The sequence below is a fragment of the Panthera tigris genome, chromosome F2 (assembly GCF_018350195.1).
Source record: "Panthera tigris isolate Pti1 chromosome F2, P.tigris_Pti1_mat1.1, whole genome shotgun sequence".
Classification (NCBI taxonomy): domain Eukaryota; kingdom Metazoa; phylum Chordata; class Mammalia; order Carnivora; family Felidae; genus Panthera; species Panthera tigris.
In genome coordinates, this window is record NC_056676.1 from 10393137 (window position 1) to 10537315 (window position 144179).

The 144179-nt window shown below is 41.7% G+C and overlaps 2 protein-coding genes across 5 annotated transcripts; one reads left to right on the top strand and one right to left on the bottom strand.

Annotated features, from left to right (window-relative positions):
- The first annotated feature begins 6356 nt into the window (after positions 1-6356).
- Positions 6357-40268, top strand: LOC102948551 (syndecan binding protein). 2 transcript variants are annotated; one of them, XM_042973380.1, is made up of 9 exons: positions 6357-6470; positions 20812-20877; positions 26838-26916; positions 28124-28233; positions 33966-34127; positions 36492-36667; positions 37389-37560; positions 38289-38380; positions 39398-40268. In XM_042973380.1, the coding sequence occupies exons 2-9, from the start codon at positions 20827-20829 to the stop codon at positions 39450-39452; spliced, it is 897 nt and encodes a 298-aa protein (XP_042829314.1). In that variant the 5' UTR covers positions 6357-6470; positions 20812-20826; the 3' UTR covers positions 39453-40268. The 2 variants fall into 2 exon arrangements, with proteins under 2 accessions (XP_042829314.1, XP_042829315.1); XM_042973381.1 differs by having other exon boundaries at positions 6358-6470; positions 33969-34127.
- A 919-nt stretch (positions 40269-41187) lies between these two features.
- Positions 41188-101960, bottom strand: NSMAF (neutral sphingomyelinase activation associated factor). 3 transcript variants are annotated; one of them, XM_042973376.1, is made up of 31 exons: positions 101679-101960; positions 84053-84142; positions 80576-80654; positions 80411-80478; positions 80275-80311; positions 76421-76471; positions 73630-73701; positions 73265-73312; positions 73115-73167; positions 64559-64688; positions 62147-62218; positions 61690-61798; positions 59084-59260; positions 57607-57686; positions 56965-57055; positions 56806-56869; positions 55817-55868; positions 55579-55699; positions 55046-55177; positions 54234-54276; positions 53523-53686; positions 51919-52027; positions 50494-50552; positions 47917-47984; positions 47029-47096; positions 46480-46603; positions 44929-45012; positions 43618-43768; positions 43101-43203; positions 42843-42952; positions 41188-41849 (listed from the first exon to the last, which is right to left on the bottom strand). In XM_042973376.1, exons 1-31 carry the CDS (start codon positions 101735-101737, stop codon positions 41755-41757), a joined length of 2763 nt encoding a protein of 920 aa, XP_042829310.1. In that variant the 5' UTR covers positions 101738-101960; the 3' UTR covers positions 41188-41754. The 3 variants fall into 3 exon arrangements, with proteins under 3 accessions (XP_042829310.1, XP_042829311.1, XP_042829313.1); XM_042973377.1 differs by lacking the exon at positions 101679-101960 and adding an exon at positions 91428-92544; XM_042973379.1 differs by lacking the exons at positions 76421-76471; positions 80275-80311; positions 80411-80478; ... (1 more) ...; positions 84053-84142; positions 101679-101960 and adding an exon at positions 75164-75398.
- Between the last annotated feature and the right edge of the window lie 42219 nt (positions 101961-144179).

The window sequence follows — 144179 nt, forward strand, 5'->3', positions numbered from 1 at the left end:
ACTTTTATTACCTGTGAAAGGTGTAGCTCATGACTGTGATGGAATATTTATTTATTTATTTATTGGGGGGGCCGGGGAGAGACTCTTAAGCAGGTTCCACGCCCGGTGCAGAGCCCCAAGCAGGACTAGATCTCACAACTATGAGATCCTGATCTGAGCTGAAATCAAGAGTTGGTGGCTTAATCAACTGAGCCACCTAGGCACCCCTGTGATGGAATTTTTAGTGCAGACGACCAGTTCAACATGACGAAATCACCTATGATGAAGGAATTTTAAACACAGCTTTGTAAAAGGAGTCAAGAACACCAATCCAAAGGAATACATGTGCCCCTATGTTTATAGCAGCATTATTTACCATCGCTAAGATATGGAAGCAAACCCAGTGCCCATCAATTGATGGATGGATAAAGCAGATGTAGCATATATTCACAATGGAATATTATTCAGCCATAAAAAGAATGAAATCTTGCCATTTGCAATGACACGGATGGAGCTAGAGGGTGTGATGCTTAGTGACATAAGTCGGTCAGAGAAAGACAAATACTATATGATTTCACTCATACGTGGAGTTTAAGAAACAAAACAAGACAAATAAGCAAAGGGGGGGAAACATCACTGTATGTTAACTAACTGGAATTACAATTAAAACTTTGGGGCGCCTGGGTGGCGCAGTCGGTTAAGCGTCCTACTTCAGCCAGGTCACGATCTCGCGGTCCGTGAGTTCGAGCCCCGCGTCAGGCTCTGGGCTGATGGCTCGGAGCCTGGAGCCTGTTTCCGATTCTGTGTCTCCCTCTCTCTCTGCCCCTCCCCCGTTCATGCTCTGTCTCTCTCTGTCTCAAAAATAAATTAAAAAAAAAAACGTTGAAAAAAAAAAAACTTAAAAGTAGCTTTGTAAAAACTGTGAATACCTGGGAAAAAATGGTAATTTAACAACAGAGACGATTATTATTTACACATCAGTGTTCTATTGTAAAATAACCAGTCACACTACATCCAAACTTAAGAAGTAATATTTACTAAGGAATAATTATTCACTCTTCGCAAGTGTCTTTACACTTACTTCGATGTTCTTTTGAAATAGGGAGCACCCCTTGCATATTTAAGAAGTGACTGAATTGACATAATATTATTCACATATTTGTTTTCCAGGAAGGTATTCTCTTTTAAGTGAGATTCTCTAGAATGTACATAAATTTGTTCCAGAAAAGTCAGCTGAGGAGGGTTTTAAGTGGTGGTGTCACTGTTCAATAAAACATTGTTCATAACCTTGTTGATGCAAAACCCTGAGGAAGGAAATGTGTTCCGGAATGAAGGTTAACATTATAAAGAGTTTAGGGCAGTCTGGTTAGTCATGTGGCTGAGAGTTTAAAAAGGAAGAGAAAGTTACATAATTCAATAGAGCAAGTGACCTATAAGTGATTGACTGTTTTTTGTCTTTATGGTAAAATGAAATCTTTAGAAATAGCAATAATGCTAATTAGGATAGTACTATTCATTATTAGTATTTCAAGGGCCTGAAAAAGACAAAGTTCTCAGTTCTGGAGATTGAATAAAAATGTATCATAGTCGTTCCTATCTTTACTGCTACCCATAAGCAACATTATAAACCAGGAAGAGATCCAAGGTGCAATTTTTAAATAATAGTACTATACTTTAGGCATTGCGTGGAATATAAAGAGATTTTAATATATAGTAATATCTTAAAAAAAATTTTTTTTTAATGTTTATTTATTTTTGAGAGAGACAGAGACAGAATGCAAGTGGGTTAGGGGCAGAGAAGGAGACACAGAATCAGAGGCAGGCTCCAGGCTCTGAGCTGTCAGCACAGAGCTGGACGCGGGGCTCGAACTCACGTGCCGTGAGATCACGACCTGAGCCGAAGTCAGACGCTCAACCGACTGAGCCACCCAGGCGCCCCAATATATAGTAACATCTTTGGTTAGGCATACCCTACCATGGTCATTGTCAGAGCATATTCGTATTTGTGGATCTGTTTTTGTATCAGACCAAGGAAAGTAACATGTTCTGGAAAATAACATCAGCGTCTGTGGCTACCCCATGATCATGGTTTGGGCCTAAACTAATAAATAATATGTTGATCTTACTATGCCTACATAAATATTATTCAAAGATGAGTCATGTAAAGCGATATGATTACATTTCTTTTCTTGGTCAGTTTGCCTCATTTTTTCCCACTGGTTTGTACTCTAATTTCTTATTAATTCATCTCCCCTCTCCCAGAAGCAGGAACCTCTTGCTATGTTCACATACATTACTTTTCTTGGAGACATGTCGCCTAGAGCCCTCTATCCTCCAGTTTCAAATGGGATCGCTCCTTTCTGGGCCTCTTACACACCTGTCATCCCAGGGGCTCCCTTCAACAACATCCTTCACCAATGTTTGCCTCTTACTGATGCTGAAGCCTCTGTGTTGTGGGAAACTTCTCACCTCCTTTGACTTGCAGTCTTATTTTTGTGCAGCAAGTACACATTTAATTTGCCACTTACTTCCTGTCAAAGAGAGCATGAGAGAAACTTTATGATTGATTCTTTGTAGTATGTAGAAAAAGTCTTTCGTTCTATCACACTCGAATGATCTTGTTCGGTTCAGTATACAGTTGTCGCTTAGAAATCACTTTCCCTTAGAATTTTGAAGGCATGGCTCCATTGTTCTGTAGCTTCAAGACTTTCTGGTGGGAAGTCCAATCCATTCAGATTCTCAGTCGGGAGCTTAGGACATGTTTCTTCTACCTGGGAACCTATGCACGAACTCAGTCTCCAATGCTGTCTCCTCCTTAAACGCTGGGAACCAAGGCTGAAAGTACCAACTCTCTAATCACAAGCTTGGTCTTTCTGGCAACCAGCCTCCATCACGAAGCTATCTAGGGCTCCTTTCACATCCGGCCATTAGCTACCTTATTAGCATAACAAAGACGCACATTATCACTGGAAACTTGAAGGGTTTCTGAAGCTCTGGTCCAGGAACTGGAGACAAAGACTAAACATATAAAGACCACAGACTGTCCTCTGGCCTTTGACCAATGCATAATGTCATTGTCTACCATTATGGTATCATGCAAAAGAGCTTCACCACCTATGTTTCACCCACCCATCCTTCCTGTTATTCCTCAGACTTCGGGCAGCTATTTTTTACTGCCTCTATGATTTTACTTTTCCCATAATGTCGTATGGTTAGAATCATACAGTATGTAGCCTTTTGAGACTGGCTGCTTTCACACAGCAATATGCAGTTAAGGTTCCCCCCATGTGTTTGCATGACTTAAAAGCTCACTTCTTTTTATCGCTGAATAATCTCCCATTGTATGGGTGTATCACAGTTCATTTATCCATTTAACTTATTGAATGATACCACGTTTGCGTCTGGTTTGGGGCAATTATGAATAAAGCAGCTCCAAATATTCACGTGCAGGATTTTGCATGGGCATAAGTTTTCCACTCATTTGAGCAAACATCCATAAGTGTGGTAACTGGTTCGTGCGGCAAGACTATGTTGATCTGTGTAAGAATATCCAAATCATCTTCCAAAGTAGATCAACCATTTGGCTATCCTCTCGCAATGAATAGGCATTCTTTTTGCTCCCCATCCTCACTGGCATTTGGTGTTGTAATTTGGATTTTAGCCTTTCTAATAGGCGTATAGTGCTATCTCATTGTTGCTTTAATTTGCATTTCCCTAAGGTCATATGCTGTTGAGTCTCATCATACACTTCCTTGCCATTTACATATCTGATGAAGTGTCTGTTTCAGATCTTTTGCCCAGTTTAAAAAAAAAAAATTTTTTTTTAACGTTTATTTATTATTGAGAGACTGAGAGACACAGAGCGTGAGCAGGGGAGGGTCAGAGAGAGGGGGAGACACAGAATCCGAAGCAGGCTCCAGGCTCTGAGCTGTCAGCACAGAGTCCAACTCAGGCTTGAACCCACGAACCCTTGAGATCATGACCTGAGCCAAAGCCGGTTGCCCAACCAACTGAGCCACCCAGGCACCCCAGATCTTTTGCCCAGTTTTAAATTGGGTTGTTTTCCTATTGTTGAGGTTTAGGTGTTTTTTGACTATTTTCGATACAATCCTTTCATCAGATATGTATTTTGCAAATATTTTCTTGTAGTTTGTAGCTTGTCTTTTCATTTTGTAAACAGTGTCTTTCACAGAAGTTTTAAATTTTAATGAAGTCTAACTTGTCAATTTTCTATTTCATGGATTGTGTTTTGGTGTTGTGTCTAAAAACTTATGACCAAACCTAAGGTCACCTAGTTTTTCTCCTATGTTATTTTTCAGAAGTTTAAAGTTGTATGTTTTAAATTTAGGTCTATGATCCATTTCAAATTAAGTTCTGCAAAAGGTGTAAGGTCTATGTCTAGACTTTCTTTTGGGGGGGGGCAGGTGGAAATTCAGTTGTTCCAGCACCATTAAAAACAATTTTTTTTTAATGTTTATTTACTTTTGAGAGAGAGAAGACAGAAACAGAGCGCAGGTGTGGGAGGGGTAGAAAGAGAGGGAGACATAGAATTTGAAGCAGGCTCCAGGCTCTGAGCTGTTGTCCCAGAGCTCTACACAGGGCTGGAACCCACTAACTGCAGGATCATGACGTGAGCAGAAGTAGGCTGCTTAACCGACTGAGGCACCCAGGCGCCCCTTCCAGCCCCATTGCTGAAAAGACTATCCAGTTAGCACCTTTGGCAAAGATCCATTGAATGTATTTGTGTGAGTCTGTTTCTGGGCTTTGTATTCTGTTCCACTGATCTATTTTTCTAGTCTTTTGATAATGCCACACTGTCTTGATTACTGTAGCTTTACAGTACGTTTTGATATCAGGCAACTGTCAGGCCTGTGACTTTGTTCCTCTTTGATATTATTGGTCCTCCTGGGACTTTTGCCTTTCCATAAAAACTTTAGGATTAGCTTGTTGACGGCCATAAAATAACTTGCTGGGATTTTGAGATCATATCAAATTTATCGAGTTAGGAAACACTGAAATCTTGACAATATTCAATCTTCCCATTCATAAACATGGAATATTTTTCCATCTATTTGGATCTTCTTTGATTTCTTTCATCAGAATTTCATAGTTCTCCTCATATAGATTTTGTACACATTGTGTTAGATTATACCTAAGTATTTCATTTTTTGGTGTTAATATAAGTGATACTGTGTCTAATTTCAAATTTCAGTTGTTCCTTGATGGAAAATATAACAACAATAGGCTTTTGTATATATTAACCTTTTATCCTGCAATTTTGTTATAATTGTTTAAATTTTAGGGGGTTTTCTTGGTTAATTTTTTAAAAATTTTCTACATAATCATGTCACGTTTATGATTAAAAAGGAGGTATATTTTTTTCCTTACCAATCTATTGTCTCATTATTTTTAAACGTCTGTTTCATTCACTAGACCATAAACTCTCCGAGGGCAAGTTTCATTCCATTTACTCATCATCCCTTTTATGCTCAGATTTTTTATTAGTTTTACTACAGATTATTGTGGCACTAAATAATTTAGCTAGAGATAAAATGCTTCTAAGTTAATGCTATGTGGCCAATTACTCGGTGTTACTCTACGGTAATACGGTAAACTTAGGTGATTTAGTGCCTCAGTTTCTTTGTATGCTAACAGGGATGTTGTACCTTATAGACTGATGTAAGGACCAAAGACTGTATACATCAAGTTCTTAGGACAGTGCCTGGAACATAGCCCTCAAGAAATACGGTTGTTGTTGTTGTTGTTGTTGTTGTTGTTTTAGTTTTTGCATCCAGATACTGGTTATTACTTTTACGCAATACCACACACAACCTTGAACGGCCAACGAACTTTCGCTCGGATGGCCGAAGAGTTTATTACAGCCGAAGAAAGCAGCTGTCCCAAAGAGGGCAGGCGCTGGGAAGGGTTCATGGAAGCAACGTTTCTAAGCCTGTGAGTGGCGAGGTAAAGCGAGAGGGAAGAGATTAGTAGGAGTAAGGCGGTAGAAGTCCAAGGCTGGCGAGGAAATCTCCAGACGATGGGCTCTTCAGGACTCCCTCTGTATTGGAGGCAATGGGAACCAAATGACCCTAAGCACGGACGAACGCGGCGGAGGGCAGGTGGCACCCGGCCCTGCCGCACTACCCGTCGGGGGTGGGGGGTGGAGAAGGTGGGAAGCGTAACCCGGGGCCGCGGGTGGGCACTAAGAGCGCCCCATCCCTGGCTGGAGCGGGAGCGGGAGCAGCCCCCGTCGCGCCCCCGACACCCCGCCCCCGCCGCAGCCCCGTTACCATAGGGACTGGATCACCTGACCCGGAGCCGCGCGCTTGCGCGGGCGGAAGGCGGGGGCGGCACCGTGACGCGCCTCGCGGGCGGTCCTCGGGCGCGCGCCGCTCTTCTCTCTTCGGGTCTCGGAAGTCGGTGCCAGTTACCGAGGCGGCGGCGGCGGAGGCGGCGGCGGCGGCGGCGGCGAGCGAGTCCTTGTGGCCTAGGTGAGCAGCCTCGGTGGGGAGAGAGGGGAGCTCGAGCCGCGTCCCGGGCGCGGAGACTGCGGGCGGAGGCGAGGGGGCCCCGGGTCACCTAGCGGAGAGCGTCTGGGTCACAGCGGTTTTCGGGAGTCGGCGGCGACGCCCTCTCTCTCCTCAGTGGTCGCCGCGCCCCTCCTTCCGCCCCGCGGGGCCCGGGGCGAAAGTTTGCGCGGGCGGCGCGCTCTGCCTGCCCGCGACCCTGCGGGTTTCGTGGTCCCGCCCGGGACCGGGGCGAGGGGATCGGGGTCGGCGGGGGGCTGGCGGCGGCGGGCGTAGGGACAAGCCCCGAGGCCCGGCCCGCGGCGACGCCGTCAGCTGCCGCCTCAGCTCGGACTCCTGGTTCTGGTCGCTCTCGATCGTTTTTGTTCGTCTTGGCCGAGATCCCTCGGGACCGGGGTGGGAAGAGCCTGGCTGCCGCTCGTCACGGTGCGCCGCTTTCCTTGGACTGCACTTAGCCACCTTCCCGGGTGGCTTCATCGGAACGGCCTGGATTTAGAAGGAGGAAGGAGGTGTCTGTCGGGTGGGCCAAGCCTTGACTTTCTGGAAGGGGGTGGGGAGAGGTTATTCGCCGCGCGGATTTCTGGAGAAGTTGGAGGAAAGGGAGAAACGTTCCAGCAGGGTGTGTTCAGAGGGAAATATCCCCCCGAGATGTAAATGACTCACAGTTTTCATTTCAGGATTTCCTTGTAATAATGGGAAAGTGAAGGCATGTATGGAGGTGGGAAGTTTTCCTTTGCGCTGCAGTGGAGTTGATCGTGGGGTCTTCCGGTGTGCCAGTTTTCGAAAGGAATTTCTAGGTTATCTAGGCTGTGTGTACTATCTGCATAGGCATTTACTGTGATTCTTTTTTTTTTTTCTTTAAGTACACTACGTTGGTTTACCAAAGTCTCAGCGTCCACTTGTTTGCGGGGCACCTGGGTGGGTTAATCGGTTAATCCTGGGACTCGTGATTTCCGCTCAGGTCTTGAGCTTAGTTGGTGGGATCGAGCCCCTCCTCCGGCTCTGTGCTGACCGCGGGGAGCCTGCTTGGGATTCTTTCTCTCCCTCTCTCTGCCCCTCCCCCGCTTGTGCACTCCTTGCTCTTTGTGTCTCTTTCTAAATCAATTAATTAAGCGTAAAAAATTTCTGTTTTAAAACTCTACTTGTTTGAGAGAGAAAACGATTGATTAAAAAGGAAAATTACATTGAAAACAGCTGCAGGCTGTTCGCTGTCTCTCCAGTGTATGTAAGGGATTCGTTTAAATTCAGATTTTCCAGTCTTTAGCTTTACTATTGAGGGCAAAAGGTAAAGAAATTTCTTTTTTCATGTGTTCTGGTCCCAGTTTAGTTGTATACGTTTTTGTCCGTTAATTGGTGTGTAAATATTATGGATCAAGTGGGTTGTGCCACAGAATGAAACTAAGGATGTGGAACGTGTTTTAAAACGTTCAGGAAATAGTCTATTAAAATCCAAATTTAACTTTGACAGCATTAGTTTTTAGTTATTTTGAGCATTAAAAGGATATAAAAGTCATGACCAGAAGAGGATGAATTTACGAATAGTTGGCAGTTGAACGCACTCTTTAATAAAGCCATTCCTTTAATTAAACATGACTCAACAAGTTTTTTTTTTCCTCTTTTTGCCAGATTTAGATACTTGTTTTAGGCAGTAAATACCAAGATTTTCTTTAAAAAAAAAAAAAAAAAAGATTCCCCTGAACCACTTTATTTATTTATTTTTCAAGTTTACTTATTTTGAGAGAGAGTCATGGCGAGTGGCAGGGGAGAATCCCACGCAGACCCCACACTGCCAGTGCAGAGCCCACTTCGGGGCTTGGAACCACAAAGCCATGAAGTCATTGGGACGCCTGGGTGGCTCAGTGGGCTAAGCGTCCGACTTCGGCTCAGGTCATGATCTCGCGGTCCGTGAGTTCGAGCCCCGCATCGCGCTCTGTGCTGATGGCTCGGAGCCTGGAGCCTGTTTCGGATTCTGACCCCCTCTCTCCCTCTCTCTCTGACCCTCCCCTGTTCATGCTCTGTCTCTCTCTGTCTCAAAAATAAATAAACGTTAAAAAAAAAAAAAAAGCATGACCTGAGCTGAAACCAAGAATCATGAACCTTAACCAGCTGAGCCACGCAGGTGCCCGTTTTCTTGAGTTTTTGATTATAGCCATTCTGGTAGGTGCTAGGTGATATCTTATTGTATTTTTGATTGCATTTCCCTTTGAGAGTGATGTTGAGTATCTTTTCATGTGTCTGTTGGCCATCTGGAAGTCTTGGTTGGAGAAATGTCTGTTCATGTCTTCTGTCCATTTTTAAAAATCTGATTATTCTTTGGGCTTTGAGTTGTATAAGTTCTTTATGTATTTTGGATACCAGTTTTTTATCAGATCGGTCATTTGCAAATATCTTTTTTCATTCAGTAGGTTGCCTTTTAGTTGTGTTGATTGTTTCTTATGCTTTGCAAACAACTCTTTATTTTGATGTCGTCCCAATAGTTAATTTTTGCTTTCAATTCCTTTGCCTCAGGAGACATATCTAGAAAAATGTTGCTACAGCCCACATGAGAAACCATTGCTGCTTGGGCTCTCTTCTAGGATTTTTATGGTTTCAGGTCTCACATTCAGGGCTTTAATCCATTTTGAATTTATTTTTGTGAGTATGGTGTAAGAAAATGATCCAGTTTCATTCTTTGGTGCCTGATCAGTTTTTCTTCAATACTTGTTTTTTGGTTTTTTTTGTTTTTGTTTTTATAGTAGCCATCCTAATGGGTGTGAGGTGATATGTCATAGTTTAGATTTGCATTTTCGTAATGATTAATGATGTTTAGCATCTTTTCATGTGTTTATGGCCATTCTTGTATCTTATTTAGAGAAATGTCTATTCAAGTCCTTTACCAGTTTTGTTGGTTTTGTTTTCTTGTGGAGTTTTAGTAGTTCTCTAAATATTCTCAGTATTAATCCCTTACTGGACATATGATTTACAAATATTTTCTCCCATTTTATGTGTTGCCTTTTTGCTCTGTTGATGGCATCTTTTGAAGTACAAAATTTTAAAAGTTAATGAAGTCTAATGTGTATATTTTCTTTTGTAAATATACACATTGGTATGATGTGCCTTGGTATGATGTCCAAAAAATCACTGCCAAATCCAAATTCATGAATCTTTAGTCCTGTGTTTTCTTCCAAGAGTTTTTTTTTTTGCTGTTGTTGTAGATCTTGAATTTAGATCCTTTATCCATTTTGTTAATTTTTGAAATGGGGTTGTTAGGTAAGGATTCACATTTATGCTGTAGCACATGGGTACCTAATTTTCTGAGCACCATTTGTTGAAAAGACTTTTATTCATTGAATGATCTTGGCACTCTTGTCAAAAATCATTTGACCATATATACGTGTGAAGGTTTATTTCTAGGCTTTCTGTTCTTTTCCAATGATCTCTGTGCTATTATGCTGATACCCTACTGTTTTGATTACTGTAGCCTTATAATAAGTTTTGAAATCAGCAAGTGTGAGTCTTCCACTTTTGTTCTTTTTCAGGATTGTTTTGGATATTTGAGTCCCTTGAAATTCCATATGAATTTTAGGATGAGTTTTTCTATTCTTGAAAAATATTCATTGTGATTTTGATAGGGATTGCATTGAATCTTGAGATCACTTTGGATGATACTGACATTTTAACCATATTAAGTCTACCAATCCATGAACATATGGTACCTAAGTATTTTATTCTTCTTGATGTTATTGTAAGACAGTAGCAATTTTAAGATTGTTCATTTTTCATGTATAGAGATGTAGCTAATTTTTGTGCATTGACTGTATCTTGCTACATTGCTGAATTTATTAGTTCTAACAGCTTTTTTTGTGTGGAGTCTTTAGAAGTTTTTAAACCCTAAACATATACATCATATAATATGCACAGATCATTTTACTTCTTTTTCAATTTGGATGCCTTTTATTTCTTATTTTTGCCTAATTGCTCTCACTAGAACTTCCAGTACTATGTTGAATAGAAATGGAAAAAGTGGGTTTCCTTGCCTTGTTGCTGATCTTAGAGGAAAAATATTTAGTCTTTCACCACTGAGTATGATGTTTAGTGTGGGGTTTTCATGTATGGCTTTTAATAATGGATGTAGTTTTCTTCTATTTGGTGAGTGTTTTTATCATGAAAGCATGCTGAACTTTATCAAATGTTTTTTCTGCATCAGTTGAGATGATCATGTGGTTTTTGTCTCCTTTATTTAATTGGTGTGACCTATTACGTTGATTAGTTTTTGTATGTTGAACCATCCTTGTATTCCAGGAATAAATCCCAATTGTTAAAAGGTGTATAATCCTTTAATGTTCTGTTGAATTCCATTTGCTTGTATTTTGAGGATTTTTGCATCAGTGTTCATAAAGGATGTTGGTCTGTAATTTTCTTTTTTGGAGCGACTGTCTGGCTTTGGTATCAGGTTAATGCTGTCCTCAGAGAATGAGTTAGGAAGTTATTACCTTCTCTTCAGCTTTTTCACCAATTTTGAGAAGGACTGGTATTCTTTTTTAAATGTTCAGAATTCAATGAAGTTTCACGGTTAGGGCTTTTATTTGTTGGGAGATTTTAGATTACTGATTTAGTCTTCTCACCTGGTATGGGTATATTCAAATTTTGAATTTATTTGTGATTTAATTTTGGTAGGCTTTATGTTTCTTGGAATTTGTCCATTTTATTTAGGTTATCTGATACTTTGATGTACAGTCATGCAGACTACTCTCTTATAATTTATTTCTGCAGAATAATTGTTAATATTCCCATTTTCTGATTTTAGTATTTTGAGTTTTCTCTATTTTTTAGTCCATCTAGCAAAAGGTTTGTCAGTTTTGTTGATTTTATTCAAAGAACCAACTTTTGGTTTCATTGATTTTTTTTTTTTTCCTCTCTCATATTTTCAATTCTCTGGTTCACTTATTTCTAATCTTTATGATTTCCTTCTTTTTGCTAGTTTTGGGTTTAGTTTATACTTCTTTTTTTAGTTCTTTAAGTTCCCTCTCCTTGTAACACATATGTTAGCATATTTTGCACAGTGCTCTAAAGCATAATTTGTTTTCCCAGTTAATGATATTTTAGACCTCTTTCAATGTTCGTATATATAGAACTTCCTCCTCTGAAGTCTTTTGCTATTGCGGTTGGTGCTTCGATGAATAAGCTTTTACATATGTCACTCTTTACATGCGAATATTTTTGTAGGCTGAAGATCTAAAGTGGCATTGCACTATGTTTATAATTCTGGTAGATACTGCGAACTTCTGTATGGAACTTGTACTAGTTTACACTTCCACTAATAATGTATGAGTGTTTCTCACAACCTTACTATCAGAGTGTTGCCAAACTTTGGATTTTTGCCAATCCAGCAAGTCAGAAATGTAACCTTATGGGTAAGAAGACAGTATCCTACATAACAGTAGACTTTATATGGCCACGTTTCACAGTGGTTTATGAGAATCTCCTTGGATAATTATTAAAGAGTTCCTAAGTCCTTCCATGGTCTGTGTCAGCCTGGGAAGCTCTTTTTAACTAGTGCCCAGGTAATTCTGATCTGATGATTAACCAAGTTTGAGAACCATCACCCTAGACCTGTTTAGGACTTTATCAAAGTGAGCGCATTGACGCCATTTATGAGCCATATAGAATGCTTAGTAATCCTTAGTGTACTGTAATAAATGGTTATCACCATTTATCATGTAAGCCCAATGGACACTTCTTTTATTTTTTATACTTTAATTCACCTTATGAAAAACTTGTAGAAGTAAAAAGTAAAGGGACAGTGAAGCACAGTTTTACTGAAAACACAATTTTAATAATGACTGGACACAAGAAACCCACATTTTATTCTAAATTTTCCTGGATTTGGGGTGCCTGGGTGGCTCAGTCAGTTAAGCGTCCGACTTCAACTCAGGTCATGATCTCGCGGTTCATGAGTTCAAGCCCCATGTCAGGCTCTGTGCAGACAGCACAGAGCCTGGAGCCTGCTTGGGATTGTGTGTCTCCCTCTCTCTCTGCCCCTCCCCCACTGACACTGTCTCTCCCTCTCCCAAAAATAAACAAACATTAAAAAACAAACAAACCTGAGAATATGTGTAGCAGACAATAAATAACACAGAGAGCAGGAAAAAAAAATTAAAAAAAAGAAATAAGTAACATTTCCTGGATTTGAAAGCGTATGTGGCTGAAATGGGCAACATCCTTTTGAGTACGACTAATTGCTCATCAATTGTAATAAAGGAAATTAGCGTGTGTCTATCTTATAAATATTGTTTCCATTTGAATATGTCTCTAATATGTTCTAGCTTGTCATTACTTCATGATATTTGTTGTCAAAACAATACTGATTCTAGATCTCAAATATATCTCTAATAGATTCTGTCTTTACCATCTGGTAATTTTTGTATTTGCATTGTCAAAATGCAGTACTTCTGCAAATATTAATGTCTTTTTGAGGGGAACACTATCTTTGTTCTATATTTACAGAGAATTTTGACTTATACTTTATATTATAAAATCCAATTAGGGTAATTAATGTGCTGAGTTTTAAAAAATTTCTCTACATTAGTTTCCTTCCAATCATCTTTGTTTAAACAGCAGCCTTCATTTGGCCATTTAAAAGCCATATCAAGTAAATTTTGATTCACAGATAATAAGAGTAAAAAGATGATAATATTTTAGTAAAACTAACTGAGTGAAAAGTTGTATTTCTTTATTAGAGATATGTATTTACCTACTGATTCTTAAGTTTGAAGAATTTCTGTTAGGGTATTGTCATCTGAAAACCCAGTCTGTGATTCGCTTATGTAATCAATTTCCTCATTATATAAGAGCCTAGAGTACAGCTACTTGTCACTTTGCATTATCTTCTGATTTGTCTAATAAATAACTTCCTCCTTCAGTTTCCTTCTTTCTTCCATCATGGGTGAAAAATGAAAAATTCCAAGTGTTCAAGAAATGCTTGTTTAGAAAATAAGCTACAAATGTGGTGTCTAAAGAGTATATATATTCTTGAAAGAGGATGCAATACTCTGGCCAGTACAAACTGAAGGATGAAAGAGTGTGATTAATTTACTATTGTATCATTCTAGGTGATCTTAATTTTTGTTAATTTGGTTTTTTTAGCATGGTTGGGGATAACTGATGAATTCTGATGAAATAATTCCTAGATTGATGAAATAGGTGTTTCAAAGACAGAGGAAAATAAGTTCACTAAGATCTCATAATAGATCTTAGTTTTATAAAAAAAAAAAAAAAAAGTCCAGTTGAGCCCTTATTAAATTTATAAGATAGAGTGATTTTACTACATTTAAACATTTTTCTTCCTCTTTGTTCTTTGGATGATCTGTACGAAAGAATAAAAGTCGCTAAACCGAACTCCTAAAAAAAAAAAAAAAAAAAGGGAACTCATTGGACCCTGATGGGTACACAGTGTTGAGGGCAGATTTCTGAACCTGACTCCAGACTTGACTGTTTCATTTTCTGGGCTAGGAATCTAGATTACGGTACTATAGTAGTCTCCCTTTATCTGCATGGTCAGATGTGGTCTGGAAGCAGATGATTCTTCTCTGATGTATTATCAGAAGGTCAGTAGTAGCCTAACGTTAGGTCACAATGCCTATGTCATTCACCTCACCTCATCCGTTTTATCACCTAACATCATAAGAAGGGTGACTATAGTACAAAAGGATATTTAGAGAGCGAGAACACATTCATATAACTTTTGCAGTATGTTTTTATAATTGTTTTATTGTTATTGTTAATTTCTTAGTATGCTTAAAACTTTGTCGTAGATACATATGTGTAGGAAAAAGCATAGTGTGTTTAGGTTCAGTGTTATAACTAGTCCATATATCCAGTAGGGGTCTTGGAATGTGTCCCTTGCAGATAAGGAGGTTATGAGTGTACTTTAGGTTCCTTTACTGATGTGCATTTGTTGTTTCTTGTGCTAATTAAAAATGTTTTGTACCATATTTTATTTTACAGTAATTGTAAGCTAATTAGGCTACTTCTATGTTTAAATAAGAGAATAGTTTCATATGCTGACTTCCTGTGAAAATAACTTGTGGGACTAGAACATTCAAGCCCTTTGCTGTTGAAGAGTTCAGGAATATAGCTTGTGGTGGCAGATATTTAAAAAACAAATGGGTTCTAAAAATTTTTGCCTTACAGGAAAGATACTTTGTTGATGTCATACGTTAAATTGAGACCCTGGAAAGCAAATTAAGTTGGTGGCAGAGCTGAGACTAAGACTTGGCTCCCCTGCCCCCCACTATATTTTTTAATTTTTAAAAACTGTCATTAAAGTTCAGAGGAGACCTATATCATTGTTAGTTTCAGGTGTGCAACAGAATGATTTTATATTTGTATATAATGTGAAATCACAGTAAGTCTGGTTAACATCATCACCACACATAGCTTTTTTCCCTTGTGGTGAGAACTTTTAAGATTCATTCTCTTAGCACTTTCAGATATACAGTACAGCATTATTAACTGTAGTCATCATCCTGTACGTTATATCATCAGGATTTATTTTATAAGTGAAAGTTTGTGCCTTTTGACTCCCTTCATTCACTTTGCTCATCCCTTACCTTCCCCCACCACTGGCAACTACCAGTCTGTTCTCTGTATCAACAAGTTTGTTTTTGTTTTTGTTGTTTAGATTCCACATATAATAAAGACCATATGGTTATTGTCTTTGACTTTTTTCACGTAGCATAATGCCCGTAAGGTGTGTCCATGTTGTTGCAAATAGCAAGATATCCTATTTTTTTTATGGCTGCGACATATTCCATTGTGTGTGTTTGTGTGTCTTATATTTTCTTTGTCCATTCCTTTATTCATGAATAACAAGATTTCCTTCTTTGTTATGGCTGAAAATATTCCATTGTGTATATATACCACATTTTCTTTACCCATTCATCCATTGATGGACTCTTATGTAGCTTCTGTGTCTTGATTATTTTAAATAGCGTTGCTTTGAACGTGGAGGTACAGATATCTTTTTACGTTGGTGTTTGTGTTCAGATATATACTCAAAGGTGGAATTGCTTGGTAATTCAGTTTTTAATTTTTTGAGAAACCTCCGTGCTGTTTCCCACAGTGGTTGCACCAGTTTATGTTTGCACCATTGATGCACAAGGGTTCCTTCTTCTCCGGATCTTCACCAACACTTATTTCTTGTCATTTTGATTACAGTCGTTCTGACAGGTAGAGGTGATATCTCATTGTAGTTTCGATTTGCAGTTCCCTGATGGTTAATGATGTTGAGCACCTTTTCATATACTTGTTAGCCATTTGTATGTCATCTTTGGGAAAATGTTTGTTCAGATCCTCTGCCCATTCTTTTAAATGAGATTTGTGTGTGTGTGTGTGTGTGTGTGTGTGTGTGTGTGCGTTCGCACGCTTAAGTTGTATGAATTCTTTATTTTGGACATTAACTCCTTTTCAAATATATGACATGAAAGTGTTTTCTCCCATTTTGTGGGTTGCCTTTTCAATTGTTGATTGTTACCTTTGCTCTGCAGAAGTTTTTAGTTTTAGTCCCACTTACTTAGTTTTCTGTTGTTGCCTTTGCTTTTGGTGTTACATTCAAAAAATCATCAAGATGAATGTCAAGGAGCTTAACATCTATATTTTTTTCCTAGAGGTTTTCTAGATGTTCTGAAATATCACATATGGCATTTGAGTTATGGAGGCCTTTAGTCCACCCAGATAGAAAGACTCCAAGGAAGTTACCCTGACACTGCCCTGAGGAAATGGAGAGTCAAATGGGAAACTGGATACTGAGGCAGAGTAGTTGGGTAATTTTTATTTTTAGGTGTTCTAAAGAAACCCTGGCACTATTTCAAGCTCTGAGAAACCTCTTAGTAGAAACGAATTTGGGGGTTATTTTCTAAGGCCTGGGATGCAGAGGCCTTTCATTATGCATGGAGAAAGTTGAGAGTCCATGAGGTTGCATAGAGTGGGCCAAACCTGGTGTAGAGGTAAATGGAGAACACCAGTTCTTTCCGGGCATTAGACCAGTGAAAGAAAGCTGTTACAGTCAGGAATGTTGTACTGAACTGGGGGAGTAGAGTGGATGGCAAGATGTTTTGCCTACTAATCTCAGGGTGAGTAGGATATACACCAGTTGATTCTCAGCTGTAGGGGAGGCCTGGAAACAAAATTGTGTAGTCAGTCCGATGATAGTCTGTGAGGGGCGTTTTAAGAGAAAGTGAAATGAGAATTCACATACTGATGTAATAGAATTATTTTCACAATCCCCTTAAATCTCATCATTAGTCATTTTGAAATTCCAGCCATACTTGAAAGGATTTTTCAAAGATAGCTTTGTAGTTCTTCAGAAAGAACTACTTATTGTTGACACTTAAGATTAGACCAAAGATTAACTCATACAAGTTGATAGAGCCTTTCGGAAAAATAATACAAGAATTTATTATTATCCTGGAAGAGCTTTAAACAGGGTTGTGTTCAAACATGTAGACTTGGAGGTGAAGAAAATTGAACTTTTCAATAAATGTTCGAAAGATACTTACTGCTATTGACAACATCAGTAAAAATGTAATAAACATTTGACTTGGTTTAGGACAAGACATCACGCTAGATAAATAAGAAATTAAAGGCCTTGACCTCAAGAACAGAGATAAACGTAAACTAGCTGTATAACGTAAGGCAGAATGACGCTGGTGACTTGAGAGAAACGGTGTCTGACTGAGGTCATCAGTGGTGTCCTCACAAAAGTGGCTCTTGACTGCGATTTTGATAGAGAAGTCCTGGAAGGACATTCTGGGAAGAGGAAGCAGCTTTTGCAAAGATACGGAGACACAGAAGCACTAGACCTGGCTGGGAAATAGCAAGTAGTTTGTGGCTAGAATGTTGTAACGCTTAAAGGAAATGATGTGAAATGAGGCCACAACAATAGTTTGTGAAGGAAAATCATTAAGGATTCCTTTGTATTTTAGAAGAGTGGTGAGAGTTAAGGTCAACGTACTTAGAGCAAACCTGAAACTAAATGTTTAAAAAAGCATAGGTTGGGGTGATATTTGATATTTAAAAAATGTCTGAAAAGCCATTTATTTTTTCGGGGATTGAATTTGAGTATTTGTATGAGTGTGAAGTCACTTCTGGGGAATGAGCAGCCTTAGAGTTGTTTGGACGACTTCAGTTAATATTAATTTGAGGGAAAGCTTCTATGAGGAAAATCTCTGAGAAAATTCACTGAGTTTTGAAACTTACCACTCATCCAGTTCATTTTTCATGAGGAAGAGGGGATCTTGTGGGTGGCCAGTGGCAAAACTAAAAGTAGAAACCAAAAATAGAAATAGCACTAGATTAAAAGTCAACATTTGTTCCAGTGAATTTCAAAGGATTTTATGAGGTTGATAAAATGGTTGGAAAGGTAAATAAAATGTGTTTAAGGGGGAAGCTGTTAGAGAAATGATTTTTTGAGACACAGAAAAGGTACTCCCATTCCCCCCGCCCCCTGGATTAATAGAATTAAGTCATTTTTTAAAATTGTGCTTTCACATAAATTTGTATTTTATTCATAAACCTAAGCCCTATTTTCCCCTTAAAAACTATCAGGCCATTTTTATTTGGCATTTTGTTGGAGGCCCTATCCCAGGAGAATTAGGCCAAAAAAAAAAAAAAAAAGAGCGGAAAGAAAGTAATAAAGTAGTCAAAGGATTTGAATTGGCATTTTCCCTAAGATATACAAATGGCCAATAACCAAATGAAAAGATGCGGAACATCGTTAGTCATAGGGAAACACAAGTCAGAACTGCAGTGGGATGCAGCTTCATGTATGCTAGGCTGTCTGTAGTCAAAAAGACAATAGTAAGTATTGGCGAAGATACGGAGAAATTGGGACCCTCTGTTATTTGCTGCTGGTGGCAATGTCGAGTGATGCACTTGGGTAAAAAGCAAAAGATGTATGCAATCTGAAAAGCCAGAGTATGATGATGCAGTCACTTTGGAAACCAGTTCGACAGTTCCTCAAAAAGTTAAAAACATCAAGTGACCACGTGACTCAGCAGTTCTACTCTTCCCTGTGTGACAAGAGAATTATACGTGTTTACACAAAAATCTGGATGTGAATGTTCATTAGCATCATTAGCGGCATTATTCGCAATAGTCAAAAAGTGTAAAAACCCAAAATGTCATCGAGTGATGAATGGATACCCCAGATGCAGCGTCTCTGCAGTGGAATATTACGTAGCCATAAAAAGGAGTGAAGTGTTGGTCCAAGCTACAGCGTGGAGGAACTCGGAAAGCATGATACTAAGTGCAAAAGAAAGAAACACGAGAGTCAGCATGTTTTGTGATTCTAAATTAAATATCCAGAATAGGCAAATCAAGAAGCAAAAAGTAGATTCTTAGTTGTCTAGAGCTGGAGGGAGGGGAGAATAGATAGGCGTGTCATTTGTTTTTGAGGTGCTGGAAATACTCTAATATTAGATGGTAGGGATGGTTGCACAACTGTAGACATGTTAAGACTGTAGAACTGCATCTTTCAAAAGTGAATTTTATGGTATGTGGAGGATATAAATTTTTTTAAAAGTACGGTGGTCCGGCATCCAGTCAAGAAATGGAAGCGATACAGCAATTTAAACGGTGAAAGTTGAATGCACGGAATTATTAACTATAACATGATTTAAGGGACAGGAATTGGCTGGCCAAAAGTAAAGACAACTTTAATGAATACAGGAAGAGCAGATTTAGTAAGTACCTACTACCCCCGGGGCTGAGCTGGAGCGCCCCCAGAGGCCGCCCTCTTCCTGCGTCTGAGACCCGGGCCTCGGGGAGTGCGGGCCTTGCTCGGTGGAGGGTGAAGTTGGCGTCTCAGAGGCAACCCTACTGGCCCTTCTCCCTCCGGGGTGCTGGTGGAGGCCAGGATGGTGCCGTCTCTGGGGACTTGCTGCACACGAGGCGGTGTCGGGGAGAGCTGCTCACGGGGAGGTGCGTCGCGGGTGGCAGCAAGCGGGAAGCTGCTCGGCGCGGCGCCGGGGTCCGAGGCGCTTCTGCGCACTGTGGGCCTCGGGCGCTAAAGAAGCCGCTCCCTGGCGGGAGCGAGGTGCTGGAGAAGCAGGTCCCGCGAGGGCCTGGCCAGAGCGGTGTCCTGGACCCTGGAGGCGAAAACCCTCTCGCCTCCGGCGTATCTCCAGCTCCCTGCACTGAGGGAGCTTAACCTGTGCTGCTGGTCACAGGGCAGTGTTCAAGGGCCCATCTCCGTATCGCAGAGCCTAGAGGAATGCCTGGATTTGGAGAGGGGAGGTAGGTAATAAATTGATAGCTAGTTCCCGAATCTCTGTCATACCTACCCTATGCCAGTCTGGGATATGTTCTGTTTGGTTGGCTTTAAAGAAGGTACCACATATTTATTTCAAAATAGCCAAACAAAATTTTAAAGTACATATCCTTGTAATACTTCTAAAGAACTTTGTTTTAAATTACTAGAAAAAACAACTCATGGTCACTAAAAAACATTGAACAGTATAGAAATGTCTAAAATGTAAAAATTTCTTTGGGCTCCTCAGTGGCTCAGTCGGTTAAGCATCCGAGTTAAGCTCAGGTCATGATCTCATGATTCATGAATTCGAGCCCCGTATCGGGCTCTGTGCTGACGGCTCAGAGCCTGGAGCCTGCTTCGGATTCTGTGTCTCCCTCTCTCTCTGACCCTCCCCTGGTCATGTTCTGTCTTGCAAATAAATAAACATTAAAAAAATTTTTTTTAACGTAAAAATTTCTCTTATTCCTTAGTCCCTTAATATCTGCATCATTCGTGTGTCCTGAAGATAAAACTGTTGTTAATAATTGCTGTCTATTGTTTCTTCTAACTACGTGTGTGTGTGTGTGTGTGTGTGTGTGTGTGTGTGTGTGTTTTTCCTAGTGATAGAGATTCTATAGATACTGCGTAGGAACTCTTTTAGGGTTTTGTTAGGATATGATCATTGCACATCTGCCAAGTGCATGTGCACACTAGGTAAGTCACATAACTGTACTCTTTGATTTTCTAAACTTTTGAAGTGGACTTTTCCTTGAAGGGAAATTTAAAATCTGCAGTGGATACAGTTTGGTAGTAGTAGTAAGGGAGGGAGAAATAGTTTGCTAACCAGTAATCAGTTTTTAGTGTAGGCTAGATGTTCCTATTTTCCCATGTGTCTTACAGTTCAGATGTTTCTTACTGTGTTAAAAATTTACACATGTTCACATGTATTGCTGGTTTATATGTTGCTGGCTATGCATAGTATTTAAATTTCAATGACATTTGAATTACAGAAATTTATTTTTGTTTTTTCTTTAGAAAAATCCTGCAAAAATGTCTCTGTACCCATCTCTTGAAGACCTGAAGGTAGACAAAGTTATTCAGGTATGTTTAAGTTGTTTGTGTACTTCAGAAAATATATATGTAATGTCATAATGTTCTAGTTATAGGTGAAGTGAAGGAAGAAACTTAAATAGCAGGTGCATTCATTTTTACAGTTCTACTTTTTTCAGTTTATTAATTGCAGACTAAAAAGTTACAGAAAAGCTACCAATTCTTTTTCATTTCACTGTGAATTAATGGGCATGGGGTATTATTTCTTTAAAACTGGACTTAAAGCTCTTTAAAGATAGGTTGATTTTAAGACCAGAATTTAAATACTATATATTTAAGTTGGTAAAATACACTTCAACTCCTTAGGCGGTTCATAGTTTTGTTTAAAATTAGTACATTGTTCTCTTGGATCTTCAGGTATGACTGATTTTTAAAGTGAGTCTTTGCCTTTTCTTCGAAGTTAAAAATTACAGAAATGGTGAATGCTTTTAGAAGTAGCGTAAAAGCACAATGAAAGTGAAGGGTTTTGTTTCCTTTTAGGTATAAGTGGCAGACATTTCACGTGTTTGTCCTCTAAATGTATTTCATTAAGTCAAACGTTTTTTGTAGTACTTCATGTGAGTATTAGTTTTGAAGACAGATGCTTCTGGGGCAGGCGCCTGGGCGGCCCAGTCAGTTAAGCAAGCATCCAGCTCTGGATTTTGGCTCAGGTCATGATCTCACATGGACATGTGGTCTCTGGACATGAGGTCCAGCCCTCCTCCGGGCTGACAGTGCAGAGCCTGCTTGGGATTTTCTCTCCCTCTCTCTCTTTTTCCCCCTCCCTGTGTATGCTCTTCCTCTCTCTCTCTAGATACATAAATAAACTTAAAAGAAAATTTAGTTTTTGAATGAAGACTGAGTCTTCTGCTTAAGAAAGTTGGAAATAGGGGTCAATTCTTGCTGTTTTTGTGAGTTTTTATTCTTTTTAACTGGGATAATTTGTAGTATTTAATGAACCTATCTTTTTTTCCAGTTTACATTACACTTGATCTTATAAATAAGCTCATTTTTTTTTTTAGCTCTTGTTTATTCTTTGAATTTGATAAGGTAAATGAAACTCTGTGATTTCCTTCATTAGTCCTAAAACCTTTTTAAAATGATAAATGTGATGAGATTCTTTCTGAGTTGTTAATTACTTCAAAGCTTCTTATCCTGAAGATCCTTGTTTACTCCAAGTAAGATTTACTTCTTAGTAATTATTTAACAGACATAAAAAGTTTATTATAGGGGCACCTGGGTCTCAGTCCATTGAGTGTCCGACTTCCTCAGGTTGTGATCTCGCAGTTTGTGAGTTCAAGCCCCACATTGGGCTGTGTGCTCTCAGCTCAGAGCCTGGAGCCTGCTTTGGATTCTGTGTCTCCCTTTCTCTCTCTCTCTCTCTCTCTCTCTCTCTCTCTCTCTCTGCCCCTCCCCTGCTCATGCTCTGTCTCTCTCTCAAAAATAAATCAACATTAAAAAAAATTAAAAAGCTTATTCTAAGCCTGCAAGAAGTCTTAAGCAACCTCAAGTATATAAGTTTTTTTGGGCAAAATGTTGGCCTTTCTAGGATGAAAAACCCCCAGCAGTAACAGTAGCAGTTGTATGGCTGCTTATAGCAATGATTGGGTAAATATGGGTGGACATCATGAGTATTTATTTTCCATTATAAATCCACTGAAGATATTAAAATACAGTTAGTAAAAGTGTCTGAAATCTGTTCAGCTGCTAAAGGCTTTGATGCTTCAATTTTAAGAGGTTTGTTCAGTCATGTAATGCTCTATCCTTTCTTCAGTATTTTGTCAGCATTTTTCTTATATAGTTTTATTTCTGCAAAATTCATCTGAACAAGCATACGTTGTTTTTAAAAAGCTTGTGTCTGAAATATTTAGCCTTCACGAATAACAAGCCATTAATAAGACATCAATAAGGATTTGCAGATGGATCTGAAGGAATGACTAATCTGTTTTCGTCGTTTTCTGTTAGTTTTTATAGAATTGAACTCTAACCAGAGTTGCCTTTGAACAGAAGTTTTTGATTTTTGAAAAACAAAAAGGAAAGTTGATATTTCTAAATGTTTGATTGGAAAATAAAGAGGGCTACGAACACATCACACTGACCTCTTTAAGGAGAAGCAAATTATATGGGTATTTCCATCAGAAGACCTTTTAATGTTCTGAGCAGGAAGCTAGCTGCTTAGAAATACAACCATGAGTTAAGGAGGGGGAAACTTGGCTTTTTATTCTTTCTGTATTTAAAAATAGTCCTGCCTTAGTCACTGTAGTCCTGGGCTGGTCTTTCTTGTTTCATTTTCTAAGATAGAGATAGGTTTATTTTTGTGCTTGAGATGCCCCTGCAGAAGCAGCGTTTATTTTCTAATCTTCTGACCTTGTACACCACGGCAAAGCTAAACTGCAGCAGCGAACTGGCAGTTCATATTGTGTAAACTGTTTTACAAAAGCCATTAGGCTGTTGCTCTTAGCATCATATAATCCCTGAATCTCTATCCATTATGAGGTTGACGCGAGTGTCTCCACATGCATGCCCTGGAAGGGACTCCTTGGGGATCCCATTCCTTTTTTTTTTTTTTTTTTTTAGTAATTTGAGATTTCCAGTAAGTGTGAAATAGTTTGCTACATTTTAATGGTGTATAGTCTTTAAGCCCTTGATGTACCTTCTTTCTTGTGTTTTATCTTTACTACAGATTATATGATAATTAAATATGTACCTATTAGCAGAGAGCTTTCTCTATATAGTCTCACTTCAGTATTTCTTGGATAAGAACAGAAGCAATGAGTACAAGAACAGAAAAATATACCCAACGTAAAAAGGAACAATTTTTTAAACATTAAAAAAACAATTTTTAGGGCCGCCTGGGTGGCTCAGTCGGTTAAGCGTCCGACTTCGGCTCAGGTCACGATCTCACGGTCTGTGCGTTCAAGCCCCGCGTCGGGCTCTGTGCTGACCGCTCAGAGCCTGGAGCCTGTTTCAGATTCTGTGTCTCCCTCTCTCTCTGCCCCTCCCCCGTTCATGCTCTGTCTCTCTCTGTCTCAAAAATAAACGTTAAAAAAAAAAAAATTAAAAAAAAAAAACAATTTTTAAAAGTTTGAGAGTCGGGGAGGGGCAGAGAGAGGGAGAGAGGATCCCAGGCAAGCTCCACACTCAGCACGGAGCCTGAAACAGGCTCATGAGATCATGAGAAAGAATAATTTTTTAAAAATAGGGGTGCCTGGGTGGCTCGGTCAGTTATGTGTCTGACTTTGGGATCAGGTCATGATCTCCTGGCTAGTGAGTTCAAGCCCCATGTCAGGCTCTGTGCTGACAGCTCAAGAGCCCGGAGCCAGCTTCAGATTCTGTGTCTCCCTCTCTCTCTCTGCCCTTCCCCCATGCATGCTCTGTCTCTCTCTCTCTCCTTCAAAAATAAATAAACATTAATTTTTTTTTTAATTATTACGTTCTATTTTTAGAACAGTTTTAGGTTCACAGCAAAATAGAATGGAAAGTTACAGAGGGTTAACCTGTAATGAACCACCCCTCCCTTCAACACATACATAGAGCACATCCTCCCCCACTATCAGTATCCTCATTTGATTGGTATGTTTGTTGTTAAGTGATTAGCGTACACGGACACATTACCACTCAAAGTCCATAGTTTGTTTACATTAGGGTTCACTCTTGGTGTTACGTACTTGGTGTTGTTTTGACAAATGTGTAATGACATAGCCACCATGGTATTGTACAGAATCTAGTGTTATACAGAATTCTGTATTGCAAAATATGGCCCTAAAAATTCTTACCTATTCCTCTCTTCCTCCCCACTTACCCTGGCAGCTGCTGATCTGTTTACTGCCTCCATAGTTTGCCTTCTCCAAAATGTCATATAGTTGAAATCATACTGTTTTCAGACTTTTCAGGTTGGTTTCTTTCACTTAGTAGTATGCATTTAAGTTTCCTCTATGCCTTTTCATGGCTTGATAGTTCATTTCCTTCGAGTGCCGAACAGTATTTTTTTTTTTCCTTAGAGGTTATCCAAGAAGTAATCCACTGGCTCCTAGCTCATTTTAGCTGATAGCTGCTGAAAGAACTTTGAAAATTCAACATACACTGAGTTTGTGGACTATTATATAAAATTATAGAGATTTTCATTGCATTTTATTTCAGTTTAGAATGTGACAAATTGTAAAACAATCAATACTAAAGTATGCAATAACAAGCATATCAAAATATTTACAACCCAAATGAATGAAGTACCCTCCAATGCTTTTATAGGCTGTGCTTATTTAAATTAAGCTTCCATCACTCCAAGCCTCTTTGGGACTACTCTTGGCACTAATTTCAGGAATAGGTATAACACTTCATTATTTTTTTAACGTTTATTTTATAAGTTATTTTTTTAAATTTTTTTTAACGTTTATTTATTTTTGAGACAGAGAGACAGAGCATGAACAGGGGAGGGGCAGAGAGAGAGGGAGACACAGAATCTGAAACAGGCTCCAGGCTCTGAGCTGTCAGCACAGAGCCCGACGCGGGGCTCGAACCCACGGACCGTGAGATCGTGACCTGAGCCGAAGTCAGACGCTTAACCGACCAAGCCACCCAGGCGCCCCTTAACGTTTATTTTAGAGAGCATGAGCGGGAGAGGAACAGAGAGAGCGAGACACAGAATCGGAAGCAGGCTCCAGGCTCTGAGCTGTCAGCACAGACATTTACACTTTTCATTACTCTTTTACTCACTACTCTACAAATACTTGTAGAAGAAAAAAAGCTCAACCAGATTCATATAAAAAGTCACATATCAGAAAAACACCTAAAAATGTAAATACTTTTAAGTTGCTAATATTTTGCCGTTTTAGCATATCCCACTGAAATCATCTTCATTTTATCAGCTGTAAGCAGAGGGATACACTGTACTAAATACAAAATTATTACGGAGTAAGCAAAGTGCATACTTTATCATGGGTATAAAAGAATAACGATTAAAATAACGTATAACTTTTAAACAAATTTGTCAAAGTCATTTCACAGTGCATGTATTTGTCAACATGCTACTCTTACCGAAATACGCCAGGAACTCCTCTCAGGCTGCCTCACAGCGCATGTCACATTAAGTATTCCAAGATATGAAATCCTTTTTCTGATACGGATCTGACTTTCTGAAATCACCATGTATCATTTAGAGACAATATTGTAAAGTTGTATGGCCCACCTCTCTTTTTTTTTAATTCACGTATTTATTTTAACATACATCCAAGTTAGTTAACATATAGTGCAACGGTGATTTCAGAAGCAGAATCCAGTGATTCGTCTCTACGTATAACACCCAGGGCTCATCCCAACAAGTGCCCTCCTCGATGCCCCTTGCTCATTTAGCCCATCCCCCCACCCACAATCCCTCCCAGCAACCTTGTTTGTTCTCTGTATTTTAAGAGTCTCTTATGTTTTGTCACCCTCCCTGTTTTTATATTATTTTTGCTTCCCTTCCCTCATGTTCATCTGTTTTGTATCCTAAATTCCAAGTATGAGTGAAGTCATATTTGTCTTTCTCTAATTTCGCTTAGCATAATACGCTTTGACTCTGGTTCCATCCACATTGTTGCAAATGGCAAGATTTCATTCTTTTTGGCTGGATTAAATAAATATGTGGATTAAATTGGAAATACGTGTATTAAATAAATACGTGGATTAAATAATGCAGTTTAGGGGTACCTGGGTTAAGCGTCCAGCTTCAGCTCAAGTTATAATCTCATGGCTTGAGCGTTCGAGCCCCGCATATGGTATATGGTAAATGTTAAAATATTCAGAACATGAAGTGTATTTTAGATTTGCAGATTTTCTTTGAAAAATATGTTGCTGAAGGATTTGAAATTAAACTTTATTGAATAAGACTTAAATGTTTTAGTTTTTTTGGAAGTACTAAATTTAACTTATAAATTATGGAAGAATTTTAAGTAAGTGTATACGTAGCATTGTAAGAATCTTCTTTTCTTTTTCAGGCTCAAACTGCCTTTTCTGCCAACCCTGCCAACCCAGCAATTTTGTCTGAGGCCTCAGCTCCCATTTCTCAAGATGGAAGTAGGTTTATATTTTGGGTTCATTGTTCTTGAACAGAAATATGTTTAAGCTTTCTTTTACTGAAATAGGGAATCCAAAAAAATTTTTTTAACCTGTAGCATAATATGTGGTTCAAGTTCCAGTAATAGTAGGAAAAAAATGTTTACTTCAAAATAGAATCCTTTAATCAAAAGAATGAACTATGACTATGAAGATAGGTCTTATAGTTTAATCAAACTTAAGTGGATTAAGTGAAATCTCAGCCCCATAAACCCCTAATTTATGACTGCTTCATTATGAAAAAACAGTATATGTGCACTGTGTGTCCCATGCTACTGCTCTTGAACTTTGTGAACTGTCCTCCACCTTTGTGAGGTGAGGGTGGGGTTTGAAATTTCCAACCACCTCCGTTTGGGGGAGCGTCCCAAATTCTGGAACCTCGACTAGGTCTCCGTATATACGTCTCTTTGATTCCTTTTCCTTCTTTGTTTAGAGAGGTTTAGACCAGAGCTCCTAATTAGTATGACTTAAAATAAAAAAGGAGTATTCAATAGATTTTTGTAGCCAGTCATCTTATAACTACTTATAACATTGTTTCTTCTAGAAAATTCATTTTAAGTCACAAGTCATGTAAAAAGGGACTTAAGGAAATAGCACCTAACTTTGCTACTAAGTTAAATACTGCTGATACTTAAATATATTGTTTCTAAGATTTCGTTGGAATGTGGTTAATGTTTTTTAAATGCTCTGACACTAAATACGTTTTTAAGCTTTGATTTATTTTTTTTATTTTAGTTCAGAAGAATCATTCCAAAGCTGTGTTTATTAAATGAGTTGTAAAGTAGCTGGCTTGACAATAAACATTTTAGTCAGTTCTGAGGTGGAGATCAGTGCTATGCTTACGAAATTGACAAATAGGTTTATGTTAAGAAAAAAAGGCAAGATAATTTATTTGGAAAAATTTATTTGTACTCTTCACTATTTAGAAATCTGAGGTTATTTCAGTTCAAATGTCTTTATACTTTATGACTTCCACCTTAAACTTTTTCTGTATTTCCCATTTCTAATTGTCATTACAGAGACAAGGAGACGATTTTCCAAATTGCTAATTTAAATTCATTCTAGATTTTCTAAATTAAATGTAGTTTTTAAACACAACTAGAAGCCCATAATAACAGTTTTCATTTTAAACATTCCTCTGTTTTCTTTATGCATTCATTTATGTTAGATCTCTATCCTAAACTGTATCCGGAGCTCTCTCAGTACATGGGGCTGAGTTTAAATGAAGAAGAAGTCCGTGCAAATATGGCCTTGGTCCCTGGAGCATCAGTTCAGGGGGTACGTATAGTGTAATTGATTTTGAATTGTATAAAATCATATTTTAGACATAGATAAAATGTCTTATGGCCAACTCTTATGGCCAACAGATTTATAACTTCACAGATTTATAACTTCTCTAATTTTAGATTGCCTCCTGGATCTCACTTCGTAAATGATCTACTTTCATCCTTTTACCACTTTTCTAGTTTCTTAAGAGTGAGAGATTCAGACGCCGCTGACTAGTCCGTTCTCCTTAGTCTTCTGCATTTAGTCAGTTACGAAGACCTGGTGATTTTGTCTTCACTGTGATTTTTGTATTCCCTTTAGTCATTCCAGGGCTGCTATAACCCTACTTCTAACCTCTTCAATTTCCTCGAGTGACTTCTTATATCAAACAGTACTAAGCTGCTGCTGGATTCATCTTTCTGAAGTACAGGTCTGTCATATGTCTTTGGTCACAATCTTCTAGCACTCCCAAGTCTAAAGCTCCCTGTAATAAGACCCCAGATTCTAGGCTTAAATCTGATGCATCTCACAGCCTCTTATTAAGGTTCTTGCTGTGAGGCCGTAGCCCTTTATAGCACTTATTATAATTAAACCACAAAGACAGGGTCCGTGTCTGTCTTGTTGCCATAATTCCAGTACTTAATACGGTACCTGGCATTTACCTGTTTACCAAATACTTATTGAAAACTTGCTCGGATCAGTCAGAGTCCATTTGGTAGACAGCAGAAGAAATTAGGAAAGTTGAAGACTTGAAAACGCGGACGTGGAACGGAGGTGTAATTGCAGGAAGTAGCTGCTGCTCCTGGCACTGGGGTGGCACAGGGAAGGGTTCGGAGTTTGCAGAGCCCGCAAGCTTGGGGGGAAGGGCCCCTTGGAGCTGGGCCTCAGACCTTGCGGGAGAGGACACTGCTGTTAGCCCTGGGACCTCGGGGAGGGTGTGGCGAGGCCGGTTCTGGGAGTGGCAGGAAAAGCTGGAGAACGGAATCCACTCCTGCCACCAAGATGAAGGGTGAGGCCCAGGCCGTGCTGACAGGAACAGGAAACAAAGAGGAGGGAACAAGGCACTTGTCCTCCTCTAGCCTTCCCGCCTCCTGTGGTGGATGCTGACGAGAAGCCCCTGACCCAGGAATACGCACGTAATCTGCACGCGTGAGCCCCAGTGTCGCCAGATAGAGTCTAGAAGGGTGGCTGAAGAGCTGGCACTGCCTCCTCCTTTGACTACTCAGTATATGCACACATTTCTCCAAGGATTGTCATTTCCTAGGACAGCAGTTACTTCACAGGTGCCTTTTAAAAGATGTAATTCTTGGTAAAACTGAGGTTCAGTCCACTTTCTGTTAAGGGAAGCCCTCATGGTAAGCGTTTTAGGCTTTGCTGGGCACATAGGGTTCCTGTCGCCTATTTGCGGTTTTCTTTGTTTGCTTACAACCTTTAGAAACAGAAAAGTCATTCTTAATCCAAGGGTGTACAAACCAAGTCAGTTACCACTGACGGAACGACGTTTCTCTTACCCTTTCCCCAGAATGGGACAATGCCAGTTATCATAGCCATGTCTGGGCAGCGGCCTGTGGTACCAGTTACTGTGCAATATCAGTTACTCCTTACTACTCATGTTCCCAGCTGAATATTTGTAACCTAAAGAAAAGGTATCGAGTTCACTGCTATAAAAAATTCAGGTATTTTGGGTAAAGGAAGTAGGGGGAAACAAAAAGATCAATTGCTGTATTTACAGAAGGTGTACAGGTACAATCACAGAAGGTAGTCATGGCTACTGTGATTCTCTTGGTGACTGATCATGATGCTGTAGTTGGTATTATGACTCCCTTTGACTGCTACACATTCTTTACCCCCTCTGCCCTTGAGCTGGTCTTTTCTTAATACCTACTGGGGTGACCTAAACCATTTTTGAAGTGTCTGATTCTCTGGGGTTCCTTTTTTTTTTTTTTTTTTTTTTAATGTTTATTTTGAGAGAGTGCAAGCAGTGGAGGGGAAAAGAGAGAGAGAGAGAGAGAGGGAGAGCGAGAATCCCAAGCAGGGTCCGTGCTGTCAGCACAGACTGGACACTGGACTTGATCCCACGAACTGTGAGATCATGACCTGAGCCGAAACCAAGAGTCAGATGCTTAACCCACTGAGCCACCCAAGTGCCCTGAATCCCTGGGATTCTTAAGCATCTTGCTTTCTCTTTTGTTTTATTTTGTTGCTGGAGATTTCTACTAACCTTTTCCATGTAGTGAATTTTTCATTTCACATACTGTATTTTTCTTCTCTAGATGGTCCAGCTGGTTTTGAGTCCTTGAGTGTACTGAACGTAATCATAGTAGCTATTTTAAAATCCCAGTGTGCTAATTTTATGATTTTTTATTTCTGAGTTTCTGTTAACTGCCCTTTCCCCTAATCATGGGTTACATTTTCCTCCTTGTTCACATGCCACCCGTTTTTTTAAAATCAGAACCGAATATTGTGAAATTTACGTTTTTAGGTGCTGAATCACGTTGTACTTCTAAAAAGAGTGTCGGCACTTATTCTGGCAAGCGGTTAAGTTCGTTACATGTGCATCAGCTTGGTCATTCAGGGGCTTGACTTTACACATTGTTAGGGTAGGTCTGAGGCAGCCTTTATTTTTAATGTTTATTTTTTAATGTGTATTTATTTTTGAGAGAGAGAATGCGAGTGGGTTGGAGCGGAGAGAGAGGGAGCCACAGAGTACAAAGCAGGCTCCAGGCTCCGAGCTGTCAGCAAAGAGCCCGACGCGGGGCTCACGAGCTGTGAGATCACGACCTGAGCCAAAGCCGGACGCTCCAACTGAGCCCCCTGGGCCCCCCGGGGCAGCCTTTATCTTATTGTAGGGTTGTTGTAGCCCCATTCCTCAACATGCGTGTCCCCTCAGGTTCTCTGCTGAAGGTCCTGGGTATTTAATGAGCACACCACACTTGCTGGTAGGACCCTGGATGTCTCCCAGTCGTGGGGGATCTGCGGGAAGCCTCCGCTTACAGCTCCCTGCATGTTCTTTGCCTGGCCTTTGGAGCTTTATTTCATAGATACTGGGGTTAGCATTCAGCAGAGGGTTCAAGGAGACCCCTGCAGCTTTCTGGAGCTTTTTCTCTGTGTAGCTCCCTCCTTTTTGGAACTCAGCCCTATAAATTCTAGCAGTCTTTCTAGCTGCTTCTGCCTTCCTGACTTTTGTCTTTTCAACTAACAAGAGCACAGTGCTCTGCTTGGGACTTGTACTTCTGTGTTCCAGTCCAGATAGTGGTCTGGGCAGAAAGCCAGGCGATGACAGGGCTCACCTCATGTGTTTCCCATCTTTCAGGGATTACTGTCCTACCCTACATAGTGTCCACTGTCCAAAAATTGTTGCCTCCTATCTTTCCAGTTTTCTGGTTATTTATCGCAGGAGGGTAATTCTGGCTCCATCGTGACTACAAGCTGAAGTGTATTTTTCTATTAATTTTACTGTTGGACATGGAAGACCTAAGAGGCATCTCAAAGAACTTTCTGGATTCCAAACATAGTCTAGAACCCATTATCAAGCAGCAACCCAATTTCGCTTGGTTACCAGAATTAATCACACTAGCCAATTTAGTAACCTCCTCTTGCCTTTGTTCAGTGGCATATGAAGTCCAAAACAATGGTTAGGTGATGTTCTTCTGATTCAGAGGAGACAGTGTTGTGTTCCCAGGTGGAGGCATGCCTCCTTCGTAAATAAGACCTTCACACTGTAGAGCTCGGTATGGGGGTACGGGGGGCGGGATGCAAAACTTTTGTGTTTAGATATAACAGCGAGAGGAACTAACTGTTCCCACAGCCACACCTTGGTTTCCAGATCTTTTATTCTGGCCTTGGAAAAAACTGCATCATGTATTTGGTTGCACATTCAAAGCATCTATTCTAGAAGCTAGAACCCTTTTCAGGGTGCTGTCTTCCACTGGCCCTTAAATGAGGGGCGATGAGAGCCAGTAGCTTAAGAACCCACACGTTCCATGCACTGTGCTAGGTGTGATAGATCTGATAGTGAACCACAGCAGTGTCCCGCCCACCACACACGCCAGTGAAACTTGCATTGTAGGCAAATAAGCCAGCGCTTATGACATGAACGAAATGAATGAAGTGCCAGGGCTATATGTCAATATCGTGAGCATATGTGTTCTCTCTGAGGGGTTGACATACCATGAGTAAAGAACTGAAGGAAATGAGGGAGTAAGGCATGTGAATATCTGGTAAGAGAATACCGAGAACTTGAAGGCTTCATTTCTTGAAGGCAGAAATGAACTTGGTGGACTTGACAAGACTTGTGTGATGGCCAGAGGAAGCAAGGGTAGGACATGGTGGTAGCAGATGGCATTGGACGGGTAGTGAGGGCCGGGTGGTCTGTGGCCTTGTAGACCGTGGTAAGGGATTGAGATCTGAGTTGTGGGAGTGGTGTAATCTGATTTCCTTCTTTCCCCCCCTTTTTTTTTTTTTTAATTTATGTTTTTGCTCTGTAGACAGTCAGGAAGATGGTCTAGAAGGTTATTGTAGTAGCCCTCTCCGGAAATGGTTGCTTGCTTAGAATGGGGGAAGGGCGCAGAGATGATGTGTTGGTCATAGTAAGTAAGAACGCCTAGTACATCAAGTACTTAAAAATACTTGCTGGAAAAAATAAAGATATTTCAAAAGTAAAACCTCCTCCAAAGCTCCCTTGCCCCTTTGTTCTGTATTCCAGCCAAACTAAATAATTCATTGGCTTCAATTTTTGTTTCTATCCCATTACCTGATTTTCCTGTGTCTCTTATAGCTGTAATCATTTCTTGTTTTGAACCTGTATAATCTCATAAGTAGTATTTTCTGGCATTGTGTTCTGATTTCTAGCATAATTTTATGTGTGCATTACTCCCGTTAAGACTTTCAGCTTTAGGAATATGCGGTCATAATCACCACACATTCTGAACCAAAAATTTGCGATCTGTGATTACGTAGTTGAGGTTCCTTTTTCCCTGTTATTGTTGCTCTGAACTCATAGTTCTTAGGTAGGTCGGAGGTTCTTTTGACAGATTCCAATTAAGAAGGCTTGGTAAGCTCTTCCCACATTATCTTTTTGGTTGAAGAAAGGGTCCGCTTAAACTAGAAAACCAGTTTTGGTCAAGAAAACTTGAGAAAACTGAGAAACTGGGAACGTGGTACCCGCCATGAATGCCAAGTATAGCTCTTCTCGGTCAGTCTGCTTTGTGCGTACAGTTGGTTAGTCCATAAATGTTCACTGTGGAGGAGGAGAATGATCCTGTCTCGTGTGCCAGCACTTCTGGAACGTGCAGTTTTAATCCTTACAATGGCACTGTGAGGTAAGAAGGTTCTCCCTTTTATAGAAACTCTGAAAGGGTCAGTAGATGGCTACACATCAGACCATATACAGAAGAACCCTCTGGAAAATGTGTGTTTTCAAGAGTATGATGTGGCCTTTAAGCTCAAGGATAGTATGTTTGAAGACAAGCCAGAGTATACATGAAGCAGATATCAGTGAATTCAGAAGGCGACAGAGAAAGCCATTGAATCTTTTGGAGGTGATACATGTGGTAATAAATTTCCTTTAGGATTAGTAAATAAAAGCTGGGGACATTTTTGTGTAAATCTATTTATTTGAAGGAAACAGTATGCAAATTACTTTGTGGGAAACCACAACTGAGTATATTCAAGTTAATTGTCATTTTAGGTTTTTTCATGAAGAATGTTTCTAAGTATTGACACGTCGTATATGTTTTTGTCAGCAGCTGGTAGCACGACCTTCCAGTATGAACTATATGGTGGCTCCTGTAACTGGTAATGACGTTGGAATTCGTAGAGCAGAAATTAAGCAAGGGATTCGTGAAGTCATTTTGTGTAAGGATCAAGATGGAAAGATTGGGCTCAGGCTTAAATCAATAGATAATGTAAGTATTTTTAATTATATTTCAGTTTGTCAAAATAGCTTATGGGATATTAAGTGATCACTATTAGCATAATTTACAGTGCAAATGTTTAAAAAAAATTTTTTTTAATGTTTATTTTTGTGAGAGAGCGAGCGAGCATGAGCAGGGTAGGAGCAGAGAGAGACGGAGACACAGAATCTGAAACAGGCTCCAGGCTCTGAGCCGTCAGCACAGAGCACAACGTGGGGCTCGAACTGATGAACCGCGAGATCATGACCCGAGCCGAAGTCAGACACTTAACTGGCTGAGCCACCCAGGCGCCCCTGCGGTGCAGATGTTTTAATTAATTGTATTGCATCTATAATCAAGATTATTTTAAGTCCACTAACTTAAATTTTTCCACTTGGAGATGCTCTATTCTGCAGAGGCAGAGCTGATACTTCATTACCTTAAGTGAATTATCTTTTGAGTCTCCTTTCTGGAATAAAGTTCATCGGTCTATGTATAACATAGTTTATACAGATAAAATCATGACCTTCAAATAGGGCATCATATGTACATGTTAAGAAAGACTGACCAGTGAGAGTTGGTGGTCTTGTGTGTATTTTCCAATAATGATCATTTAACTTGTGAAGTGAGTTTGCAGGCTTGTTATTTCCATCCTTCAGTGTGAATTTAATAGGTCATTTCTTGAGCAAAAGTGATTTTCTAATTAGGGCAGTCATTATTTTACTTTGTAATTACTTCTTACCGCACCATACTGAAGAAATTAAATGGGGTGGTTACTCTCTGAGGAGGCGTTTAGGATTGTTAAAGACATGCTGAGTCTTTACCCCGATTTGTGGTTTCAGGCATTACCTCGGATTCCTTAGCAGTCTGAAGTCTTATTAGCTTAGTGTGTCCCACCTTTTCACATAGAAAATGCTAAAGGTAATGTGTGTTGCACACTGTGGTAAATGGCTGACGCTGATCCTGGCGGGAAGCCCCAACCCTGCCTGCCTACCCGGAGGGCTCAGGGCATCAGCGGCTCGCACACCTGTAACTTCCGCAGGACACGTCACCACGCTTCCTCGGAAGCCCTGACTTCACTGCCTTTCCTTCCTTTTCAGTAGTGTATGCAGCCCCTTCTGCCGGGATTTGCTCTCTGCTCCTTCCTCTGCCCTAAAAGACAAGATACTCTTCATAGGCCCCTATCTCCACTGCACTTATCCCTGCAGTGGATTTCGCCGTTTGGCCAAAACTCCTTGCTCTGACCATTTCATAGGGGGCCAGCCAGTTTCCGGTACTGTCCTAAAGTAAGCTGTAAGATACGGGACAGGAATTCTGTCCGACCCAGCCTAAGAGTATAGAAAGGGTCTAGCTTTGTAGATGCTTTCATGTTTTGCCAAGTTTACTCTTCTTCATTTCTGAGACAGAGCGAGAGCGTGAGTGAGGGAGGGGCAGAGAGAGAGGGAGACACAGAATCTGAAGCAGGCTCCAGGCTCTGAGCTTATCAGCACAGAGCCCGACGCGGCGCTTGAACTCGTAAACCACAAGATCATGACCTGAGCCAAAGTTGGATGCTTAACCGGCTGAGCCACCCAGACGCCCCAAACTTGTATTTTTTTTTTTTTATATTCAACATCTGAGATTGAGAGTTTATAGGAGTAGAAGTATCCATGTGGGTTTAATTCTCTGTTGACTAAACTTGAGTTTTCTGTATTTATTTCATAGTGGATTCTTTATAAAAACTGGAGTGGTATTGAATGTACCTTTTAGGCTATTAAATAAACCTTAATCTTATTTAATTAACCTTATTTACTTCTCTGTAATTTAGCAAATGGGTTGAGGAGTCCTTCAACTCTAAAGAAGAGTTGTGACCTTACACTGTCATTTAAAAAAAAATTTTTTTTAATGTTTATTTTTGAGAGGGGCAGAGAGAGAAGGAGACACAGAATCCGAAGCAGACTCCAGGCTCTGAGCTGTCAGCACAGAGCCCGGTGTGGGCTCGAACCCATGAACCGTGAGATCATGAGCTGAACTGAAGTCATGCTCAACTGACTGAGCCACCCACCCAGGCGCTTGTAGAAACCCTACTTTGTTTTCCTTAGACTTTTTATTCCAAGATGAAGGGGGTGATTGAGGTTGGTCAGGTGGGTCATGATTTGAGGTAGAAATTACTAGTGTGATTTTACGTTTTTGCCCTAATTCCTGGGGTCATTGCCTCCATAAAATTTTCAGTTTCTTTTTTGGGAGTAATGACGCATACATATTCATGTAGTTTTTCTTTTTCTTTTTTAACTAGGGTAGATTCGTAACCTGAACAGTTGGCTCTTAATTTCCCAGTGTTTTTAAACCATTATCGTAACAGTGGCAAATGACTAAAGTTATTTCCTTATTCTCTAGGGTATATTTGTTCAGCTGGTCCAGGCAAATTCTCCAGCCTCTTTGGTTGGTCTGAGATTTGGGGACCAGGTACTCCAGATCAACGGGGAAAACTGTGCAGGTTGGAGCTCTGATAAGGCACATAAGGTGCTGAAACAGGCTTTTGGGGAGAAGATTACTATGACTGTTCGTGACCGGTAAGTTGACTAGACTTGAAATGGAAATTCAAGACTAGTTTTCCATTCTCTGGGGCTTTGAGATTCTGTGAATACGATTGACTGTGTTGCAGAAGAATATTAGATGTTATTGATTAGCCTTACAGTCTTGTAGTTGTTTGGTGCAGATTTTTCTTAAAAATTTTTAGAGCATTCTGGTTTCGTATGCATCCTCTAGAAGTTACCTTCCTGTGTCTTTCTCTAGATCGTAGTAAATGAACATTGGAAGGGCAAGCAGTATGGCATCTCTGGCCTCACTTTCCAGTTTACTGTTTAGACATCCAGCATAGGAGGGACACCGTGCCAGGGTCCCTGCAGAACTCCCAAGTTGGGGTGGGAGTTCTAAAAACCAAATCTGGCCTTCAGGGGGTTATGAAGCTCTAGTTGCCAAGGTAGAAAGGTGGCATTTTTATATTTAGCAGTTTATAAACCAAACATTTGGCACTGAAATAAGGCCTCTATTTTCCTGCCCCTTAGCAAGTGTTAAGGGTCAATCTATGTCACATTGGTACAGTTAGCTTTTGGGTTTTTATTCTTCTCAAACTTCGGTTTTATCTAATTTTGTTCCTAGTTTCTCACACGGTAGGTGTTTAAGTAAACATTCTGCAGATGGAACATCTTCTCTACTTTAAGGAGAATTTTGAAGAGTAACTTGGGCCAATAGAAAGAATTAAACTTTTCACTTAACCCATTATGTCTGCAGGCCCTTTGAGCGGACGATTACCATGCATAAGGATAGTACTGGACATGTTGGGTTTATCTTTAAAAATGGAAAGATAACATCCATAGTGAAAGACAGTTCTGCAGCCAGAAATGGTCTTCTCACGGAGCACAACATCTGTGAAGTCAACGGGCAGAATGTCATTGGGCTGAAGGTAAGAACAGAACTTGGGTCTCGTGCTACCTTTCCCATTTGTTTCAGTGGCGTTTGCGTGTAGACTTGCAAAATAAACAGGAACTTGGGGAGATGTGGGACCTCGGACTCTGGCTGTGCTCTCAGGCCAAAGGAATTACCTGGACTATTCTCTGGAATTGTCGTTCCTATAGCAGAGGGCTTGACTGCTATGATCTCTGCAGTCCCTTGAATTAGAATTCTGTGGAGATGTGGGCATTGAGGATTTTGAGGACATTCTGAATGAGTGATTGCTCAGCTTTTTCCAACCCGGGGATGGTAGGAAGCGAGTAATGGTTTCTGTTTAGATCAGTACCACATTTTCCCCCTCCACAGATTCCTAAATAAGGCTATGTTAGGGTCGAAAGGTTTTCATTAAGACTTGCTCGTTTCATGAACTTGGTTAAGAGTGCACTGTTAACTGAGAAGTCATGGGAAGTCTTGTACATGAAGAAAATGATTTCATCTTAAGTAATGAAAAAGATGATTCTTTGGCTACAATACTTAGTTTACTTAGCAATTTTGTTACCATCTATCAAATTGCCATTCTATAGAATTAAACTCGGTGAAACTAGAAAAAATACCAAATATCGAGGGTCAGATTTTAGAATTATTAGCAAAACGTATGTGGACATACATATTTACCAAGCATAACATAATTTCATACTTCTTAAAGCCTTAGAATTAATTTTCATTGCGTGTTTTTAACAGGACTCTCAAATTGCAGACATACTGTCAACATCCGAGTCTGTAGTTACTATTACGATCATGCCTGCTTTTATCTTTGAACATATTATCAAACGGTAAGTAGACCGTACTTCAACTTGGTGCTTACGGTCCTGTGAGGTAAAAGAAAGTCCTTGTGCCTGTATGAATTCCTCCGTCTATGGTTCTTTTACCTAAGGGATGACGTGGTGTTGATCTCGAAATTTGAAGTTAGCTATTTAAATCGGGGGAATTGGTAAGGATGACCGCTCACAACTTCCCAAGTATTGAATAAGATTCACCATCTGCTTCTGAAATTTTGACCTTTTCTGGTAGAAAAGAGGGACGTGAGCAGAAGTGGGCAGGCTTTCATTTCAGCTTCAGTAAAACGGACTAGAGTTGCACTCTGCCCGCAGTTCCTCTGCTCAGTAGAAATCTACTCGTGGGGGTTCACGATGGAGAATTCCTGCCTGTGGGATGTTAGGAGTAACAGTGCCTATTCTGAAAGCATCTCAGGAGGCAGGTCAGGCGCGTGGTGCCACCGTGGTCCTCAGGAAGGGAGGCTGGAAAACTGACTTGGGGGAAGAGAAGAGGGACAGCCAGTGTTACCTTCCCTAGAACCTTTGGAATCTTGGCTTCTGTCAGCTGTTTTTACCAAGCCAACTTGGATCCTTTTTTCAGATTCTGTCTTGCCTGTGGAGATAGCATTTAAAAGAGTAAAAACATAATACCTTAGTAAAGTTTGCGTTTATGGATGGAAGGAAAAGGAAGCTGGAGTCGAGACTAGTCAGAGTTCTCTCAAACCAGCGATAGGGTCTCCCTTCCCCTTTCCCTCCCAGTTCATAGCAGTGTTGTCATTTTCCTTGTTTTAGTCACCGGTATTAATATTCAAGCACTTACTTGTATCTGATCTAACTTTTCCCAACCTTTCACACTGGGTATTTTGTGAACTAGATTACCTGAGACTCTTAGAACTCATGAAAAAGACCTTCCCTCTCCCCCCAGTTCCACTGGATCCCAAGTGCTAAGCTTGAGTGGGAGTTTTCTTGGATCAGCATGATAGCTTTTTTGAACCAAGAAACCCAAACCTCCGTATTTAATAAACTCTCTCGTAGGATGGCCCCAAGCATTATGAAAAGCCTGATGGATCACACCATTCCTGAAGTTTAAACGTCATGGCACAATGGAAACTCCACTGAACTTCTCCGGTTTACTTCTCGGGCAACTTAACTTTATATTATGCACATGAAGCTTTCTAGGAGCCAGAGAGCATATGCTGCATGAAGCCCTTTCTATCTTACATTATGGCTGGGAATCTTAACTGTTTTGATCGGATATCTCGTCCCACTTCAAGATCGTTGTAGCCTTATCCTGGTTTTACAGATGTGAAACTTTGGACAGATTTACTGATTTTCATAGAGTAGTTTCTCTACTGGAAACCCGATGCTTTTACAAGCCATTATGATTAGAATGACTGATACAGGCTTAGCTCTGTGTTAGAACGAATCACCTTTATCCTGTATATCAAGTAGTGCCGCTCACGTTACTTTAGTTCTGTGGTATAATTGCCTTTTTAATGTGTTACCATAGTACGTGTAGAATGATTGCTTTTGATGGTTTTTTAGTTCTGCGTGCGTGCGTCCAACACCAATTAAGAACACTGGTTTCATTCCGTGTAAGCATTATACAGTGTAGGTTGCAAGAGACTGTTGATCATCATTAAATTGTAACTACCTTTACTCTATATGCTTGAACTGTCGCCTTAACTGTGTTAAGCATCTAGAATAAAAGCCAAAATAGAACTATTGCTGCCTTTCTAAAACCCAGAATGCAGTTCTGTATTAAACTGAAATGTACACTAGCCCAGAACGGTTAATGGTACATACTGAGCTACCGCATAGCTGCTTAGTTGCATTGGAGATTTTCTAGTCGTTGTGTAATGGAAATTTCTTTCTTCCAAAAGTCACTGACCTTACTTCCTAGAAATGAATCAGTATGTATTAACTGTAAAAATTCTTACACCAAATAGGATAAACTTTGACTCTCTTTTTTCATTTGTAGATTAAGTGGAATAGTATCTAATTTTGTCATTTACTCTAACATTATGTAACCTAGCTACTTCGGGATGGCCTTAGGATGTCTTCCAGGTAATTTGTTCCATTTCCTGACCCCTCCCTACAAACCAAGTGGCATATGACACGTTACCCTCGTTTTTTTGTTTTGGTTTATGCCTATTCCATTTTAATTAAATATGTATAAATAAAGTTAACTTTTAGCCTATTTATTGCATCATTTGGAAACTGTCCGTGGATTTCACCAAACTTGCGCATGACTTAGAAAACAGGCCCGTGGGGTTTCTCCCGGAGCAGCTGACGTCCACGGGCCCTGAGAAGAGCCCTCTGTGCTGAGAGAGGAGGAGGAGCGCCTGTCAGGAGAAGTGCTTCCGCCTCTGAACCCCAGAGGGCCGGCGTGCACATCCAGGCAGAGCAACAGGAAGCCACTGAGGCTCCTTGCAAACCCGAGACCGAGTCATGTTTAATGACGCTTGTTACCCTGGTCAGGTTCTCCCCCCATGTGATACGGCCTATAAGACTTAACAATGTTTTTAAAGATCATAGAAGAGTTTTAACATAAAGGCAAATCAGTACTGTTTAACATCTTACCTTGAGATTTAGAAAAGCAAACCAAACAGCATTTCCCCGTTTACTTTACCTTGTTTTGTTCTCTGGATTTGGACTATCTGAAGACAGTTCCAAAAATATAAGAAGGACATTCTCATCACTAAGTTTGGTTTTCTAGAAGGACCAATACTTGAAGTTCGTAAAGGGCACTAGCCTTGGTAATAAATCACTTAAGAAAATGAAAACAGCTTTCATTACAGAAAAATATTTTTAATGTAGAAAAGATGAGCATTTAATAGCTATAATGAAATAAACCGTCCTGTACACAGTAAACTTACTGTTACAAGAATTGCTGATCCTTCCCCAGGTTCTTAGAATCTGAGAACAGTAGGTTATACAAAGTAAACCACTCCATGAAAACACATACCCAAGGACCCAATGGGCAGCAATTTCGTAGGTAAGGAAGACAAAACAGCGTGACTCGGAAGTAGCAGAGAATACTGCACATTTTCTTGGAAAATTCTGAGCTGCTCAGCGTTTTTTCAAAGTTTTCCCAACTCCGTTTTGTATCTCTTAGCTACTTTCTTTGCCACTCAAACCTGCCGCGGGACGAACACCTGCCTTACAGATGTAATGTTTTCACCCTACCACCGCCACGTTTTGTCCGCCTTAGAGGATGGCGACCAATGGCTTTCAATGAAGTCACCATGATTTTGGAAGTTTAAAACCACAAATACCTCATGTGGTAAAACTTCGAATACCATCATTGCACATTCACCAGTTGATTTCAAAGTTTGGTTTAAAATACATTAAATAGAGTTCAACTTAACATTCAAGAGAGGAAAAGGCACTTAATACTGCAATTTCCAGAACATTATCTGTCTGTCTTCCCCTCCTGTGATGATACTGCTACACTGTTCATTCATCCATATACATGTCACAGCACCTAAGGGAAAGAGACCGTGTGGTTAGGTGGCAAGTCGACCAGGGGGCCCGGAGATCCGCTGTTAAGTACTCTCATCCTGTAATCGGTGTGTCAATGAAAAATAACTGCTTGGCACAAGGAATGTGCGAGGAATGAGAAACCGCTCACGTGGAAAGCTGAAATAACGGAGGATTAGGAGTGACACCAGAATGCAAGTATATACACCTACGATAACAGGAGACAGACGAGAGGAAGAGGTAAGGAATTGGTGTGAGGCTGCGAAGTCCATTTACTGGACAGGGTCGAAGGTTATTTAAAGCCGGTAAACTGCGAATGACCTACGCAGGTCACTTTAGAACGTGACGAGATAACCATGTCACCAAAGGACAGAGGGAAGAGGATGTCGGGGGAAGTTCCTGGTCACAGTGGAAAAGCAGATACTTATAACCTTAGAAACTAGAAGAATTAAAGACCATAAGTCTTTGAGATGAGGAGGCAACCGTGCAAATAGAAGCACATACAGCGAGTCTCCAGGGATACTGGGTGGGAAGAAAAGGGCAGAATACTTCATACACGTACAACACATCCCTCGTCTCAACAGTAAGGGTGCACCCACACCCAGGACGCAAACTGGAAGGAAGTCCTCAAAGGAGAACAGGGAGGAAGGGGGTCAGTGGTGGGAGGAAGATCGTTTTTACTGAAATTAATTACTTTTGTGCTGTTTTGGGGTTTTTAAAAAACTTTGTGCGTGTACTTAAAAAAGTTGCAGCTTTTACTATGGTTTTTAATTCTCCAAGTGGGAGTTAATGCAAAAACTTCCTTTTTGGAGTCAGTCAACGTAAATCTCAGTCCCGAAGGGTCACTTGGCCAACGAAGATGCTCGTGGGGAACGTTTACGACGTGGAGGGCAGTGGGGTGTTTTCTGCCTGGGAAAGGTAGGTTTCCTGATGGGAAAAGCAGGTTGGAGTTCAGCATTTTAGGAAGAAAGGTCAAGTCAACTGCATAACCGCTTACCTGCGTGGCCCTGTATTCTCTCACTGAGCTTTCCTCCGAGGAGGTCCCAGACAAGCAGTTCACCAGACTGACTTCCAGACAAAACAGAATTTCCATCCCAGATGAAGCACCTGCAACAATGATTTAGAAACAGTCATTTGGTCATTTATCATGAAGGAAGGGCCCTATCCACGCCGGCCAAAGCAAGCCCAAATGTCACGATCACGAGCTTGTCCGTAAACGTCTTCGTCCACTAGTAACGCGAGCAAGAGAACGTACCTCTGGGGCTCGTCTGAAGTCATAGAGGAGATGAGCATTCCCGTCTGCACATCTATGACGTTTAGACAGCCATCTGCACCTGTGCTGAGGACGTGGCGACTGTCTGTAACGCGAGAGACAATTACAGCTTCAGAAGTGTGTTCTAGATCGTTCTGACGTTTCATCTCTGGCATAGCGTTCGCCTGCATTTTCCCTGAGCTACTTGTACTTAACCAAGGACTCTCCTCTCGTGGAAATGTTTGTTTCTAAGACACTGGGCCGATGACCCTTTGGGGTGAGTCCACCCGCGCACTATAAATCAGTTCCTCTGGTGAGCTGGTGAATTAAGAGCAGCGTCCGCCGTAGCTCTCCTGGAGGTACAAATGGCCCAAGTAGCCCGTATTCTGCCACGAAGCAGCCTTGGATACGGGCAAAACTACTTCTATCGGCAGCCTGTTTTTCTTTTTACATTCTTACGATTTCAAGATAATAATTCTGATTCCCCCAGTATCCTCTGTATTAAAAAGGATAAAACTACCTGGGCTAAAAGCAGCATCACGTATGGTCCCCGAATGGCACGGGATCTGGTGCAGTACGGTGGCCGTGGTGAGGTCCCAGATACTCACTGTGCCTTCTTTGGTGCCTGAGACCAACATCGTACCTGCGGCATTTAGGCTAATTGTATCTACCTGAGGAAGGAAACACATAGCGTAATCCATTTAGAATTACGGTCATCACGGTTTCCCTAGGCTGACTCGACTATGTGCACGTGATGAAGGTTAAGCTCTAACGGACAGTGTGCTGATGTGGCTAATGCAGACGTGTTTCAACATCGCCTACGCAGTTACTGAAAAATGAAATTCTTCATATGCTAGTGAACAAAATGAAATACTGCCAACGTAAACGGAATGCAGTTTTAAAAGAGCTTAAAATTGGGGCGCCCGGGTGGCTCAGTCGGTCCAGCGGCCGACTTCGGCTCAGGTCATGATCTCGTGGTTTGAGAGTTCGAGCCCCTTGTCGGGCTCCGTGCTGACAGCTCCGGGCCTGGAGCCTGCTTCGGAATCTGTGACTCCCTCTCTCTCTGTCCCTTTCCCACTCACACTCTCTGTCTCAAAAAATGTTAAAAGAAATTCTTTTTAATAGCCTAAAATCAACAGTTTCTGAATAACTCTGTGAATTACAAATTGTAACGAGGTACCAAACTGAGGCACAGGTGATCCATGTTATTTGAGGGATTTCGGAGAAATGGGGATCTCTCGGGTTATATCTGCATGCCCGCCTGGAATTACATACTCCGTAAATATTTCTGAACCTTAGCTCGTCTGTCGACCATGCAAATCAGGTTTCAGGTCACCATCTCAGAGAAAAGAGTACCGTGAGCTCCAGTGGGAGGAGCAGCTGTGCGACCCACTGGTTGTGGAACGAGCGAGGGGAACCAAGTGCGAGCTCTGGTTCTGCCCCAGGTCATGTGCGCCCGGGCCACCCAACGCCAGGTTTACGTTCTTGGCTGTTGGAGGGTGTCACGCTAGATAGTCCCTTCTACTAATGTGCTGGAAAACATGAGAGATGATGGGGCATACTTTCTTGCCCCAAATAGTTCGAGGGGATCTAAATATTCATTGTCATGCTCAGAAATTGGACCGGACGGTAGCTGATTTTCAGAGAAACAGCAAATCGGAGAAAAAAAGGCAAAGTAGACTTGGAAACCCAAAGAGTCGAGTCAAAAGAACGGAGAGCCCGTGCTCTCCTCCCACGAGCGAAATAAATGAAGCAAAAAAATGAAAACACAGGTAAGACCAAGAACAGCCCACCCTCCCTCGGACTCAGGCGTGTCTCTGCTGGTACTCACACTGACGTCGTGTTCCAGCTCGGCCAGCATGTCAAACCGGTGTCTTTTGGGGCATGTCGTTTCTGCAGGAACCCCGGACCACACCTAGGGTAGAACGTGTCACGGGAGGGATTTGCAAACATTCAGAGCGAAAGCATTTCTAAGAAAAGCGCCCTTGACCGACCAACTCCCATTTAACCTATCTGCCAACAAAACCCAGCTGTGACTAAGTGTTTCTGGCTCCCTCCCTGCACTGCCCACGCTTCTGTTCCTGCCACAGGCGCTTGCCCCGTGTCGACTGCACCTGTGTCTGTTTCTGTCCTTTGCACCTGCTGTCGTCGTCGTGGTCTTCGTGTGAACTACGGAAACCTGACTGCAGAAGCGCCGTGGCATCCGGTGACGTTTCGAGAAGACCCAAAAAGGCAAGTCACCGAAAAAAATTGCCAAAATGCGGCGCGAGCGAGAAAATTTGTCTATAAGAATGGGGGAAATCCTGAAAAACTCCGGAAGGAATTCTAATAGTTTTAGGTTCCTGCTTGCTTTTTACATAAATGCAAATTGGAAACTGAGGATGGTGAACGCTGGTGTGGTCTCTGCCAGACAGTTGGGCAGGATTCCAAAGCGGAGGCCATGGATGCCCCACGTCGACAGAATGGTGAAGGCGTGTGCGTTTGTATGTTCTAACTTTAAGTCGAATGCATTCTCTTTTCATGATTCCCCACTTCAGCTTGATGTTTTTTGATTAACTGCTAGTTCCAACTGTGAGATAAGAGGACTCCTACTGCATACAGTTGGCCCTTGAACAATGCAGGGTTAGGGCTCTGACCACCCCTACCCTCCCCCCCGCCACACCATGCACTTGAAAATCTACTTATAACTTTGACTCTCCCCAAACTTAACTACTGTACTGATTGCATACTGTTGACTGGAAGTCTTACTGACAACATAAACCGCTAACCTAGTCTGCATCTTATATGTATTATAGACTGTAATCTTACAATCAGTTACAGAACATAAAATGCTAAGAAAATCATAAAATAGATTTACAGTAGTGTATGAATTTACCAACAAAAATCCACGTATAAGTGGACCTGAGCAGTTCCAACCTGTGTGATTCAGGGGTCCAACTGTTCCACCTCATTTAACCCCCTGGTTGAGCGCACAGTACAAAAGTCATGAAGACTTCCTATTAAGAGGTGCACACATTAAACACACACAGGCAGGGGCGCCTGGGTGGCTCAGTCCATCCAGCTTCTGACTTTGGCACAGGTCATGATCTCTCAGTTCGTGAGTTCAAGCCCTGCGTTGGGCTCTCTGCTAGCAGTGCAGAGCCCTCTTTGGATCCTCAGTCTCCCCTCTCTCTACCCGTCCCCTGCTCATGCTTGCTCTCTCTCTCCCTCAAACATAAATTAATATTAAAAAAAAAAAAAAGGCATTAACATACAGGATCTTTATATATCACTTATACACTTCGTGAAAAATAGTGAAGTGACTGAACACATGAACAGACAGCGGAATGGTTTATAATACTTGTATTATCCTAACATTTTAAGCTAGAAATTCTATGCAAACCTTCACTGTGGAGTCCCACGATGCAGAATACAGCCGGTTGTCATGCCAACAGATCTTACTAACGGCATCGTCGTGTCCCATTAACGTGTCCTGGCGTCTTCCAAATGCTATAGAATAAAAATAGCTAACAGACAAGATAATGAGAACTATTAAAAAGCATTCCAGCTTAATTTTAAGACCCTTAAACACATATTCAAGGAATATTCTATCGTTTTAGTTCTCTACTTACTCAGGCCCACTAGAATGACAAATTTACTTGTTCTCCTGTTATCAGGCCAAAATACTCAAACTCTGAATTTAAAGCTAGAAATCTCCAGGTCTGGCTCATCTGTGTTTTCACCTCCATTTAACACACAAAGGAAAACAGAGTCCAGTTGGAGAATTTATTAGATTCAAATGCAGAGTCAAAGCCATCAGCACTACCCTTCTGTAGTATGTGACAATAACACAGCGTCTCCCCAGCAGAAGACCTGGCCCTTCCTGCCTTTCATCCGCAAAGACAGCGGGGCCACGCGAGGGATTACACGAGCAGCCCGCGCAGATACATACACATTGTTGTCCCACGAAGAACTGATGACCGTGGCGTCTCCTGGCAAAAGCAAACAAGATGATAAAGCCTGAAATACAAATGGTTTGACATTAATGGTTTACGATAATCAGCAGATCCCGAACATGGTGAAATTATCTTGGGAGCCCTCCCCTGCCAAATTAATGCTCACATTCTGCTTATTTTGGCCTTCCTCATATTCAGGGAGTTTTTTTTTTTTTTCAATCGGCCAATTCCAGAGGCTTAGTTTCCTCCCAAACATAAGAAAGGAGGTCAAAGTGTGTGCAGTGCACACGGGTCTAGCCTGAGGATTTTCAGGGGCTCTGGATGGCTCTCGTGGCCCTGGGCTAGAGAAAATCCTAACACAGGTGAATCGTGGGGTGGGCAGAGGTGGGGGCTTTATTTATCCTCAAGAATCCTCTCTGGATCATACACTTCCCATGCGTAGGAAGGACTTCAAAAATTCTTCAGGGAATTTCAAAACCTTTCGGATGGTTTACATGAATAATAAAGTGTGTCTTTTTCAGAAGAACTGGTTTTCTAGTATTAGGTGTCCTATCAACTCAGAAACACAAGTTATTTATAAACTACAGAAACATTTAGTTAGATAGTTCCAGAAAAGCACAGATTTATTAAGTAGAGAATTCTACTGAGTAGTACTTCAAATTTTCTAGGCTACAAATGAAAACACGGTATTATGAGAAAGAGGTACCCTGAAAAAAGTTGAAATTGAACTTAGAACTAATCTAACTCGGGCATTCTGTGCACACCTACACAGGAATAAACCCGATTGTCTGGGGGAGAAATGAAATGCCATTATACGTGTGTTGAAAACAAAGTGCTGCGTGAATTTCCATGGTGACGCTGAGTTAAAAGTAAAATGAACTCACCATATTTGAAAAGGATATACTTCTTTGTAGCATTTTGGATTCCTTAGAAAACATCTTCAGGGTGGAATCTAATTTAATAACGAGAAGGCAGACATGTGAGAAAGATTTCCTGACCCTTACAGAGGACAAAGAACAGCCAGAGGCCAGCAGGCAGTGGCACACTCTTACGGAGGGCTGGGTGGCAGGTGGGGGGCTGATCTGCGGCCCATCTGGGCAACAGCACTGGCGACCTGTAACCCCTGGACGAGGAAGTTAACATACCAGTACGGGCCCAGCACACTGCTGACATTTCAGCATGGCTGAACACAGAGCTGGCCCAGTCACTGACAGGAGTTAAAAGTTAAAGAGAAGTAAAACAGCAATTTTGAATTAATGAAAACAAAAATCTTGCCAATATCTGTTTTTCTTTTTTTCCTTTTTAAACAGCCCAGTTAGGGTGTGATACCCTTGAATTAGCGTTTATGGAAGAACCACTCAACTTTCTAAAGGATAATAAAGTAGGGATTATAATGTCCTTGCCTAACAAACAAAGGTGTAGCAAAACAATTTCTTTAAAAACCAAGATTCACAAAACTTACAATGAGCTCCAAACGCCCCATATTTGAAACATGTAACAACAACTCATTTCCTAATCTACGATAAATAAAAGGCCCGAATGAGTTTTAGGCAATTTCTTCTGTATAGTAAAAGGTAACCTCTCAACCTAATTTTTGCAACACCAACACACACGAGCCCTGAGACTTCGTAAAACTGAAAATTCTCCAGGATTAGCTTGGAAACAAAGCCCGAAGAGTGAGCACATTACCTGAACTTCACCCTGTGGGGCACAATTACTTCTGAGACTCTTTCCAACAGTGCTTGTGATTCTAAAGAATGCCCCTCCTATTGGGCATTTTTGAGTATTCACCCCAGGGTCTACGAAAGCTCACTAATTTGGGGCATCCTATAGAAAGCCATAAGCCAGCCTGGGGGACAAGGATGCTGTTCTCAAAACCAAAGGTTCCCTGCGTATGCTGGGGGTGATCCTGTCAAAGGCGGCTGTAAGAGCCAGGCTCACAGGTGACGGGTCCCCGCCGAATGCTCACGTCACTAAACGCATCTACCACGTACGGGAGGAAGAAAGGTCACTTTGGGGTGGTGATCTCGACATGTATAAATCAGTAATACAAGTTTTATCAACAGAAGAAAGAAACCAGAAAAAAACCAAAGCTTCTGACTTAAAAGAACCCTCTTTCTCCTTTATTTGTCAAATTCACAAAGCAGCGATACAATGCTTAATGAAAGCCTCGGAGGTGCAAAGCCTTGACACTCCTAAGACTCAGGGTTTTACAAGGTCATACAAGTACAATGGACTAAAGGATTTAACAGACCATGTCAGACAAATCCGGCTAAGAACACAGGCTCTGATTGAAGCATTTGTCTTGTGTTATAATGCTGGCACAGTCAGCGGGCAGGATCCTGGCAAAACACGGATGGCTTCCTTCTACCGGAGCAACACCTCCGTGACCCCAACAGGGCCCGGTGCGTGTCCTGCATGTTAACTCCCTTTGGTCTACAGTACGATCACTTTATGTTTTTAAATTTATTTTTATTCTATTTTAGAGCGAGCGTGTGAGTGGGGGAGAGGGACAGAGGAAGAGAGAGAGAGAGAGAGAGAGAGAGAGAGAGAGAGAGAGAGACTATTAAGCAGGCTCCATGCTCAGTGTGGAGGCCAACTTGGGGCTCCAGCCCACGACCCCAGGGTCACGACCTGAGCCAAAATCAAGAGGTGGACACTCAACCGACTGAGCCACCCGGGCGCCCCTACGGTAGAATCGTTTTCTAGACTTTGTGGAAAATTCCGTTTCATGAAACCTGAGACTGTACTGGGAAGGGAAAGGAACGACGTGCTACAGACAGTAAACCACAATTGCAGAACCGGAGCGTAGCAACTCTCGTTTATCTGCTGGAGGTGTCTGGTTAGCACCATTGCTGACCTCCAGCGACAAAAAATAGGATTTCCTCTGAAAAACGCTAAAGAAGAAGTACCCTCAAAAAACAGCCAGCTACTAACTCTGTCAGAGCAAGCTGTAAAACACAAGCAGGACAGCGAAGACGTACTTTGATAACGCATAAGAACATTAACAGTGTATGAACGGGGTTTCCAGCTGAAATCGACATCAAACTCCCTGAAATATATACCAGCGGACAAGAACGAAAACCTGAGCGGCAAATGCGCCCCTTCACGCTCCGCGCCCGGGGACGCCCTCTGCTGGACACTGCGGCACCCTGCCAGGCCCCGGGCTCGGGACCTCAGCCAGCCCCGAGGCAGAAAGGGCCCCACCGCGCAAGCAGGTGGGAAACAAGCGCTTTCTGTCCCTTAAGTTTCGGGAAACCTTGTCAGCAACAGAAAGGCACTTGCGTGATCGTTTCCGGCAAACCACGAGGAAGCTGCGTGCTAAACGCCACAGCTGCTCAAAATTCACGTTGTGGGGAGGCAGCACACTCAAGTGCGAGCCCCTGACCGAGAGTTAACAGACTTCGCGACTTGGACGCTTCGCGCTTCCAGGCGAACCACCTTTCGGGCAGGGGACATACCTTGCGAGGTGGTGAAGACCGAGGAGCCGTTGCCAGACACTGCGATTCCAGTAACCGCCCTGTGTAAAAACAGACTCTGATAAATCACCATCGACCGTGTGCCAGACGCGAGTCTCTTCCGAGTCTCCGATTTCATCTCACCAAGCTCCTGGGATTCCCCTCGTCACATCCGTCTGCCGGATCCGTCCCCACCCCCCCCCCCCCCCCCCCCCCCCCCCCCCCCCCCCCCGTGACACCCGCCACCGCCAGATCATCGCCGGGGAGCTCCTCATCTCGTCCGGGCGACGCCCGTGGCTAGAAATCATCCCCACTCCCGGCTTCCCTGGCTGCCACATTCCGAGTCGCACACCGTCCTGACAGCCGGAAAACTGGGATGCCTCTCCTTCCGTTCCACTCTCCCGGGCCATCTCCCAACATTACCGAACCCCTCTCTTCTTCACGCTCGCTCGCTCGCTCCGTGGCGGAGTCGAATTTACCTAGCATCTGTTCACGATGACACCCCTGTCTGGTTCCGCCATCTCCTCCTAAAGGACCCTTTGCATATTCACTGCCTCGGATGATAAGGCCTCTTTCTGTGCGTCACGTGGAGAAGTTGAGACAAGGGAAAGCCTCTGTTGTAATGAGGAAGGCAGGATGCTTTCTTTTCAGGAGGCTGTGCTCTGATAGGAAGCCACTTGTCTCAAGTAGGTGGCACATTCAGTTCCACCCATGACCAACGGTGTCTGTGGCACCAGCACGTCGGAGGGGACGTCCGTGTCCGTGGGACGGGACAACGGGCCTCACCCCTGAGCTGGCGTTTTCTTATCTGTGACAGGATGGCTGACGGGACGTCAGTGCTTCTCAAGCCTTCCCAGCACAGTGCGTGAATGAGCTGACGGCAGAAGTCTGAACGCCCGAAACCCCTCTGGGTCTGACAGCAGGCCCGCATTTTTTGAAAGGATAGGTGTTATTTTGAAAACTCCTGTCGAACTTAGCACTTTAATCTCTCTCTCTCTCTCAATACACACATTTGTTGTAATTTTTTTACAAAGACACATTCTCCCCTACGATGTCCGTAAAATTCAACACCCGGGGAGGATACACTGTGCTTCTGCCACGGCTCCACACCATCAAAGCCGAGAGGGGCCGTGCGCCCCAGCGTGAGAGGCACAAATCTACCTGCTGACTGCAGACCCCGTCCTGTGCTCTGGAGAGACCAGGGGTAGAAAGGACAGCATGGGATGCTGACATAAATTCATTCTGTGCCAAACTTTGTTTCCCTTGCCACACTGACCTCAGATGGCTGATCACTACAGACATTTCGGGGGATAAAGACCGATCAAGACAGCCCTGAAACAGAATTTCCACCCCCTTGACTCCACGTAAAACCGGGGGCCCCGAGCCAAGACCCCGACCTCTGCCGTGATGGCACAGAGACACTCTTACTCTTTGTGGATTTTGTATCGCTCGTGTAGCTGCAGTTTGGTGATGTTATTCCAGGCCAGTGTTTTGCTTTCTTCGGTCAGGTCCTCAAAAGACTCTTCACCTGGAGAGACTACATTGAATTGTTGCTAAGTGAGTCAACCCAATTACTAACGTGCAACCCAGGCAACAAATACCAGAATCACCATAGTTTCTATTAAAATCAAACGACCAAGGACACAAAATGCCCCACTGAAATAGAACTGCTTTGAAATGTACCTGCTAGGCAGCTCCATGTCGGTCAAGGGAAAATGATAAAATGTGTAATCTAAGTAAGATAAAAATCCCGTGGGGAAAGACTAAAAAGTACCTACGCGGTAACTGAAGTCATTTTAGACTCTTATCAGCGTCTGCAAAGTTTTCACTCGCCCCTAGCTTAGGAACCTCAGGAAACACAGACTGAGTAACTACTTCCTTGTCAGTAATCTTGCAAAAACCCGTTTCCGAAAAATGCTGCGTTGTCCTTTTGGTTTTGAGGGGGAGAGAGAGCAGAGATACGATCAGAGCTACGAGTGCCCCCGGACGGGACCAGCGAGGCCATCCCTCCTGTTTTATGAGCGGCTGGCACGATTACCCTTTCAAATCATCACAAGACAGTGGTACGAGCCTGCTGACTAAACAGGGCACAGGTTTAAGAGGCATCACAAGACAGTCCTATGGTCTCTATGACTTAACCCCGCGGGACATGACCTCTCCGAGAACTCCCAGCCAGCCCTGGCTCAAGGGCCCCTGCGAGCCACGCCTCCACGCCGGAGGGAGCACTCAGCTGTGTGTGCACAAGCCCGAAGCTGTGTGTGTGCCCGGAACAGACGCACAAGCGCGGAGGAGGAGAAAGCACGTGACTGTGCTCCCCATGTTCCACGTCCTGTCAGACTCCTTCTGGGAGCCGGTGGGTTTGAGGCTGTCCTACGTGCCATGTACAACATGGATAACGGGATAAAGGGGAGTATTCTTTCCTCCTTTTCCAAACACTAGATGTGAGAACAGGCAGGGTCGAGTTCAGTTTGAGCACGTAGCACATGCCTGGCACACGAGAGAGACTCCGGAAATGTCTGTCAAATGACTGAATAAGGAAAAAGAATTCAGTAAAGAAAATAAAGCACCTGGAACTCAAGACCTGTGTGTGGGGAAGGAGGAGGAGAACTCGGGACGGAGGAAGTCCTTTCTGGGACAGAGCCGGGAGGAGCCGGGTGAAGCGGCAGGGCCAGGACGCGTCCACGCGGACGTGTGAGCGGCTAAGGACCGAACGGCAGCGTGGAAACCCACAGAGAAGAAAGAGAAGCAGAATGCTAACAGAGTACTGCCGAGTCTCATGTGACGTGAGTAACGCTACCAGAAAATAAAAGTAACTTGGTTTTCTCTGAAGTCAGTAGTCAAACACAAAACAGCGACAAAACCAGCCTTGTCAGAGTCGTTTCTCGGCTGAACTGCAGTAAGATGGCCGAACACACCCACCTCCAGGGAACGCGACGGCTCCCGCTTCAGCTACGCTTCAGGATCTTCCGGAACATCTTCGTCAGAAAAGAGCAACACAAGGTGCTCGCGTTTATTCCCTTTACAAAACGTACCTGGAGAATCCGCTAGGGGAGCATTGTGACCGCAGGTCTGGGAGAAACTTCTACACTTTGGGGTGATCCGTCGAGGATGGGGCGTCACAAAGAGCTGTTTTGGCGTCTGCCCAAATTCCAAGATTTGGGTTAGCATGGCCACCTTCTCGTCAGGGTCCTCGATGCTTTAGGACAGAACACAAATAATGCAGTGAACCTCGAGGTTCCAGTTAGTTTCTTGAAAGCATAAACGTCAAATGATGCAGGTCAACACGAGAGGTTAACCCTCACATAGCTGCTGTTGAGCAACAGCTATGTGCCGGGACTGCTGAAGCCTCATTACAGGTTGTTCGATCATTTTCTGAGGCTCCGGAATGTACCTAGTGGTGAATGCAAGATACTATTCATTGTGAAATTTCCGTACCTTAGTATTATTATTCACAGAGCTGCAGTAATCATTTAAAGAAGTACTTGTTTTTTTATTTTAGAGAGACACAGAGTACAAGTGGGGGAGAAAGGGAAGGGGGGCAAGAGAGAAAGAGAGAGAGATTGAGAACCTTAAGCAGGCTCCATGCTGAGCACAGAGCCCAACACGGGGCTTCCTTCCACGATCCTGGGATCATGACCTGAGCCGAAATCAAGTCAGGCGCTCAACCGACTGAGCCACCCGGGTGCCCCGATAAAGAGGTATTTTGTAACTTAAGTAGAAACTCCTTACAGACATACAAATACCTGTTCAAGTCTACACCTCCTTCGTAGGTCAGCGGATGAAATACTGAAAAAGGAGATGAAAAACACTATTGAAAGAGGTCATGTTTAGATAATATACACGCTGTACAGAGTTCTGTTTTTTTTTTTTTTTCCAAACTCAACAGCTGTAAATTTTTATTCAAAGAAATTGACGGTCACTTTGCAAAAATGACTAATAATATCCAACGGCAATAAATATCAACTCGGGCTATTATCTCTCGCAGAGCAAAAATCTCATCGGCAGCTCAGACAGTCTGTTATCTCCGGGTGTTTCCCCACCAGCACTTCAGGCCCCCACCCCCATCCCCCGCCCCGGGGCAGCACAAATCACCCCGCACTGCCCCGAACTTTCAGCTCAGCCACCCTCATGAGCGACACCGGAAACCTGGAGGCGGTAAGAACCAGACTGAGGAGGAGGTGGAATTCTGCCCGAGTCTGTCTTTCTGCTCAATTAATAAGACACTCTGGGGCCCTTCATAGGAACGGAGGGTGCTCTCCTAGTCCATCCTGACTGAGTTTTACTTGAGATTATTGGGTGGGATGGAGAGTACATGCTAAAACTGGAAGGCTGTAGAAAAACACTTCTCGGGATCACGGTAAAGTTGATGTTCTTAAGGCAAAAGTCCTTCCCCCTCTGTGGCTCAGTCTGATCCCAGAGGCGGGTGTCAGATGCTTCTGCCGCACCAATGCCTCAGTTTTTCTTTCTTCCTCTTCTTTTTTTATTTTATTTTTTATTTTGGGTTTGCTTTCGCTTTTATCAAAGGCTATAGGAACTTTCCGAGGCTATCACGTACCATTATGGGCCCCAACAGCATCGGTGCCTTTTTGCTTGTAGCCAAATATTAGATCGATCCACTCATGAAGGTGTTCTGACACGTAACCGCTTTCCAACGCCTCTTTGCTCTTCTGGAGAAAGTCCTCGGGACCTATTAGATTAGACTTGATCAAAACATCAGTCTTCATTTGTTTTCTCCCATTTCTTGTCTGCCCGTATGCAGACAGAGCTTCTAGGAGAGGCAAGAGGTACATATTTCTTAATGAGGTCCCCCCCCGCCGCCCCTCATCACATAAAATATAAAGTTTGGTGGGAAGCGGGGGGTGGCAAAAGTCACGTTCACAACATTTAGGTCTTTCAAATACATATCAATGTTTTTGCATCTTAGACTCACAGACCATTTCTGATTTGGAATAGGACTGGTATTGCCTCATTTACATAGAAAATTACACCGTCATTTAAAACCACCCAGGCAACTACACATAGTAATACTCCAATGGCACTGCCGGGTGAGGAACTGTTGTAATTCAGTACTTGCACGGCGGTACTCACTCCGTGCCCAGGGCGGAAGTTCAACGTCATCCACCATCTGCCCTCCTTGTCTCTTGCCCAGATCCAACTTCAGACTGTTAACTAAAAAGCTGACATCATCGCCATAGAATTCTGGAATCAACTGAAAGTGTCAGGGGAAGAAAAAGAAAAAAAAAAAGGAAAGGAAGAGCAACGAATATTTTTTCAAGCAGTTGGAAACCACAAGCCCAGTGGATCATTAGCTTTAATAACCGCTTACCTCTTTAAAGTCTGTGGCACCATCCAAACAGTTTTTCCAAGTTTCTGCAATACTAAATACAAAAAAAAATAAAAATAAATAAAAATCAACTGATCTGAACGCTCAGGTGAGTGAAACAGCAACGGCATCGCAGTCTATGCAGCTAGGTGTTGGTCTACGCTTTACCTGCAGTGACTCACTTCTCTAACTCACAATTCTCAACATTTGTATGAGGATCCCCTTTTACAGAAGAGACACCTCCCTGAGCTCATGCAGGGAGGGACACGGGGGAAGGACACAGACCCAGATGGGGTGTCTCCAAGTCCTTGCCGGGAGCCTCCGCACACACAGCGGCCGGTGCTTAGACACGGAAAACCTAGCACAGCCGTTGTAATAGCTCGTTTCAAAAAGGAATTAAAAATAAACGAGCGTACAGTTTAAAAAATGATCGGAGAGGCACAGATGAAAAGATTAACAATGAATATTATCTCAGCATGGTGGGAGGCCAAGTGAACTTAATTTTCTTCTTCATATTTTCTGATTTTTTTTGCAAGGAAATATTACCTTTACAATAAAGAAGTTAAATGCTCAAAGGGAATTATATTCAATAGTATTATTTAGAATAGCAAAATGTCAGAAATTGTCTAGATGTCCAACAATAGAAAAACTGCTAAAATACTTAAATTATGGCACACATCAGGATATGATATGGGAATTTTAAAAAATCACTGTTTTGAAGAACATGTAATAATATGGAAATATGGAAAACTTCAACATCTAATACGAGGCTGCAACAGGCAGGACAAAAGCTGTATTTAAAAGAAGTTCTTACAGTTACACACACACACACACACACACCCATGACTAGAAAAAGCCTGAATGGAAAAGATATACCAATCAGTGATTCTTTACATCTCTTGACATTTTGGTATCCAGTTTTTGGAAGCAAACACATTGCACGTTTGTAACTAGAGGGTTTAAAACACGGTAAGGGAAGCATTAGGCCAAACCTGTTGAACATTCTGTCTGCATTATCAAACCTTCCGTTCTGCAGGCACAGCATGTACTCCGGTGCTAGAGGGGAGATCAGAGTAAAGTGAGACCACCGAGTCACCGAAGACGCCACGTGAAATAACACCGCATTTGGGAGCGAGGGTAAAGAACCTTACCGATCCTGACTAGGTAAAACAGCACGTAGCCCGGAGAAGAGTAGTGACTGCCGTACATGAACTTTGGCTCTGGCATTTCCTGGTAGCGGCTCTACAACACACGGAAAAAGATCCTGCTAAGTGCTGGCCTGAAAGTAACAACTGACCCAAGTAGTAAAAGCCTCAGCTCGTGGCATGGATACATTATATCCCCTAATTTCTCTCTTAAATAGGAATAGAAGGAAGGAAAAAAAAAAAAGGAATAGAAAATAAAACTGCGCACACACAGTATTCCTGTGATAAGTATTTTGCTTTTCTTGGCTCAGTGGGAACAATGCTGGGCTGGATTGAATAGAATGGATTTTATGCATCTCTTGAGCAATTTACCAGAGCACCTTCATGAAAATAAATCAGTCAACTAGTGATCAGTAAACTCCTACTTCCTGAATTGTAGGCCAAAGATGCAAATGGCGGGTGAGCAGCGAAACCCATGGGGGAAGGCAGCGGGCAGAGAGGATAGTAAGAAGAAATATGACGTAGAGCCTCTGGTCACTCGGCATAGTCCTCATCTAAGTCTTGGAGAAATGAGTTTCCGTTACTATGGACACAGAGGCCATGGCTCGTGGAGTTGTTTAGAAGCCGGGTATCCCCGAACCCACATACCAGAAGTCTTTCCAGCCGTTCCTTGTTTAGAGCCCCTACCGGCCTGCTGAGATCCCGGAACGTTCCCGGATTGGACAAATCTGTAAAAATAAATACATTTTAAAAAATGAATTATTTAAAATAAAGCAAACAAGCTTATACATAAGAACCTCACTTCCCACACAACAGATACACATGCACACATTTATTTCCACAAATAGTTTTTGAAAAACCTGAGACAGACCCATTAGAATTCTAGTGTTTCTGATAGTTACTTATGCAGCTGTAACGGTTGCAGCCTGAGCTTTAAGTTAGCAACAGTCACTCAAGAGTAGCATCTCTAGAGGCGCCTGGGTGGCTCAGTCGGTTAAGTGTCCGACTTCAGCTCAGGTCATTCTCTCCCGGTTCGTGAGTTTGAGACCCATGTTGGACTCTGTGCTGACGGCTGGGGCCTGGAGCCTGCTTAGGATTCTGTACCTCTCCCCCTCCCCCTCCCCCCGCCCCTCCCCCATGTGCACCAACACATGTGACTCTCTTTCTCAATAAACATTAAAAAAAAAAAGAGTAGCATCTCTAATTGAAAATGCCCTGAATATTGATTTTTTTAAAAAAGAACTACAAATTAAAAAAACAAAACAAAACACTATATTCCAAGGAAAACAACAAAAATAAACACATTTTAAAAGCTAGTATTCTTCTACAAGATTTATGGTTTAAGTTTGAATTATAGTCAACCTTATTTTTCTTATTTTTCTATTATAGCACAATTTGAGAATTGGGGACTGAATATTAGCAGAGAAATAAATTCTCATTCTTAGAAAATCTGTTATTTCCTTCAAGTGTGAGGGTTCAATCAGTCAACTGTCAGAAAGAATTTACTGCCCACAGTACGTTATTTAGAAATACTAGAAAATAAAATTATAATAGAATCACATTTTTGTTAGAAGTAATTTGAGAGATAAATACACAAAGTTAAAATGGTTGCCACTCATTTATGTAATTATTGATGGTTTTTATTTCCTTCTTTAAATATCTCAGTATTTTCTACATGTTCTGGAATGAATAATTATTACTTTTCGCAATCTCATTTTTGAGCGTGAATTTTAAAAGTCTATGACAACCTGGAACAAATTTTCAAAGTGAAAAACGTAAGTATTTCTAACGTGGTAATTAGAGGTAACGCTGGTAACTGGCTTCAAATCGTCCGCCTACTTTCTGGGCAGGTCTTTCCGGAAGTATGGCGGGGGGGGCGGGGCTTTTGTTAGGACTAAAAAAATTGAGATAGTGGAGAAAACACCTATGAAACCCATATATAATTTATGGAACACTTATCCAGTGTCTCAGAATGGACATTAGCAACCTTCAGTAAAAAAAAAAAAAACAACAAAAAACCAAAAAACAAAAAATCAAGATGAGTTCTAACGTGCTTACATATCACAACACGATTCTCAGTGAGAATCCATTCTTCCCTCTACAAACTCAGCGCGGCGGCAATTACCCAGTTCTGCGCTGCAGTAATCGTTTATTATCCACGGAAACACCGGGTACTGAGAGAGGTCGTTGCAGCTGCGGTCGGCCAGGTTGTTGAGGTGCAGGAGGTACTGGTAGTTGGAGAGGTGCCCGCGCTGCCACTGCAGGGTGTAGCTTTCGGCCGTGCGCTCCGCGACGTGGTGCTCTGAGGAGGACGGGGCCCGCGGTCACCACCGAGCTGGGCGAGCGCTGGCTACGTGTTACTGAGCGTGTAAAAGCTAGGTGCCTTCAACGGAGGCCCTTCAACGCGTTTTTGAAAAATACATTTTAAGAAAACGAGGGGCGCCCGGGCGGCTCCGTCGGTTGGGCGTCCGACCTCGGCTCAGGTCATGATCTCACGGTTCGTGGGTTCGAGCCCCGCGTCGGGCTCTGTGCCGACGGCTGGGAGCCTGGGGCCTGTTTCGGATTCTGTGCCTCCCTCTCTCTAAGCCCCTCCCCCGCTCACGCTCCCTGTCTCTCAAAAATAAATGAACATAAAAAAAAAAATTTTTTTTTTTAAAAAGAAAGAAAATGAAAAGGAGGCTATGGCTGGTTTTCACCAAACAGCCGTTGTGTTGTGTGACTATCTCCAAGATCCAGGAGGGAATATTATCACATATATGGTATAAAACATACTTATGTATCAGATATATGAAAGAGAACAAATATGAAGGTATGGAGCAAGTATGTAAATGACATGGTAATGCATAATACTTACTATATTATATATAGTCTGCCACATATACAAAGTGCTTGAGTTTTAATGCCCTAAAGAAGCCATGGCCGCTCGTAAAAGCTTATTTCCTCCATTTCTTTATGCAATCAAAACAAAAATAATCTTTCAGTCTTCTTTTAGATTAGGAAGAGGTGTACGACAGCTGGTTTGCTGATGCCTGTGCATTATGTATGCGGGTGAGGAGCAAGGCTGAAGGAGAAAAAGGTCTCTGGCAGGAAAACCTAATTTCTCAAATGAGAAGAGCCAGAAGGGCCACCCCCTCCGCCACCCAGAACACCTCAGGAAACTTGGAATCAGTATGTGGCACCAAGGATAGCTTTCCTCTCAGAGAGCATAAAGTGACTGACTGCTCTCTTTTGTTGAGAAAATTCTGCTGTCGACCTGTTGCTGGCTGCACCAAGCCACTTATCTAAGTCATCTGCTGGCTCAATATTTACTATTTACTTTTACCACGTTGCTTCTCCGACCAGCTAAGAGGAAAGGGGTTAAAAAAATCAAAATGCTTCTTCTTCTCATTTCCCACACTCAGAACACCTCAGAGAAAGTCTGACCAACCTGAGGAATAATACCAGGGAGAATAAGGAAGATTTACAGAAGACAGGTTTTTAGGTCATGGCAAGTTCCTTGACTTGAGATTTGAGGACTCACCATGAAAGTTGAGTTTTTTGTTGTAATCTTGTTATATAGTTAGAGAAATAAAATGAAAAAAAAAAAAATTAATCAGGAGGCAAGAAATAACAGTCAACTCATATCAGAGCTATACTTAGGCATTAAATTGAACGTAAGAGCTTAATGTGAGAAGAAAAAAAATGAACTCTAAACCTACTAGAAAATAAAATATATTTCTTATTGAAAATAAACGATTCTTCTTTGAGGGAAAATTCCATTTCCAAGGGAGTAAAAGCAGCAAACAAAATTAAGATGGCATTCATAAAAGCCCAACATCTATTTTTGAAAATCAAACCACTGTAGTTTTCACGGTTTACAGACAACTCTGTAAACAAGAATAACTCAACTGAACCATATACAACTTCATATAGTTTATGCCTAAAAAGAAAAATATAGGTGTTCTTTCTAACAAAGGTGGGAAAATTCACATTTTTATGGAAGACTGAGGAAATATTAATTAAAAGCAAATCAAGTCGGCTAAGCATCCGACTTCAGCTCAGGTCATGATTTCATGGTTTGTGGGTTTGAGTCCTGCATCAGGCTCTGTGGGGACAGCTCGGAGCCTGGAGCCTGCTTCAGATTCTGTGTCTCCCTCTCTCTCTCTCTACCCCTTCCCGCTCACGCTCTGTGTCTGTCTCTCAATAATAAATAAACGTTAAAAAAAAATGTTTTTAAATAAAATTAAAAAAGCAAATCAAGTCCCATAGTATTGTACTGAGTACAAAAGGCTCACGTGCACCTTCGGTGCTGTTCTTCAGCTCTGCGATTAAGACCACAGCTAACGCTCACAGACACATGACTGGGTAACTCACGGCCTCATATTAAGAAACCAAGTCTTGGTTTTCATAAACGAATATAAGACATGAATGAACATAAAAACAATTAGATGGATTCTTTAGAATTCATTCAACGTGGGAGGTGTTAAAAAGTAAAAAACATTTAAATGTATTTATCAAGAGTTTTTAAAAGACGCAACTGGCATGAGCTATTACCAAGTTTCACTTCTATCTCCCTTGGTTTTTGGAAGGCCATTCTGCCAGCCACAGTCCCTGCTGAGGAGAACCAAGCAGACCCGGAAAGGGGATTCTACATATAGCAAGCTTCTTACTTCCTACCCCAGGCACTTAGGAGTTGAACTAGAAGATGAACAGAATAGAAGGAATAGATACAATGAAGGGTGAGCACCAAACCTAGATACGTGGCAATATAAAAATAGAGGTCATCTCTGTCTTGAGGTTCATAGAACTTCAGGTAGATGTCAGAACAGAGGTCATCTTCGGTGCAAAACACTTCCAAGCCCTGTAAATTCAGAAAGAAAACAGTAAAGTAAATAGCGTTGTATTTACCCTGCAATCTCAAAACAAGCTACGCGAGTACAAAAGCCTTTCAATTAAACATTTCTATTTTTTATCTGTAGGTCTTATTTATTTATAATCTCCACATACAAATTTGATTTAGTGACGTGTGTGTGTGTGTGTGCGCGCACGCACACAGCTCATCTGAAAGAAAGACTCAGAGTCAATGTGCTTATGACAACACACCTGCGCTTTTCAATCACGCCCTGGGTGTGTACAAGCGGAGAGACCACTGGCTAAACTGAAGACATGACAGTCCTCCACCCAGAAGGGACACTGCACACGAACTCACCAAAGGCATGAGGCCATGTCTCCTCTTGTAAATGCGGCGGACATCCTGGAGTGTTATCTGCACCACGGGTTTCTTTAAAAGTAGAAAGGCAGCTTCAGACATCAACACTCTGACACAATTAGAAGCTGTCCTTTGGTATCAGAAAGGTGAAAAAAGGGGCCAAATCTTGCTTTTCCAAAGCGTTACATGTGAACAACTGGAAAGGGAGATTTTATGGGGCACCTGGGTGGCTCAGTCAGTTGAGCATCTTGGTTTCAGCTCAGGTCACTGTCTCACAGTTCGTGGGATCGAGCCCCACTTCGGGCTCTGTTGCCGACAGTGTGGAGCCGGCTTGGGGTTCTCTCTCACCTTCTCTCTCTGCCCATCTCCCACACAGGCACACAGACGCACTCTCTCCACTTCTGGTTTTACATGCTGCTCTGCCCTTTTTCTTTTCCTTTTTTTTTTTTTGTTTCTATTTGTTTTTAAAATGTTGATTTAATTTTGAAGGAGAGACAGAGCACGAGCAGGGCAGAGAGAGTGGGAGGCACAGAATCCGAAGCAGGCTCCAGGCTCTGAGCTGTCAGCACAGAGCTGGATGTGGGGCTCGAACTCACGAGCTGTGAGATCGTGACCTGAGCCGAAGTCGGATGCCCGACCAACTGAGCCACCCAGGTGCTCCTGGTCTGCCCTTTTTCACGAACTTTATGACCTTGGACAAGTTCTGTTACCTTCACTCAGTACCCAGAATATGATAAACGCTCTAATCTATCGCTCAGGATACTGCCAGGCTGCTGCTGAGTGACAAGGAATATTAACGTGCTGGTACAGGTAACTTCTCAGGAATTTTGCTTTTTATAGATCAATGGTTTGCTTACAACTGACACAGTACATCTTTTTTTATTTCTGTAATCATCTTTATTTCTGTAAAAACTACATTGTGTTAAGGCTCATAAACAACTACACTATTAAGCAGGTCCTCTAAAAGTTTTGTTCTTTATGAGGAAGAATATTTTCTTGCTTCTCTAAAGGCTTAAAACACTAGTAAGGAGAGACCAAGGTTAGAAAAGCCACTGAGGGGTCCCTGGGCAGCTCAGTCAGTTAAGCCTCCGACCCTGGGTTCCGTTCCGGGTTTCAGCTCAGGTCATGGTCTCACAGGTCATGGGACTGAGCCCCACGTCCGACTCCATGCTGACAGGGCAGAGCCTGCTTGGGATTCTCTCTCCCCTTGTCTCTGTGCTCCTCCCCCTCAAAATCAATAAATAAACTTAAAAAAAAAAAGCCACGGAGATTGGCTAAAAGGTGACACGTCCGTGCTTTTCCCGAGTGAGAGGGGAGAGGAGCCCGCAGAGGCCAGGATGCGCAACTGTGGAAACTGCCTGAAGACTGGTCGAGGATCCTGGCCCAGAGATTTGGGAGGGGATGTATGCTCATACTGTGGATTCTCAAGCTATGGCACATACTCAGATATTTTCCTACAGTTTTGGACCCAAGCCACAGTAACAGTAGCGGCCAAGCCAAGTATTACACCAGGAGAGAACGCCCATCAGCAACGCGTAGGGTCTACTGCAGGGCTCGGTGAGGGTGCCCCGCCACCTGGTGGACAAAATTGTCATAGCACCACTTTTCACACAAAAGTGTTCGATGTTTTAGTGACATAGTGACTGAGTGACCGGCCTGGAGAATTTCCAGGATGCAGCCTCCTACGACAGAAAACACGTTCTTTAAGCTGAAAGTCGCACCAAATGGTCCGACTGTCTTATCATGGTGTATTAGGATTTCTGTTCTTCTAATGAACCAGGCCAAAAAGGGGTGAGATCCAGAGGAAGCTACAAATCTTTACAAACTTTAGTGTGAAAATCTGAGTTCAAGTTCACTTTCTGGCCCAGTAAGCCTAAAGTCATTGTGAAAGAGGAGCCTGTTTCCAGAGCAGGAGCTCTACAGCTGCCCCTCTCCAGCATCCGCACGCACACCCCGCGCGAGCTGGCAGAGGGCCACTTCGTTCGCTCCTTTGCGTATGGAGACCTACTGAGTTTGTTCCTAATTAAAGAAAAACAAAATATACCGCATATACAAACGCATAAACAGATGTACAGAAAACATCCACTTCTCGAAGTGCTTCCGAGTAGAAAGCTGTAACAAACCTCCATTGACTCTTCACTAAAAGTGGGAGGGGCAGGGTTTCTTTTCACCGCACTGAGAACAAGTGATCCCCAAATTACGGAAAAGACATCAGAAGAGCTCAGATCTGGATGAGCAGGCCTCGAGATGACACAGGGAGGCCTGTTAAACACGCAGCTGCTGGAGGGGAGGGGGCGGATTCTGATCCTCGCCAGGACAGGGGAACACTGTAACCTCGAGGTCAGGCTCACAGGGAGGGTGAGTAGTCTGGTGCTAACACAGCTGTCCCGCTGACCCTGTGTCCTTCCTCACCGGGTGGCCGTTGAGAGGCTGGAAATACAGGTTCGTGTCCGTGATGCACACGTGTCCAGGGTTCGTCACCAGCGGGGTCACCATTTCTGCCTGGCATTCCATGTGCAGCTTTTCACAAACACTCTGGAATCTGACAATACAGTTTGCAGCAAAAGCGAGAAAAATCAGAAATCAATCGAATTTCTAGGTTTAACTTTCTCTAAGGGAGCTATAGCCTGACTATGCACGAGGTGTCTAAACACGACATTTAATACAAGAACAACGGTAATCTAAATTGGTCGCTTAAATCAAACGGGCATTCTTTACACAAACAAAACCCTGACATTCTTTTAAATGGCATAATGAAAACTTAGAAAAAAACAACAGATGAACTTATGTATCATAGAAAACAGACAAGTAAATTATACTAAATAATCCCTTATAGCTCAACTCTTCTTCCTCCCAACATAAACTGGCCTTGAAACCGTTATTTTTAAGTTTATTTATTTTGTGAGAGAGAGTGCGCACGGCAGAGGGACAGTGAGAGAGGGACAGAGAATCCCAAGCAGACTCAGTGCTCTCAGCAAAGAGCCTGACGCAGGGCTCGATCCCACAACCATGAGATCATAACTAGAACCAAAACAGTCGGGCGCTCAACTGACTGAACCACCCAGGTGCCCTGAAACTATTCTTAGATTAACGTATTTTGCTGTTTGGGGGCCACTAAGCCCTATTTTCATAGTCCCATAAGTCTTCTGGAGTAAATGGCATTTACTTCACATTCTACTTTAGGAGGCTATGAGTATATAATTACAATCACTTGTATGTCAGTTCCAAGGTAGTTCTTTTGTGGATTTACTGCAGAAAAACCAGTCACACATGATTTTTCCACTATCTCCTCCTAAATCGTTTAGTCAAAAAAGCCCATTTTCCTTTTTTTTTTTTTTTTTTTTTTACTAATTAAAACAAAATAGAGGGGAAACAACCATGTCATCGATATTTTAAAGCAATTCCTTTATAAAAGTAACTGGGATAAAAATAAATCTTCCCTGGGGCATCTTGGTGGCTCAGACGGTTAAGCATCTGACTTCAGCTTCAGGTCATCATCTCCTGATTCGTGGGTTTGAGCCCCGTGCAGGGCTCCGTGCTGACGGCGGGGAGCCTGCTTCGGATCCCCCATCTCCCTCTCTCTCTGCCCCTCCCCTGCACATGTGCACACATGGGCTCTCTGTCTCTCTCTCAAAAATACATAAATATTAAAAAAAAATCTCCCCTGCAAGTAACAATGGGACAAAAGCCCGCGGGACAGACTTGAGGTTCCTGGAGAAGTCAAGGGGACCTCAGAGCTCTCACCCTCACCACAAAAACCAGCTGGAGGGCTACACAAGCCTTTTACAAAGCCATCAGAAAGCTTAGATGCAAAGAAACCTAAAAGAAGAGAGAAGCAGCTGGGTGGTGGGAAGAGGAATGACCTGTGTTAGAAGGGGAAGGGCTGAGGGATGGAGAGAGGTCTGCAGGGAAGCAGAAGGCAGAGTCAGGACTGAGAGTGGAGGTGCAAAGATGCTGCCAACCGGGGGGAAAGCAGACGGAGGTCGCCCCCGGCTCCGAAAGCAGGTGGTTCAGCTCCATGGCATAAAGATGGCTCTAGGGATCCTCTGAGGGCTCGGATCCCAAGCCCTGCTGGAAGGAAGTCTCAATCGCCCGCAGCAGAGACGAGGAATGGAACCAGGGCTGCGATGAAGCCCTGCCCCCCTCGATCAGGGGTCACATGGTCAGCACCCTGTCTGAGCCTCAGCACAGGTGGCCGGACAGAAGAAGGGGGCGCACAACTACTTTTGGAGGTAAATAGTATTTAGTTCAGTCTCCACAGTTCTTTTTAAAACCCAACACTCAGCATACGGTAACAAGTTACAAGAAACACAAAGAATCCAGAAAATATGACCCATGCTCCTGAGTGAAAAGATTCAATGGAAGATGACTCAAGGTTGGATCCACCACAGGGAGACTTCAAGATCATAAACACGCTAAATATCTAGAAGATGAAGAACATGTGTGAAGACAAAGGGAATTTCACCGGAGGAATCAAAACTAGGAGAAAGAACCAAGAGGAAACGCTAGGAATGAAAAATCTGGATGGGAGAAATGAAGAATTAATTAAACAAGCTGAACAGACCGGAGGTAGCAGGGAAGAAGTCGGGTCAGGCTGAAAATGGGTGAATAAAAAGTGGCCTGAAACAAAATGATAAAAAAAAAAAAAAAAAGAACAGAACAGAGTATCTGACAGCTGAGGGAATATACAAAACACACTGACATAGGCATAACTCCAGTTCCAGGGGAAGAGACTGAATATGGGGCAGAAGAAACACTGAGGGAGAGAATGCGGAAGAACCGACGAGAGACACGGGTTCTAGACTCATGTTACCCCCAAACCGTGAGGTCCCCAGGCAGGATGAGCACAGAGAAAACTACACCTTACATGCAGGCAACAGGACAACACATGACGTGACTTCACAGCAAACAGGGGACACCAACATACAAAAGAACAGAATTCTTTAAAATAGTGACAAGAAAACCAACCCAGAATTCCACATCCAACAAAAATGCCCTTCAGAAATGAAGGGGAAATAAAGATATATTCAGAGAGACCTACTCCGAAAGAAATCACTGAACAGGACTGCACTACAAGAAATGTGACAGAAAGTTCTTCAACCCGAGGAGAAATGAGACTAGATTAAACACACTGGAGTTGCAGAATGAGTACATGTTTAAATATCTGAGTATATGGAACAAGATGTATTTTTCTGTATATTTAGTTTACATACACACATGTACGTAGCTAAATTCTTTTAAAAATCAAATGATTTTTTTTTTTTGAAGCAAAAATAAGAACACCGTGGTTATGGGCTTCATGCTAGATATAGAAATATAATATAAGACCATAAGATCAGGTCTTATGGGCAGGAGAGGCCATATGGAAATACACTGCTGTAAAGCATTGTTGCAGAGTAGTGTAATATTATCGAAGATACACTATGGTCCCAGGTGCCTACTGTAATCTCTAGAGCAACCACTAAAAATGATACAAAGTGGCACAGCTTAAAAAGTCAAGACAGTAGACAAAATGGACTACTTAGAAATATTAGATTTACCCCAAAGAAGGCAAGAATGGAGAGTCAGAAAAGCCAAGAACAAATGGAATGCTAACAAATACTGAGATAGGGGATTTAAAAGCAACTATATTAATAACACATAATTACAAATGAATTAAGCATCCCAATTAAAAAGGGAGGGTGTCAGACTGCATGAAAAGCAAGACTCAACTACATAAAGTGTGTGTTGTCTGGTAACAGAATGAAGACACAGACAGGTTAAAAGTAGAGGGACAGATGGGGCGCCTGGGTGGCTCAGTCAGTTAAGCGTCCGACTTCAACTCAGGTCACGATCTCGCGGTCTGTGAGTTCGAGCCCTGCGTCGGGCTCTGGGCTGATGGCTCAGAGCCTGGAGCCTGCTTCCGATTCTGTGTCTCCCTCTCTCTCTGTCCCTCCCCCGTTCATGCTCTGTCTCTTTCTGTCTCAAAAATAAATAAACGTTAAAAAAAAAAATTAAAAAAAAAAAAAAAAGTAGAGGGACAGAAAAGGAAATACCATGCCATCATACCATATGAGGAACTCGTATGGCCAGATTAGGAGAGGACAAAGCAGACTTCAAGACAAATGGATAAAGAGGGATACTTCATAATGATGAAGGGTTCAGGGCATCAAGAAGACATTACACATCTAGGGCGCCTGGCTGGCTCAGTCGGTTGACCATCTGACTCTTGAGTTCGGCTCAGGTCATGATCTCGTGGTTCGTGAGACTGAGCCCTGTGTCGGGCTCTGGGCTGATAGTGCAGAGCCTGCTTGGGATCCTCCCTCCCTCTCTCCCTCCCTCTCTCTCTCTCTCTTTCACCCTCTCCCACTCATCACGTTCTCTGTCTCTCTGTCAAAATAAACATTTGAAAAAAAGAAGACATTACACATCAAAATGTACGTGAACCTAACAATATAGCTTCCTAATATACAAGCCATGAACTGACAGAAATGGGAGGGGAATAATCCCACAATCATTGCTGGCAATTTTAACACCCTTCTCGCGGTAACTGATAAAACAAATCAACAAAAACTTGCCAGAGTATAGATGATCAAAACAACCATCAGCCAGGTGGAACCAAATGGCATTTACTCAACACTATATTCAACAACTGCCCAGCACACCTTCCTTTCAGGGACATACGTAACTTTCACCAAGACAGCCCATATGCTGGGCTGAAAGCAAATCTCAACAGTACCAAAAGACTGGAGTCATATGGAACGTATTCTCTGAACCAAGATGGTATTTAACTAAACGTCGGTAACAATAACAAAATCCCCAAATAGGATGAAGTTAAATAACACACTTCTAAATAATCCATGGGTCGCAGAAGAGATGGCACAGGAAATTACAAAATATTTTTGCAGTAATGACAGTGAAAACATAAAATGTGTGGGCTGCAGGTGAAGCCGTGCTTAGAGGTCAATTTACATGTAAGTACAAAAAGAAGGTCTAAAATTGCTGATCTGATTTTTGTAAGAAGCTAGAAAAAGAACAGTTAAACCCAAAGGAAGCTGAAGGAAGGAAATCAGAAGAGGGGAAATCCATTTTATATAAAATAGAAAAGTAGAGAAAAATCAATAAAGTCAAAAGTTGGTTCTTCGAAAGGTTAATAAAATTGACAAAGCCCTGGAAAAGCTGGCAAAGAAAGAAAAGAGAAAACACACAGCTTCAATGTAAGGAGTGAAAGAGGGACGACCATCACGACAGATCTTACTGACATTAAAAGGACAATAACCATTTCACACCAATAAATGTGCCATGAAGTGGACAAATTTTTTGAAAAACACAGCATAACCAAAACAGGCACAGGAAGAAACAGACAACATACACAGTCTCATGTCTAGTAAATAAATGAGTAAGAGCCCTCAGGCCTATATGGCTTTACCAATGAATTCTGTTAAAAACTTAAGAAAGAAATATAATCTGACAAGCAGTCTTTCAGAAAACAGGATGACGGAACATTGCTAAACTCATCTGATGAGGCCAATAGAACCCTGATAGCAAATCCCGACAGATACATTAAAGATTTATGGAGCAACATCCCTCATGAACATAGAGGCAAAAATCCTTTACAAAATACTAGCAAAGCAAACCTAGTGATATCAAGTAATAAAAAAAGGAGAATACATTATGATCAAGTTGGATTTATCCCATGAATAAGGTTGGTTGAACATTGAAAAAAAGAATCAATCAATGTAATTCACAACATTAACAGAATAAAGTGGAAAAAAATGATCATTTCAAGAAGTGCAGAAGAAAAAATTAACAAAACTCTAAACCTATTATTGAAAATGCTCTCCGCAAACCAGGAATAAAATGGAGCTTCCTCATTCTGATGAAGGGCATCTATAAAAAACCTAGAGCTAGCCTCTTTCTTCAGCAGTGAAACAAACCCTTTTCCAGTAAGATCAAGGACAGGGCAAGTATGTGCTCCCATCACATCCATTAATTAAACAGCACAATGAGGCAAAACGCAGAAATAAAAGCCATGAGGATTTCTGTGAAACTGTCATTATTCACAGATGAAACGATTATGTATACAGAAATCTACGCAATTTAAAGAAACCCACCAGGACTAATGAGTAAACCTGGAAATGTCACAGGATACAAGGTGGATGTAAAAATCAAAACAGGCAACAACAACAACAACAAAACACTGTATTTCTACATACCAGTAACAAATAATTGGAAGAAAACATTTAAGTAGCAACAAAAGAAACCACAAATCTAGGAATCTGTCCAACCAAATATGGCCACATCGACAGACTAACCATATAACAACAGGAGAAAGCAGGTGAGTTGTAGAACTCTGTGTGCTATCTTTACACCTTTCCTTTATACCCCAAATTAGTCCAAAATAAAAGACTTTCAAGGGGATTTTTGGGGTACATATAGGGGCAACTTGAATATGACACTATAAATTACATGATGCTATAGAATGATTGCCACTTGAGTACTATAACAAAATGGAGGGGTGCCAGAGAAGATCCTTGTAAAAGACACAAGTTGAGATAGTTATGGGTAAAGTGTCATGTCTTGCAATGTAATTTCTAATGATTCTGAAAAAGAATATTTTATATGTAACACATTTACGTACAAGTACACACGACTTATAATGTATATACACATATATGTACGTATAAAGGAAATATAAATATCAGACATACACCCACACATACACACACACATATATATACACACACATATACTTGTACACACACAAACACAGAACGTGCAAGAACTAAAGCAAATCTGACAAAATGTTAACAAATTAACCCTTGGTGACTCATAGGGTATCTCTGTTCATTATCTTATTCTTCGGACTTGTGAGGATTTGAAAATTTTCAGAATGAACGGTAGAGAAAAATAAACGTAGTTATCTTTTATTTCTTCAATAAGAAAGTATTTCCTTGGAACTATGATGGTCAAAGTTTACCTTTCTTTGAGAGGAAGTATACCACACGGGAATATCGCATTTTATACAGTAAAAGTTTCTTTTCTAAATTCTTCAGCCTAACATTTTGGAGGCTGGATTAAATTAAAACCTCCACAGTGAGCCATTTTTAAAATTAATGCGATGCTGAAGCCCAGGACTGAAAAAATCGCTACTCAGAATTATGCATTCTAAGTAGGTCAAGAGAAGCTAATTCTTCTTATTCCTTTTCCTTCCTAAAAAGGAAGCTATTCTTCCCCTGGCAATCCATTTACCTAAAATATCCTGCAAGTATTAAAACAGAAAGAAAGATTAATGCTTTATAGGTGAAACAGAAAGAGAAGCAAACAAACATAAACAGAGAAACATTATTGGCCAGATGGCTTTCCTGGCAAGTGCTTCAACACTCTAAAATGTAGTGTAAGGTCACAAATCTCACAAAGATAGCAATAAAACAGAATATTACAAACTAATCTCATTTATAAACATAAGCCTGGAGCAAAAGCCTGGCATATGATAATCCATAAATGAGTCTATTCAACCAATACTTTCTACGTTGTCTTAAGCTGGAGTCATTACAAATGTAGGAATCTGAAATAAGAATCTAAAATAAAAATGGTATTTAGTGAACAGGGACTGTAATAATTTATGACAAGATTTTGTACATATTAAAGAATTTACATATAAAGTTAATGGAACTGATCACAAAGTTTAGCCACAAACTGAATACACAAAAATCCACTGCATTCCATGTATCAACAATGAACAGGAAAGGACTTTTTAGGACATCATTTACAACACTTGCAGAAATATGAAGTCCCTGGAATAAATTTAACACAAGTGGGGAAAGACCTTTACAGAGAAAATCATAAGGAAGACGTTAAAGAAGGCCTAAATAAATGAGTGATTCATTGCAATCCCAATCAGAATCCCAGCGGGCTTTCTTTTATGGAACCTGACAAGCTGTTCTTAAATGCACATAGAAGTGCAGGATAAGGCCAAGAATAGTGAAGACATAAACTGAAAAGGAAAATAAAGTGTGAGGCCCTGAACCTGTAAATATCAAGAGTGATTATACAGTTACAATGATTGAGACAGTGGTATTAGAGAGGAAATGCAGATCTACTTAATAGAAGGCAAGAAAGCAATAAGAACACAGGTCCGTACAAAAAGCATAATTATTTGCAGGAAATATGCTGTATACTTAGAAAAGCTGAGAAAATCAATGAAAAAAATCACCGGACTAGTAGGAATATAGCTTCCCAGTCCCCACAGGACACCTTAGTAAGGTACCTATCACGGCTTGAAGGGTCGGATAAGACTTTCCAGAACAACTGGAAACAAGCGACTTCAGCCAAGCTGAAATCAGAAGAATAAGTAAGAGTCAGCCAGATGCAAAAGAGGACGGAGGCTGAATGCTCTCAGTACAGGGAACATGCAGGAAGGCTCAGAGACCATTTGATTCAGGATCTGCATAGATGCAAAGAGCTGGAGCACAGAATTCCACAGGACACCAGCGACCACACGTACTGCACACACAAGGGCTAGAACCTAAGCCACGTAAGGTTCAGACTTTACCCTGAGGGCAGCTGGAAATCCTGAAGAGTTTTAAACAGACGTGCGACATAATCAAGTTCCTTAGAAAAAGCACATTTTCAAGGCATGCTCGGTAGGGAAGAGAGAATAGGAAAAGGGAAGACTGGAGTCAGGTGGACAAGCTCACAGCCGCTACAGTGTTCTGAGTGAAGGCAGTGGGGGCCTGAACTCAGGCAACAGCAGGGTGAAAAGACGGAAGTTGACGGCCTAGAAAGATCTTAGTGAGCATCAGTCCACAGGCCTGTCTGGCTGACCCAAGTCAGGATGGAGAAGCGGAGGCAGGGACATTCCCGACAACACGCAGGTCTGGGGGCCGGGACGGTGACATCGGCGGTCTGGGACAGGCCAAAGGAGGCACACGGATCAAAGACATCTGCTGCTTTTAGAATCTGGGAACGAAATCATTAAAAACTTACCTGTTCTTGTCAAATGATGTCCTAGCCAAACGCGACTGCAAAATAGCGGTTATCTATTAAAACAGAACCATTAAAAAAATAAGGATTTAGGAGTGAAACCTCAATACAATTTAATTCACGAAAAGGACACCGATCTTTAGAAACTCTTACCATAGCAGTTTGGTCCCCAAGTTTGTCAAGGCAGGACGCTCTGTGAAGCTACAATATACAAATGTACAAGAATTTATTTTTTTTTCTCCAAAACGATACAAAGATATTTCCTTAGAAGCAATGAAAACCAGCAATCATTCTGTTCCTTGGTAACAGGTAAGATCACTTCTGGTACATCTGTGACTTCTTCCTAACATACAGTGTTCAAATGCAACATATTCAAGTAAATCTGCTTCATATTTAGAAAAGAAATTATGGTTTTAGAGAGATGTATAAATAAGATTTTTTTTTCTTTTTTTAAGTTTCTGCCTAAGCGTGCTTTGAATTCTCTGCCCAGGGAATGCCCGAGGAAGGCGCTGGCTTACCTGAAGCAACGTTTCCACGACATCTTCCACTTTCCCTGAAACATCCAATTCAAAAACGTACTCCATTGTGCCCTAAGAAGAAGGGAAACAAATCAAATCAAGGGAAGAGAAGAAGCCCAACCATACTACTTTAGGAACATTTGCAATGCCTCTGCTGGGCTGTGCCCGCGTCTGCCGGCTCCTCCCCCTGGAATGAGAGCTGGGGGGTGGGGGAGGGGGCAGGAGCAGACCCTGCCAGACATTACTGCTACATTTATTATTTCTTCCCTTCTGCCAACTTTGGACTCGGCTGTTTTCTCTCATTTCTCGAGGTGTGTAGTTAGGTTTTTAAATGAGATGTTTCCTTCCCTTACTGTAGGTACATATCACTAGAAACTTCCCCCTCAGTACAGCTTTTGCCGCATCCTGTAAGTTTAGGCATGTTCCGTTTTCGATTTTGTCTCGAGGTGTTTTTTAATTGCCCCATTTCTTCTTTGACCCACTGGTTGTTGCTGGTAACGCCTGTGAACTTGCCTTCTGCTATGTATTTCTAGTTTTAGTCCACCACGGTCAGAAAAGATGTCTGGTATGACTTCAATCTTCTTAAATTCGTTTTGTGACCTGACATGTGCTATGTCCTAGGGAATGTTCCTTGTGCTCCTGAGAAGAATGTGTATTCTGCTGCTGTTGGGTGGAGTGTTCTCTGTATGTCTCTTAGGTTCATCTGGTCTATACTGTTGTTCAGATCCTCTGTTTCCTAACTGACCTTCTGTCTGGATGCTCTACCTATTATTGAAAGTGGGGCATCGAGGGGCACCCGGTTAAGCATCCAACTCTTGATTTTGGCTCAGGTCATGATCTCACACACAGTTCGTGAGATCGAGCCCTGCGTCAGGTTCTACACTGACAGCACAGAGCCTACTTGCCTACTTGGGATTCTCTCTCTCTCCCTCTCTCTCTCTCTCTCTCTCTCTCTCTGCCCCTCCCCGACTGTGTGCTCTTTCTCAAAATAAAGAAACATTAAAAAAAAAAAACAAAGGAAGTGGGGCATTGAGATCTTCTATTTTTATTGTGTTGCTATCAATTTCTCCCTTCAATTCTGTCAATGTTTGCTTCAAACATTTAGGTGCTCAGAGGGCAGGTGAATATCTCCTGTGATGGTTAATGGGATTTGTCACATTCTCTCCTCTTAGCCCTGAGGGGGCGTCTGCTGGGCTGCACTGTCCTCCGTCTGTTGCACCACAGGTCCCTGGAGCGGCAGCCTGATGCCCAGCTTTTCCTTGTGGTCGGTGGCCCCAGGCATCTAGAGCATGCTGGGTCCTGTCACCGCTCCAACACAGGCAACACTGAAGCCAGTCCCTCGGGCAGCCACCCCAACAGTCAGAACACGGTCCCGGACACACGGTTGGACACACGGTTGGACACGGTCCTGTCTTCTCCCGGAAGGAGCTGCGAGTTCCCTCCTGTCACGCGGTACGGTATTGGGGGCGGGACTATAGTGAAAGGATGTTACAAACATCCCTATTGGCTTCAGTGGGGCTGTTTCCATGCTAACCTGGGGTGCAGGGCCTCTTAACTGGTTTCCAGGTTTGTCACAAAAGGCACTGGTGGTCCATGTATTGCTGACTGAATCAGGGTCTCCATGAGAGGAACGAGGGCTTCCTATTCCGCCATCTCTCATGGTCACCACCGATGTCACTATCCCTCTTTTTCAATCTGAAAATCACACCCATTTTACGCTGAAGCAACAGAGCTTCTCTGCTTCGGAAACCTTCCTCATCTCCTTTTACATAACTTCTCAATGGACCAAGAACAGCTTTGTGGATATCAGGAGAGCAATGGGAGGGAGAGTCCCCCAGGCAGTGGTCTCAACTTGGCGGGGGGGGGGGGGATGGGCAGGGGGGGTTCCTACTACCCCAGTGCATTGAGGTCCTACTCAACACCAGGGGGAACAGTGAGTAGGGTGTCTATACCTGCAGTGTGAGGGATGCCCCCACACCATTAAGAACCATTCTTCCCCAAATGCCAACAGCACCAGTGGAGAGCAATTAAATCTCATATCTACAGTTTCTGACTGGTAAATGCCAGTGTTTCTTGTGCATAAACCTCAAAGCCACAGCATGTAGTCTGCGAGTTCCCCAAGTGCTGAGACACTGCAGGCTGGCCTATGACAGACGGAGGTTTAGCCTGTGGGGCTGTTTGCTCCGAGAGGGTGGCTTTTCCTCATTCACGGCGGTGTCCGTGTGCAGAGCACCAGCCTGAATGCAGGTCCCGTAAAAACCCTCTTTTGGTAGGAGTTACCCCTTTACTATATATTAAGCTGAAGCCAAAGAATGAAGTGATGTACAGAACGGTTAAATGTGATGCCTATGCTTCCTTGACAAGGCCTGGAAAACCAAAAATGTATGCAAGTATACTCATAGCTCTCTCAATTAAGACAATTTATAAATTATTATTCAGCTCTCAAGGGCATTTTATATGCTATAAATATTTCTTAAACATTTTAAAAAATACAGTTAGCAAATAACCTTATAAATGACACACATTCTGATTTCAATTGCTAATCTAATAATTTAAGCTTTATTTCTCCCCCCTATTAGACACATTTATTTTTTTAAGTCAAAAATTTATTGAAATCTCTTGGACTAAAGTCTGTGGCTCCCTTGGGTAATTCTGTTATAACTGCTGGTAACAAGCTTTAAATACTCTTTATTATTCTTCTATTCGATTAAAGATGTTAATAAAATCACAAAATCTTACTGCTTAAAATCACTATATAAAGTGCCGGGAATAAATGAAAAGCTTTACTCACCCTTTCTATTTTATACGGCGCAACAATATTGTGTTCTTTAATGAAATATACCTGAGAAGGACAAATCAATTACGTGTGAGATAATTAAAAATTCTCAGTAATAAGTTACTATAAATTAAGATATTATGCATCAAATTAAATCAGTGTGAACATAATCTCTATTTCCAAAATCACTTGCATTGCTCTTAGTATGGCTTTAAAGTTGTAGTGTTAGGATAACAAATTTTAAAAAGGGATTCATCAAGGCAGCAAGGTAGCAATCACTGCCGGGTAAGTAAAATCCCCAAGATGTTTTATGAATGTCATGACCTGTACCCAGTAACCAAGCAGACAGAGGAAGGAAGCTAATCGAAGTGCCAATTTTCTAAGAAACGGGTAAAACAAAGTCACTGTGGTATGAGATATGCTTATTAACATAAAGAAACTTCCCTTCTCTGTAGGTGATCTGGGCATAGGGTGTCTTACACGCACTGGTCACCTGCCTACACTGTATGTTAGCAACCATGTCCAAGAAGCAATGCCACCCGCCAGGGCCGTCAACATGGAGCCCTACCCGTCTCCCTGCCTTCCCTCCTGCCATGATGATGGGTGTGCCCGGGCCCTCAGAAGCGGTCACTCTACTAGGCCACAAAATGTAGACCTCCCTCCACCTGCCAGCTGTTCAGAAACTCTGCTCCTATGGTGATAACGCTTGCTGTACTTTCTCACATTTGAAACAAACAAGAGATAAGAACCCTCCCTTGGGTCTTATATCCTCATTTTACTGTTTCTGTTCCTTTTTGTGGCAAAACTCTTTGCAAGAGCTGACGGTACTTTCTCTTGGGCCCTGGGTGGGTTTTTAGCCACATCACACATTACAGGGGTGAATCCACTCCTGAGGTCATAAAAGGTGCACCAGATCTCCAGGTCACCAAACTCAAGGGTCTGTTCTGAGCATTTCCTGGGTTCTGTTTCTCGGAGCTCAGGATGGCTCTTCCTGAAGCAGCTGTCCAGCTGGCTTCCAGCCACCGGCTCCCAGCCCTCCCTGGCCTCGCCCGCTGCCCCTTCTGTCTTCCTTCAGACCCTCTCTCTTCCCAAACTCCCGAGGCAGACTTGCTGGGTCTAGTCCTCAGGCCCCTCTGTGTACACCCGGCCCCTAGAAACCTCATCCAGGCCCAGGGCTTCACCCAGCTTATGTCTGTCACCTCAGCCTTCTCCCTGAAACCCAGACCAATGCTCCCGAGGCCCGGCAGACTTTTCCTCTCGGAGGTCACCTTCTCAACAGAGCCTGCTCTTCCCCAGGCTCCTTGACGGCAATGAAGGGCCTTGCTATCCACCTTTTTGGGGGTCATTCCTGACTGTTCTCCTTTGTACCTTGCAACGAACCCATCAGTACACCTGTTAGGTTTTTCTTCAGCATGTATCCAGACACTGGCCACCTCTCACCCTCCCATTGCTACCATCCTGGACTAAAACCTCCAGGTTCTCAATACCCCTCAAGGCTCTCCTTGCTTCCGCTCATGCCCCCTACAGCACATTCCCTACCCAGCCTCCAAGAGATTTACCAACACACACAACTCGGCTGTCAGGGGTTATTTATTCTCTTTTGTGCTTTATGTGGACTGCTTATTACCCCACAGGGCCTCCGTGACACACAGCCCACCACCGCTCCACCTCCCTTCCCCGCTGCCCTTCATCCCTCGCCCCAGGCACGTTCACCCGCACTGAGCCTGCCACCTGCCAGGACCTTCGCCTCTCAGGCCCCCACCACTCGGCAGCTGCCTGGCTCATTCCCTCAGCCCTTCTGAGTGATGTGCCTTCCCATGTGCCTTTGCGGCCAGGCACCGCTGACCATTCTCTGTAAAGCAGCTCCTGCTTTCCTCATCATTCTCAATTCTTTTGTCCTGTTTGCATTTTCTTCAGTACAGAAGATGTCTGCTTATTGTCTGTTGCCCCCATCAAACAGTAAAGTCCATGGGGAGAGGGGCTTTGAATACTTTATTCTTCCCTATGCCTTCAAAGCCGTGAATATATATACTGAATATATAAATGCATGAATAAAAACTATTATTTACACAAACACCTACTCTCTAAAGCCTAAAGAACCATAACATAGTTCTGAAACAAGTGTGACCTCTTAAAGTAATCAAAAGCCACAAAAGTTGAGCTGCTTTTAATTGTATACTTAAGCTGATTTTGAGTTAGTCTGACACGAGACCTCTGCTACTAAGTTTGTAAATGACTAAAATGGATCATTTGTATAATGGAAACCACGCTTCCAATTGAGAAAGTACCTCTTCCTTTCAAGAAGTGGACTTTCTAGAACAAAGCTATGATGTAGGATGATACTACAGAAATAACGAGAGCACAGGTGCAGGCCAGAATTATGGTGTTCCCCCCACCCCACCTCCAAAGTAATAGATGGCTTTAACTGTTTTCATTTATACCAGGTAAAACAACAGGAAGTCAAAGATAGGCTGGTGTCAAATGTTTTCTTCCTGGAAACTAACTGAATCATGGAAGGTAGACCTAGAAAATCACCTCATCTGTTTATCTCCCTGCTTTCATAAAACACTTTTCAATACACATTAAAAAGTGTTCCATGGGGCCTCCTGGATGGCTCAGTCGGCTAAGCGTCTAAGTCTTGATCTTGGCGCAGGTCATGATCTCACAGTTCGTGAGTTTGAGCCCCATGTTGGGCTCTGTGCTGGGCACAGAGCCTGCTTGGGATTCTCTCTCTCCCTCTCTCTCTGCCCCTCCCTTGCTCGCTCTCTCTCTCAAAATAAATGAATAAACTTAAAAAAAAAAAAAAGTGTTCCATGAACAGAAGGGGTAGGTGATCTGAAAAAAACCCACCGGAGCAGCCTCTGCTCCAATCATGTCCCTCCTACGCTTACTTGACCGTGGAATGATTTCCCTTTGAGAAAATCCACTTCATGGAACTAGGCCTCTGCAGATAGTTGGGGCAACGTGATCTCTAACCCTCTCATTTTAAAGATAAAAAAGGTAAAATCCAGAGCAAAAAGCAAGTGGGAGAGGCCCTTGACTCCTTTCTTATTTATAAGTTTAAAAAAAAAAAAAAAAATCTATGAACGAACTAAGTATATGATGGGAGAAAAACCGTATTTTAATTTTCTCTGTGTTGCTGGCAGTAAGCACGGCACTGCGTACATCATTGTACACAGAATACATCTGGAATGAGTAAGAGGTCATGACCCCAAGCCTCATCACTGTACAAGCCGGCACATCCTGAGCTGGTGGCCTGCTGTCACCATGAGTCAAGCCGAGATCCTACTCAGTGCTGTGCTGCTGGCCCCCACCGACTAAGTGGCCAGGAGGCCTGGGGGGAGGAGGGGACGAGGGGGGGCTGCGGTGGTTTCATCTCAACCCACGGACACCATCATGATCCTCAGGACGAAACCACAAGCCTGCGGGCATCACACAACTTTATAAACATTAAGGATCTCATTAGTGATCACAGCTTTAAAAAAATATATTTCTCGGGGCCCCTGGTGGCTCAGCCAGTTACGTGTCCGACTTCGGCTCAGGTCACGATCTCATGGTTCGTGGGTTCGAGCCCCGCATCGGGCTCTGGGCTGACAGCTCAGAGCCTGGAGCCTACTCCGGATTCTGTGTCTCCCTCTCTCTCTGCCCCTCCCCCGCTTGTGCGCTCCCTCTCTCTCTCTCTCAAAAATAAATACAAAATTTTAAGAATATTTCTCAATGGTTCAATATTAAAAGCATTTAAAGATCTATTCCAGCAGTCTTCGTTTGAGATTTCTACCAATAATTTCACTGTGCTAAAAAAAACCCAAAATGGTGTGTGCGTGTTTTTACTCAGGTTAAGAAAAAAATATTCACTATGTGCTTCTTACCTGACTGAAAAGGAGTGAAATCGCCCCAGATTTTGCCCTACAATGCAGATAAAAGTCATTAAATATACAGAATTTTTTGGCAGAAGTAAAATTAATAGTTTTACTGTTACAGAAAAAGTTACTGACAAAGACATACTTTGTAAAGTGTCTACTGGATCCATTTTCTTCATGTTTTCCTATTTTTATACAATCTCTCAAAGGAATCTGGATAAAATTGAGGGAGAAATATTATAAAAATAAGCAAAGGTAAGATATACACAAAGAGTAGGAATGTCTCTGTTCACATTTAAGATGCATTTACCTTAATGATGGGCTGGGATATTGCATCTGGTTCAAAAATAACTGATTTTGAACATATTTTTAAGGAGCCTCTGATTTTCCTAGGGATCAAAATACAAAGGATTATTGCTCATGAACATAACAGAAGTCACCAAAGAACTAGAATACATTTTAACTAGAAAGTACATAGCCAAACCATTAACTAAAAGAACAACAATGCAATTTAAGAGAAGTGGCAGGCCAGATTTTGAACCCGGGGCCATAGTTGGCCATCCTGATCCCATTGCTCATTAGGAACTGAAATTTTTATCATTCTTTCTGTGTTTATTATCTAGAATTCATTAATAGAGAACAACTTGACAGTATTTATCTGCGATCTGGTTACCCTAAAAGTACAAGTTGTACAGAGAAAGCAGGAAAACTGCTTGATTCTTACTTTTCTGAAGGGAGAGCTAGAAAATGCTTTCTTTTAAAAGAAAAGTGTATGAATCCACATAAATGTTTCCAATTCAAAAGTAAGATCAGGCTTTTAACTTAACTCCTTTACTATTGGATTTGTATCTCTTTCGTACTCAAAGTCTCTGTCACAGCATCAACATACTACTCATTTGCTTCACATAAATCTACGTGCGTGTGTGAATAACGAACAGTTTCAAAATAATAATACCAAAAGTACTAACAACAATATTACTACTAAAACATTTGCCACCTTTTTTGCAATTCTTTTTCTACTTAGGCTGCATCTCACCAGAGACACAAATTACTGTAGTTACCCCTCAACTTATATGTAGTTAAGTTCATTTGCTTCATTTTCTTTTCATTTTTAGGATTTGCTGTTTCTTCTGAAATTCAATTCTATATTAAAATATGGGTAGGGGGCGCCTGGGTGGCTCAGTCGGTTGAGTGTCCGACTTCAGCTCAGGTCATGATCTCACAGTCCGTGAGTTCGAGCCCCACATCGGGCTCTGTGAGGACAGCTCAGAGCCTGGAGCCTGCTTTTCGGATTCTGTGTCTCCCTCGTTCTCTGCGCCACCCCCCGCCCCCCACTCTCTGTCTCTCTTTGTCTCTCAAAAAATGAATAAATGTTAAAAAAAAATTTAAATATATGCAAAATATTTCTATAGTTCCAAAAGCAAAGGATATAAAATAAGGGACACTCAGAGAAGTCTAGTTGTCATTTTATATTATTCCCCCATCGCTCCTTCTTCTGTGTAATCATTTTCATTACCTTTTAGTTTATGCTTTTTAAAATGTGTAATTTAAAAAATTTTTAATTTTTAAAAAATATAGCCAAAAAATTATTTCCTTCCATTCTTATGTGAAAGATAGCATACAGTACCCAGTATTCTGCCCTTCACTTTTTGCACTGAATGCATGCCGGAGACAACTCCACAGCACTATGCACAACTTCTTCAGTCACTGGACTCTTTCCAGTATTTTGCTCTTACAAGCAACGTTATGGTAAATAACCCTGTTCATGGGTCCATTTATATATTTCCCACGGTACCCCTGAGACAGCTTCCTAGAAGCAGCCTTGCTAGATCAACAGGTTAATGCACATGCCATGCTGCTAGATATCACCGAATTCACTTCCGTGGATTATACCAATGTACTCTAATGGTAACTTAAAACGTAGAAAAATAGGTTTCAGTTTGCTAGCTTACATGTGTGTTTTAATAAGAAACAAACGTACAGTAAAACCTTGGGTTGTAACTTGTTCTGCAAGCGTTCTGCCAGACGAGCAAACATTTCTAATGAATTTTAACTTGATAAACGAGCAACGTCTTGCAATATGAATAGTACATGACGCCGAACATCACATGATCACCACTGACCCAATGGTTCTTTTCTCTCTCTCTGTCTCTCTTTCTCGCTCTCTACGGGATCGTGGGTGATCGTCTCCCCACGGATGCTCGGTCTCAAGCCACAGTGTTCGGCAGAAATCAGTGATTTTTCAGAATGTTGGAAGGTGCCCGCAACGGGCACTAGGGTATTTTTTGTCACTTCACAGCACAGTCCTTTGCTTTTCCAGGAGAGTCAGCTTAGGAACGCTTTGCTTCATTCTAGGTCAGGCTACCCGCAGATAGAGACCCTCTCCTCTGCAGCCTTATTGCCGGTTACATTAAATACAGTACATGGCAAGAATTTATTAATACTGTACTGTAGTCAACATCCGTTAGTGATAGTGAAAGTTGTCCTACACAATAACCCTCCTCTCTCTTGTCTCCCTCACACCAGTCACAAAGGTTTTCAAGGGTAAGTGCAGGTTAATATATTTTTCTTTACATGTTGTATTTTCTTTATTATTTTATATAATATTACAGTATTGTAATCATTTTTATAGGAATATTTTTGGGTTGTGGAATGAATCATCTGAGTTTCTGTTATTTCTTATGGGGAAATTTGCTTTAATGTACAAATGCTTTGGATTACAAGTATGTTCCCAGAATGAATTACGCTCACAAATCAAGGTTTTACCGTACTTAATTTTAAGCAAGACATTGTTATGATATAGGGTAGAGGAGTATTGGGAGGAAAAACAAAGGTATGAAATTAAGGAAAAGAATATGAGCAAAATTCCGGAAGTAAGAAAACAAGGTCTTACTTTCAAGGAATAGTAATTATCTAATTTGAATGCTAAGGAAACAGACATTCAATGCACAGTAGTTTCTGATGCCTGCCTTCCTCCCCAATAGGACAGACACTCCAGGGTCAACTTGTACCCTTCCTGCCCCAGACTTAGACTTAGCCACTTCTCCCAAACAAAAAGCTAAGTAATTTTCACTTTAGGTTGTATCCAAACAAACACCACACGGCTTTGATGGCCCTTTCAAAATAAAACCTGAAGAACAATAAATATTAAAGAGTTTAACTAGTATCAAAGCATGTTCAAGTTGTGGCCTGTATTTGTTAAGGGACATCTCTCAAAGGAAACCATAAGCAAAAACAACTTTGCTGCAACAACTCTGATTTTATGCATTTCAAGTTGGTATTTTAAACAAAAAATTTCATTATAAATTTTTGTACACAGCTTTCAAAAGGTATGGCCAAAGAAACTGAATCTGTTTTTATAGCAATAAGCTGTAACTATTACAATATTCAGAAAACTGATTTCACTTCTCCTTCAGATCAAATTATTCATTTTGAAAGTACTGATTTTTATGCCACTCTGGTGTTTTATGATCATTACCTTATAACACCAGAACCCAAATAATTGAGAGTATAAGTACAAAAGTGACACATGAAAAAAAAAAAAAAGATGGAATAATGAAGCCTAGTCCTATCCAGCTGATTTAAGCACCCATATTAGAGGAATTCATACACACTACTTCTTAGCTTTAGAAAAATCTGAAGTATGACAGCAACTTGTAAGGCCTCCTTTCTCATTATGTTCCCAGTACAAAAGGGGGGAGAATCTGCAAGATCATACATTTAATTTTTAAAACATCAGGCAAGGAAAAGGTCTGTGACTCTGTAAAGATCCAAAAATCTTCCTTACCTTTCGTTGTGACCACCTTTGCTCTGAATATGATTAGCTGTATGTTGTTCAAAGTAGTATTCCTCCAAGTTAAGTAGGAGCAAGGAAAATCTAAATTTGGAAAAACCAGAGCAAACAAAACGAAACCTCATGTTTATTATTTTTTTTAAGAAAGCAGAATATTTAAAGCATCTGTTCTCAAAGTGTTTTTCCATTCATTAAATCAACAAGTACTTATTAAGTGTAGATCCTATACCAGAAACCCTTCTCTAGTCACTGGGAGAAAGCGACAGACAGACCTACCTGGCCAAGCCAAAAATAACACAAATAAAATTATTTACAAGTGGATTTTTTAACTCCTTTAGGAGAACCCCCAAATTTTATATTAAATTTTTTTTAAAATGTTTATTTACTTTTGAGAGAGAGAGAGAGAGAGAGAGAGAGAGAGAGAGAGCGCGCGCGCGCAAGAGCAGGGGAGGGGCAGAGAGAGAGGGAGACACAGAATCCGAAGCAGGCTCCAGGCTCTGAGCTGTCAGCACAGAGCCCGATGCGGGGCTCGAACCCGCAGACCGCAAGACCATGACCTGAGCCAAAGTCGGACGTTCAACCGACTGAGCCACCCAGGTGCCTGAGAACCCCCCAATTTTTTGAAATAAAACTTATTCTTGCCTGAACAAAACCTGGGGCTTTCCCATCTATGGAGTTTTTTCATCCTTTGTTTCCTCTGACCCACCACCAGACGTCCCCACCTCCCCTTCAGACTGCACCCCTCCTCCCGTTCTAGTGTTCCACCTTCTGGTTAGTTGGGTTTATCTTACGACTTCCACAAGATCATATGATTCTGAGAGTCAGATCTTTAGATACAGTCCAATGCTTTGGTGTTGAGTAAGTAAGTAAACTGAACAGAAGAGGACTGAAATGTAGATCTTTTAAAAGTTTTAAGTGCTTTAAAAGTATGAATTCAGTTGTATGGCCACAGAAATAAACACATGGCAAATAACTGAAAGCAAGTGTTTTGTCTGTTCTGCGGTGACATCGGGCAACACTGGCGGCATTCTACAGGGTCAGGAAAAGCTCTCACGGGCAGTGTGGGACTGGAGGTCTGGTGTGTTGGAGGAAGGTATCTCTGATATACATAGCAGATCAAGCATGTGTGTCTATCTCTGCTCCACTAACATGTGAATGAAAATATTTTTTAAATTGTAAGACCTCAGACCAAAGAAAACTGAAGAGTCACAAAGACAAGAGCAACAAATATGTAAGAAATGGAAAGCAGATGGGAGGACTCGCCAGAGATCGGAAACCAGAACGGCAGATGCCTCCAGTAGAAGATACCAATCGGTAGAAAACCAACTCAAGTCACAGGACTTCCAAAAAGTCCTGAAATTGCAGGAATCAGGTACCAAGAAGATAGGGAGGAAGCATGGGGGGCATGGCCCGAAGTCTGAATGAGTCAGAAGCCCAGATTCCTCCCCTGATGCCTATCCTACTTCGCTCTGGCACAGGTTTTTCTAGACAAAAACTGAGTAAGAGGCTCCAAAGCAGACACCAAGCACAGTGGAGAGCAAGGCTACGTACGGCGTGAAAAGAGAGTGATTAAGGAAAAAGTAGGAACACATAACCACTCCAAGCAACAGTTTGGCAGATTATTTTTAGAAAAAAACCGACTAGCTTTAGAGAAAAGACCTATGGATAGGAGTACTTGAAGGAGCCGGGTCTCTACAATATCATCCCTTACTGGAGCCCACCAGAAAGGGCCTGCCCACAGTGACACAGAATTACATGCTTCATGCTTCAATACGAATCGATAACTCAAGATCACCAGGCTCTAACATGAAGGAACTAGAGCAAAACAAGCGGAAGAACACAATGTGAAGTTCTAGACATAATACAGAGAACAGGAGCTCAAAAACCTATAATATACTTACAAAAAAGCCATTACATCCAGACAACGAGACATTGCTCGTTACAAAGAAAACCTGAACCAAAAGACAAATAACTCACAAATTAAAAATAATGACAGCAGGAACCAGCTTTACCATCCTCATAGGTAACTCTTTATTAGCCTATTTATTCTATGTCTTTAAGTCCATGAACAAGAATTAATCATTGGCTAAAATGCCAGAGCTCAAAGGCAAATGCTCACTATTAATTCTTATTCTGAAGTTGAATACAATCACCAGAGTTAGGATTGCTAGAACAGTCCTTTGATGCTTCAGATAATTGCCACGAAGGTTTAAATCAGAGACATACTTCCTAGTTACCTTGGCCCTTGTTTTTAGCTTGTGTCTTAACGACCTAAAAACCTTTGCTTGGGCTGGAGCTATATAATCCTTCCTTCCCCTTCTTGGTCCCCACTCCTCCTCTTAAGAGAAAAGGTAAAATAAGATAAGTATCTTTAGTAAGACAATGGCACAATTTTATTGCTATGAAGCACAAAGAACCTTCATAGACAATCGGCTCTTCCATATAATTATTAAAATATAACCCTATTCTTTGCCACAACATGGATGGATCTAGAGGGTATTAAATTACATGAAATTAATCAGAGAAAGACAAATACCATATGATTTCACTCATATGTGGTATTTAAGAAACACAACAAATGAATACAGGATAAAGAGACAAAGAAAAAAATAGACTCTTAAATACAGAGAACTGGTGACTGCCAGAGGGGAGGGGGTGGGGGGTGGCTGAAATAGGTAAAGGGATTTAAGAACACACCTGTGATGAGCACCGAGTAACGTACAGGCTTGTGGAATAATTATATTATACACTAAGTTTTTTAAAAAGAAAAATAAACATATATACATATATAATCCTATCCTTAATATTGTTAAAACGTCCATACTACCCAAAGTGATCTGCAGAAATCATTGCCAAATCCAGTGTCATGAAGCTTCCCTCCAAGTCTTCTAGGAGTTTTGTACTTCCAGGTCTTGCATTTTAGGCCTGCAATCCATTTCGAGTTAATTTTTGTATGCGATTTTAAAGTAAGGGCCCAACTTCATTCTTTTGCATGTGGAAATCCAGTTTTCCCAGCACCATTTGTTGAACAGATTGTCCTTTTCTTTCTTCAAAAACTTTTTTAATATTTACTTATTATTTTGAGAGAGGGAGTGTGAGCGAGGGAGGGGCAGAGTGAGAGGGAGACATAGAACCCAAAGCAGGCTCCAGGCTCTGAGCTGTCAGCACAGAGCCCGACGCAGGGCTCGAACTCCCAGACTCCGAGATCATGACCTGAGCTAAAGTTGGATGCTCAACTGACTGAGCCACCCAGGCGCCCCATGAAAAGACTGTTCTTTTCTTATTGTGTGGCCTTGGAACACTTTTAAAGATCATTTGACATTGATCTGGCAATGATTTCTTGGACAGGACACCAAAAGCAAAAATAAATGAATGTGACCACCTGAAACTTAAAAACTCCTGTGCAGCAAAGAAAATAATCAACAGAATGAGAAGACAACCTAAAGAACTGGAAAGAATATTTGCAAACCATATATCTGGTAAGGAGTTACTACTCAGAATATTTAAGAACTCCTACAGCTCAACAACAAAGCTTAACCCAATTTAAGAATGAGCAAAGGACTTTAATAGATACTTCTCCAAAGAAGATATACAAATGGCTGAAAAGTATATGAAAAGATATCCAATATCAATCATCAGGAAAATGCAAACCAAAACCATAAATGAGAGATCGCCTTGCACACCATTCAAAAGAAGAAGAAGAAGAACAACAACAACAACAACAACAAAACAAACGTTGGCAAGGATGTGGAGAAATGGGGACCCTTGCCCACTGCTGGCAGGAATGTAAAACGGGGCAGCTGCATGGAAAACAGGGTAGAGGTTCTCTCAAAAATTAAAGAAAGAACTACCACACAATCCACAGTCCCACTTCTGGGTATTTATCCAAAAGAATGGAAAAGGGGACCTCAAGGTATCAAGTGAGCACAACCAGGCTCACTGCAGCGCTGTTTACAACCTACATGTCCATCAATGACGAATGGATAAAGAAAATGGGATATATGCATACAATGGAATATTATTCAGCTTTCAAAAAGAAGGAAGTCCTGTCTTATGCTACAACATGGATGAACCATTATGCCAGTGAAATAAGCCAGTCACAAAAAAACAAATACTACAAAATTCCACTCATGTGAAGTATCTGAGGTAGTCAAACTCTCACCAAGAAAAAACAGAATGGCCGCTGCCAGGAGCTGGCGGTAAAGGGAAAAGTAGAACAGCTTTTCAGGGAGTCGCTTTTCAGTGGGTACAGAGCTCCCGGTTTGCAAGACGGAAAAGTTCTAGAGATCTGTTGCACAACAATGTGAACATACTTAACACTACTGTACTATACACTTGAAAATGGTTACGACGGTAAAACTATGCTATGTGTTTTTTACCACAATTAAAAAAAATAGTATCAACCATTATAGAACTGGAGTCATCATTTGCTAAGTAACTTGTATCCTGCTTCATTTACCAATATTCATACTTTGTAAGAAACGTAAAACACATGGTAAAGGGACAGAACCAAATTATTTAAAGTTAAAGGATGAAGGGATTTTTCTGAGTTTATTTTTCTCTCTACTGAAGTGTTTAGTTATGCCTGCTTTAAAATTTTTGTATGTAAAAATGGTTCCAATAAGGTTTCGTGGTATTTTGAACAATGACTTTTAAACCACATCCCCTGGAGGAAAAGGTTCTGTGAAATCGCTTTTATAACTTTAAATGATTTCTTTCCGAGGCTCTTGGCCCTGCCCCTGGGATTCCTCAGTTTAATCTGTCTTTACAGAGGTGTGGTGGGCTCTTCAGATTCTCCTGATAAATTCACTCACTCAGCAACTTAACTTTCTTGAAAAAGATGCTGTCCCATCCTCATGTCACCTAAATTTTAAAGGATACCATTCAACACTTAACCAATAGCATAAAATAAGCTCACCCTAGGCATTCCCGACGGCAACCTTGTGTTCATGCCCACTCGGCCCCTACCCAACACTCCACTGATGAACGGTATGCACGATGGATCCAGAAGATTGTTCTAGTCGATTAGTTCTCTCGGTTGGAGCTGTACAACAGGCTTCGTTGTGTTGAGGAGAATTGCGTTACGTGCTCAGTGGGAGAAAAGGCCCCAAGGCCTCAGTGATGCGTGCACGGGCACAGGAAGGGGCACGAGAGTCCTGTATCTACCATGTCTACTCTGGATACCCTGACACCATGCTTGGATTAAGCTAGATTCCAGCGCCCCTCCCAGTTACAGAGTTGGTTTAACTGAACTGGGCATTTTGGGTCAGCTTCCTAAAATGGCTCCGAAAACGAGGATGTTAAGAAAAACGCTCAACAAACAAGGCGAGAACACAGTCCTTGACTCACCATTAGAGATGTTTCCCCAATAAGACATTTGACGGTCTGAATACAGTCACTCACACACATATTATCCCACCTGTCATACTAACATTAATTTCTCCCTTCTTGATTCTGTTAAAAGACATCACAAGAACAAACCTTATTCTTTGACGAAGTTCAGATGAACTAATCTACTGTGTGTTCCTGACCGACCAGTCAGAATGCTGTCAAAAGAGATTCGCAAGATGTGACTTTACAGTGGATTCGTGCTAGAGACCGGTGGCAACGACTTCCTCTTCTAGTGGTTTATAAACAATCCATCTGATCTAGAAGTCGCACTAAGCCTGCTTATGCACGTATGCTCTTTCTGCAACTTTCAAAGTTCCTAGATCACGAAAACGATCCTGTGGTCCCAAACACCAACCCTCCCAGCAGCTTACAGCAGGGGAGGGCACATGTTTTCACCCATCTTACGTAGGCTTATTCTGTTACTCTCAGTCTGAAGGTTCGTGTCATGACAGAGTACAAAATAAGAACCACTTTCTCTGTTATAAATCAATTTTACAGTAGCGGCCTGGGCCCTACCCAGCAGCCTGCTTATTTAAATTCAACATCAGGAAACTTAAAAAAACTTTTTTTAATCTATAGCAGTTTTTAAAGCCACCACTCATTCCCATTTGGGGCTTTAACTTTCTTTTTGCTAATTAAAAAAAAAAAATTATAAGCTCAGAGGAACACTACCTGTACAACCATCCTATGTTTAGTTGTTTGTCTGATTTTCTGTAACTCTTTACCAAAGATCATTTGGCGTGAATGTTCTGAATTTTATTTTTGACAGTTTCACAACTTTCTGGATCAATATCCATTCCAGAAGAGTCCAGTAAAAATGCCTATCTTTTTTTTTCTTCATTGAAACTTTCAGTACCTGTCTTCTAAAAGTCTAGATTCTATGTATGACAGAATCCTTCTTGATCCCGACCCTGGGCTTCAACAACAAATAACTTGCTATGGACTGCTTTTCCTGAAGGTTTCCAGCACTGCTACTTAATTAATTTCTCTTTAATATTCAGAATTTCACAGCTTTCAAGCTCTCTGTCTTAAGATAAATCAACATTTCAACAAGGAAACTCAAGAAACAATAACTGTATCTCACTAAGCATCGACTAAGTAGGTCTCTTGTCATTTTCTGGGTGCTATTTCCTGTTTTCAATCTACATGAGGTACACATCCGCCATTTTTTCCCACTCACTCAGATGCCTTAAAACAAGTGAATGCAATGATCTCCGCTCCTCTTTCCAGTAAGTGCCCTGGGTGTTTCCCCCTCTGGTCATGGATTCCCCTGCAGTTGTGCTTCTTGACATTCGGGTGCACTGCCTCACTTCCTGACAGGTCTTTCCTTTTGTATAGCTCTGCAGCTTTTCAGCACTAGTTTCCAATCTGGAGTCCTGTCCTGCCAAGCTTCAGCACCATCGAAGACACACCGTTAATCATCTTCTATAATAAAATTCGACTCATTTTATCATTCATGGTCTACACGATTGCACAGAGACATCTGTGTGACTAAATGTTATTTCTAGGTCTTGAACCCATTGTTTTCTCATGTAAATTACTGCCCCTTCTTCCCTTGGAGTAGCATTTCATCTCCTACCTGCTGTCTTCCAGTGTAACCAGTATCACCATTTCATCTGCCCTTGTGATCCTTTCCCTTGGGAGTAAGTTTAAAACTCTAGCCCTTGGCCAGACTCTAGGAAATTACATTCTCCTCTGACTTTGTGAGATGCAGTTACTTCCTGGACAAGATGGTTCAGGTATCAAAATCCCTTTCATTGACCATCCGTAAAGCCAATCACTTCTGCTCTCAAGTCTCAACTATCTTCGAGAACAAACGGCAAAACTATCACCTATGCTCTCGAAGACTTTCAATTTCCTCATCAAGGGAGGATGCTCCATGAGCACTCCCTAAACTGTCGAGAAGCATAGTTCAAAGAAACCAAAAAGAAAAAAAAAAAGAAAAGAAAAGGAAAGAAAAAGAGGAATACTTAATTACCGTTCTCTAGAACAGTGCTTCTCCAACGTGAATGTGTGTGCGATCATCCGGGGATCACGTTAAAGTGCAGGTTCAGATGCGAGAGATCTGGGGCACAGCCTGAGACTGCGCGTTTCCTAAGGAGCTCTGAGGCAGTGCTGATGCCACCAGCCCGTGGATTACCCCGAGGACAACAGATGCTAACCAACAGCCACGTACACCAGGCTTCGATCGTTCCTCAGTCCTTCTACGTTTCTGAGATACCATAAAAATAAGTAGACCTCATTTTAAAACAGAAGCAGGACGCTGTGGTGGCACAGGAGATGGGCTCGGATAGGACAGTATCTTTTCTAGCCCTAGTTCAGCCGTGACTTGGCCATTAGACTTTTAGTCAAATCACTTTACTATAAAATTGAGGGGAGGGAGACAAATTAGATTACCTCAAGCCTCTTCTTAACCAGCGGGTTTATAGATTTACTAAATAAACCCGGGCTTACACAAATCAGCAGGAATCCCATTTCAGACATTATGGCAGATTACACGTCCAGAGAAACAATCTCAGTACAGAGCCTCTAAAATTGCTGGATCAATTACTGAAATCTCTTTTCAAATGCTTGGCTGAGGTGATGGGAAAGTGAGGAAAAGCTTCAGAAGAGAGAAGTTAGCAGGCACTGGAGCAGTCTTTTCCCCTGGGTGTTTGCCCAACTCTGAGTATTAGAGAGCCTGCACTTAAATGCCCTGTGTCCTGAGGGGACAGTGGGAAGGGGGACAGGGGTAGAGAAAGCTAGAATCCCTAAAGTTAATACCCTTGAAGGATGGAAATAAAAACCACCTCCCACCCTTCCCCAGAGGGAGATGGTAGGACCCAGGCTCTGGCTGGGCTGGGGACAAAGTCCGTCTTCCTTGAGAATGTGAAACCACCAGCCTGTCTTGATACACATCTGGGGCTAGAATTCACACTACTTACTTAGCCCAATAAAACTCCAGACAAACCAGTGTGGTCTCTCTCAGCACCCCAGGCAGAAATGAACGCAAATACTTTCTAGAAAACTCCACCTTAAATCCAGGTCTGCAAGGACTCCCAAGAAGGAGCTTCCAAGGAACAAGAAGACACAATCAAAAAATCATAAAATAAGGAACAAAATTACTGAATGAGGCTCAATACAAGCAACAAACTATTCAATCAAACCCGTATAAGCTACAGATAGCTTATTTCCTATATCTAAGCACTCCAATAGAGAAGTTTAAAGAAACAGAAGGACATCAAAAGTATAACAGAGAAACAGACTTTTATCAAAACTGATCAGGCAGTTATAAATGACCCCCCCCAAAATTAGAAATTTAAAAATAATTGAAATTAGAACAAACTGATGATATAGACAGCAAATTAGGCAACTAGAGAAAAAAATGTAAAATGTAAGATAGATTTAAAGAGTCTATAAGGCAGCACAGAAAAATACATATTAAAGAGACTTTACGAGAAATAAAAGTAATATCCTAAGAGCTGAAGGCCTGGCTCCAAATTTTCTAAAACTGTTTCAGCTTTTGAAATACCAATCAGGACAGGTGAATAAAAAGAAATTTTTATACAGACAAACAGCAAAGCACTACAAAGAGGAGATCTTAAAAGCAGCCAGAGAAAAGACAGAGATCAATGTTACAAAGAACAATCAGACTTAAATGATAGGGGGTTGTGGGGTGCCTGGGTGGCCCAGTCGGTTAAGCAGCCGACTTCGGCTCAGGTCATGATCTCACAGCTCCTGAGTTTCAGCCCCACATTGGGCTCTGTGCTGACAGCTTGGAGCCTGGAGCCTGCTTCAGATTCTGCGTCTCCCCCCTCCCTCTACCCCTCCCTCACTCACAGTCCGTCTCTCTCTCTCTCTCTCTCTCTCAAAAATAAACAAACATTAAAAATTGTTTTTAAAAAAATGATAGGGGTTTGTGGCAGGCTGGTCTCCTCTAGAATAAAAAGTAGCCTCCTGCAAAGCTCCACACAAACCCACTATGCTTCTATGTCAAACAGTCCAGACAAACGCAAGGCTTGGACCCCAGTGCCTTAATTATGCCAGGGAAAGTGCTGGTGGTTCCTTAACCACGGGCACAAATACAACAAATCCTGTCCCTATCCTGCCATATCATATGGGCTCAAGTGCAAGGCTTAAAAGCCCCAGTCAGGTCAGAGAAGGGGCGAGGCCAACGCATAGCCACAAACGCTGAGCTGGATGGTGAGTCAAGTCTCCATCACAACACAGCTCTACTGTTTCCTGGCTCCTGGTCATTCCATGGGGTCCAGGTTTCTCCTGGAGTCTGAAGCCTGATCTTACCAGGTAGCTAAGAGCTGTACCTTGGGGCAAGGCACACCTTTTCTCTTCATTTGGGAGCTGAGATCCCCTCCACCAAAAAATGCTTCAGCAAGTCGGGCGCATATTCCCTGGATATCTCCCTTCATTTGCGCAATCTTCAAAATGCTGAGAAAATTACAGTTGACCCCCAAACAACATGGGTTTGAACTGTGCTGACCCACTTATATGTGGATTTTTTTCAATACATATACCACAGTATTGTAGATGTATTTTGTCTTCCTTATAATTTTCTTAATGACATTTCTTCTCTAGTTTACGTTATTGTAAGGATACAGTATATAATACATATGATACACAAAATACTTGTTAATCAACTGTTTGTTATTGGGGAGGCTTCCAGTCAACAGTAGGCTATCTAATAGTTAAGTTTGGGGAGAGTCAAAGATTTTGTCATAGATTTTTGATTGCGCAGGGGGTTGGTGTCCCAAACCCCCTTTTGTTCAAGGGCCAAAACTATACATCTAGCAAGACTGATTTCCAAAACAAGAACATAAGCACATGTTCAGACAGACAAGAAGAGTTTAGTACCATTAGGGGAACTTCTAAAGGATATTCTTCAGGAAAGAGAAAATAATTCTACATGGAAGATATGATAGGCAAGAAAGAATGCTGAACTAAGACAATGGTAAACATGCATGTAAAACTATATAAACATAAACTAGACAATTGTAAAATCTAATTTATAGGTTTAAAATACAGACTGAAAATACCAGACAATAAGAGACTATAATTTGGATGGGACAGAAGTATTCCAAGGTCCTTATATTGTTAGGAAGGTGGCGGGGAGTGGGGTGGGATGGTAAGAGAATGATTAGCTTCAGATCTTAAGCTAAATATAAATGTTAAAATTTCAAGGTAAGCTCTAGAAAAACAGAAACAGAATATATAAGTTACCATATTCTTCAGGAAAGATGAAAGAGAAGAGTCTTAATCCAAATGAAGGAAAAAAATAAGAAAAAAATTAAAGAACAAAATAAAAAAATAAAAATAAATCCAAATATATTTGTACCATAATAAATATAAATGGGCTAAATTAATCTTTCAAGACAAAAATTATTAAAAAATGAATTATTAAAGAATCCAACTATAAAGCTATTTGTAAAAAATACGTCTAAAACCTAAGGACACAGAAAAGTTGAAAGTAAAAAAAAGAAAAATTCCATATAATGCAAATAACCCAAACAAAACTGATAGAGTTATATTAATATCAAACAAAACAGAAAAAAAAATCATTCCTAGAAGAAGTCATCATATATTGACTAAAGATTCAATTTTGTAAGATAGCAATTTTAAACTTACATACTCAATAACAACCCCTGAAAATATAAGCAAAAATTGATGGAAATATTAGTCAAAGTTTGCATCATGAAGCATCTCTCGGTAACTGGTAAGTCAATCAAAAAAATTCATTAAGGAAAAAGAAGATCTAAACACAGTTAACAAGATTAACATAACAGATATACAGATATTATATCAATATTAATGTACATCTATTTTCAACCTCACATCAGTTTGTGACAAACAACTATAACCTAAGTCATAATAATTTCAAAGCATTAGTATTATACAGACCTTACTCACTAAACACAAATTAAAAATGAAAAACAAAATAATTTTCAAAATCTTTTGAGTTATAAATGTTAAATCACAATTTTACATGTCTGATGGGTAAAAGATGAAATCACAATGGTATATAGGAAAATAAAACAAGCAATGAATTCATTAAATGGCCATACCCATTTTATATCACATTAAAACAAATTTCTTGGTGGGGGGGGGGCACCTGGGTGGCTCAGTCAGTTGGGCGTCCGACTTCGGCTCAGGTCATGATCTCATGATCTGTGAGTTCGAGCCCCGCGTCAGGCTCTGTGCTGACAGCTCAGAGCCTGGAGCCTGCTTCGGATTCTGTGTCTCCCTCTCTCTCTGCCCCTCCTCTGCTCACACTCTATTCTCTCAAAATTAAATAAATATTAAAACAAAATTAAAAAAGATTTTCTTGGGGCGCCTAGGAAGCTAGGTGAGTTTGAGCATCTAACTTTGGCTAAGGTAATGATCTCATGGTTCATGAGTTCAAGCCCTGCATCGGGTTCACTGCTGTTAGTGCAGAGCCAGCTTTGGATCCTCTGCCCCCCCCCCCCCCGCCTCTCTCTCTCTCAAAAATAAATAAACATTAAAAAAATTTTTTTTTCCTTAATGAAAATCATACAGCAAATCCACTCAAAATGTATGAGCATTCTCTTGTGTCTTCTTAAACAGTAGCCATTTTGGAGGAAATTAATGTCAGACAGCAATGAGGGCATAAGGTGAAGGGCTAGTAATGTAGTTTGGGTAAAGCCAATGTAAATTCTAAATTACTCAAAATATTTACAGCATTTATTTTTTCTCCCACTGTTTTTCTGTTTGCTCTTATGTGAGAAAAACACGCCCTATTTCTGAGTCACAGGCAGATTTCCTTCAACCCTTCAGCATTCTAACTGCTGATTCCGCAGTTAAGTCTCCAAATTCAACACCGGGCACATCCCAATTGAGATACTGAAAGAGTGGGATGCTCAGTCTCGGAAATGAAAGAATAAACAGGAGTACAGCAAGTCACTTGGCCCTCTCAACCAGCATCATTAGTATAATAAATACAGAATCAACTGATAACACTTGAAGTAAAAGATATTTCACATCAGCCAAGAAATTTGGGATCAGCATAACCAAGAGAATTAAACACACATGGAATGTTTGAGGCAAAGATGAATTTGAAGAAGTGTCTTATGTAAAAGTATTAATGAAACATGTGTGCCCAATATAGAATTCACGATCACTAATGTTTTATCCTAGAATGACAGCTTGTAAGCTATAGCTAAGTAATTTGCTGTACAACCTTAGAGAAAAATTTGACTCCCCAATAGAGTATGCCTTAGGTTATCTAAATTTCTGTATCACCCCAGAAAAAAATAGCTATTCTTCCATCATACCACTCTAGATGTGAAGATAAAAATATTTAACAGTTAACCTACTCCTAAATCTTGAAATAGAAAAATCTTAAATGCAGCAGTTTGTAAAATATCCTTATCTGCTAACCCACTGTACACGTTATTTCCAACAACTCCAAAGACACGAGTTGCCTTTTAAAAATGTTTTCCACTGATCTTCATTATTAAGACCTAAACAGCACATTTTTTAATTAACATTTTTAATGTTTATTTTATTTACTTTAAGTTTATTTATTTTTGAGAGAGAGACAGAGAGAGTGAGCAGGGACAGGCAGAGAAAGAGGAGGAGAGAGAGAATCCCAAGCAGGCTCCGCACTGTCACTACGGAGTCCGATGTGGGGCTCGAACTCACAAACTTGCGAGATCATGACCTGAACTAAAATGAATAGTCAAACACTTAACCAACTGAGCCACCCAGGCCTCCCATTAATGTTTATTTATTTTTGAGAGAGAGACAGAGCGCAAGCAGGGGAGGGGCAGAGACAGAAGGAGACACAGAATCTGAAACAGGCTCCAGGCTCCGAGCTGTCAGCACAGAGCCCGATGCTGGGCTCAAACCCACCAACCGTGAGATCATGACCTGAGCTGAAGTTGGACGCTTAATCGACTAAGCCAGCCAGGCACCCCGACAACACATTTTTAAAAACCAGTAAAATTAATATAGTTCCTGGCATCTGAATCTTAACCAGAATACTAATGTACTTTTAATGACCAAGTATCTCTTCATTTTCTGATACACTACCGAAAATTCCCAAAGCATTCTTTACAAACATGACTAATAAATGGTACTACTGTACAGCTGGTCAAGCCAGAAACCTGAGTGTAGGACTGCCAGGCTGAGCAAACAAAAATACAGGATACCTAGTTAAATCTGAATTTCAGACAAATTACAAAAAAATTAATATAAGTATGTAGCAAATATTGCATGGGACATACTTGCACTAAAAGATTTTTCATTATTCATCTGAAATTCATTTAACTGGGCATCCTGTATGTTATCTGACAACCCTAGCTGGGATTCTTTCTCCGTTGCCTCCTACATGAAATCTACCACACCAAGACCTGTCAATTCCACCTCCTAAGAACATCTCCTAAGTGTAAAATCCATACACTTTTCTCCATTTCTTCTGCCTCCGCTTTGGTCTCAGCCACCAAGAATCTCCCAACCGGTCTCTCTGCTTCTATCTTTGTAGAAATATCACTTACTCTAAATGCAGTAGCATCAATTTAATACTAAAAGAAATAAATGCAAACTTCAGGTTTCTCCTTTTCTGAGGTTATTACTGGGTAGTGGTAGAAATCTAAAATCTCTAAAGCAGCATGAGAGGTGAGGCCTTTTATTAAGGGTCACCTCCGAAGGAGTCCCAAGGAAAGAAACAGTTCTCTTGGGTATGCTTGAGCAAATGGCCTATATCAATCACTGTGCTAATTGGTGTTTATTGCCACAAAGGGATGAGCTAGGAAAAATCTGTGCAGAAATAAAGTTTGCTTTTTAAAGTTTATTTATTTATTTTGAGAGAGAGCAAGCAGGGGTAGGGCAGATAGAGAGGGAGAGAAAGAATCCCAAGCAGGCTCTGCATCGTTGGCACACAGCCCAACACAGGGCTGGATCTCACGAACCCTGAGATCATGACTTGAGCCTAAACTAAGAGTCGGATGCTCAACCAACCGAGCCACCCAGGCACCCCGGAAATGAAGTTGCTTTAAAATAAATCGCCATGGGGCGCCTGGGTGGCTCAGTCGGTTAAGCGGCCGACTTCGGCTCAGGTCACCATCTTGCGGTCCATGAGTTCGAGCCCCGCGTCGGGCTCTGGGCTGATGGCTCAGAGCCTGGAGCCTGCTTCCGATTCTGTGTCTCCCGCTCTCTCTGACCCTCCCCCGTTCATGCTCTGTCTCTCTCTGTCTCAAAAATAAATAAACGTTAGGGGCGCCTGGGTGGCGCAGTCGGTTAAGCGTCCGACTTCAGCCAGGTCACGATCTCGCGGTCCGTGAGTTCGAGCCCCGCGTCAGGCTCTGGGCTGATGGCTCGGAGCCTGGAGCCTGTTTCCGATTCTGTGTCTCCCTCTCTCTCTGCCCCTCCCCCGTTCATGCTCTGTCTCTCTCTGTCCCAAAAATAAATAAAAAAAAAAAACGTTGAAAAAAAAAATTTTTTTAAAAATAAAGAATAAATAAATAAATAAATAAACGTTAAAAAAAATAATTAAAAAAATAAAATAAAATAAATCGCCTTGTCTTTCAGAGTGAATTCTAAGATTTATAGAGACTGCGTGGTTCTAGCCTACATCTGCTTGTGAGACAGATTCCTTTCATTCAACTGGTACTCTACGGACATCTTCGGGGTTAAAGTCCACTCATCAGCCCAAGGTTGCAAAGTCAGAAAGCAGAGTATTAAAAAACGTGGGCAGTCAGCAAGTAAGATCCAAATAACTCTAAGATATATGGTGCCAACGTCTTCAGATTCCTGATATGGCAAGTGCAGACTTTAGGATTTGTGCGACATTGTAGAGCTGTATAAACTAGGCAAATTAAGCAAAAATTACAGCTATTGAATGAACTGACAAATCTAAAGAAAACAGTTTTTCCTCTTATGAAAGAGGCCACAGAATTGTTACAAATAACTCTTTGATCAGAGAACATGATGGCAATTCAAGTGTTTCTAAGGTCTTACAATGCAAATTCGAACATCCATCTATTTAATACAGAATACCCCCAATTCTTAACTGTGTTGGTACAGAACAAAGAAACTCTACTCAAGCTCCTTCCAAATGAAACAAGCATTATAAATGAAGTCAGAAGAGCCTCTACAAGTATGAGTTACTTTATTTAGGGTCCAGTCATTATTTAAAAAACAAGCGTTTCTGGGGATGCCTGCGTGGCTCAATCGGTTAAGCATTCGAATTTGGCTCAGGTCATGATCTCATGGTTTGTGAGTTCGAGCCCCACATTGGGTTCTGTGCTGACAGCTCAGAGCCCGCAGCCTGCTTCGGATTCTGTGTCTCCCTCTCTCTCTGCCCCTCACCCGCTCACACTCTGTCTCTCTCTCTCCCTCTCTCAAAAGTAAACATTAAAAAAAAAAAAAAGGCGTTTCTGTGGATAAAAGGCTAATCACAAAACCAGAAACATTCTTGAAAGCCATGTCTGAGATATGTTTTTTTGATACATCTTATCTTCTTCTCTACAGTGGGGAATGAAATTTCAATCTACGGATATCCTGGCCAGGCCAACATTATAGATTAGAAAAGGATATGAATGTTTGGACAAAACGGATCAAATCAACACCTATAAAACAGGTGTGGATGTTGCAAGATCACGCAAACCTTAAAGTCTCCACCTGTATTTCCATGTATAATCTGCTTTGTTGGTGTCCACTGTAGAGGCCAAGGGCAGGCTGTCCCAAAACGTGCCCCTGCGGCATATTTTACATAAAAGTTACTTAAGAAATAGCCAATGCAGGGACACTCAGACCCTCCTCCCGCCTGAAATCAGGAACAGAATCTTCCAAATGAGAAATACCCTCCCTACTAAGAAACAAAAAGACATCTTTATCACCACAGATAAGGCCTTTAAAGCCAAGAAAGCTGTAGAAACAAACCTTATTCCCCCCCCCCCCCCCATCTACTACCTCAGCCTAAATTCTACCTTGAATTCCCTACTAATTAAAGCTCCTAAACACCTGTTTTCTTTATCCTGTCAATTCCTCACAAATGTATCGTCTCTTTGTCTGAAATGTGAAAGAACTGCCTGCCTTGGTCATTTCTTTAGGTCTCTATTTTAATATTGGGCCTCTGCAGACAAGTCATAAAACTTTGCTTTTCTCCCCCTGTTCATTTGTTGTATGCAAATTGAATTTAGCCCAGCTGGAAGACCTTCAAAGGTAAAGGAAAATTCTTGTTTCCTGCCACGCTGATCACACAACAACGTGACAGGCTAGCAGAACTCCTAGATAACTTATTCTCACAATCAAAATAACGACTGTAAAATAATTCGTTCCCAGTTCCTTTTGACACCCGAGACCACAGACCCGAAATTCAGCAAGCTATTTCGCTCACCAGTAATTTACTTAGGGCAGAAGTGACCTTTTTTAGAAATGACTTCCCTTGGAGGCGGAGAATCAGAAACTAAACGGGTGCTGCTGCTCAGAGATCATTTGATTGAGCTCGCGGGACCCCAAATCCCTACTGGGATCTGGGGACAATGACTGCTGTGCCTCACCTCGCGTCTGAATGCAAAGCCTTCCAATGCACTTGTCTTGTATATAATGAGACCCATCGCTCGGTACAACACGTTTGTGGGGTGGCCCTTGGCTTTTCGCAGAATAAGGCCTTTCTTGCGGCCCACCTCGCGGCCCGGCAGGGCAGGGAGCCGGGCAGGCCCTTGCCTTGGCCTTCCGTCTGAAGAAGTCGACAAAAAAAGGCGCAATAAAGCGTGGTATCCAGGTCCGTCCCGGCGCAGGCGGGGTGGTCGCCGACCGCGGAGGGCAGCCCCGGCGGAAAGCCCCTACGGCGCCCACGCAGTGCCCGGACCCGGCGCCGGTGACCCGGGGGGGGGGACAGGGGGAGGCCGCCGGCCCGCGCACCGCCAGCCGCACCCCTCCAGAGAACGCCAGGGCTCGCGTCCCGGGCCGGGGCGCCGGGACCCTCGCGGCCTCTTCCGGGTGAGCCGCGTGGCCCCACCTGCGCCCGGCTCGCTACCCGACCGGGACGCGACCCCGGCCCCGACCCGGCTCCCGGGCTCCGGCCGCGGCCCCCGCCCGAGCGCCCGGCATGCTCCGGGCCCCGGCCTTTGTGCCGGGTCCCCACACCGGGTCCGACCTCTCGGGGCCCGGCCGGAAACCCGGCTCCCGCCCCCGAGCGGGCCCCCCTCCCCCGGCCTCCGACCCCGGCTCCGGCCCTCCCCGCCTCCGCCCGCAGGCCGGGGCCGGCGCTCACCTCTCCTTGGAGTAGAGCTGCAGCTGCTGCTCCCGCCGCTTCTTCCGGATAAACGCCATGGAGGGAGGGCAGGGCGCCGGCGCGCGGGGACGCACGGCTCGGGCGCCGCTGCAGTCCGCGAGGAGTCCGGGACGCGCCTGGGAGGCGGGCCCCGCGAGCCGGCCCGCGAGGTCCCGGCCGGGAGGGGAGTGCGGCTGGGGGGCCTGGCTTCGCGCGCGGCGGCGCCGCTGGGCGCCCCACCGCCTGACGCTGCGCCCCCAGGGCCCGCGGCGTCCGGGCCGCGCTCAGCGGAGCATGTTCGCGTGGGGACTCCCGCGGCGCCGTGACTCAGGCCGGAGGAGGGGCGCGCGCTGACCCGAGGCGCCCGACACTCTGGCCGCCGGGTGCGGGGGAAGCACCGGGGCCAGCCTGCGGTCTGTGCTTACGCGCCGAACGTTCCCCGCTCAGTCACCCGCTGCACAGCCCCGTTTTGAATGTTGCACGCGTGAAAACGGAAGCTTGCCCGTGGACTGCCCCCACGTTGCTGGCCACCGGGACTCCAAACAACACCGTTTGGGGCTCTCGATCTCTTGGTAGTTGAAATGCTTGGTCGCATGACTTCTCTTTCTCTCTTTTTCTAACGGCTTTGTTGAGCTAGAACTCACACAGCAAGCAGTTCACCCATTTAGAGTGTACCATTCGGTGATTTTTACCACGGTAGCAGATATGCAGAACTCCCCCCCCCCCTCCTGCCCAATACCCTTCGGTTATCACCCCCACGTCCTCGAAGCCCAGCATGAGCAAGCACTTATCAACTTTTCTGTGTCTATGAACTTGCCTATCCGCAACATTTCATATAAATGCAATCGTACGTTATGTAGCCTTTTATGTCTGGCTTCTTTCATTTAGCATGAATGTTTTTCAGATTCATTCATGTATCTGTACTTTATTCTTTTTTATTGCTGGAGAGATAGATCCTAGCGTACGGACGTACCCCATTTTGTTAATCCATTCATCATTTGGCAGTTATGAATAATGCTTCTAAGAACATTCTTGTACAAGTTTTTGCACGGACGGATGTTTTCATTTCTACTGACTACATGCCTAGGAGTGGAATTGCTGGGTCGTGGAACTCTACGTTTAAACACTTGAGAAACTGCCAAACTGTTTTCTAAAATGGCTGCACCATTTTACGTTTCCACCAGCAGGGTATAAGGGTTCTAATTTCTTCACATTCTTGCTGGCACTTGTTATTATCTGACTTCTTGATTATAGCTATATCCTAGTGGGAGTGAGTAGTATCTCACTGTGTTTATGACTCCTTCATATATCCTGAGCATGACTCTGTGACTCTAAAGGATTTCTAGAATAACAAACTTCTAAACTGTATATATGCTAACACGTATGTATTATCTTACAGATCTGGTTCTGCAGAGTTAGATTTCTAAAAGCTTCAGGGTAAATGAGTATTTCAACTCGCTAGGATGTAGCTGGACATCTCTGAAGGAAAGATGGAGAACCAGGAATAAAAGCCAGGGCCGGATCTTACTGAACTTGATCCCAGCAGCATTGGAAAAATGATATGCATAAAGGGGGCACTCATTACAAGCGTTTGGGAAGGAGTGAGGGTGTGCGGATACCCTGTAACTTGCACTGAGTCCCTTCTGTGTGACCAAGTACTGCACAGAACCTGTAACTGTACAAACGTGTCAGAGGCGTTAGCCCCAGTATACCTCTAGGAAACTGTGATTTAGTCGGGTGGCCAAGACAAATACAGGAGTAGATCCACGATGAAACAGGATGATATAACTGCAAAGAGGCACAATGTGATAGCTTTCTATATGAGAAGTACACAATACATATTAAGAGTTATAGGTATTATGAGGTACCACTTGTGGCTGGAAAAAGGCAAGAAAACAGCATGCACGTTTTCTTCTTTTAAACGTTAAAGGATGGGGCATCTGGATGGCTCCGTCTGTTAAGCGCCGACTTAAGCTCAGGTCATGCTCTCCTGGTTTGTGGGTTCAAGCCCTGCCTCGGGCTCTGCGCTGACAGCTCAGAACCTAGAGCCTGCTTCAGATGCTGTGTCTGCCTGTCTCTGCCCCTCCTCAGCCTGTGCTCTCTCTCTCTCCTAAGTAAATAAAGAAAGAAAAATAAATACGCATTAAACATTAAAGGATAATGTGATTCTGGTAGGCAGAGTGACAAGCAATTTCTCCTTGACCGAACTTTAGCCAGGTCTCTTTGAACTTCTTTGTCAATTAGGCCTCAACCGTGCCCCATAAAGACTACAGACTCTCAGCACAAATGATTTTCTCCACACCCTCACCCACGTTAAAAGACCTAAACCAACACTAGCATTGTTTCTAACAGCTCAAGACCTCACACCTGGGATGACCCTAGCCTCCTCTAACGTCCCCCGTCTGAGAAAGCTCAAGGCTGCCGATAGAATTTCATGTTTGTTCTAGCCAACACCTGACATGAACCCCTGACTGCTGTTTCTTAGAGCATTTACTAAAAAGAGGTTCCAATTCTGAATTCTCTCTCTGAACATGTGAGATGGACAAACATGTACCTCCTACAACTCAGGAATGCCTTTCTCAAGGACTTGAAAGCCATTCCTTTGAAATGTAATCATCAGGAAGGATCAGGCTTCTGTCTCCCAGTCTAGGAAGATAATTGCCAGGTAGCAGATACAGATACTGCCTTTACACTGATTAACCCTTTGTAATTCTTCACTTCCCCAGCTTTATCTTTGACAAGAGGAGGGGAAGAAACTCACTCAAAAGGATTTTCTAGAACAACGGCTCAGAAGATGGATGCTTCTGCCGTCACAGAGTGTATGTTGGTGGAGAATTGAGAGAACTGGGGCGGCAATTTCCTCAGCCCCCTTCCACCTCCAGATCCTTCTGGCATCTGCTCCTGTGCTTTCCTTACTGCTGTTTTGAGGTATATTTGCTCCTTTGAAAGATCAACTTCTTCCTTCTCAGCAATTTCGCTTTCATAATTGTGCTTTGTCTCTAGTCCCTTTCTCTCCCTTGCTTTGGCTATTTCTCCCTCCCTTTTGAATCATGCCCACCCAAATAGAAATACAGTTTTCAAAACACGGTCCTTTTGTTTCCTCTAGCTCCCCATTCTTAGCAAAACTTCTGGAGACATCTGTCCCTATGTGCTGCCTGCATTTTCTCTCCTTGGACTCCCTTCGATCTGTTCCAACAGGACTTCTGTTTCCATCATTCGACTGAAATGTCAAGTCACCATGTTCCTTGGTCACCTTTCTACCTGCAACTTCCCTGAACTCTTGGTGTTGCAGGGTGTTTTACCTCAATACCTGGGATTTGTGGTCTCGCTGCTTCGAAGAGTGAAGAGGTGGACACAAAATGAGCAGCACGAGAAAGTTTATTAGAGTATAAATTTAGAAAGTAAGAATAGTATGAAGGCTCCCTTTACAGGGAGGGAGCATTCTAAAGTGAATGCCCATGGACTACAGGCAAGTGTCCTTTCTTTTTTTTTTTTTTAACGTTTTTATTTATTTATTTTAAATTTTTTTTTTTAATGTTTATTTATTTTTGAGACAGAGAGAGACAGAGCATGAACAGGGGAGGGGCAGAGAGAGGGAGACACAGAATCTGAAACAGGCTCCAGGCTCTGAGCCATCAGCCCAGAGCCCGACGCGGGGCTCAAACTCACAGACCGCGAGATCATGACCTGAGCTGAAGTCGGACGCTTAACCGACTGAGCCACCCAGGCGCCCCTTTTTTAAAAAAAAAATTTTTTTTTTAATGTTTGCGTTTTTATTTATTTTTGAGAGAGAGAGAGAGACAGTGTGAGTGGGGGAGGTGCAGAGAGAGAGGGAGACACAGATTCCAAAGCAGGCTCCAGGTTCTGTCAGCACAGAGCCCGACGGGGGGCTCGAACTCACACCCCGTGAGAGCATGACCTGAGCCGAAGTCACACATTTAACCAACTGAGCCACCCAGGAGCCCCAAGTGTCCTTGCTTCATAAGTTCTAGTCAGCCTCCATATTCCCCCTTGTTCCTTCTCAAGTTTTACCCTTATTGGCTAGGTAACTCTAAATGCCTAGTCATTCCCTCTTGATTGGCTCGCTTCCATTGAATGAGGGGTGGTCTATGACCATACTGTTCCTTGTGGGTCATACATTTCATGGTCTTTTGGCAAATTCCTGAGGGGAACCTGAGGGGGAGTTGGTGGTATCTCTCACATTCTTAAGAGGAAACTTACCCCCGAGGGAGTTTGCTGTGGTCAAACTCTCCCAGCATTGTTCCAAAATATGTTTTTTCCCCACCCAGGGGCCTTGGGACCTAACCTTTCCCTCTCTGCCTGTTCTATCCTATCTTTTCCCTATGTGTTAGCAGAACTCTGCATACTTGAACGTCGCTTTCGACACAGCTCCTTATTGGAGTGCTTCCCTCCATGAGTTCCAAGGCCCCACAGTTGCCTTGCTTTTCTCTTATGTTGGTCCTTACTCTTCCCCAGTCTCCCTGGCAGGGTTCTCCCCTGCCTAACTTCATACCATTGATTCTCTGCACTCACCATACAGGTCGTTCTACCCCGTGCTGTGATTGGGTGGGTGGAGGAAGGAGGATCAGAGATATAGTCTTAGGTTTAGGTGTGGGTGAATTCAATTGAATAGCAAATTTCCAAGGTTCTACCCTGCAGAGACTTACCAGGGAAGACAAGAGGGAAAATTTCAGGACATACAACAAAGTAAAAGATTTCACTGGGGGATGACTGACAGATTGCTTTGTCCCCCAGGCAATGGAGTTTTGGACAGAACGTCGGACTTCCAATGAGGCTGAGTAAAGCCTTAAGATAGTCTTCTGTTTTTACTTGTTTTTTAAATTTTTTTCAGAGAGAGAGCTCAAGAGGGAAAGGAGCAAAGGGAGAGAGAGAAAGAATCTTAGGCAGGCTCCACATTCAGCGTAAAGCCCAGCATGTGGCTCAATCCCACGACCCTGAGATCATGACCTGAGCTGAAATCAACCAGCTGAACCACCCAGGGGGCCCCAGCTCGAAGCCAATCTTACTTTGATCTTGAGTTGCTTACAAAACTAGTTTGAAGTAATGTTGTCGACCTCAAATCAAGGTGCTTGCACACCCCAGAAAACATGATGAAGCTCTGGAAGAGATCTCATCTCTTTACCCCGCCCCCATTAGCATCCTCATAAACTCAGAGCTTTATTCTCTTGAAACAATTTTCATTCAGAGCTATTTTGCAAGGCCAAAACACATCTTTGAGCTCTCGGAAGTGTTTTTATTTTCATTGCACAGAATAAGCCCTAAAAACTTCAAAGAGCTTTGTACTCATCAGTTTAAAAAAAAAAAACAAAACAAAACTTGTGTTTGGAGGGGCGCCTGGGTGGCTCAGTCGGCTGCGTGTCTGACATCGGCTCAGGCCATGGTCTCACAGCTCATGAGTTCTAGCCCCGCGTGGGGCTCTGCGCGGACAGCTCAGAGCCTGGAGCCTGCTTCGGATTCTGTGTCTCCCCCCTCCCTGCCCTTTCCCCACTTGCGCTCTCACTCTCTCTCTCAAAAATAAATAAATAAATAAACAAACAAACATTAAAAAAAATTGTGTTTGGTCACAGATGAGGATGTGTAAATTTATGTACCTCCCACTTGCAAGGTGACCATCATCAGAGTAAGCAACAACACTGTCTTCATCCTGTCCGTAAAATGAATATCTTTCACTAATGCATATTTCTGACAAATGTCTGCTTGAGTTATTTTTTAAAATCTTATGAATGGAAGATTACGTACAGCTGTGTACCATTTTCCTAACATAGCAGCAAGAAGGTTTTCAAAAATAATAAGGTGGAAGAACTGATGTTCTAGACCCTGACGACTGTGTGGCTGCCTGATATATCAATAAATAATTCTTGAAAAACTTTTTAGAAATCTTATGAAGTTGTCCATATTTAGCTCTTCTTAAGTAGAAGTGGTAGCCTCCTTTTTTTTTTTTTTTTTTACCTAGACAATATGGTCAGTCATCATTCTCTTTTATATGTTATGTCTTGCTTCCATTATGCCTTTAAGCTTCCTGTTCTCTGCCTCAGTGCCATTGTATCTTTCACGCAACATTTCTCCCTGTCAACATCCTACCTACTTAAGTTGCCACTCAAGACTTTAAGGCCTTCCCTGATGCACCCAGGGAATTCATCTCACGTTCATTCACTCAAGACATGTTTATTTCACACCAAGATATGTCAGACGTCGTAATGGGCACTGGATAGTGACTTTACAAAGCTCACAGTCAAATGAGGATTTTAATAGTGATCCCAGTCTACCTTATATTACTGGGATCTTTCTCTCCATTTAGGTTGGAAACTCATTGGAAACAGGAACAGCAGCTTCTTGGTCTTTATATCACATTACTACTCACCACAGTGTCTTGCATCTCATGGTTGCTCGGTAGTTTTTTTGTCACCACTGTGTCTGTTATGATTTGTTGCATTATAAGTAACAGAAAACTCAGTCAACAGTTTAAGTTCATTTTCCCACTATTGGCTATGTTTGAAAAGCTCAGGAGTATGATATGACTTTTCTCTTAGGCTTACATCCATATGGTCCACAAGATCACCGCTTGGTTACCACGATCATACTTGGCTTCTGAACAGAAATAAGGAGGGGAGCGCCTGGGTGGCTCAGTCGGCTGAACGTCCGACTTCGGCTCAGGTCATGATCTTGCGGTTTGTGAGTTCGAGCCCTGCGTCGGGCTCTGTGCTGACAGCTCAGAGCCTGGAGCCTGCTTCGGATTCGGTATCTTCCTCTCTCTCAAAAATAAATAAACATTAAAAAAAAATTTAGAAATAAGGAGGAAAGATAGAGCCTTTCTTGTCCCTTTGACCAGGCAGCCAAAAGCATTCCCAGAAACATACTCCAGACTTTCACTTATATCTCATCAGCCAGAACTGTGATATAGGCAAGCCTATGGCAGCAATAGAGGCTAAGAAAAGTATTTGAATCTTGTAGGCAGGATTGTGGAAAGTAGCCAGGAAGAAGGGGATGGGGAATGGTTCTTGAGTCACCCAACCAGCAGTATGTACCCCGTTACTAAAATAAATAATAGTCAAGGACTTTACCTTGATAGTTCTTCTTAAGGAAGATCACTCTTGGACACTATTACTGTCTTCTCTATTTTTTCTTCAACAAATACATACTGACTGTTTGCTGTGTGCCAGGCAATGCTCTAGGTGCTGGAGACACCGTTGTAAAGAAAATACAGTACTTGCCCTCATGGAACGTGCATCCTAGTGAGATTGAAAGCAAGGAATATCAATACAGGTAGGGATAAATGCCATGAAGACAAATAGAACAGAGCAAGGGCTAGAGTGTGAAGGTGGTAGGTACCGCTTTCAATAAGGGGGTCATGGAACCCCACTCTGCTGATTGACATTTGAGCTAGTAAATGAATGAATTTAGATATGAATGTGAAGATCCCAGGAAGGGCATTCCAGACAGAGGGGACAGTAAACAGAGCAGCACTGAGACTTGAGCTGAAGTAGCTAAGCACAGGAAGGGAGGTGGAGCTAAGGCAGCTGAGGCCAGAGACATGGAGCTAGGGAGGGCACTAGACTATTCGTTATTATGTTATTACCATTATTGTCATCGTTGACGATGAGTGACAGAAGCCACCTGGGGGGTTAAGAGCAGGGGAGTCACCTGATATGATTTAAATATTCAAATCTGATAACGGTGTAACTAGCCTGATAGAAGCTCAGAACGTACACAAACAGCTTTGAAAGTTAGGTAGGAACAGTTACTGCTTCCCTCTCCCTTTCACTTCTTGCTTAACAAAGAGAATTTTCGGCATAGATACCTGGAAATCAGAGGTACAGTGGACTTCAAGGATTATTGAGCTAGTGGCTCAACATTTTCATCAAAGACACAGTTTCTTTCCATCTGTGTTAGGCCTGTAGCACCATTAGCTGATTGTAAGTTTGGCCCCTCTCCCCACGGGGCTGACGGATCGTTTAGGTTTTCTCCTTCAGGGTGAGAGACCACATCTAGCCCAGCATCCTAGCAAGAGTCCAGAGATCCACCTTGATCGGATTTCTAGGTCTCACAACTACTTTGAATCAAAGACTTTGGAAAAATGGACTGTTCAATGGGATTTAGGCCAGGGCCATCTCTAAAATTAAAGGTAAGAGTGAGTTTCCCCCAAAGCACATGGCTACGTGAAGAAGGGAGAAAAAACAAGTGAAAAGTATGTGAGAAGGACCAGGTCATGGGACAGCAATGAGATGCTAGCTCTGCCCCTCATGGTAGACACTACCCATAACCCTTTGAATGTTTTCACTTTGGCAATGTGGGTGTGAACCTCTTCTTTTTCCTTTCATGCCTACTCAGGCTTTTGAGTTAGTGTTGAGGTTAGTGGAGCAATACGACCTTACCTTTTTTTTCAGGCAATTCTTCTTCTTTTTTTTAATTTTATTTTTTATTTTTAAAAATTCACATCCAAATTAGTTAGCCTATAGTGAAACAATGGTTTCAGGAGTAGATTCCTTAATGCTCCTTACCCATTTAGCCCATCCCCCCTCCCACAACCCCTACAGCAACCTCAGTTTGTTCTCCATATTTATGAGTCTCTTCTGTTTTGTCCCCCTCCCTGTTTTTATATTATTTTTGTTTCCCTTCCCTAATGTTCATCTGTTTTGTCTCTTAAAGTCCTCATATGAGTAAAGTCATATGATTTTTGTCTTTCTCTGACTGACTAATTTCACTTAGCATACCCTCCAGTTCCATCCACTTAGTTGCAAATGGCAAGATTTCATTCTTTTTGATTGCTGAGTAATACTCCACTGTATACATAAACCACATCGTCTTTATCCATTCATCCATCGATGGACATTTGGGCTCTTTCCATCCTTTGGCTATTGGTGATAGTGCTGCTATAAACATGGGGGTGCACGTGTCCCTTCGAAACAGCACACCTGTATCCCGTAGATAAATGCCTAGTAGTGCAATGGCGGGGTCGTAGGGTAGTTCTATTTTTAGGTTTTTGAGGAACCTCCATACTGTTTTCCAGAGTGGCTGCACCAGCTTGCATTGCCACCAACAGTGCAAAAGAGATCCTCTTTCTCCACATCCTCGCCAACATCTGTTGTTGCCTGAGTTGTTAATGTTAGCCATTCTGACAGGTGTGAGGTGGTATCTTATTGTGGTTTTGATTTGTATTTCCCTGATGATGAGTGAAGTTGAGCATTTTTTCATGTGTCGGTTGGCCATCTGGATGTCTTCTTTGGAGAAGTGTCTATTCATGTTTTTTGCCCATTTCTTCACTGGATTATTTGTTTTTTGCGTGTTGAGTTTGATAAGTTCTTTATGGATTTTGGATACTAACCCTTTATCTGATATGTCATTTGCAAATATCTTCTCCCACTCTGTCAGTTGCCTTTTAGTTTTGCTGATAGTTTCCTTTGCTGTGCAGAAGCTTTTTATTTTGATGAGGTCCCAGTAGTTCATTTTTGCTTTTGTTTCCCTTGCCTCCAGAGATGTGTTGAGTAAAAAGCTGCTGCAGGCAAGATCAAAGAGGTTTTTGCCTGCTTTCTCCTCAAGGATTTTGATGGCTTCGTGTCTTACATTGAGGTCTTTCATCCATTTTGAGTTAATTTTTGTGTATGGTGTAAGAAAGTGGTCCAGGTTCATTCTTCTGCATGTCGCTGTCCAGCTGACTGCATGTCGCGGTCCAGACATTCTTCTGCATGTCTTTATTCCACTGGATATTCTTTCCTGCTTTGTCAAAGTTTATTTGGCCATATGTTTGTGAGTCCATTTCTGGGTTCTCTATTCTGTTCCATTGATCTGAGTGTCTGTTCTTGTGCCATTCAGGCAATTCTTCTAAGCTAGATTTAAAAAATTGTTTAAATGGTTCTCCCTACACAGTTAATATTGTTTCTGAAATTCAGATTTTTATGGCCAGTTGGATTTTTGCCTCAGTCTCAGTGAGCCTCAGGAAATGCATATGCCCACATTGAGATATTCTTCTCCTCAGGGAATGTATTTGTCAGAGGGCACCTGTTATCTGTCATCTGCATAGAGTATCTTCCCTGCATGAGTAAGTGAGTACTTTATAAACCCAGGAACTTTTTACAGGAACATTGCCTGTGAGAGATTAGTATGAATTAGATTAGAAGGTAAGTAGCAATTGATAAATGAAACGGTGACTTTAAGATATACATCATACACCTCAGAATACAGAAATGTCAACTTTATTAATAAACAAGGAAATAAAAAGTAAAACAGGGGCTCCTGGGTGGCTCAGTCAGTTGGGTGTCTGACCCTTGAATTTGGCTCAGGTCATGATTTCATGGTTCGGGGGATGGAACCCCAAGCCTGCTTGGTATTCTCGTTTTCCCTCTTTCTCTGCCCCTACCCGGCTCACACATGCATGATTTCTCTCTCTCTCTCTCTCAAAATTAACAACAACAACAAAAAAAGTAAAACAAAATGAGATGTCATTTTCATATATCAAATTAGCAAATAATCTGTTCTATTAATGGTAGCGTTGGCTAAATCCTTAAACATGACTGATAGAACTAAAATTTGGTACCTGTTTCAAGTGTGTGCTGATACAGATTTAACAACTAGCAAGCTGGGAGAAAACAGACTGATTTCCAGTGCTTACCAATAGCTGTGGTATAAATACTCCTGTCATGGCCAATTTCAAGCTACCAACAGGAAGTCATTGAAGACAGAGTTGTGAAGAGACGGGCACAAGTGAACCAGTCCTTCTGGAAGGCAATTTAAACAGGTGGCAAGACCACTGATTTCATGTCTAGGAATTTATTCCTCAGGAGCTATTCGGCTGCACAAAGAAACACTTTATCTCTTGATCCAAAAGTACTCGGGGTGTAAGGACTCAGGATTAAGACAGAACAAATGATTGGGGTGCCTGGGTGGCTCAGTCGGTTAAGCATCTGGCTTTGGCTCAGGTCATGATCTCACAGTTCCGGAGTTCAAGCCCCACGTCAGGCTCTGTGCTGACAGCTCAGAGGCTGGAGCCTGTTGCGGATTCTGTGTCTCCCTCTCTCTCTCTGTTCCAACTCCCACTCGCATTCTGTCTGTCTCTCTCAAAAGTAAATAAAGATTAAAAACAATTTTAAAAAGAACAAATGATTAAGAGTTTGGGGAGAAAGGGAGGGATGAGAGATGGGATCAGATTCGGAATGCGTGTCTTGCATCAGCGGCTTGAAAAGTTTGGGCTTCTAATAATAACAGAAGTAAAGAGATGAGAAACGGGAGACTGGGTAGAAAAAGGATTCAGCCTGTTGTCCTGAATACACGGCTCATTGACTTCTGGCTAGTGCTCACGTCTGCATCTCCCCAGGCTTCAGAAGCCCGGGAGGGAAGCCTCTACTGGGAGCAGCAGCATCCTTACTCACACACCCAAGCATTTGCAAAGTTGTTTTGGACTCAGTAACTTCCTTATCCTCCAACTTCTCATTAATGATTCAAGTAAAATTTCACTTCCTCCTAGAGCCATCCCCCAATCTCCATTTTGACCTAGCCACACCCAAGGTAAAACACAAGAGATACTGAATGCCCAGCGTCCTCATGGTTTCCTGTTCATAGCGTAATTTTAGATCAAACTATAATGTAAATATTTGTTCACATGCCTGTTTACTCTAGTAACATCTCTTCACGGGCAGAGATCATGTTACTCATTTCTGATTCCTAGCAATTAGTAGAATGTCTGTCCATGCATATCTCATCAATGAAAGTTGATGGAAGAAGGAGAGATTCAGGGGCACTTGGGTGGCTCGGTTGGTTAAGCCTCTGACTCTTGATCTCCACTCAAGTCTTGATCTCAAGGTCATGAGTTTAAGCCCCATGTTGGGCTCCTCGCTGGGTGTGAACCTACTTCAAAAATTTTTTAAGTTGAAAAAAAAAGAAGAAAGAGAGATTCAGCTACTTTAGTCTATTATCTGCTTTGTGCTGTCATATTTCCTCATATTTCTTGTACTTATCTCATTCAAGTTTCAGAGTGCCCCTTATAGTAGTATTTTGAACTTAGCTAACAAATCTCTCTTACCTTGATCACATGGTTTAGATTTGTGTGTTGTGTGTCTTTCTAGTCTAAATCCTGGCAAATTAAAGAGTCCACACTTTGTGGCTCATCTTTTTTTTTTTTTTTCTTAATTTTTCTAAGTTTATTTTTTTGAGAAGGAGAGAGCATGAGTGGGGGTGGGGAGGGGGGGGAGAGGGAAAGAGTGAATCCCCAAGCAAGGTCCTCAACGTTAATGAAAAGCCTGATGCTGGGGCTTGATCCCATGAACAGTGGAATCATGACCTGAGCTGAAATCAAGAGTTGGATGCTCAACCAACTCTTGTGCCCCGTGGCTCATTCTTTCAATGTAGTTTCTCTTTTCCATGGTTTCAATGTCTTCAGTTGCCCTTCTTTGTACAATTAGGTGCAGACTCCCTTTGCATTGTTTAAAATGTGAGTACTTGCTTTAATTCTTAGTCTCTTCACTGGGGCTTAAAATCAACTCGGAAAGGTGACTGAAAACAGGCCCCATTGTCCCTGTGAAAGAGATACAAAATATCACTCTCCACATGGCCTTGACATTCAATAGATTTTAATTACAAAATGGACCAGGTTTTTTTTTTTTTTTTTTTTTTTTGATCACCCAGGATTGTGTTGCTTGCCACATTTAATATAATCATTTATTTAAAAGGTATTGACCAATGACAGGTGTAAAATGCAGAGAAAGGATGCACTCTCTGTTTCTAGATACATAAAGAGTGTGGAAATTAGAAGAGAAGCCTTAAAATAGCCATAGAACAAACCAAAACATACCAGTCTACTTTTGCATAGATTTATGAATAAGATATCCGGTGAAGAGTATGACACGCAGCCTATTACTTTTTAAACAATATAAATTGCTTTTGGAAATAACAAAGCCTCCTCAGATGCTGCCAATAATTGCCAAAGGCACAATAATAGCCCGCCAAAGATGTCCACATCTTCATTCTCAAAACCTGTGAACATTTACCTTCCACAGAATTGCACCAAAAAGAAATTTTAAAGATGTAATTAAATGAAGGAGCCTGAGATTGCAAGATTATCCAAGATCATCCTGGATGCCCTGGGTGTGCCCAATTTAATCACACGGCCCTTTCCTAGCGTGTTCAAGGGGAGACGTGCCTATGGAAGACAAATTAGACAGATGGCAGTGTGAGGACTCAGGTCACCTTTGCTAGCTTCGGAGACAGAGGAAGGAGGCCATGAGCCAAGGAATGTAGGTGGTCCCTATACATCGGAAAAGGCAAAGAAGTGGATTTTCCCCTAGAGCCTCCAGAAAGGAACACCACCTTCCTGACACCTTGATTTTAGCTCAGTGAGCCCCTACACAATGGTAAGGCCATAAACTGTGCTGTTTTAAGCCATTAACTTTATTGTAATTTGATATAGCAGCCAGAGGAAAATAATATATGACATTTTTGGAAAAGTAATGGAAGTGCTTTCCAGAAAGAAAAAAAAAAAAGAAAAGAAAAGAAAACCAGGCTAAGCATAGTATCTAATTTACATGGAAATAAGGGAAATAACTTTATAGCATGAATTACCTTTGATTATTATTTTTCTAGATAGGTCTAACGACTACTTAAGACAAAATAGAGAAAAACAGATGTATCATACACACTAAAATGTTTACAGCATTATCTTTGTTAGTGGGATTGTAGATACTTTATTCATTCATGCATTCATTCATTTATCTATTTTCCTGTCTATTTCTTTATTTGCTTAATTTTTAATTCTTCTATAGTAAATATACATCACTTTGTATATTAACAAAATATTTGCCAAAAAAACTGGAAATGGGCAGAAAAAGAAATGATTTGCCTACAGAAAGATCTGGTTCAACGTACCAGGTCCTATGTACCAGAAATCATGACCCATGAGTAAGTTTTTCAATCAGTAAGAAATTCTCTAAGTACTCTGCAACACACACACACACACACACACACACACACACACACTCATCTTTGAAGCAAAACTTTTAATTTTTAAAAAGCTTCATATAAAACCATGAGCTTGGTAGTTTCCTAATGGTCAAAATAATGTTCTTGATGAAATAAGTGGGGATATTAGCAAGTGTGACTTTTTTGACATTGTAATAATGAAATCTGTCAACATTTGGAAGTTATATATAATCACATATGTACAAGATCCATTCAGATTGGGAGATAGAATGATGGGCTTTCATGGAAAGAAGAGCTCACTTCGGTTAACTATGGTTTTGGTTTCCACGTTCAACCACTCTTTAAAAAGCTGCCACTTGTTGAGTTTCAGTGTAGTACTAAAGAAGAATATTCAATTATACAAGAAGTCTATTAAAGAGACTTCCCCATTCTAACTACACACCCCTGTGGGATTGAATTTTCTTCATGTACTTCAACCAAATAATACATCACAATGAATTAAAGGCACAAGGAGATGATGGGAATCCAGTTTTCCTCTATGAAGACAGACATTAAAGGAATAGCCAAAATATAAAACAAAACCATTCTTCGGATTAACTTTATTTTAAAAACATGTTTTTGTTTTTGTTTTTGGTGAATACATTATCTATATCCACAGGTAATGGGTTTATCATTGTCATTTTAAAATATTTTTTAAACTCCTCACTACAAATTTCAAATATGGTAGATATCAACAATCACCCACATACACAAAAGTTCCCCGTAATTTTTAAAACTGCAGTGTGTTTGGCAGACCGAAAAGTTTGAAAATCGCTAAATAAACAAAACCATCGGGAAGCTCTAGAATCTAGAAGTTTCTGACAGAGATATCGCAAAATTTGTTAGCCAGAGGTGTCTTATTTGTTTGATACACTTGTCATTTCAGGAAGGGTTAAAAGTATCACAGATCTAAGACCAATTCCAGTTACCCACATGACTGCTAAGATTTCTGGTTGGTGTTATAAACTGAATTGTAAATGAATTACATTAACATAAAAGAGATTTTCTTATCCTATTGGTAATAAAAAATGCCAAGTATGAAAGACATTTTAGTCTTTTGCTATCAGAGAAAACGGTGATTTATTAAAAAGAAGAAAAACCTGAATAGGAATTGACATAAGAAGGTAAGACTTTGGGAACCATTTAACAGAAAACAGCCACTAAGAAACTTGGTGATTAGGCACTTGGGTGGCTCAGTCGGTGAAATGTCCGACTTCGGCTCAGGTCATGATCTCGCGGTTTGTGGGTTCAAGCTCCATATCAGGTTCCGTGCTGACAGCTCAGAGCCTGGAGCCTGCTTTATATACTGTGTCTCCATCTCTCTCTGCCTCTCCTGCACTCGTGCTCTGTCTCTCTGTCTCTCTCTCTCAAACATAAATAAACAAAGAAAACCTTAAAAAAAAAAAAAAAGAAAGAAACTTGGTGATAAAGAGGATTATAGATTATGGAAAGACTGGAATTCCTAACAAGATTGAAGGGATATTTGAAACAAGAAGAGTAATACACGTCAGTTAAAATAAAAATCTCAGGTTTAAGCAACATCCTTTATTCCTGTAGTTTTTATAAAGTACACTGTCAATGTAAATAACCAGAGCAAACCTATTTCCTATCCATGTAGTTTCTCAGCTGCATGTCGTAGACCAGCTGGGTCATGGTCATGGCCATAGTGACAAATAACAGCTTTCGAGCTGGCAATCTGTAATGTGGAGAGTTCACATATGGAGAACTGGGAATTTATTTCACGTAATTTAATTTTCCCTCTCTACCCAGCAGGGACAATGTTTCAGATATTTTCAGGAGTCATGATCATGTTCCCCCGATTATGATTCTAGAGGCACAGTGTTTTAATGCCAGTTAATTGAGCCAATGACTCCCTCAACACTCAGGCTCCACCAGCTACACACAGGAGCTAAATGGCCTGTAACATAGCACTGGCCCGGAAGGGCTATTGAAGTATCCCATCGCTACACACTGTTCTGCCACGATGATAAGGGTTTGATGGTGATCCAGATGGATGATGATGGCCGGAACTTACTGATGCTGCTGGACCCCTGGCCATTTATTTTCCTACTCACTCACTTATGTGCTGTCACAGCACATCCAGAGTCTCATAAGTAAGTTAGTAGTCTAGAAAAAATACAAAAGCTTTTTAAAAATTGGATTAAGGGGATGCCTGGGTGGTGCAGTCGGTTAAACATCTGACTCTTGATTTCAGCTTAGGTCATGATCTCACGGTTTGTGAGTTCAAGCCCCACGTTGGGCTCTTTGCTGACCGTGTGGAGCCTGCTTGAGATTCTCTCTCTACCTCGCTCTCTGCCCCTCCCCTGTTTGCACTGTCTCTCGAAATAAATAACTAAACATTTAAAAAAAAATAAAATTGTTAGATCAAGGGTCTATTTCCCCCAAGTGAGAGGCTATAGATGAAAAATAATATGGTTTAATAATGATCACACTGTAACAATGGTTAGAGTATTGAGCTAAAGTTAGTTTTAGGCCCCAAGTTCAGGAGATGTTTGTAGTTTTTTGGCAGCCAGCATCCCCTGCCTCTTTCCCATAGACGACTACTAATTTCCTTTTGAGGGTTATCTTATCTCTTGTTGTTTTTAATCTGGTGGAATTTTTTCTGAGTCAAATGTTCTTTCCTCACCAAGCTAAGGCTGGGCACATAACCTGAGTCTGATGCATCTTCTGTGAAGCTTAAATCCTGAGCAGAGTACAGAGACTGAGGATGACTGAATTGATGTATATTAGCGGCACTAACTCGGAAAATCTGTCCTTGCTGCCCCTTCATTCCTGCTGCTCTTGTTGGCTAGTCCCTGGAGCTACCTGGCCTCCTGCCCATAAAAACTCTGCTTCTCCAGGCTGCCCATGGATTTTCACTACTCCTGATACCTTTCCAGAAAACTTTCTTTTCTGTGTGTAAGCAACCAGAACCTAAACATCCAGTTTTGGGCTTGCAACCAAAGAACCCCAAGGTAAACAAGTGTCCATACATGTGTTACCACGTTTAACCCTGTAATTTAAACACGCATTTGTAATTTCATGCTACCTGAAGAGCCCCAGCCTTAGCCGTGTGCAAGAGAGCGTGGCGTAAATACCCCAGACCTCCGTGCATTCAAACAAGTATCCATGAGCACAAGGGACTTAATCAAGAATCGTTCTAGTTTACTTAATCTGCATCACACATTGTTCTAAACCCTAAAGCTAGGTCTTGGAAATACAGAGACAAGAAAGAAATGGTGGCACATCTTCAAAGGACGTCTAATCTAGCAGAGTAAATAGACACATACACAATTAAATAGAACCAGCACAATAAATCCTTCAATAGAGGTGTGGACAAGAGACTGTGGGGGTCCAGAAACAGCAGCAACTTCCTTCTGCCAACTAGTTCCAGAAGGAGTTAGGCTTTAAAATAGATTGGATTTCTCAAGCTCAAGAGGAAGGTATCTCAGTCAAGGGGAGCAGAGGGAGACTAAAAAAAAAAAAAAAAAAAAAAAACCAAACCAGATAATGCAATGGGGTGCCTGAGTGGCTCAGTGGGTTAAGCATCTGACTCTTGGTTTCTGCTCAGGTCATGATCTCACAGTTTGTGAGCTGGAGCCCTGCATCAGGCTCTGCACTGAGAGTATGGAGCCTGCTGGGGATTCTCTCCCTCTCATTGCCCCTCCCCAGCTTGTGCTCTCTCTCAAAAAAATCAATAAATAAACATTAAGAAAACGACAGATCGTGCAAGATCGTGGCATGTCTGGGTGACAGCGAGAAGCTCAGAGGGGTTAGCAGGAGGATGGGAGTGTAAAGGCCAGAGCAGGAGGCTGGGGGAGCATATGGGCAAGGATGCAGGAGTGATGACGCGTTTAGGTTTGGAGAAAATGGCAGTGGAGAGCCTGGACACAGTTTGGATTGGAGAAGAGAGTCGAGAGAATGATCAATCCTATATTCTACAAAGATAACTCAGGGGAAATAGAGACTAGCTAGAAAGGAGACAAAATCACTACAGCATGTATGGGAGTGGATGGCAATGCCACTAAATAAGATAAAAACATAGGATGATGTTCAAGTTTGAGGGAAGGAGGTCTTACTGCCACAATAAGCTTCTGAGCTATGTGCAATGCAGGGAGAGGAAAGGAGAGAATGGGGGTGACCTGATTCCTTTGGGTGGCAGCTAGGAGACAGCTCTGAGACGGCCTCAGGGACTCCCTGGTCCCTCTCCAATGTGGTCTTTGGCAGTGGGGCCACGTGCCTAGGACAGTGCCCAGAATGTAGTAGGCTCAGAGCCAATATTTGTTGAATGAATGAGTTGGCCATGTCTTGAATCCTTCCTACTTTCCCTCTTTCTTTAGGCCAGCCGCAGATAATTCTAAGTCATGTTGCCACAGGAGACAGACTGCCTCTGATTCTTAGGTTGGTATATCCAGGTTTCTGGACTTGAAATTTTAAGAGAGTTAAATTTGAGTGAGTAGTTGAAAATCATGGAATTGTCTGCATTTTGCTTCCATTATGGCTTTTTGTTTGTTTGGTTTTTGTTTTTAAAGCAGGCTCTGTGCCCAGCACGGAGCTCAATGCAGGGCCTGAGCTCACAACCCCAAGATTAAGACCTGAGCTGAGATCAAGAATTAGAGGTTCAACTGACTGAGCCACCCAGGCGCCCTCCCTTATGGTGTTTAACTGATACTCATTAACATAGCAACTGGTGCAGAATGGGAGTGGATACTCAGGTGGGCCCTATGCGGCTCCCACCTCATCTATGTGAGCTATTTGGGTTAAAAAACAAAATGTGGAGCACATGTTCTGCCTACAGACTGGATGGTGGGCTCTGGGAACCAGAGTAAAACACTGTTTTGTGGCAATTGTGTTTCCAACAGCTTGATGTTTATTTCTTTATTCATAAATACTTTTTTTTCATAAAAAATGGACAGATAGATATATTTCTTCCTGATGCTCCTCCAGTTTACCACTGTGAAAATGAAACCATCAAAAGAATACAGTATGAGGGGGGCACCTGGGTGGCTCAGTCGGTTGAGCGACCGACTTCAGCTCAGGTCATGATCTTGCAGTTTGTGAGTTCGAGCCCCGCGTCAGGCTCTGAGCACAGAGCCTGGAGCCTGCCTCGGATTCTGTACCTCCCTCTCTCTCTGCGCAGCCCATGCTCATGCTCTGTCTCTCAATAATAAATTAACGTTAAGAAAAAAAAAAAAAACTTAAAAAAAAAAAGAATACAGTATGAGGAATGTTTTTTTTTCCTTAATGTTTATTTATTTTTGAGAGAGAGAGAGAGAGAAAGAGAGAGCGAGCGCGCATGAGCCAGGGAGAGGCAGAAAGAGAGGTAGACACAGAATATGAAGCAGACTCCAGTCCCCGAGCTGTCAGCAGAGAGCCGGACGTGGGACTCGAACTCACAAACCCTGAGATCGTGACCTGAGCCAAAGTTGGACGCTTAACCAGCTGAGCTACCCAGGTGCCCCAGTACTGGGAACATGTTTTTATGTTTTCATCAACAGAACTCATCATCGAACAGACACTAAAAATGACATTCTTTGAATGATATAATTTCCAGAACATTTTATCATTAGTGACTAAAAAGTCACAGTATCCCTGTATTACTGGTGATATTTTATCCCCCTCTCCATTCATCTCAACTGCCTGTTCTCACAGTAAATGATATATGTGGACAAATATATTGAATGAGGATATTTCAAATGTTAGAGTTTTGCAGGGATTATCATTTTATTGTTTTTTGCAGGAATTATTTTTGAATAAATGAAAGTAGATATAGCTTGACATTTGTAGTTGAGAAGATCAAAAGTCTATATACAGCGGACTGAGTCCTGAACAGCTTTATTCACCTTAAAGTCACTTATTGATTGACTCAGGTATAGTTAGTGAGCTCACACCTAGGCAAGGCCTTTCCCGGGACTCTGGGGATAGACCGATGAGCAAGATAGATGAAGTTCCAATTGGCAGGGAGCTTACATTCGAGCAGGAGAGACAGAGATGAAACAAGCAATTATAGAATGAATTATTTCATTACAATTGTGGTCACTGCTAAAAAGATTAATCACAGAGCCCCCTGTGAGCTCATGTGGCCCCACTGAAATTGTGTGCGGGACAAATGACATACAAGGGCGGTGGCTGGAGGCATGGAGAAAGCCTTTCTTCAGGAAACACTGTTGGAGTGTTGATCTGGAAGATTAGTTGTCCAGCGTGGTGAGGAAAGTGCCTGGGGCAGGCAGGAGCCTGGCAAAATGAAGTGAAAGAATCTAGGGTTGCTCTCTGAGGTGCTTAGACATGTGGCAAAAATTCGTAACAGCCTCCAGTGTAGACTCTTAGCTTATCTCCAGTTGAGTTTGTGTATACAGTCGTAGTACATGCGCATGTGTATTTATTAAATAAACATTTAAACACAGACCATGGCTTTTGATTCCTTGTCTTATCATTTGGAAGGGGTGCTTCTTTTCTGTCGGGGTCGTCGACAATTCTACTTGGTTCAGGCCCTTCTCACCTCAGAGAGGCTCTGCTGGAGAAATGGTGGGAGTGAGGTCACAAGGGATTTCACTGGCTTTGCAAAGGATTTGGGGGTCATCTCTCCAGGGCAGTGAAAGCCTTACAAGGGCTTCCGTCCATGTGTGAGACATGTCATGTCCATGTTTGCACATTAATCATCTCTTTCGACTTCATCCCTGCCTGGTGAGGAAGGTGTTTCTTCTTTTTTTTAAAAAAAAAAAATTGTTTTTAATGTTTATTTATCTTCGAGAGAGAGAAAGAGACACACACAGAGCGCGAGTGGGGGAGGGGCAGAAACAGAGGGAGACACAGAATCGGAAGCAGTCTCCAGGCTCTGAGCTGTCAGCACAGAGCACAATGCAGGGCTTGAACCCATGAACCATGAGCTTGTGACCTGAGCTGAAGTCAGACGCTCAACCAGCTGAGCCACCCAGGCGCCCCAAGGAAGGCACTTCTGGTCTTATTTTACAAATGGGGAAACCAAGGCTAAGAGGCTACATAATTTCCCCAGGTCACACTGCTAGGAAATAGTGAAGCTGGCATTTTATTACAGGCCTAACCCCAAAACTCAGGCCATCCCCACTGCTTCATAGCCAGCCCACTGCCCTGTGGAGATTTAAGAAGGGTGGGCAATGTCACGAAGAAGGTGAGTCTTATGGACTGAATTTCATCCCCCCTCAAACATCTATGTTGAAATTCTAATCCTCAGTACTTCAGAATGTGACCATATTTGGAGAAAGGGTCTGCCCAGAGGTAATTTAGTTAAAATGAGGTCATCAGGGTGGGCTTTCATCCAGTCGGACGGGAGTCCTCCCAAGGAGAGGACTTTTGGGCACAGACATGTATGTGCACAGACACAGGGAGAAGATGGCCATCTATGAGCATAGAAGATGGGACTTAGAAGAAACCAAGTCTGCTGACACCTTGACCTTGGAATTACAGCATCCAGAATTGTGAGAAGAAATTTATTTATTTTTTTTTATTTAAAAAAAAAATTTTTTTTTAACGGTTATTTATTTTTGAGACAGAGAGAGACAGCATGAACGGGGGAGGGTCAGGGAGAGAGGGAGACACAGAATCTGAAATAGGCTCCAGGCTCTGAGCCATCAGCACAGAGCCTGGCATGGGGCTTGAACCCACGAACCGTGAGATCATGACCTGAGCCGAAGTCAGACGCTTAACCAACTGAGCCACCCAGGCACCCCAAGAAATTTCTGTTAGTTAAACCTCCCAGTCCCTGGTGCTTTGTTATGACAGCCCTAGCGAGCCAAAGAGGGAGTTATTACTATCTTTGTGCTTCTTTGCTGTTACTTTGTAATTGATATTATTCTCTTTTTGCAGGTGGTCTTGGCAGATCTCCTCCACTGGCTACAGACCGTGCTTTGCACACCTGGCCTTCTCCCCATAATTAAAAATCATCATCAAGTTAACGGTCGAAGCATTATCCTCCCACCATATGATGATCTATAGTAAAAGATTATGTTGTTTAAGCTAAATCCTGCCAATTATCAATATTAGCCATCCAAGTTGAGACAAAGCCTTAACACTGGTAAACATGTAAGAATGTCGAAACATAACAAAGCTTAAGGGTCTTAAAGATGAGCTGTGAGTCTTAGGAATTTCAGGTACTAGGGATTTATCAGAAGAGAGATGTCTGATGAAGAGAAACGTTTGTCATCTTTTGAAACATCCTTCAAACCTCATGCATAAGGCTGACTGCACTGAAAGGGGTATCTTGGCAGATGGAGAGGTTGAGAAGTCCTGTGTAAATTTACTCTCATTTACAATCTCATGGTTTGTTTGGTTTCACTAATTGAATCAATATTTCTTGTGTATTTTTTTCTTGTCTCTAAAAAAAAGGAAACCCACAGAAATACAGTACCAACCTAATGCCTTTAGGCACTTGTATTCTGTCTTCTGAAGACTTTTTAGTGTTATAATTCCCTCAGCCACTTTGTAATCCTTTATTAAGTTTTAATGTGGCTTAAACTCTCCATCTGTAGACAATATATTATTTCCCCCTCTGCCAGCAGGTCTAAAATTTCCCAGTAGTCTGTTTTAGAGCTCCTTCTGGTGGCTTAAAGCTATTATGACATATCTGCCTCTATTCAATCTCACGGTGCTTGCTAAGACCTAGTCATCAAAACAAAATCATAGACGTTATGTTTGTCGTAGAATGCAACAGAACGATGCTCAGCTTTCCACATTAAGAACAATTCTTCAACTCGTGGCCATCAGAAAAAGGACAGAAGAGTTTCTGGGAGGCAGGTTACCCCTATTTTAGCAAATGGCCGTTCTTTCTCCTGTAACTAAAACATTCTAACGGATGCATTTCATATTTCCATTGTTCGCTGAATTTGGCTACATTTTTGGTATGGAGTGATGGTGGAGAAAGGGCTTCAGTTTCCTCTTATGTTTTTGCTCGTATTAATATCATTTTGAGAATAAGTATATTAGAGGAGGGCAATGTGATTAATTATTAGCTCCTTTGAGATTTTTTGTTGGTACTTCAGCATGGAATGTTAGTAGAAGGAGCTCAATGACTTGTGTTCACAATAGCTCATGTGCCTTATGATTTAAATGTCTGTATCTTTCTTTTTATTTATTTGCCTTTTATTGTGGCAAAACCACATAATACACATAATATAAAATGTAACGTCTTAACCATTTTAATGTGTGCTGTTTTGGTGCCTTTCTGCACCTTTTTCTGTCTGTTCTATCATATCCTTCTCTGTCATATCATATGAGTTGCAAAGTAAGTATACTTAAGTAGTGACATTTAAATGAAATAAAACATATAAGGATTATAATAAATTGGTTTATGTTTTGATATAACCAGAAAACCATGTGAAAAACAAACAAAACAAAACAAAACAAAACAAGCCTAGATGTATATCCACATAAGTGTTTTTCAAAGTCACAATATTGGGAAGTTAAATACTTATTAGAAAAATTTTACCTAAAATTGTGGTATTTACTTTGGAGAACACAGAATGTTAGTTATAGTCTCACTGTTAAAAAGTAATCTGTCTTCAGAAGTGGGTTTGATTTTTGGAGACTGACAGAGGAGAGATGGTTACTAGATAATGAAGCTGGGTAATGTACACGTGGGTCAAAAATAAAACTCAGCTATTAATTAATCAGATGTCTTTTCCTCCATTAGTTGCAAGTGGATTTTCCAGGCAATTCCAAGAGAGGACATTTGAAAATATCTTGGGAAATAGCAGCATTTTTGGAATAAAAGAGGAAAATGTGTGCAAGCTATTTAGAGCTTACAACGCATTTTAACTTATATTTTCTCATCTGACCATAACAAACCTGAAAAGTAGGTGAAAGAGATATTATTAATATTAATTATTCTATTTATTACCAACATGCCGATGAGAAAACGGAGACTTGAGGAAGTAAAGTGTTTCGTTCAAGGTGCTGTACAAATCCCAAGGTGTGTCTTTTCAGCTGTACTACAGCCTTTCAGGGACTGGCTGTTCACGGTACATTCTATAGCTTATGGTATTTTTGTCTTATTAAAAAAAATAAGATCCCTCTTATCATAAACCTGTAAATCTCATAACATTCAAAACACTGTTGGATGGGAAGAAAGGCTGAAAGAATATTTCTCCCAAATTGTTAACAAATGGTAACATGATTTTATTCCCTTCTGGAAACAATAAACATGCATGTGTTGATAATCAGAAAAAGGTGTCATTTGTTGAATCAATTTTAAAAGAACTAATGGCTGAGTTCACAACTGTAGTTGTTCTTCCTTTTTATTAAGATTTTATTTATTTAGAGAGAAATTTAAGGTTCACAATGAAATTAAGGGGAAGGTATAGAGATTTCCCACATACCCCCTGCCCCGCACACACAATAGCCTCCCCGTTATCAGCATCCCCCACCGCAACAGCATGTTTGCTATAATTGATGATCCTGCATTGACACATCATAATCACCATAGTTTACATTAGGGTTCACTCTTGGTGGTGTACATTCTATGGGTTTGGACAAATATATAATGACGTGTATCCACCATTATGGTATGATAGAGTATTTTTACTGCCCCCCAAATCTGCTGAGCTTTAACTATTGATCTCCCAACTCCCCCAGAGAAACCACAGCTTTTTACTGTCTCCATAGTTTTCCCTTTTTCAGAATGTCGTATCAGTTGGAATCATACAGTACATAGCCTTTTCAGATTGGCTTCTTTCACTTAGTTCCTCTATGTCTCTTCATGACCTGAAAAGCTCATTTCCTCTTAGCACTGAGTAGGATTCCATTGTCTGGATATAGCACAGTTAACTATCCATTCACCTACTGAGGGACATCTTGTGTTGCTTCCAAGTTTTGGCAATTATGAATAGAGGCTGCTGTAAACAACAGTGTGCAGGTTTTTATGTGTACATGAGTTTTCATCTCTTTCGAGTAAACACCAAGAAACATGACAGCTGAATCACATGGTCAGAGTATGTTTAGTTTCACACGAAACAGCCAAACTGTCTTCCAAAATGGCTACACCATTTTGCATTCCCAGCAGCAATGACTGTGAGCTCCACCCCCCCCCCCCCAACAGTGTTTGGTGTAGTCAGGGTCCTGGATTTTATTTAATTTGCCTTTCCCTGAACTTACAGTTTCTCCAAAGACATTTTTAGAATATTAGAATTGAGATTTTGATTGAAGAGCAATAAAGGTGTTTTTTTTTTGTTTTTTTGTTTTTTTTTAGCTGTGGATAAGTTCTTGAAAAGGTATATAGGAAGAAATTATCTTAAACTCCTTACTAAATAAGAACATATATGGTGGAGTTGGACTTTTTTCGTGATTTTTGATCTAGTTTTAAAAAATTCTTTGACATTCTTTTTTTTTTAACTTTCATTTATTTATGTTTGAGAGAGAGAGAGAGAGAGAGAGAGAGAGAGAGAGAGAGCAGGGGAGGGGCAGAGAGCAAGGGAGAGAGAATCCCAAGCAGGCTCCACACGGTCAGCATGGAGCCTGACACAAGGCTCAGTCTCACAAACCATGAGATCATGACCTGAGCTAAAAGCAAGAGCTGGACACTTAACTGACTGAGCCACCCAGGTGCCCCAAAACTCTTTGAAATTCTAAGGAAAACTATCAACTCTCTCACCAGGAAAATGAATACAATCTCAAAATTTTGCCTGTAGTTTCAGAGAATTTGTGAGTACCTAAACACCATCCGTAGACCATATACTACCTACTTTTTTTCTGAGACTTTTTCCAACTATAGAAGTTTATTTTCTTAATGTATTCAATTATATCAACATCTTAATAGGCAGAGTTAAGTTAATATGGCTTCTATAAGAATGGAGAAAATATATCTGTATTAGGATAAAGAGAAGATTATTTTTTTTATCTCTTCATAAGTAATTTCTTTAATGTGTTAGGATCTTCTTAAGAACCTTTATTCAATCTGTACGCCATATTTCCTCCTTGCCCTCTCCCTTCCTTTTCTTTCCAGAAAGGACTTAAGGCAGTTTATGGACATGCTCTAAGTAAAACAAGGCAAATGGAAAGTTAATAAAGTGAGTAAATTTGGGCAAAGAGGGACACAAGGTAGGAACAATAGTGGAAATCATGTTTATCCCTTCTTTGAGGACCTAGAAGTGGACCACCCATTAGAATCTGAGACAGCAGAGAAGGAAATGTGCGTATTAGCTGAATCATTGATCATAAGATAAGAGCTCTCTTTCCCAAGGCTCTTCCTTTGCTTTGCGATTATTCTCTTTCATGGCACAGTGTTCGGTTGTTTTGGGTGGCTGTATTATCTCAATTCTACTGGAATATACTAAAAACCTTTTTTTTTTTTTTTAAATCTTTTTGTTTCCTCTTTCGTCAAGTAGACTTTTATGCTGCTGGGTTTTCTCCTATTCCTACTGATCCATGGTTGGCATTCTTAACTAGGAAGAATAATGGTGGAAGAAGTGGTGGATGGTGGACGAAGAAGGCTTAGGGATCCCCAAATGCCAAAATGGGATCAAGTATTTACTCTAGGCAGCCACCCCACACTAGAAGCTTTAAAACTCTCCAAGGACATTTATATCTTTAGCAAATAGTCCTCCGGTTCCCCCCCACCCCCCCCGCCACCCCAAGTTAAGTGCTAGATTTCCTGAATAATTTGAGTTGTTAGGCTTGGGGCACAGAGGCTATATCAATGTATCCACCAACCTTTAATTCATTATTGTTTAGCTCCACTTTTTACTCCTGACTTCTCTCAGAGCTTCTGATGCAGAGCCCAGAGAATTATCCATTTTCCCAAAAGTGGGTTGGTGCTTATCTCTCTTTAGAGTACCCTGGGAGAATATTCCTGATGGTTGTTCCCCTGGCCGTGTTTCATCTGACAATACACTCTGACCACTTTATGTGGCCCACCAGTTCATTGAAACCTCTCATATGCTGTTAATAACTCCTCATGCCTGTTGATATTATAGAACTTTCTTTTTCTCTATTTCCCTAATTTTATTTCATTGGGTTTTAAGAGGAATAAAAGGAATTTCCTTTTCATAAGTGTTCAATGGCAGTTTCAGATTTTGCTCTATTAGGGATTCAATTGTGTCCCCCCAAAATTCATAGGTTAAAACTCTAGTCCTCCGTGATACTATATGTAGAGATATAGCCTTTAAGAAAGTAGTAATTACAGTTGAATAAGGTCATCAGGGTGGGACCCTAATCCAATTGAACGGGCATTTATAGGGGGAAGAGATACTAGGAATGCCCATGCATAGAGAAAAGACCGTGTGAGGATACGGTGAGAAGTTGACCATCTGCAAGGCAAAGAAAGAGGCCTCAGAAGAAATGAAACCTGACAACACCTTGATCTTAGGCTTCCTGCCTCCAGAAGAGTGACCAATAAATTTCTGTTTAAGAAATTTTGTTATGGAAGCTTGAGCTGACTAATATGTGCTCTAAGAAAAGTACCCATAGTACAGAGAGTCTATATTACCAGGTAAGTGTTGGGTTTCCTATTTCAGCTGACGCATTCCTGTGAAAGTGAGGGGTCTAGGGAGGATGGATGCTTTATGGAAGAGAAGGCTATTATATTTCTACACAGCAGTGGACTGAGGCAATTCCTAAAGCTGGCTTCAGATATTTCTTAGAAATAGTTTGGGCTGTACATGAATATGTGTGTGTGTGTGCATGTGGGTGTATGCATGTATGCGCAGGTGCGCATAAGTGTTTGTATGTACTAGCAGTGGGAAGGCTTTTTTTTTTTAAGTTTTTAATTAAACTCCAGTTAGTTAACATGCAGTGTAATATCAGTTTCAGTGTACGAAACAGTGATTCATCGCTTCCCTACAACACCTGGTGCTCACCCAAACAAGTGCCCTCCTTAATCCTCCCTGTAACCCTCTGGTTACCATCAGTTTGTTCCCTTTAGTTAAGAGTTGGTGTCTTGGTTTGCCTCTCTCTTTTTTTCCCCTTTGCTCATTTGTTTTGTTTTTAAACTCCACATATGAGTGAAATCATGTGGTATTTGTCTTTCTCTGGCTGACTTATTTCACTTAACGTACTCTCTAGCTCCATCCATGTCATTGCAACATAGCAAGATTTCATTCTTTTTCTGGTTGAGTAATATTCCATCCCATATATATATCACATCTTCTTTAGCCATTCATCAATCGATGGACACGGGCTGTTTCCATAATTTGGCTATTGGAGATAGTGTTGCTATAAACATTGGGGAGCATGTGTCCCTTTCAAGTAGTATCTATGCATTCTTTGGGTTAATATCTGGTAGTGCAATTGCTGGATCATATGGTAGTTCTATTTTTAATGTTTTGAGGAAACTCCATATTTTTTTCCAGAGTGGCTACATCAGTTTTCATTTAATGAAAATGTTTTTATAAAGATTATGCTAAAGGCAGAACCCATAATGGAGAAAAGTGATCAACATAACCACATAAAAAGGTAAAAGTTCCTGACAGAAAAAAAAAAATTGTCTCAAACAAGCTTAAGAGGTGAAAAAGTAGGAAAAACACCTGGACAATACATTTAAGACACCTGATCTCAATGTTATTAAAATGGAAAAGGTAAATATAATAGAAAACAAAAGAACAAGCAACTGACAAAGAAAAAATACAGATGTCCAAGAATATTTTTACAAAGTTTACCTGGTTTACTAAACCTATACCCCAAATAACACCACCTGGAATGGCATGATTATAATGTTACTTGTCTAAGAATGATTCCACACTAGCTATTTGTATTTATAAAGCAGCCATTGTCTATGGTACACTTTCAGCTAATCACAGCTAGAAACAGAATGGGTCATGTCCTCAGCCATGAACTTTGGCATACCATGTTGAACTCTAAACTAGTAACTGCTAGGGGCACCTGGGTGGCTCAGTTGGTTAAGTGTCTGACTTTGGCTCAGGTCACGATTCTCACCATTGGTGGGTTTGAGCCTTGCATCGGGCTCTGTGCTGATGGCTCAGAGCCTGGAGCCTGCTTCGGATTCTATGTCTCCTTCTCTCTCTGCCCCTCCCCCACTTGAGCTCTGTCTCTCTCCGTCTCTCAAAAATGAATAAACATTAAAAAAATAAATAAACTAGTGAGTGCTATGCCAAATTAAATATATTCTGCTAAATGTGATATTTATTGCTGGCTCTGTTTGATTTGAGTCTGAAAATAATTTTCACCTGTAATGGCTGAAAAAGTGAACTATGCAAAGAATCCAAGATGGTGCATCACTCTGAATATTAAAATGCAGATCACACAGCAGTTGCTTGAAGTATCTTTTAGGAAACAGTTGAGGATATAGAATGTGTAACAGTCAACTTTTAAGATGGGTGTATTAGAGTCCTGTGGCTGTTATAAAAAAAAAAAAAGTACTACAAACTCAGTGACTTAAAACAACAGAAATACATTTGTCCACCGTACTGGAGACCAGAAGTCTAAAATACGTCACCGAGCCAAAACCAAGTTGGCGGCAGGGCTACGCTTCCTTTGCAGGTGCTGCGGGAGAATCCATTCCTTGCCTCTTCCGGCTTCCGGTGGTTCTCAGAACCCCAGGTGGCCACATCTCCAAGTCCCTCTCTACTCCCCATTTACATAACCTTCTCTGTGAGTCTGTGAAAAAGCCCTCTGCCACTCTTACAAGGACACTTGGAATGTCAGGCAGTAATGTCATTCACCTGGAACGTGCAGAATTATTTCCCCATCTCAGGATCCTCAGCTTATTCACATCTGCAGGGACTTTGCCATACAAGGTAACGATCACAAATTGCAGGAATTAGGACTTGATAACTTTTGGTCGTGGTGGGGGTTAAGATTCTGACACCAATTACAATGTGTGTGGGGGGGGCACGTGGGGTGTGTGTGTGTGTGTGTGTGTGTGTGTGTGTTTTCCATGCCATCAAGCAATTCTGGAACACCAGCTAGGTGTCCTACAATTCAACTCAATTCTGACATCATCTACCAGGAGACGGGGTCAGATCCCACAGGTGAAGTGTTCAGTCCTACAGACTGTCCCCACGTCCCACTTCAGATGCTAAGTCCAGTTTGTCCCCTGTGCTTCTGACTGACTGGCTGTGGATTAGAGGTTCCAACAACCACCCCCTTGTGTTCAATTAATTTGCTAGAGCAGCTCACAGACCTCAGAGAAACACTTTACTTCCTGGATTATTGGGTCATTATGAAAAGATAGTAACTCAGGAAGAGTCAGATGGACGAGTTGCGTAGGGCAAGGTGTGAAGAAAGGGGCACAGGGCCTCCATGCTCTCTGAGTGGTCTACTCTCCAAATCTCCATGCATTTACTAACCTAGAAGGTTTTGTCACAGCTGTCTGCTCCTGGGGTAAGTCCTGAGCTAGTATGATTGAGAGGTAGGGGTTTCTTTCTTTGTCCATCCTCCATCATGGAATGTAGGATTTACCTTTTGTGCAGCAAACTCTGAAGTCTGGGACGCTGATCATCTTTACCTCAGTTCATGAGATGATGGTTGCAAATCAGGAAAAGCAAACCAAAAGGATATCTGTCAGCCCCACTCCTCCCACTGCCCCAGTGCTCGGCTTCTGTAGAGAATGTGTCTCTCAGGGAGAAGCTGGCCATTGTCCCCACCCTCAGCTCCAGAACCCTGACTTAGAGATTTTATCTGGCATGGAGAAGCAAGCTGCAAAACAAAGAGCTTCTGGGGCACCTGGGTGGCTCTGTCGTTAGGCATCTGACTTTGGCTCAGGTCATGATCTCAGAGATCCTGAGTCTGAGCTCTGATTTGGGTGCACTTGAGCCCTGCATCAGATGAGCTCAAGCCCCACATGGGGGTAGCTCATGCCCTGCATAGGGTGAGCTCAAAGCCCTGCTTCGGGTGAATATGGACCCACTTCCGGTAAAACAGGAGCCCCACTTTGGGTGAGCCCTGTCTCTCTCTCTCTCTCTCTCTCTCTCTCTCTCTCTCTTTCCCCACCTCTATCTATTTATCTCTGCCCCTTGTGGGATTCTCTCTCTCTGCCCCTCGCTCACTTGTGCCCTCTCTCTCAAACAAACAAACAAAAAACCCCAATAAAAACACAAATAGCTTCTAATCTTTTCCCAAAGAAACCAGCTCCTTTTGCAATAGAGCCTGGAGGAAGTCAAGCTTAGGGATGACCTTAAAAATCACAGAGGTTGTGATGAAAGACAATTGGAGGAGACTCAATATACAAATGAAACTGGCTAGTTGGAAGCAGAGAATCAGGGAAGAAGACAGCTGGCAGAAAATCTTGCATTACTGACTGCATGTTTGTGTTCCCCTAAAATTCATATGTTGAAGCCCTAACCACCAGTGTTAGCAGCTTAGGCCTTGGGGAAGTAATTATGGTTAAGTTGAGGTCATGAGAACGGAGCCCTAATGATGGGCTTAGTGCCCTCGTAAGAGGAAACACCAGGGTGTTTGCCTCCTCTTTCTCTCTCTGCCATATTAGGACATAGTAAGAAAGCAGCTTTCTACAAATCAGGGCCCTCACCAGGAGGTGAATCTGCCTATGCCACGATCTTGGACTTCTCAGCCTCCAGAACTGTGAGAAATATTGTTTTAGCACCCCAGTTTGTGTTTTTTTTTTCTTTTCATTACAGCCTGATTCCACTAACACTCCTCCTGAAGTCAGAGCAAATATCAGACAGAGGCTTCAGAAACTATTCTGAGAAGCCATAATTTGATTGGATTTGTTTTCAAAACAGTTTATGACCCAGGGCATTGCTGGAAACAATTGAGCAATCAGCTGACAGTTGGTGGAGATGGGCATTTGGATGTGGCAAAGGAGAGAGAAGAAAAGAGCCCTAGGACTCATGCACCATGACTGCCGACCTTGCAGGGTGACTGTGGATATATTCAAGCCTGTGCCTCCCTGAGGAGAAACAACAGAAACTTATACTGTATGAGGGGAAAAGGGACTTCTCTAAAATCATCCAGACAGTCATGACGCAAATGAACAAGCAAATAACAACAACAGATCTGGTGTGGGGGGTGGCTAGTACCCAGAGCTGCTATGACATGTTATCTAAAATATCCAATTTGCCACAAAAAATTATGAAGTGTAAAAGGAAACAGAAAAGCATGACCCATATACTGGGGAAAAAGGCACTGACAGAAACCTTCTGTGAGAGTAACTGGATGTTGGATGTGGCAGGAAGATTTCAAAATAGCCCTTATAAACATGTTCATAGAATCAAAGGACATCATGATTAAAAAAACAAAGGAAGAAGATACGGGATGTCTGGGTGGCTCAGTCGGTTAAGTGTCTGACTCTTGATTTTGGCTTGATCCCAGCATTGTGGGATCAAGCCCCATGTTGGGTTCTGTGCTGACATCATGGAGCCTGCTTGGGATTCTCTCTTTCTCTCTCTTTTTCTAATCCGTGCCCCCCCCCCCCACCCCGATTCCTGTGCTCTTTATCTCTCTCTCTAAAAAGAAAAAGAAAAGAAGAAGTAAAGGAAGGTATGATGACAATATCACATCAAATAGAGAATAGCAATAAGGAAATGGGAAAAAAAAGAGCTGCATGGAAATTATGAAGTTGAAAAATAAAATAACTGAAATAAAAAATTCTCTAGAAGCCATATGCTTCAGCAATTGTGGTCTTTATTATTTACCCAAATGAGCTGAAAACTTATATCCACACACACCTGCACACAAATGTTTTTTATTCATAATTATTCATAATTCTACTCACAGTTCTAAACTTGGGAGTAACCAAGATGCCCTTCAGTAGGAAGTGTTTGGGCAAACCGTGATGGCCCCATATCATGGGATTATTCAGCAATAAAAAGAAATTCGCTGTCCAGTCATATAAAGACATAGAAGACCTTGAATGCATATTGCTAAGTGAAAGAAGTCAATGTGATATTCTATATGGTATTCTACAAAGAGAAAACTCTAGAGATAGTAAAAGATGAGTGGTTGTTAAGGTGTTAGCAGGACAAACGAAGGGGCAAAGAGGTGGGTCAAGGGGATTTTTAGGGTAGTGAAATTATTCTATATGATACTGTAATGGTAGATTCATGACATTATACGTTTGTCAAATACATGGAAGTGTATGGCACAAAGAATGAACTTTAATGTACACTATGACCTTTGGTTAATGGCAATGTGTCAGAATTGACTCATTAGTGACAACAAATATACCACAATAACTCAACATGTTATAACAGAAGAGACCATGGGGGAGAAAGCATACTCGGGAACTCACTGGACTGTTCAACTTTTTTGTAGACCTAAAAATTTTCCTCAAATAAGCTTATTAATTAAAAAGTGTTCACTAGAGGGACTCCCCAGTACTTTGGAAGTGGCAGAAAAAAGAATACATGAACTTGAAGAGAGATCGATAACAAACAGATTATTTAAGCTGAAGAGTAGAGTGAATAAGGAATGAAGAAAAAAGAAGAGACCCCATAGAAAGGTGAGACAGAATAAACAGCACCAATTCATACAAAATTGGAGAGGAGAGGATAAGGAAGAAGCAGAACAATATTCAAAGCAACGGCTGAAAACTTCCCAAATTTAATTAAAAATCAGTAACTTGCATATTCAGGAAGCTCAAGAAACTCCAAGGAGGATAATGAAGAGTGATCTATTAAGAGGGGCGCCTGGGTGGCTCAGTCAGTTAAGTGTCCAACTCTTCATTTCAGCTCAGGTCATGATCCCAGGGGCGTGCGATCCAGCCCCACATTGGGCTCTGCACTGAGCGTAGAGCCTGCTTGAGATTTTCTCTCTCTCTCCCTCTGCCCTGCTCCTGCTCTGCTCGTGCTCTCTCTCTCAAAATTAACAAAACAAAGTGATTTACTAAGAGACAGGTTATAGTAAAAATTCTGAAAGACAAGGTAAAAATCTTAAAATCAGCAGGAGAAAAATGAAAGACTCATTATTTACAAGGGACCCCAATAAGACTAACAGTTGACTTCTCAGCAGAAATGGGGTAACATATTCAAAGTGCTGAAAGACGAAAATAGCTATCAACCTAGAATCTTATATTCAGCAAAATTATCTTCCAAATGTGAGATAAAGGTGAAAGTGAAATAAAACCTAACCACTAAACAAAACATGAGAGATTTGTTGCTAGTGGACTTGACTTACAAAGAGTATTAGAAGTAGTTCTTCAAGCTGGAAGCAAGTGACTCCAGATGGTAATTTGAAGCCACATCTCCCCGCCTCCCCCATCCCAGATAAAGAGTGCTAGTAAAGATAATTATGTTATTATAAAGATAGTATAAATGCACAGTTTCCTCCTTTTTCTTTTTAACTGATTTAAAACGCAATTACAGAGGCACCTGGGTGGCTCAGCTGGTTAAGTGTCTGAATTCAGCTCAGGTCATGATCTCACATTTCGTCCGCGTAGGGCTCTGTGCTGACAGCTCAGAGCCTGGAGACTGCTTCAAATTCTGTGTCTCCCTCTCTCTCTCTCTCTGCCCCTCCCCTGCTCGCACTCTGTCTCTGTCTCTCTCAAAAATAAATAAAAATTTATTTTATTTTTTGATCATTATTTATTTATTTTTTCAATATATGAAATTTATTGTCAAATTGGTTCCCATACAACACCCAGTGCTCATCCCAAAAGGTGCCCTCCTCAATACCCATCACCCACCATCCCCTCCCTCCCACCCCCCATCAACCCGCAGCTTGTTCTCAGTTTTTAAGAGTCTCTTATGCTTTGGCTCTCTCCCACTCAAAAATTTAAAAAAGTAAATAAATAGAATGTAACTACAAAAAAAAATGTGTATATAATATATTGCTGGGCCTTTAACATACATAAATGCAACATAATATATTTGTCAATAATAGCACAAAGGAGATATGTGGGAGCAAAGCTGTGTGGGGCTAAGGAAACGACTACAGATGATAAAATAATTAACAATGTATCATTGGGTTGAAACATTAGTAAGTGTAATGTGTATTACTGGAATTAAGCCTACATAATTTTAAAGCTGATACTGATACAGTAAACTGTAGACTCTGGGGCAATCACTGAAACAAATTAAACAGACAGAAAAAAAACCTCTAAAAAATATAGTGCAAAAAATCAGTAATGATATTAAAGTGTTATGTTAGAAAATATTCACTTAATGTAAAAGAAAGCAATAAAAGAAATATAAAGGAACAAAAAGGCATGAGACATATAGAAAAGAAAGTAAAATGGCAGATATAAATTCAACTATGTTAATAGAAAGATTAAATATGTGAAGGGATTAAATAATTCAATCAAAAACCAGTGACTGTCAGGCTGAATAAAAAGCATGAACCAGCTATAAGTTGTCTGTAGGAGCCATGTTTTAGATTAAAGATGAAAATAGATAGAAAATAAAAGGATGGAAAGGTAATAAAAGGTTCAATCTATTAGAAGATACAATACTAAACTTGTGTTACTTAATAATAGAACACCAAATTAGTAAAAAAGAACAGAAATGAAAACAGATATAGATAGTTCAAGAATAATAGTTGGAGACATCAGTACCCCACTTTCAGTAGTGGATAGAACAATTAGACAACCAAAAAAGAAATAGAAGACTTGAACATGTTATAAACCAACAATACCTAACAGACATCTGTAGAATCCCCTCACCCAGTAATCATAGAATATGTGGTCTTCTCAAATGCATGACAATATCCATCATTAGGGAAATGCAAATCAAACACAGAAAGATATACCAACTCACACCCATTAGGATATCGAGAATAAAAAAATCAAGGGGCGCCTGGGTGGCTCAGTCGGTTGAGCCTCTGACTTTGGCTCAGGTCATGATCTCACAGTTCATGAGTTTGAGCCCCGCGTCGGGCTCTGTGCTGACAGCTCAGATTCTGTGTCTCTCTCTGCCCCTACCCTGCTCTCTCTCTCTCAAAAATAAATAAACTAAAAAAAAAAAAAAAAATTAAATAGCAACAAGTGATGGCAAGGAGGTGGACAAATCAGAACCCCCACACGTTACTAGTAGAAATAAAAAATGGTGCAGCCACTTTAGAAAACGGTCTGACAGTTCCTTAAATAAACATATAGTTACCATATGACTCTGAAATTCTACTTCTACTCCTAGATATTTACTCAACAGAACTGAAAGCACGTCCACACTGAAACTTGCACAAAACTATTTATGGTAGCATTATTTATAATAGTCCAAAGTGGAAACAACCCAAATGTCCATCAAGTGATGAATGGAAAAACAAAATGTGGTAGATCCATACAGTGGAATGTTATTTGGCCATAAAAAGGAATGAAGTACTGAGAGATGCTACAACATGAATAAACTAAAATTGAACGAAGTCTCTAGCATAGTGTACGATTCCATTCAAGTGAAATGTCCAGAACAGGGAAATCTGTAGAGATAGCAAGTAGATTAGTGGTTGTCTGGGGCTGCTGGGGGGTGGGGGACAGAGGGGAGCCTAGGGAACTGGGGGTATGCTAGCTAAAGCTTACAGGGTTTCTCTTCTGGGTGATGAAAATGTCCTAAAATTGACCATATTTATGGTTGCACATATTTGTGAATATGCTAAAAACTTTTGAATTGTACACTTTTAAGTTGATTATGTGGTATATTAACTATATCTCAATAAAGCCATTTTAAAAAGAATAGATTTTAGGGGCTCCTGGGTGGCTCAGTCGGTTAAGTGTCTGACTTTTGATTTCTGCCCAGGTTGTGATTTTGTGCTTATTAAGATCAAGCCCCTCATCAGATTCTATGCTGAGTGTGGAGCCTGCTTAGGATTCTCTCTCTCCATCTCTGCTCCTCTCCCACATGTGTGTGCTCGCTCTCTCTCTCTCCCTCGCTCTCTGCTCCTCCCCCACATGTGCACGCCCTCTCTCTCTCAAAATAAATAAATAAACAAAAGAATAGACTTTGTAGATAAGTATTTATTGACACTGGGTGATGTTTAAAGGCAGAATAGAAAACAATATGCATGATCTTAGTTTTTAAAAAATACGTTTATATACACAGAAAAATTTATGGAAGGATAAGTGTTAAATGGTTATCCTCATTGTTGGGATTATGAATATTTTAATTTTACTCTTTCTATCGGTGCTATCTACATACAGTGAATATGTCTATGCATCTCTGCTAACTTTGTGATGGGAAAAATCCTTCAAAATTATTTGATGTCTGCTTTAACACAAACAAAATTACAGAGAATGTTCTGGCAAAACTATCTTGAAAAATTCTCAAAGAAAAATTTTAAGCAAGCATCTACCCTTTTATAAAGAAAAGTCTCAGCAAAAGACTCACAGAATCTGTACCTTTGAACAATATAACCTAGATTACCCTTCAAGACTAACTGCCTGGGTAGGGCGCCTGGGTGTCTCAGTTGCTTGATTGTCTGTCCGACTTCGGGTCAGGTCATGATCTCATGGTTCATGAGTTCAAGCCCCACGTTGGGCTCTGTGCTGACAGATCAGAGCCTAGAGCCTGCTTCAGATTCTGTGTCTCCCTCTCTCTCTGCCCTTGCCCTGCTCATGCTTTGTCTCTCTCTCTCTCTCTCAAAAATACATAAACATTAAACAAATTGAAAAAAAAAGATTAATTATGTGGGTAATGTATATCCTGGTAAATGGCAGTGCTTTACCCAATGGGATAGTAGGTTTCTAGCCCATTAAATGTAAAATAATATCTATGAAAAGCACAACATTGACTGAAATAGTTATCTTAAGACTTTCTTTTTAATAGCAATTAGTTTTTTTAAAAAGTCAGACTGGGACAATAAGACCTCGCTATCTGTGTTTGGACACATCTTTGTTCTTTTTCTTTTCTTTTCTTTTCTTTTCTTTTCTTTTCTTTTCTTTTCTTTTCTTTTCAATGTTTATTTATTTTTGAGAGAGAGAGAGAGAGACAGAGCATGAGCAGGGGAGGGGCAGAGAGAGAGGGAGACACAGAATCCAAAGCAGGTTCCAGGCTCTAAGCTGTCAGCACAGAGCCCGACGTGGGGCTCAAACTCAGGAACTGTGAGCCAAAGCAGGACACTTAACCGACTGAGCCATCTAGGCGCCCAAGGACACATCTTTTTTCTAATTGAAAGTGTGAGGTATGGGAATGCAAGCTGGTGCAGCCACTCTGGAAAAGAGTATGGAGGTTCCCCAAAAAACTAAAAATAGAACTACCCTATGACCCAGCCATTGCACTACTAGGCATTTATCCAAGGGATGCAGGTGTGCTGTTTCGAAGGGACACATGCACTCCCATGTTTAGAGCAGCACTGTCAACAATAGCCAAAGTATGGAAAGAGCCCAAATGTCCCTCGATGGATGATGGATAAAGAAGATGTGGTGTATATATACAATGGAGTATTACTCGGCAATCAAAAAGAATGAAATCTTGCCATTTGCAACTACGTGGATGGAACTGGAGGGTATTATGCTAAGTGACATTAGTCAGAGAAAGACAAATATCATATTACTTCACTCATATGAGGACTTTAAGAGACAGAACAGATGAACATAAGGGAAGGGAAACAAAAATAATTTAAACACAGGGAGGGGGACAAAGCAGAAGAGGCCCATAAATATGGAGAAAAGAGGGTTACTGGAGGGGTTTGGGGAGGAGGGATGGGCTAAATGGGTAAGGGGCATAAAGGAATCTACTCCTGAGATCATTGTTGCACTATATGCTAACTAATTTGGATGTAAATTACAAAAAAAAAAATTATAATAATAATAAATAAATAAATTAAATTAAATTAAATTAAATTAAAAAAAAAAAAAGAAAGTGTGAGGTAGAAGAATGGAGGGATCCAGGAATCATCTAGTTCATTCAAAAATATCATTACATCTTTTAAAAAAATATTGAAATGGGCAAATAAAATACTGTGCATTTTTATACTATAAACGGAAATATAAGATATCTGTGGTAAGGATGTGGGAGAAATATAGGTATTTATACAATAGGTTTTTTTTACAAATCTCTCAAACATCAATTTCATCAATAGGCAGATGCATTATTACTAGGGTAAGAATATGGCTGCCTACAATTACCACCCACCCAACTTTTTCCCCCCTCACTCTGTTGCAATTCCAAACATTAAAATACTTAGAGCCTGTGAGCCTGCAACTAGAAGTGGTTTTTTTTTTTTATCCTATCAGTGTAACGGTTCTTCCTTTTACTCTCAAGTGCCTCGGTTCCTATGATAATTTATCTTAAATAAATAATAAGGGCATTTTAGCGCCACAGTTGGAAGTACAGTATTTTCATGGATTTCAACTTATTTTGCACGTTTCTCTGTAAGCATATTAAACGTGAACGTTTCAAATGGAGAGAAATGCATATAAGCCTGATGGGAGCAAGAATCAGGAAGTAATTCAGTTACAACATTATAGTTAGCATTGATGAAACACTTAACTATGTACCAAGCACTCCTGGGCACTTCACGTGCACTGTCTCTTTCAATCCACACAGCAAGCTAAGAGTCTATGCATCCTGTTTAACATGACCACACATTTAGCACGTGAAGCTTGAACCAGGCGTGTCCCTCTCTAATATCTAGGATTTTTCTATAATACTCCAACGAGAATGAGACGATACCTTTCTGATAGTCTTGCAGCCCTGGTTAATTTATGTGTATAAATTTTGCATTAATGTTGGACTTTTGGTTAAGAATTTGGGCTCTAGGGTGCCTGGTTGGCTCAGTTGTTAAGCATCTGGCTTCGGTTCAGGTCATGATCTCATGGTTTGTGAGTTCAAGTCCCATATCGGGTGAGCTCGAGCCCCACTTTGGGTGAACACGAGCCCTGCTTTGGGTTAACCCTGCTTCTCTCTCTCTCTCTTCCCCTCTCTCTGTCCCTCCTGGGATTCTCTCTCTCTGCCCCATACTCACTTGTGCCCTCTCTCAAAAAAAAAAAAAAAAAAGAATTTGGGCTCTAGGGTCAGATCTGGGTTCTGGGTTCATGCTACTTACTCTGTGTACAGTCTTGGGAAGTCAACTAAGTGTAGCCAAGTTTCCTTATCTGGGAGAGGGGTAGAATAATATTAACATCATAGAATTGTTGTGAAGAGTAAATGTAATTTCTGTGTATAAATTCTTGGCACTGCTAAGTAATTGTTAGTTCTTACCATGGTAATGAGAAAATTGTCCTGTTGAATTCGTCTAATAAGATCCCACCCCGTTGGTCATGCTGCAAGAAATGACCCTTGCAAGAAATGCTTCCCTTGTAAGAAATTCCTATTGTAAGCCATGTTTGGAATTAGAATGTTCTGGTCAGGGAATGAGGCCTTATAGGTTGACTTTGAACTAGGGTAAATCACTTTTGCTTCTTCGGGGTAGACTCTGGAGCCTCTATGCCATTGATGGCATTCTTGCATGGCGTAGAAACAATGGCTTCTTCCTTAATGTGGCAAGTTGTGTTCTAACCAAGGAGACACATCTCCATTATCTTGGGGACCCAAAGTACCCGAGGTCTTCTGCCTGCAGGTTCCCAGAGCAGCCACATCCAGTGGGTCACAGAAAATTACACTCTGGCTTGTAGTTTCCTTCTGTTATCATCAGGACTTTAGTAAAAACTGACCACATATTTCAGTCTGGTCTCAGCTCTGCTGTGGGAGATTAAGGGAAGGGTCTGTGTTCGCGCTTTTGCCGGAGTGAAAGCAAGTGCCGTGGTTTAATAGTCTAAATTGTTACATGTATAATACTCTTTTCTACATGTATTAGTACTTTATTGAAACTGGTAGTCAAATGTGTTAGGTTGGTTTTCAACTCAAAATTTGTTCACGATACTGACATAGATAACATGGAAATGAATCTATGAATTTGTTTCATTCTGTCATTCAGTCATTCACATATATAGATAGATAGATAGATAACTGATTGTAAACCAAGGATTGTTCTAAGTGTTGGGGATACAAATTTTTTTAATGTTTATTTATTTTTGAGAGAGAGAGACAGAGAGAGAGAGACAGAGAGAGAGAGAGCACGGGAGGGGCAGAGAGAAAGGGAGGCACAGAATCTGAAGCAGGCTGCAGGCTCTGAGCTGTCAGCACAGAGCCAGACATGGGGCTTGGACTCACGAACTGTGAGATGATGACCTGAGCCGAAGTCAGATGCTTAACCAATTGAGCCACCCAAGGGCCCCTAAGCATTGGGGACATAAAGCTGATCCTTACTTCATGGAAGACAGATACGTAGCAGGGAAGATGGATACCCAAATAAATTACATCACATTGTGTACATGGTAAAACACAACAAGAAAAAAATTGAGACTCTAGCAGAAATAATTCTCTGGGATAAATACAGATCTACAAACAATAAGATATCTTCAAATAGCAATGGACTAGATATTGGACATACCCCAAAAGTCAAATGTCCAATGTCCAATGTTTCAACCCTTGAAGAAGATACTAATATTATTCCCATTTGACTTGTGGAGAACTGAGGTATAGAGAAAGGTTTTTCCATACTATCCCTGTGAGCAGAAACTGGGGGGCCAAAGTTTGAGTAGAAGCAGAATTTGCCTAGTCTCAAGTTATCCCCCCCAAACATATTTAGCCATCTCAGTAAGAAAGAGAGTAACTACAATGCAGAAACACACCTACCAAGGGTTTGAGGCAAATATAATCAATAATGATACATTACTTTGGAATTTTGGAAACAAAATATTAAACACAAATCATTAATAAAAAGGTTATAATAAATTACGAAGATTTACTCATCAAGACACCTTAGAAAGGGTGAAAAGGCAAGAGACAAAGCAGAAGATATTTACAACATACATAAATGACGAAGATCATATCCAGGTTATATAAAGCAATCCAAAAACCAATATGAAAAAGACAATGCATCAAAAAATAGTCAAAGTCTTTAACAAGCTGTTTAAAAAGGAGAAATTGCAATGGCCATGAGGCATATAAAAATATTCTTAACCACACTGATAATCAGGGAAATGCCAACTTAAACCAAAATGTAATAGCATTACTACCCGGCAGACTGTTTAAAAGAAATGAAAAAGAGAACTAATAATAACAATTTTGGGCAGGGTCTGGACCACCAGCAGTTCTCATACTGCTGGTGGAAGTGTACATTTATACAACTGCTTTAAGAAAACTTCCTGGCATAACCTAGTAAAATTGAAGATGTGCATTCCCCAAGACTGAGCAATGCTACTCTTATGTTTATATCCTCTAGATACATCTTCAGAACTGCATGTAAGAAGCACCAAAACACAGATGAACACATTCGTAGCTGCATGATTTATAAAATCCTCGATGAGGCCCCCAGATATTCACCTACAGCAGAATGGATTAATAATTCATACAATGGAATATAATATAGCAACAAGAATGGACTCATTAAACACCTTTCAAAGTAGATGAATCTTAAAAATCTATGGTCAAGTGGATGGTTAAGTGGAAAAAGCCAGTCACCCTGACACACACACGCATACCCCACGTACTCTGCGATTCTATTTAGGCAAAACCAAAATATTTTATTTAAAGATACTTTGAAGCTAAATTATAAACAAGAATGAAGGAGCAACCAGGATTCTTCTGAGGTCCTGAGAAGTCTCCATTTTATAACTTAGGTATTTGTTACCTAACTACTTTATAATAATCTGTTAAATTGTACATTTATGCAAAAAAGAAAGAA

What these genes read in the sequence shown, in the direction of transcription:
- LOC102948551 (XM_042973380.1), top strand. Translation starts at nt 20,827, where the DNA reads ATGTCTCTGTACCCATCTCTTGAAGACCTGAAGGTAGACAAAGTTATT. An exon ending in AGAATGTCATTGGGCTGAAG is followed by an intron (nt 37,561 to 38,288) that starts GTAAGAACAGAA and finishes TGTTTTTAACAG; the next exon opens with GACTCTCAAATTGCAGACAT. An exon ending in TTTGAACATATTATCAAACG is followed by an intron (nt 38,381 to 39,397) that starts GTAAGTAGACCG and finishes ACTCTCTCGTAG; the next exon opens with GATGGCCCCAAGCATTATGA.
- NSMAF (XM_042973376.1), bottom strand. Translation starts at nt 101,737, where the DNA reads ATGGCGTTTATCCGGAAGAAGCGGCGGGAGCAGCAGCTGCAGCTCTAC. An exon ending in GACATGGCCTCATGCCTTTG is followed by an intron (nt 61,799 to 62,146) that starts GTGAGTTCGTGT and finishes CTGAATTTACAG; the next exon opens with GGCTTGGAAGTGTTTTGCAC. An exon ending in AGCTGGAACACGACGTCAGT is followed by an intron (nt 43,769 to 44,928) that starts GTGAGTACCAGC and finishes TTCCTTCCTCAG; the next exon opens with GTAGATACAATTAGCCTAAA.